The 139993-nt window shown below is 45.3% G+C and overlaps 8 protein-coding genes and 1 long non-coding RNA gene across 23 annotated transcripts in view; 3 read left to right on the forward strand and 6 right to left on the reverse strand.

Moving 5' to 3' along the window:
- Window positions 1-6996: 6996 nt before the first annotated feature.
- MAG (myelin associated glycoprotein) lies at window positions 6997-24736 on the reverse strand. Of its 3 annotated transcripts, XM_039850224.1 has the most exons (12): window positions 24193-24736; window positions 23518-23662; window positions 18379-18447; window positions 17833-18201; window positions 16287-16583; window positions 15916-16173; window positions 14893-15153; window positions 10435-10722; window positions 9988-10084; window positions 9112-9211; window positions 8008-8147; window positions 6997-7237 (listed from the first exon to the last, which is right to left on the reverse strand). In XM_039850224.1, the coding sequence occupies exons 3-12, from the start codon at window positions 18422-18424 to the stop codon at window positions 7033-7035; spliced, it is 2061 nt and encodes a 686-aa protein (XP_039706158.1). In that variant the 5' UTR covers window positions 18425-18447; window positions 23518-23662; window positions 24193-24736; the 3' UTR covers window positions 6997-7032. The 3 variants fall into 3 exon arrangements, with proteins under 3 accessions (XP_039706158.1, XP_039706160.1, XP_039706159.1); XM_039850226.1 differs by lacking the exon at window positions 6997-7237 and adding an exon at window positions 8831-8869 and having other exon boundaries at window positions 7306-8147; window positions 23518-24736; XM_039850225.1 differs by lacking the exon at window positions 6997-7237 and having other exon boundaries at window positions 7633-8147; window positions 23518-24736.
- Window positions 24737-24873: 137 nt separating this feature from the next.
- Window positions 24874-26801, reverse strand: HAMP (hepcidin antimicrobial peptide). Its single transcript, XM_039850229.1, has 4 exons — window positions 26718-26801; window positions 26238-26369; window positions 25164-25223; window positions 24874-25081 (listed from the first exon to the last, which is right to left on the reverse strand). Exons 2-4 carry the CDS (start codon window positions 26322-26324, stop codon window positions 24980-24982), a joined length of 249 nt encoding a protein of 82 aa, XP_039706163.1. The 5' UTR covers window positions 26325-26369; window positions 26718-26801; the 3' UTR covers window positions 24874-24979.
- Window positions 26802-28678: 1877 nt separating this feature from the next.
- USF2 (upstream transcription factor 2, c-fos interacting) lies at window positions 28679-38328 on the reverse strand. 2 transcript variants are annotated; one of them, XM_039850227.1, is made up of 10 exons: window positions 38267-38328; window positions 37955-38001; window positions 37729-37847; window positions 37392-37592; window positions 36828-36978; window positions 36623-36710; window positions 36276-36334; window positions 29628-29722; window positions 29374-29502; window positions 28679-29280 (listed from the first exon to the last, which is right to left on the reverse strand). In XM_039850227.1, exons 1-10 carry the CDS (start codon window positions 38326-38328, stop codon window positions 29191-29193), a joined length of 1041 nt encoding a protein of 346 aa, XP_039706161.1. In that variant the 3' UTR covers window positions 28679-29190. The 2 variants fall into 2 exon arrangements, with proteins under 2 accessions (XP_039706161.1, XP_039706162.1); XM_039850228.1 differs by lacking the exon at window positions 37392-37592 and having other exon boundaries at window positions 29191-29280.
- A 49-nt stretch (window positions 38329-38377) lies between these two features.
- Window positions 38378-46229, forward strand: LOC120592505 (uncharacterized). The gene is made up of 2 exons (XR_005650126.1): window positions 38378-39131; window positions 42786-46229. It is a non-coding gene; the product is annotated as an uncharacterized LOC120592505 (long non-coding RNA).
- LSR (lipolysis stimulated lipoprotein receptor) lies at window positions 39444-53128 on the reverse strand. Of its 4 annotated transcripts, none has more exons than XM_039850232.1 (10): window positions 52685-53128; window positions 51188-51532; window positions 46173-46292; window positions 44617-44673; window positions 43925-44071; window positions 41013-41174; window positions 40786-40842; window positions 40566-40694; window positions 39660-40279; window positions 39444-39577 (listed from the first exon to the last, which is right to left on the reverse strand). In XM_039850232.1, exons 1-10 carry the CDS (start codon window positions 52884-52886, stop codon window positions 39542-39544), a joined length of 1875 nt encoding a protein of 624 aa, XP_039706166.1. In that variant the 5' UTR covers window positions 52887-53128; the 3' UTR covers window positions 39444-39541. The 4 variants fall into 4 exon arrangements, with proteins under 4 accessions (XP_039706166.1, XP_039706165.1, XP_039706168.1 ...); XM_039850231.1 differs by having other exon boundaries at window positions 40566-40697; window positions 52685-53126; XM_039850234.1 differs by lacking the exon at window positions 44617-44673 and having other exon boundaries at window positions 52685-53125.
- Window positions 53129-53390: 262 nt separating this feature from the next.
- Window positions 53391-84941, forward strand: LOC120592503 (protein FAM187B-like). 2 transcript variants are annotated; one of them, XR_005650125.1, is made up of 2 exons: window positions 53391-53969; window positions 84532-84638. XR_005650125.1 is itself a non-coding variant. In XM_039850235.1 (2 exons), the coding sequence occupies exons 1-2, from the start codon at window positions 81084-81086 to the stop codon at window positions 84917-84919; spliced, it is 1101 nt and encodes a 366-aa protein (XP_039706169.1). In that variant the 3' UTR covers window positions 84920-84941. The 2 variants fall into 2 exon arrangements, 1 of the variants encoding a protein (XP_039706169.1); XM_039850235.1 differs by lacking the exon at window positions 53391-53969 and adding an exon at window positions 81084-81796 and having other exon boundaries at window positions 84532-84941.
- LOC120592504 (protein FAM187B-like) lies at window positions 74954-75667 on the forward strand. The gene has a single exon (XM_039850236.1). It carries the CDS (start codon window positions 74954-74956, stop codon window positions 75665-75667), a length of 714 nt encoding a protein of 237 aa, XP_039706170.1.
- Window positions 84942-125621: 40680 nt separating the features above from the next.
- Window positions 125622-136603, reverse strand: FXYD5 (FXYD domain containing ion transport regulator 5). Of its 4 annotated transcripts, none has more exons than XM_039850036.1 (9): window positions 136498-136603; window positions 136147-136207; window positions 134271-134360; window positions 133457-133554; window positions 131980-132081; window positions 128269-128298; window positions 128109-128183; window positions 125886-125931; window positions 125622-125795 (listed from the first exon to the last, which is right to left on the reverse strand). In XM_039850036.1, exons 1-9 carry the CDS (start codon window positions 136586-136588, stop codon window positions 125687-125689), a joined length of 702 nt encoding a protein of 233 aa, XP_039705970.1. In that variant the 5' UTR covers window positions 136589-136603; the 3' UTR covers window positions 125622-125686. The 4 variants fall into 4 exon arrangements, with proteins under 4 accessions (XP_039705970.1, XP_039705972.1, XP_039705971.1 ...); XM_039850038.1 differs by having other exon boundaries at window positions 131980-132078; window positions 133457-133513; window positions 136312-136507; XM_039850037.1 differs by lacking the exon at window positions 136498-136603 and adding an exon at window positions 136312-136496 and having other exon boundaries at window positions 133457-133513.
- Window positions 136604-137331: 728 nt separating this feature from the next.
- The window catches only part of FXYD7 (FXYD domain containing ion transport regulator 7), an 8791-nt gene continuing 6129 nt past the window's right edge, over window positions 137332-139993 (reverse strand). For 2 of the 5 annotated variants that reach the window (XM_039850042.1, XM_039850040.1), the window contains 3 exons: window positions 139801-139875; window positions 139618-139660; window positions 138988-139458 (listed from right to left, as the gene is read on the reverse strand). In XM_039850042.1, the coding sequence (XP_039705976.1) occupies window positions 139353-139458; window positions 139618-139660; window positions 139801-139875 (224 nt within the window). In that variant the 3' untranslated portion in view covers window positions 138988-139352. Of the gene's footprint in view, window positions 137523-138987; window positions 139459-139617; window positions 139661-139800; window positions 139876-139993 lie in introns of those variants that run through there. The other 3 variants (XM_039850044.1, XM_039850043.1, XM_039850041.1) reach the window with 3 other exon arrangements.

Here is a 139993-nt window from a genome sequence, read left to right on the forward strand (position 1 = left end):
TTGAATCAATAATATAAGATTCCATCTCCAGAAACTATAAAAATATGAGAAAAAATGCCAAAGCAAGCATAAGGAAGGAAATCATAAATATAAAAGCAGAAATCAAAAAACTTAAAAAAATAGAGGAAATAAAAATGCTGATTTACTGAAAAGATCAACAAAATTGACAAACCCCTAGCAAGACTGACAAATAGAAGAGACAAGACAAATTGCTAATATTAAGAATGAAATAGGGCATATCACTATAGACCCTACATATATCAAAAAGATAATAAGAGAATAGTATGAACAACTCTACCCACACAAATTTGATAATTCAGATTAAATGGATCAATTCTACAAACTACTAACTACTACAACTCATCTAATATGAATTAGATAAATTAAATAGTCCTATAACTACTAAGGTAATTTAAAACCTGAAAAAGAAACCTCCAGGCCCATATGGTTTTACTAGAGAATTCTACTCAATGTTTAAAGAAGAATTAATATTTAATAAAAAAAATAAAAATAAAAATAAAGAAGAATTAACACCAATTCTACATAATCTCTTCCAGAAAATAGTAGTGGAAATGCTTCCCAACTCATTCTATGAAGCCAGTATTACCAGGAAGCCGAATAAACAAAACAAAACAAAGATAGTACAAAAAAAAAAAATGACAACTATTCCTTATGAATATAGTTGCAAAAACCCTTAACAAATGTGAACAAATATTAAAGAATTATACACCAGGACCCAGGATATTATCCCAGGGATGCAGAGCTGGTTCAATATTTGAAAATCAATTAATGTAATCTCATATTAATAGAATAATAATGAAGATAAATAATAATAACAAATAACAGATATTTATTAATAAATAATAATTGCTTATTATTTATTATAATAAATAACAATTGCTTATTATTTATTATAATAAATAATAATAAAGAAAAATCACATGATTATATAAATAGTTGCAGAAAAGGCATTTAACAACATTCAACACTCATTTGTGATAAAAACTCTATGAAAACTAGAAATAGAGAAGAAATTTCTCAACATAATAACCTAAAACTGACCTACTAAAAGACTATTTGACATAGCACTGGAAGTTCTAGACAACACAATAAGGTAAGGAAAGACAACAAAAAGCATATAGAGCTGAGAGGAAGGAATAAAACCACCTCTATCTGCAGATAACATACTGATAGAAAATCCCGAGGAATCTACCAAAAAAAAAAAAAATTCTAAAACTAATAAGTGAGTTCAGCAAGGTTGTAGAGTGCAAAATCAACACAGAAATTAGGCACTTTTTTTGTACTAACAACGAATGATGAAAACTGAAATTTAAAATATGATTCTATTTATAATGGCTTAACAAAAGAAATACTTAGGTGTGATAAATCTAACAAAACATATAATACTTGTATGCTGAAAACTATAAAACACTGCTAAAAAAATAATCAAAGAAGATCTAAGTAAATACCATGCTCATGAAGTAGAAGACTAAACATAGTAAAGATGTCAATTCCCCCAAAGTGATATACAGATTTAATCCAATTACTATCAGGTAATTTGTAGATAAGGATGAGATTATTCTAAAGTTATACAGAAAGATAAAAGAACTAGAATAGAAAATATTTCTGAAAAAGAAGAATAAAAAAGAAGGTATCACTCTAATTTCAAGGCTTATCATGACGTAATATACAATAATCAAAACTGTGTGGTGTTGGTGGGGGTATAAACATAGATTGATTGAACAGACTAGAGAACCCAGAAATAGCCCCATGGGAGTGTGGTCAACTGATTTCTGATAAAGGAGCTAAAGCAGTTCAATGGAAGAAAAATGGGCTTTTCAACAGATGGTGCCAGAGCAATTGAATATCCATAGGCAAAACCTAAACCAAAACCTCACACTTTACACAAAACTTAACTCAAAGTGGACCATAGATTTACATATGAAACATTAAACTATAAACTTTAGAGGGTGAAATGGAAGAAAATCTTTGGGATGAAGGGCCTGATGAAGAGTTTTTAGACATAAGACCAAAATCATGACCACTAAAAATCAGTAAATTGGACTTCATTGAAAGTATTACTATTGTTGCTGTTATTGTCATTACTATTATCTCTGTGAAAAATCTTGTTAAGAGAATAAAAAGACAAACTACAGACTGGAAGAAAATATTTGTAAACCACATATCTGACAAAGGACTCAGAATGAATATATAAAGAACTCTCAAAACTCAACATTAAATTAAAAAATCAAACAATCCAATTAGAAGAGCAAAAGACACGAAGAAACATTTCATGGAAGAGGATTTACAAAAGATAAATAAGCACATGAAAAGGTGTTCAACATCACTAGTCAGTGAAATGCAAACCAAGACCTAAAGATATCACTATATACCTATTAGAACAGCTAAAATAGAAAATAATGACAATACCAAATGCTGTTGAGCGGGCAGTGAAACTAAATCATTCATACATTGCTGGTGGGAATGTAAAAATGATACAGTCACTCTGGAAAATGATTTGTGAGTTTCTTGAAAAACTAATAAAATACGCCTACCGTATGACTCAGCATTTGTACTCCTAGGCATTTATTTCCATGAAATGAAAACTTATGTCCACACAAAATCCTGTACACAGTTGTTTATAGCAGCTTTATTTGTAATAGCCCCAAACTGTAAACAACCAACATGTCCCTCTCTAGGCGAATGGTTAAACCAATAGTGATACACCCATACCACAAGTGCTACGGAGCAACAAGGGACAGAGTACTGATACACGTGACAGTTTGTTCAATTCTGAAGGACGTTATACTGAGTTTAAAAAGCCCATCTCAAAGGGTCACATACCATACGATTCCTTTTATGTATCATTCTTGAAATGGCAAAATGATAGAGATAGAGAACAGATTTCTGTTTGCCAAGAGTTACAAATGGTGGCGGGTGGCAGTGGGGGTGGGGTGGGGAGAAAAAGGATGTGACTATGGGGTGATCTTTGAGGTAATGGAATGGTTCTGTATCTTGATTGCAGTAGTGGTTACATACATCTAGATGTGTGATAAAAAGACTTAGACCCTTAGAACATTGGGCCAATGCCAAATTCCTGGTCTTGATTTTGCACTATAATTATGTGACAAGTAACCCTTGGGGAAACTGGATGAAGGGCACACCAAACCTCTCTGTTCTTTGCAACTTCCTGTGAATCTATAATTACTTCAAAATAAAAAGTTTTTTAAAAACCCAGCAATCTCAATGGAAGCTTCAGGAAAGTGGACAGGGTCCCAGAGGTCTTCAGCAGGGGACCCTCTGGAGACTCATCATCTAGAAGGAGGGTCTGAGGTCTCTGACAGGACAGTTCCAGGCATTGCTCACAGTTCTGTAACAGGAGGAAATTGGGCAGTAAGCTCATGGACATGCCTTGGTTTCTGGAGGCCAATGGCTGCATGGAGAGAGCAAGAGCTGGGGAGGAGGACTCCTGAGGAGAGGAGCTGTGGTGACTTCACTCTTCCTTCCAAAGAGGTAGGTGGTCTCCATTTTGGGCGATTTGACTGTTATTACCTGCCCCCACCAGGGAAACAGTGGAGCCAACCAACTAGGTGACACTGAGGGACCTATGATAGTGCCTTCCTCACAGTGTTAATGAGGTCATGCACGTGATGCTCTCAGCCTCATGCACAGCATTTAAATCTGTATTTAAATCTTGGTCGTGCCGTTTGTCAGCAGTGACCTCCCTCGGTTTCCCCACAAAGAGTGATGCTGCTATTGGTGGTACCGACTTCATGAGTGTGCCGTAGGAAAGTGCACCTAAAGCACTTTCACAGTGGCTGTCATGGCATGAGTGCTCTGTGAAAGTGAGCTGTCACTGTTCGTTATGCACACTGTCACTTACTCTGCTTGACCTACACTCCATGGTGACCTTGAGTCACACATCCCTAGCCTGAGCTTGACAGAGAAGCTCTTTGAAACCAAACTGTTGTTCCTCTTCCACTTCCACAGGGAGGTTAGGATTGCAGACAGACCAAGCTCTGAGAGTAGGAAGGAGTCTTCTCCTTGGCTACCACCCAGCCTGTGAATTGAGGTTGTCACCTCCTTTTCAGGAAGCAGGCTGGAGTTGAGAGTGAGGAGGGTGGGGAAGAAGGAGGCTTGGAGCTTTGCTACAGCAATGCTGTGAGTTCCCAATCCCAGTCCAGGGGAAGGAACTTTGGAGTAATCAGCACAGACCTGGAGCCCTTTCATCATTGAGAAGGAGGGAGCTGCCTGCCCCTAGGCATAGTCCTCAGGACAGGGTAGGGGGAGACGGATTATCTTGGTCTCAGCCTGGAGTGACCTGGCAGGTGGGTGGGACAGGAGGGACAAGGAGGTCTGTGTTATCCTGACCCTGGCCTGGTGCCTGAAGTCCTCCCTCTTGTGGTGGGTGGCTTATCCCTCCCAACAGGTGGGACATGAGACCTGCTCACCTCTAGTCCAGCCTAGGTAGACCTCATCCTGTGCATCTGTTCCCATCTCTCCGAGTAACTGTGTCATAGATTCTGACTCTTGTTCAGCTTAGAATTTCCCAAGGAAGGGGTGCCATCAGCCTTTCCTGACCTTGAACATGGCCAGAGTGGAGCATGTGTGTGTTCACTGAACGTATTCCTCCCTCTTTCTTCAGCATCTAGGAAGTGGCCAGTCATCTTGGACTCCTCTCTCAAGAGGAGTCCAGCATTAAGAAATCCCATTGGTTCCTCCTCCAGAACAAGTCCTGTTCCCGTCCCCTCCACTTCCTCATCATCTCCACTTCCTCTCTCTTGGACTGCTGCCATGGCCTCCTAAGCCCTCCCCTTAGGAGGGCCTCCTAAGCCCTCCACTTGTGCCCATTGTCCACGCAGCTGCCAGTGAGGCCTTTGAAACCTCAAGCCCCTGTGTATAATGCTCCAGCATCTCCCCAGTTTATGCAGAGGAAAAGCCTAAGTCCAGACAGTTGCCTACAAGGCCCTCTGTAATCAGGCTCCCTTGGGCAACCACTCGGGCTCCCTCACTCCACTCCAGGCACATTGCTTTCCTTCTCGTTCCATGAACATAACAAGTACATCCCCACCACAGGCCTTTGCACCTGATCTTGGCTTTCCCTGAACCCATATTCCCTAGAAATCTTCAGAGCTCCTTCCCTGACTTCCTTCTCATCTCTACTCAGATGACCGCTTTCTGAAACGGCAGCCTTGCACAGCATACTCTGTCCTATCTGACCAACATTTGTTTATCTGATTGTCTCTTCCACAAAATGTCAGCTTTGTGAGGTCAGAGAGTGTTTCTTCTGAGTCTCTGCAGTGTCCCCAGGGCCCAGCATAGTCCTGGCATACCGCAGGTGCTCAATAAATACGTGTCAGAACAGAGGAATTCTGGCTGGGGAAATGGTGTCCAGGAACTGGGTGGGGTGACACATGAATTCCGGCTCTGTTTGCGTGTTATCACTGACTGTTAGTCCCTCCTAAGCGATGGTCTTTGTATCAAAGCACTTCATTTTTTCCCAATCTTTAGAGGTTTGCCTATGACCTGCAGGACTTTTGTCCTCTCTGTGAACCACCTGAAATATTTTTATTTCATACATTTCTTTAAATCGATTCACTTGATTGATTTTTTTAAAAAAAACTTAGCCTCACCCTCAGTTTTTATCCAAAAAAAAAAATCACCTATTTGGTATGCTTGTTTCCTTTTGTTCTGATACACATTAAGTGAAACATAAATATTACCAGAACAGTCACTCCTCTCCCCTCCTAAGATCACCTGGTTGTCTGGCATGGTGCTCAGGTGGCACTTTGGGTAGCACAGGGTTACTCTGAGTCCCTCACTATTGACATTGCTCTGGTCCTCAGGGCGAAGTCCTTAGGGGCATTCCTATCAGGCCAGACCTGCTGGAGCCAGGGTCTGTCGTCAGGGGACAGGTGTGCCAGGGCGGGGCCATTGCGTGTGCAGGAGAGTTGGTGGAAACTTCCACTGTGGCTGCCGTGAAGCCCCTACTATTCTCTGTCTAGTCTCGCACCACCCGGCCTCGGTTCAGCTCCTGGAATTTTGCCAAACACATTCCCACTTGGGGCCTTCACTCAGGGTGTTCCCTTCCACAGGGACCCCTGACCCCTGAGACCCTCAGGCACACTTCTGTTCTTTGCCTTAAAGAAATTCCCTTGGGAGCAGGCGTCAGGAGTGGCAGTTAGGCATTAGATGCGAGGTTACTTATTTAAGGTCCTTCTCCCTGCAAGACTGCCAGCTCTGGGGGAAAAGGGCTAGGGCAGGGGCCCCTCCCCACTGCTCACAGCCTGCTACCACCATACCTCTTCCTTTCTCTTCATGGGGACAAAACAGCCTCGTCACCTTCCCTCCCAACATGGCTTATTTATTCCTGCCTCTAGATCTTGCCTTTGGCCTCTGTTGTATCCCTTACCTTCTACGAAAACCAGGGGAAAGCCGCCTTCCTCGGAAACCACCTGCATTGCCCGAGCCCAGCCACTCTCTTCTAACTGCTCCCTAGCACCTGCAGGCCCTGCAGGCTCCCGGCCGAGGTGGCAGTGCAGTACAGTGGTAAGAGCATGGGCTGCAGAGCCAGGGCTCTGGGTTCCAATCAAGGCTGCAGTTACCAGCTGGGGGACTCCATAGACATGATTTAGCCTCTCTGCTCCTCCGCTCCTCCACGGTCTCAAATGTCAGCTCATTGGAAGTAACTGAAGGCCCCATCAAAACACAGAGTGCTGGGCCCCAGTTTTCTATTCCCGTGGCCTTGGTGGGCCTGAGAATTTACCTTCCTAACAAAAGCCCAGGTGATGCTGTCGCTGCTGGTGCAGGGACCTACTTTGAGAACCATTGTCATAGTTGTTAGGGAAGGTAAATGGAGATGAATTAATGTAAATCGAGTAAAATCAGGTGGCACAGAGTAAGCGCTCAACAACCATTGGTTATTAATACCACTTAGCCCTCTTTAAATTCCTGACAAGTATTACAAAAAAAGAACTGAGTCCAGAGCATGGCCACACCATTTCCTAGCTCTGAGCCCCAGCGTTCTCGTCTTCATCGGGCCATCCTGGGTCTTCCTTCCCAGGATGGCCTGAGCTTCCTGAAGGGGCTCAGTGCACAGCTGGTGCCTAGGTAATGTTTCCTGAACCAAATGGATTGAAGTTGGAAGATGGAAGCTGCAGAGTGCAGCATGAACATGAGGAATGGCGGTCGGACCAACACAAGCTCATGAGCATCGAGTTCTGGGGTTGCCCCTGACCTGCAGGGCACAGGAGGAAATGTCAGTGAATGAGCAAAGCCATCCAGGGAGGGGACAACAGTGAATGGTGGGGACTGTGGAAAATAGGGAGCCTGCGCCCCTTCAGAAGGGGCAGCGACCATCTCTTTCAGTGAACTGTGGTGGGCGAGTGCGAGCCCAGCACTATCAGTCACTCTGACTTTGGCAGAGGCAGGAATAAGAGCTGTTATGTGAAATGACCCAGAAGTCAAACCCGGCATGCTGTAGGACAGACCCAGCCACAGCTGCTACCTCGGAGTGGGAACTGAATGGCTAGGATCCCTGGGCCCTTGCCCCTACACAGGGCGGAGCAGAGGGCAGGCAGGGGATGGCAGGCTCCCCCAAGGACTCAGAAATCATCAGGATCTAGACAGGTATTTGGCTTTGGGGCATTTATTTCATGTCCCTTCGGTACAGGCCTCGGGGCCAGGTGTGGGGCAGGAGACCAGGCAGGGGGTAGCAATAAATAACACGAACAGACGGAACTCCCCTCCAGACAGACGAGGCTGAAGGAGGTTAGAGGGGAGCCACACTGTGGGGGTGCAGTGCTGGCAGGGCTCAGGGCAGCTGGGAAGGAGAGGCCAGGCCCCTAGTACCTCACTGTCACCTGCCCCATCCCTTTCCTGCCCCCATCCCCACTACTTTTGAGAGGAAGGGAGCCTGCAGCCAGTGGGGGCCAGCAAGGGTCCTGATGGGATGGTGGCCACATAGGCTGCCCCCAGCTCCCTCACTTGACGCGGATTTCAGCATACTCGGCCAGCTCCTCTGTCAGGGTGTAGCTGTCCTTGGTGGGTCGTTTTCCCAGGTCCGAGTGAGAATAGCTCAGGGCCAGCTCCGGGGGCTCCCCACGAAGGCCCAGCAGCCTCCTCTCAGATCCCAGGCGCCTCTCACTCTATGAAGGGAACCAACCCATTAGAAGGGTTTTGTTCCACCTTTTCCAGATGTAAAGGCTGGAGTGGCTTGCAGCCTCGCAGCTTCACAGTTGAGTCCCAAAGCTCCATGTGAACCTCCTCTCAAACACCACCAGCCCAATGAGCCCCCCGTGTCCCCAGGTCCCAATTCAGGGCCTTTGCCCACACTGACCCACCTTCGCCAACACCCTCCTCATCGCTAAGCCTGAAAGTTGCCTACGAATTCGATGTCTCCAGGAAGGCTTCTTCAGCATAGCAATTTGTGGGGCACACAGCTCAATCCATAACACCTTCCCAGATTAAAGGCACCTGGTCGGGATCCCACCTCTCCAAATGTTTGTACATGCCTGGCTCTGTAAGTCTTTCCCTTACATTTGGATCTGTTATTGTCCCCCCTCGATCTGGGTGATCCTGCAGCTGTGACTGTGGCTTCCCCCTCATGCTTTCCATCCACACTCCCACCCCCACATGTGTCTTTGGACACACACACAGGACAGTGACCACAGACAGACAAAAGGGAGCAGCAATGGGACAGGAGTGCTGGGCAGGGCAAACTTAACAGGGGACCATCCTGGACGCCTGACGAGGACGCACACACATGCATGCCAGCCCCAAGGCCCACCGAGGGCCCAGAGGCGAGCACACTGAGGCCTCCGGGACCTACCTCCTGGGGCGCTCATTCCAGGGTAGAGACCTCTCTGGACTATTGGAGAAGGAAATGCAGTCATAGACCCAGGTGGGGAGGCGAGGGCTTCCCTTGGACCCAGGCCCCACAGCCCCCTTCGCAGCCTCAGCCTGAGCACCGCTCCCGGCCTAAGCCCCAGCCAGCCCTCCACGTTTTCTCCCTTTCCCTCTGCCCCGTGGCCCCCCAGACCCCTCCCATGCCCTTGTCCCTGACATTCAAGTTTTCCAACTAGCCTAGAGCCTCAGGACTCTGGCCCTCACCTCATACTTCTCCGGTGCCCCAGAGATGCGGAAGTCGCTGCTGAACAGGACTGGGGGATTGTCCCCTGATGAGAAGCTGGGGCTCTCTGTCACATTCTTTCTGCAGGGCAGGACACAGCAGCCCCAGTGGGACTCTCAGGCCTCCCTCCCACCTCCCTTTCTACACCTCCGTCTACCTTTGGAGTTTGGCCCACTAGACCCCAGAGTTGCTCCCACCTGTCTCTCTAAGATTGGGCAGATGGGCTCTTCGAATGACCAACCTCTTCCTGTCCACCACTGCCCATCCTTCCCCTGCTTTGTGACTGAGGATGAGCCACCTAGGCCCTGGTCTCTGACACTTTTCAGGACCCCGGACTGGCTTCTCTGGGTTCTCCTCATATGCTCCAGGTCTGTCTGTCCCTCTCGCTGCCAGGATGTGGAGCAGAGAGATTAATTCATTTCCAAGAGAGCCAGAAGGAATAAAAATAGCAGCATAATTGTGGCAGGTGGGTGTGGTTTAGAGCTGGGGAGCATCTGTTGTTGCCACAGGTGCGTAAAATCATTGCAGCTTCTGGAACAACTGTGACTGATACTGTAGCTCCAAGCCAGGGGGAACTGGCTTTCCTCATCACACTGCTGGAGGGCAGAAGGTCACAGCAGAGAACGTGGGGAAATGGATAATGATTGGTGGAAAATGCTTGGCCCAGGCACTGGTACATGCTGACTGGCAGTGGCTCATGTTAGTGGGAGCCCTCTCTGTTCTATTCTGCTGAACATTCTCAGAGCAGAATCCTCCCTCCCACATACATACAGGGCTGCCATCCCTTGCTCATCCTTCAGCCCGCCCCCAAATGTTGGAGATTCCCCACTCCCAGGTCAGCCCTGGTGGGCACTCACTTTCTGCGCGTCTGGGTGATGTAGCAGACAATGGCAATTAGGATGGCAAAGGCGACCACAGCTCCCACAGGCCCAATCTTGGCCCACATCAGGCGATCTGAGAACAGAGAAGACCCAGGTGCCCTCAGGGCTGCTAATGGGAGTGAGGACCCCTGGGTTCTTAGGAGATGGGCAGGGTCAGGAGTGAGAGTAAAAATATCTGCACAGATGGCATATCTTTGCCCTGACTGACTAGCCTGGAGGGCCTGGGGAGGGGCCGGTACAGTTCGGGCAAACTCAGAGCAGCCTCTCCTTACTGACCAGAAGGGCCTCTTTACCACTTGATTGACCTGCGCGGTCTGACCCATGCTCAGTTGCTGACGGTCTGTCAGCCTTGGGGAGGAGAGTCCGGATCCAAGAGGAGCCTCTCTGTCCCCGTGGCTCCCAGCCCCAGGCCACACCACTCACGCGCTCCCTGGAAGGGTAGCTCCAGGCTCTTGGTGCCGTAGAGGTTGCGGGAGGTGCAGATGACCCGCGGCGGAGCTTGGGCCTGGCCCCGCAGTGTCAGGATGCTGGTGAGCAGGAGACCACTGCGCTCTGAGTACACAAACTCCCGCTCCGTCTCGTTCACGGTCACGTTGCGTGAGGGCAGCTCGAAGGCCACGGAGGGCTCCGGGTTGGATTTCACCACGCACAGGCACTGCACTGTGTCTCTGGCTGCTGCACAGTGGGACTCCAGGAGGATCACAGGGGCAACTGCAGGGCAAGGTCAAGACTGAGTGGGCTGCAGACAACCCAAGGCTGGGCCTCCTGCGCTGAGGGCCAAGATCAGGGTGGAAACTGTCTCAGAGATGAGCTGCATTTTCTCCTTTGCACTGTCTCTTACTCCTTCTCTAACTTTGTTCACCTTGGAAGACAAATATCAGTCATGCTCGACCCTCTCCTCCAACTGCTCCGTGTCACTTAGAATAAAATCCAACTTCTTTGCCTTGGTCTGCAAGACCCTGTGGGACCTAGCCACACTGTGCTCCTTTTCTCACCTTGAAAGTCTCGTTCCTTTTCAGTCACACTGGCCTCCTTGCTGTGGCTCAAGCGCATGGAGCCTTACCCTCAGCCTGGAACGCTCCCTGGAGATACCTCCCCAACTCACTCCCTTGCTCCGTGAAGGTTCTACTCAGATACTCAGAACCCCTCTCTTCCCATGTAAACTGCACCTCACTTCACTAACATTCACCCCCTGTCCCGTTCGGTTTTCTTCCCAGCACTCATCCCTACCCACGTCGTATATCGATACGGCTGAGCTCTCTTTTCCATCAAGACAGGCTCTCGTTCTCTCCACTCTGTCTCCCACACTTAAAATGTGTGTTTCACATAGCAGAGCTCTGGGAAGGCTTGTGGAGTGAGCTACTGAATTCTGCCTGCCCCCCTTTCGGCCATCCTGCAGACACCCCTGCTTACTCCGAGAGCCCCCTTTGTACCCTAACCTTCCCTCCATCACGGGAGTCCCCATCACCACTAGCACGAAACACCACCCTCCACCCAGGATCATTGGGTCGAGCTTTTGTATTTAAAAAATGACATAGGTACAATATTTTTCCTTCATTTTCCAAAATATGAAATTATAATAAGAACCTTGAACGTTGCTTTTAAAACTACATTCTCTTTTCCTCCTGGAGAGTCCAGCGCGCCCATCTGTTCACTCTAGACTGAGCTCTGGTTCTCAGTTCTGACCAGAACCCACTTCCACACAGGCAATTGACCCTCAGCTCACCCACCCCACCTATTTTCAATTTCCAACCAAAAAGAATATTCAGGCAACAGTGATGGGCCAGAGAGTCATGTGACCAGATGTACTTGCAATAGAGATGATTCTAATGGAGACCTCAATGTGTACATGTATATAAGTCTAGTAAACTAAAAGTTATATACCCTAAATTCTGTTTAGGCAGACATGCACCATGCTTTCTGTAGTGTTAACGAATTAACACACTGCAGAGTAAATCAATAACGACAAACCTGAACTGACAGTGATTACATTTTTTAAAGCCCTTTCATTCAAGACTGTGCCACTGGTGCTCTGGTGACAATGTCTGTCCTAGATGCTGTGGGAATGCAGACACCCTGCCCACATGTGCTCCGCATCTTCGCGGCTTTGCAAGCAGCCTGGGAGACCTATGAAACCCTGATTGACACTAGACAAATCCCAAGTGCTGCCATCTACTGGCTGGTGGCCCCCATCAAACCTCAGCTTCCCTGGGCCTCCAAGATGGAGTTCTCATCTATACAAACAGCAGTAATGGTCCTTAACTCACAAGGGGCCATGGGGGACTCCAAAGATAGGCACATGAGTGCGCTATAAAGGCTTAAATGAACATCCATCCAAAGACTTATGATTAGATGAATAGAACCATTCCAGCAGAGGGAGCACATGAGCAAAGCTTTGGCAGCAGAGTACAGGGTGGATATCCAGCCTGGAGTCCAAAGGAAAGATAAGTGAGAAATGATGAGGATATCTAAGACTTACAGAACACACAGGATGTGTCAGGTGCTGTGGGTTCTCACTGTAATTTCTTTAGTCTTCACTCCCATCTTTGAAGTAAGATACTGCTATCACATCCGTTTTCAGAGGGGAGAATTTAGGCTCAGTAAAGGTGAAGACACTTGCTGGGATCATGCAGCAAGACAGAGACAGAGCTGGTATCTTGACCTACGTTAGTTCAGTTCTGTTGGGTACTCGACACAGTAACACCTTAGTTTCCTTCCCTTAACCCGGTGAAGAACAGCACCCTCCCCCTATCACATTGTTGCGAGAATGAAATAGGTCAATACATGCAAAGGGCTCAGACTTATCCCCTCATGTCACGAGTGCTCTGTAAGGGTGAGAGCCGCCTGCATTGCCCACACCATACTGGGCCCTGGGGTCAGCGGGAAGACAGGGCACCCCGCACCAGGAAAGCTCACCATTGTCAGTGAGTACTAAAGCCAGGTACTAGGGGACAAAAACTTCAGGGACAGAGCGGGGCTGAGAGGGACGGCTCTTCCCAGCAGCCTGAGGCTGCACTCCCAGAAGGAAAGCACTATGCCACAGGCCTTGGCGAAGCATGAGGGGCTCAGCAGGCGGGGCCAGGGGGTGAGTCATAGCTGGTCCTCAACACCAGTGGATCTAAGGCCTTACACTCCAAATCTGTTCATTCATTCGTTTGTTTGTTTGTTTGTTTGTTTTTAAAACAAGCCAGATTAAGTGAACCCTTGGGTGCCAAAGGCTGCGGGGGTGGTGAAATAGCCAGAGGTTTAACAGCTGGGGCAAACAGGAGTCCAGATGAATCCGGGCACTGACCAACCTTCCTAGCTACGCGGCTGGGGTGGGGCAGGGAAATTTTGACCTTCATTTCTCCTCAGTTAAGGGATAATGATAACACCTGCTCCACAGGGTGGCCACAAGGGCTCCGCAAAATAACACCTATAGAGGACATAATCATGACCCAGAATAGGCCCTTAATGACTGTTTGCTGCCCCTCCTCTTATTATGCGGGAGAGTCTGTGACTGACAATGTATGTGAGATGGTATTGTGTGTAGGTTCAGAGGCTGCCATCAGATTCTCAGGGGGTTCTGACTCACATTTAAGGACCACTGGCTTAGGGTGTGACAGAGAATAGGGTACAGCAGAAGCGGGAAACTGGGCCCTGGAGGGCACATATGGAGAAGGCAGAGTACTGCACAGCCCACATGCCATGAGCATTATTGGAAGCAAGCAGAAACCAGGAGGAATGAGGCCAAAGATGAAAGGTTAGCAGCGGAGAAGCCATGGCTTTGCTGTGGAAGATGACCCTCCAGGAATAATCTAACCTGTAGCTACTGTGTACTGATTATCACTGTACATACAGAGTATTGAGTATGGACGGTGCTCAAACCTTCTGGCAAACTCATGTGGTTGGGGACCATTGTAGGTAAAATAATTGAGGTGAAGAGTCGTGAAGTTTGGAGACTAGTGCCAGAGGTCAGGTTGGAGCCAAGGAGGAAGCCAGAGAAATGGAAATACGGAGGTAACATTCCAGAGGGAGTTGCTGGAGGAGGAGGAGTCAAGACTGTGACTTAGGAGCTATGACCCAGAATGGTGGCCAGGGTAGGGGTAGGGATGTTGGTGGTGCTTTCCAGAGAGAGGAGGTCAGAAGAGGTGCTGGCAGGCAATGGAATGATGAGTTTTATTTCTAAAGCTCTTAGCTTTTTATGTGCATCCATTTAATCTCTCTGGCTATACTGTATCTGTTAAGAAGCTTGATGTCCTCTTGGTTCTATCCTCCACCTCCCAAAGAGCCACACAGCCCTTTGCACATAATCAACTGCTTAATGATGTAATAATGCAGGATGAGGTCAACTTTGGGCAGGACAGAGGAGTAGAACCAGACCACCTGCATTTGAAACTCAAATTCTGTCATTTTTCTAGCTGTGTGACCTTGGGCGAATGGCATAACCTCTCTGGGCCTCAGTTTCCTTATCTGGAAACTAGGGACAGTAATAGAATCTCCCTTATAGGCATGTCATGAGAATGAAATAAGTGGGTCCCTGTACAGTGCTTCCAATGTGCCTGATACATAGCGATGCTCCGCAAGGGTCAGATGTCATTGTTATTATTTTAGTTAATCCAAAGGGGCTGTGGCCACAGGATATGAATGTCTTTGGTCAAAAGCATACTCCAGGATGTGGGGACACAGTATTTTCAGGTGGGAATTGTATTTTCTTGTTCTGGATTCTGATTCCCTGCCTTCCCCATCCTCATCTGATGGCGCAAAACTAACCCTTGGTTGGGATATGTGGGTACCTCCCAGTAACTCACGTGTCCCCCACTGAACCATCTACTTCAGGGTGGAGGGGACACAAAGTCCATTCAGCTCTCAGCAGGGGCAGAGAGGAGGGAGAATACTCACACTCCACGGATAGGTTGAAGGCAGTGGCCCTCTGGCCATACTGGTTCTCAGCCACACACCAGTACTCTCCGTCATCCTCAGGTGTGACAGCAGGCAGCTCCAACTGCAGCTCACTCTCATAGATGACCGTGCCCAGGATCTGCTTCTCCTTGAAGATGGTGAGAATAGGATCCGGGTTGCTCTGTGTGGAGCACAAGATGGAGACCGTCTCCCCCTCCACAGCCACCACTGTCCCGTTCACCGTAGGCTTCCAGGGTGCATCTGGGAGGGGGGGGGCAGGACAGTGGGCGGGTGGTCAAAAGCCAGGAGGTGCCTTTTCTGTCAGCTAACTCCCACCCCTAAATATGACCCCGACACCCCAACCCAAGCACACTGGCTCAGGATGGCTGGGTTAACTCCAGGCCTGGCTGCCCTGTTTACAAGAACAGGGGCTCTGCAGCCAGAGTGCCTGTGTTTGAATTCCGGCTCGACCCCATGCCAGCTGTGTGTGGACCCATGTCTTAATCTCTCTGGGCCTCATTTTTCTCATCTGGAAAATAGGCTTAATGATAGTTCCAAGTTTACAGGGGTCACTGAGAACATAACTGACAGGCACTGTTCTAGCCAGAACAAGGTAAAGATCCCTGCCAATGTGGGTAGATGCTATTTAAGTAAATAAAATATGTCATTGGCAAGATGAGGTAAGTGCTTTGGAGAAAAATAGACGGAGGAATGGGAAATCCGGTGGTTACAGTTTAAACTAGGATGGTGAGGGAAGGCTTCCATGAAGAGTGGGAGGAGGTGGGAGGAGTCAGCCTCCGGGATGCCTGGGGGAAGGAAGAGCATTTGTGTAAAATGCTCAGAAACTGCTGAGTAAATGTTGGCTGTAGCTGTCATTATTATTATCCCTGGCCCTGGCGTTTTGTCTCAATAAGTATTTGTGAATGAACGACCTCTGCTGGATTCCTAGCTAAGAATCCTGTCTGACCGGCCCCCTCGCCGGGGCCAGTGTGGGGCGTGTGTGCGCACAGGGCGGCCACTCACACATGACGCTGAGCCCCACGGTGCGGTTGTCCTGGCCATAAGCATTCTCTGCCAGGCACGCGTAGACGCCGTCCTCCCTGGGGGTCACCTCGTCCAGCTCCAGGAACAGGCTCTCGGTCACGGCCTCCCGGAGCACCGTGCCATCCCGCATCCAGGTCAGCAGCGGCGGCGGGTTGCTGTCAGCCCCACAGAGCAGGCTGACGTGAGAGCCCTCTATGGCCTCCACCGAGGAGTTCATCTCCACAATCACCGGGGGGTCTGAGGCCGGCGACACTGAGGGGTCAGCGGGCTGGTGCCGCAGGCCCCGCCCCCGGCACCGAACTTTGTCGGCCCCGCCCCGCCCCCGCCCCCCTGCCCGCACCCAGGCTCACACTTGACGTCCAGGCTGGCGTAGCCCTCGAACTGCAGGGTGGTGTTGGGGAAGGAGGCCTGGCAGCCCAGCCGGTGGCCGTTGGCCTCCCTAGTGGGCACGAAGTGTAGCAGCGACACCTGTACCCAGGTGCCCTCGTCCTCGCGCAGCCGACCCAGCACAGCGGGCTCCCCTAGTCCATCGTGGCCCAGCCAGCTCAGCTCTGGGCGCAGCTCTGGGCAGTTGTCAGGCACCATGCAGCTGACTTCCACTTCCATGCCTGCCACCACCTCTAGGGGGACCACGATGTTGGGGGTGTCTATGGTTAGGCGGGGGAGAAGGAGGGTTGAGGAAGCAGACATCCCTACTTTGCCTGACTCCAATCCTGGTACCTGGTTTCCTCCCCTCAGATACAGAATTCCCTACAACCTCCTGGTTACCCTTCACCCAGAAACCCTGCATAAATCCAACCACGGTTGTAACAGTAATGAAAATAACAGTATAGTAGTCTGGGTACTTTACAGTGTTGAACTTGCTGGCCCTTCCAGCCATTCTAGCAGGTGAATAATATTACTTTACTCATCCTGCAGTTGAAGAAACTGGGCCATAGCTAGTACCTGGTAAAACTGAGCTTCAGATCCTGTTGCTGTGGCTTCATCATTTCTTGACACTACAGCTTATTCCTTAAGAAACGTCTCTCCTCCCCATTGTTTTGTTTATTTGTTTGTTTGTTTTCTGGTTTGTTTGTTTTTTTACCTTCCACCTATAGATGTGAGTGTGTGTGGGGGGGTGGGGGGTGTCTCTTTCTGCATCAGGGCTGTAGTCTGGCTCCTCGTATAAACTCGATGTTACTGGGGAGCCTGAATCCAAGAGCTCCAGGCAGTACAGCCTCTCAGAAACTAGGCAGTGGGAATGCCTGAAATCAGGCAACGGCCTCTACTCTGATTGCCAAATCTGGCCCAGAGCTGCATTTTATTTGTCCTAAACTTAGAAATTAAAAAAAAAAAAAAAAAACTTAATCAGCAGCTAATGTTTAAGAATTAGGAGATCATAGGAAAATACACGATCTGGCTTCTTTTGAAAAGTCAGACTGCCTGACAGCAATGGCCCTGTATTCTCACCCAGCACCGGTTAGCTGAAGCTGGGTACTATGTGCCAGGCACCGCGCTGAGCACTTGACAACCATTCACTCACTGATATTTAAGTGCTGCTCTTATCCCCAGTTTACAGAGAAGTTAAGTAACTTGCCCATAGCTGCCCAGCGAATGCAGGGATCTAGAGGCCTTACCCCTCGTCCCTGGGCCCCACTGCCTTTTTCTCAGGTGTTTCTAGAAGAGTAAGAACACTCTTCTTCCTCTGGGGGCAATAAATCCGTTTGGAGCCCTGCTTTACTCATTTCTGTCATCTGCCTGATCCCTGTGGGCACTGAGCTTTGCACCTCCCAGCCAAACCAACCAGCCCCTGGATCTGTGCTGGGGATACCTTTCTGGAAAGGTGCTGGGGAGGACTTCCTGCCTGCCTCAGCTCTGCCCCAGCACCACCCCCCGTGCAACCTCTGGGGTACTCACTGATGATGTCCAGGATGCTGTGCTCGGAGAAGGTATACTGGTTGTAGCCCCCTAGGTCCCCGCGGAAGTAATACTTGCCGCCCAACTCAGGGCTGAGGTTGCTGAGCAGGAGGGTACAGTTGCGCAGGCCCAGATCCCCCAGGAGGCGGCTGCGGCCCTGGAAGCTCTCGTGGACGACTTGGGTGCGTGACTTGAAGACCACTGGTGGGTAATTTTTTGGGTAGGGGCTATTGAAGTACCAGACACCATGCACGACAGCAGGCCGCAGCTCGTCAGGAAAGTCGAAGCGACAGGGGATGGAGACACATGTGCCCTCAAAGGCTGAGATGGACGAGGGCATCCAGGCACCCCAGTGACCCCCTCGAGAGGCTGTGGGAGATCATGACAGCTGAGGTTGAGGGACATGTCCTTTCGAATCACCCACCCCCCACTCCCATCACCTTCTGCCAGATTGAGGTATCCAGGGACCCACAGAAACATCCCCAGACTGCTTGGGGCCAAGGCTCTAGGATCCCCAGCCCCACCCTCCCCACCCCCAGCCATTACCTGCAATCATAATCCAAAACAGAGGCAGTGCCGTAAGGAATATCATTTTGTACAGCAGGTGAGCGTCAGCTGGAAAAGGGAGAGCAGAGGGTCAAAGGCCAGGGTAAGTGGAAAGGGAAGCTTCTATTAAAGCTTCAGGAAGGGGACTGTTCGGATGGTAGCTGCTGCTGCTTTAATATTTATAATTACAAACATTGATATGGCATTGACCACGTACCAGGCCTCAGAGCTTTACTCTCTCGTATTAATTCATCTGATCCCTTTGCAGGAGGTATAATGATTATCTTCATTTTATAGCTGAAGTCCAGAGAGATTAAGTAACTTGCCCATGGCCACACAGTGACAACAAGGTTCAAGCTCTATCTACTTGGCTCCAGGTTTATAGACTTAATCACTCAACTGTCCTGTCTCTACGTGGTAGTGATATATTGATAATGATCTTCATCACCATTGTGCCCTTGGGGATCCCCAGAAAGTAAGGACAGAGCCAAGCCTGGATCAGTAGCAAAAAGAAGGGGGAGCTAGGAGGAAGGAACCCTGCCCCTCACCTCAGTCTCCCTGAGTTGCAAATATCTTCTGGTCCCACTTGAAGTGGTCAGCCAGCCAACTTGGGACAAGAGTCAGACAGGTGCAAGGGGGCAGGGCCTGAGGCCCCCTGGCCCCCTCTTGCAGCATCTACTAGGAGTTGTGGCCTGTTGCAAGGCTGCCATTGATATTGGGGACCCTCCCACTCAGCCTGGGAGCTACTCTACATAGGGTCACCTCCAACAAACTGCCATGGAGAACTGTGGGAAAGGAAAAGGGAGTTGAAGAGCATTGGCGCGGGAGATGGAGGAAGGTGGGGGGGTTGTGTGAGTGGGGTGAGGACTGGGGGTGGGCAGGCAGGGACCCAGCGCCATCAATGACGGGGTTTCACAGCATCAGCATTCCCAACATGCCGCGAGAATTCCTGCCGCCCGCTTCCACCCCACGGACGGCCCCTGCTGTCCCCACCCTCAACAGAGGCCAGTGCCCAGCACAAAAGGGCCCTGTTCCCTCAGGGGGAGGGTGCCATGTCCTGGGGGGCTCCTGGAGTAGGTGGGATGAGAGAAGAGTCACACACTCCTGACTGAACTCTGCGCGGGGCCAGGAAGGACCAGGGATTGGGAGGTAGGGAGCCCCTGGCACCCAGCTGCTCTGTGGGTCGCCTTAGGGTTGGAGCTAGGGTTTCCAAGGGACTGCCTTTCCTGGCCTTCACCACCCTCTTCCCACAGACACAGACACATGCACAGTCAGACACATGCAAATGCTGCTGTGAAATGTGATAGGTTTAGACCCAGCCCGAAGATCAGCCTTGCACAATAGAGACTCGTGTACACCCAGTCAGGACCCTGCACACACGGACAGGCACTGAGACCCCTATGCCTGCTGAATGTGCTGACACACACAGTCACAGAAACATACCTGCACTGCCATGGGCATGGCATCCAGCATGCTTGCGGACTTGCCTGCATGCCACACTCACAGACATACAGACCTGCACACACACACTGAGATGTAGCTACAGACAGACTTGCCCAGATACTTTCTAATGGACACAGGGCAGATGCCACCCTTGCACCTGTACGGGTGGCACAGGGCCTGGGCAGACATGTGAAACAAGCATGTAGACCAAGCATAGTTAATGGAGGTGAATACTGACTGGTTCTTGAGGTAGGGGCCAGAAAAGTCTTAGCTATGACAATGATTCGTGACTTTCTCCAGGGCCACAGTCAATAAACACTTGTAAAGCATATCTATAGTAGTAAATATTATAGGGGGAGCAGGATTGGGAAAAACAAGTCTAAAACGTTTGCTTAGTGGGGTGCAATGAAAAAACGGTGATGTAGATTAAGACCCACCCAGGGGAGGTGCATGTGTGCAGGTGCGCCGCGTGTGCGTGTGCGCGCGCGCACACACACACACACACACCCAGGTGCTAGACCTTGTTCACTCACAGCCAGATGCCCCCACCCCCTCCCGGAGGGCAGGATGCAGGTGTCTGGTCTCCTGGACATCATCCCACTCCTCACCTGGACCCAGGCCACTTCCACACCCCCTGACCCACACGTGGGAGCCCCAGGGCAGCTGATCCTGCAGAACTGTCACAAGGGTGCTGAGCAGGGCCCTCGGTTCCCTCTCTCTGTGGTTTCTTCCCAAAGCCGTGTCACTGTCCTACCATGGTCCCAGCCCATTCCCAAAGTCCTAAGGACACCTTCCCTCATCCTAAATTAGTGGCAGTCACAGTGACCATCCTTGCCTTGCAGGTGCCTCAGGTGCTCCTGCTCCGCCCTCTCAGCCCCGGCTTCCTGCTTCCACCCTGTCCACGGCCCCTCTTGGCTTTCGTACTCACCAGGATGCTGCTTCTACCCTCTGCTCCTCGGCCCAGCTCACAGTCCCCTGGCCTCCCAGGGTCTAGGCCCTCACTTGCTGGCCACTCCCCTCCCCCCCCACCGGGTGCCAGGGGCCGCCTGCCTCCAGGGCCCAGCTCCTCCCTGTCCCTGGGGGAGGGGGGTACAAAAGGGCCCTTGTCACCAGTGCTCAACTGGGCAGCCTGATGCCTGGGTTCTACTATCTCCTTCCTGGAGGGGATGGGGTTGGCTGCCTTACTTGATCCCCCCCATCACTACGCACCCTGGTTCTGAGTCCCTGGGAGGACGTTCTAATATCTCTGAACATCTCAGACTGAGAAACAGAAGGCGCTGTCCTCAATTTCCAGGGAATCTTGGTGGCAAAGATAGGTATAATTAATGCTGGTTCCCGGAGGATACAGAGGCTGGTGCGGGTGGGAGGAGACAGGACCTTGCCACTCACGGCTTAGGTCACCTCCGCCCTCTCTTAGAAACACTTCCCTCGATTATGTTTGGTGCCTACATCCTGGTCTATTTTCTTCTAGGCTCTTCTTGCCATCGGAAATGACCTTAGGTATTGACTGTCTCCTCCCTTGAGAACATGACCTCCATAAGGACAAGGGCTTTGCCTGCTTAGTCCCAATCTATCCTGCTTGTAGAACAACTCCTGGCAGAGTTAAACTTCACAAACGAGAGTGAATGTATGAATGTGTCCATCCAATATTCTGTGGCACCTTCTGACTGAAGGCTTTGCACTGGCTCCTTCCTCCTGGAAAGCTCCCCTACCTCATCCCACACCCCACTCCGCCCTAGCCACAGCCTGCTCATCCTTTCCACTGAGTGGATACCACTTTCTCTGGAAGCCTGCCTGCCTTCTCTCCAAGCCAAGCCCCTCCACTTAAATGCTGCACTTTGTGCACAGCCCTCGGCACATCTGCCAACCTGCACTATCGATGAGCTCCTTAACCTCCAGGCCAGAGCTCCCAGAGGGCAGCATTTTCATGTCTGTCTGTCTGTCTTGTTCACCTTGTGTTCCCTGGAACAGAGCCTGGTGTACAGAGGGTGCTCAGCGAGGGCTCTGCTGACCCTGAGCTGGCTGAGGACCCTTTGTGGGCAGATTCCAGAGTGATCCTCCTGCCACCCCAGCCCCTCCCATTGGTCATGATCTCTACAAGGTGGTGGCAGGCACCCGGCAGTGGTGTGATTAAGGGTAGTAGTAGTTTGACTATGAGCTATTCAGTCACACTGGGGCATCTTCTGTCCTCCTGTAGGACACAGCAGTGGAGAGAGAAGGGAGTGGGGAGGATCCTTTCTTCCAAGGGAGAACCTGGGGTGTGTGTATGTGTGTGTGTAGGGGGGGTGAGGGGAAATCCCTCAGACCAGGGAGTGAGGAGTCAGAGAAGGCTGGATGGAGGGGGAAGGGGTGTCCCATCCCCACCTCAGGCTTCATGATGTCAGACTCTGCCCGTGCCTTTCCCAGTCAGAAACAAAGGCCCATTGAGAGTGGGGTGGGGCTTGAACGCCTGGGTCCTGGAGAAGAGAGGGGCCTGGTGCCTGGACTTTGGGGGTGGACACCAAGATCCTGGGGTACTCATATGTCACTACCTTCAGCATCAGCACCAACTCTCTTGGGGTCATGTGTATAGTTTTGGGGGTCCATCTCCTCTGAGTTTGAACCGAAGGCTGTCTCTGGGGGAAGGGTGAACAGGCAAGTACATCCCACAGAGAACACTGGCAACTATCGCTGAAATCTGAAAACTTGGGTCTCCAGACCGCATGAGAGGCTGAGGGACTGGAGAGCATGTGTCTGCCTAAAGGGGAGAGGTGCCACTCAGGTAATCCAGCTACCAGCACTGCCAGATTACCTGATCCTTCCAGATAAAGCAGGGGTGTTAGTTTGGTGACAAAGTACCACAAACTGAATGGCTTAAAAAAGTTTATTGTCTCATAGTGCTGGAGGCTAGAAGCCTGAAGTCAAAATGTTGGCATTTGGTTCCTTCTGAGGGCTGTGAAGAAAGGATCTAGGCCGGGCCTCTCCCCTGGGCTTGTAGATGGCAACCTTCATGTTCATAGCATTCTCCCTGTGTGCATGTCTCTGTGTCCAAATTTCCCCTTTTCATAAGGACACCAGTGCCATTGGACTAGGACCCAACCTAATGACCTCATTTTAATTGGATTCTCTAAGGCCCCTGTCTCCAAATAAGGCCACAATCTGAGGTACTGGGAGTTAAGACTTCAACATATAAATTGGGGGTAGGGAGCCATTCTTTAACTCGTAACATCAAGACTTCAGATTTGTATGTGAAATATATTGCTTTTTAGTTATTAGCCAAATTTTATCTAAAATATTGTACAGACAAGCAAAACTCACCTCAGAGAAGAATCAAGCCCTCAGGCCCACTTGCTTAATGCTTTCTTGAGTGGGAGCTGGTGCCTGATCCAACCAAGTGGCACTTGATGCCCTCAGCCAAAACTGACAGCTTCATGCCAGGATCCTCAAAGTGTGCCCCACCCCACCCCCATCAGTACCACCTGGGAGCTTGTTAGGAATGCACGTTCTAGCCCCACCCCCACCTCCCCACCTGCCGAGTCAGGAACTCTGGCAATCTGATCTGCAATCCCTTGGGGAGATTCTGGGGAGATTGTGGTGCACCTGAAGCTTGAGTATCTCTGCCTCTCATCTCCAGGATGAACCACCTGGAGAACTTGCTAAGATGAGCAAAGAGTACTTAGTGTCATTAAATGTAATTAGCAAGTTCAAGTTTCTTACCTCCTGAAGATTTATTGAAGGAATCCGAGATAACTAATCCTTTACACTGATGAGGCACCGACAGTTTCCAAAACCATTTCACACTCTTCCCTTCCTGAAGAGGTCAACAGCCCAATCAGCTGAGAACTGTAGGGATACTTCTGTCCTTTTACAGAAGAGGAGGCGGGGTCTGGGTGGGTGGAAGATGCCTGCAAGATTGCACAGCTAATAGGCTAGGCTAACTTGCCTTCTGCTCCCTGCCCCGTCTCTGTTCAGGAAAATCGCTCCCAGAGGATGAGCCTCTTGTGGCTTCGAAGGCAGGAGGCAGGAAGTTGATGGATAACTGGACTGATCTGGCTCCCAGTTGGGTTTAGTTTGGCTCAAAGAGTTGATTCTAAAATAATCAAATTCTTTTAAACAGTTGCCAATATTTTAAACATCAGAAAATTTCACACAAGAGTAAGGATTGCTACCTTCTTTTGAAAAGCTCTAACCATGTTGGCCTGGCTTTGAGCATGGCAACCATCCCTGGGAGCCCTCTTTAGATGGGATCCGGGCCTCCCCACTTCCTGTCCATACACAACACTGATGCCAAATGGCCAAGGCCCTTTGTCATCATACTCTTGTGGGCTAAGAAGACAATGAAATGCATCTTTTTATCATAAGTGGGGAGATCAGATAAGTCGAGAAGGTTACCGTTTTTAAGAAGAATGGCAGGGACCTTAATTCCTTGTGGAGGTGAACAGTATTCTCCTATGTGTCTCACGTGCAGAGTGAGAGAGTGAAGCCTAAGATGCTCCTACGAAACAAGTCCATCACACTACTCCTTTACCGCATCTGCCTGGAATGCCAGGAGTTCTCAAGCTTGTTGGTCTCAGGACCCCTTTCTACAAAATTATTGAGGATTCAAAATTGTTTTTATTTAAGTGTGATACATGTATAGTTGTTTAATGTATTAGAAATTAGCCATCAGAGTGATGATGTCATTACATATCACAGAGCTTCTGGAAAACTCCATTGTATACTCATGTGAGAATGAGAGTAAAAGAGACAAGTAACATGTTAGCTGTTTCCACCTATGGAGCCCTACATGGAGCCCCAGACCCAACTTTGAGAACTTTTGCTGGGTATCTGAGTTTGTCACCCATTTCAAGAAGACTTCAAGAACAAACTTTGTTTAGTTTTCATTCTCTGCTTTTACAACATACATTCTAGGTCTTATAAAGTGGGGCTTAGAGAATAGAAAATGAAATTCCTTTACCAAGCTTCCTTGCAACCCCCCATACACACCCCACTGAGTACCAGTCCTAACAAGGCGGTGCCCAGAAGCCTGTGGCATAGGCCTTTGGCTGGGAGAAAGGGCAACGGTCACTCTGGTTTGGAAAATAAAAGCTAGAAACAGCCATTTTATTCCGAGACCATTCGCCGAGTGTTGGAGGGCTGCAGGAATAAATAAGGGAAGGATGGGAAGGGCAGAGAGGCTCTATGTTTTGCAACAGATCCCACACTTTGATTTATAACAGCAGCCGCAACAGAAGATGCAGATGGGGAAGTGGGTGTCTCGCCTCGGCCTCTGGAGCCCTGGCTGTGGAAGGAAGAAAGACTGAGCAGGTGTGGGCCCAGGGCAGGTTGTGGGAGGCTTGTAAGGGAGGCCCAGGTGTTCTCACCATCAAGCCAGCCGTGGCTCCAGCTGCGTCCTGGGTCTGTAGGTCTGCGAGCTGTCTTGTCTGTGAAAGCAGAAGGGATAATGAGGATGACAGGGGCCCCAGCAGAGCTCTCAGATTTACCTCTACCAGCTCACTCCTCCCCAAGTAGTTGGTGTCCTGTGCTCAGCAGGAATCCTAAGTGGGGCCTCATTTTCTGGCCTTCTCTGTTTTCCACAGGCAGTTCTTCCTACAAACACCCCTGGTCTGTCTATAGTTCTCTCCACAGCTGCCACTCTTCTTTGGAACATGACCTTCCTTGGCCTGGACATAGCCCCAACCCTGGACAAGTCTCCCCCACTTTGCCCTTACAGTCTGTATCAGTCAGATCATGGCCTTCCCCATTCGAAAAGCCTGCAGGGTTCTTACGGCACTTAGAGGAAAATCAGTGCTTGCACGATTATCAGTGTTTGCACTATAAGCCTTGGCATCTCTACCCCTCGATCTCATCTCCAAGTACCATTGCTTCCACTCCCTAAAGCCTCTGATTCACAAGAAAGCCATGCTTGCTCCGACCTGGGGTCTTTGCTTGCTGTCCTTTTCTCTTACCCTTTCATGTCATAGGTCAAATAACATTTTCTCATGAAACACTCTTGCTTGACTGCCAGCCCTTGATCCCACCCACCTAAAGCACGCCACCACCACCACCATTGTCACTCTACTACAATCTCGTATGTTATTCATGATAGCATTTACTAAACACCATGATCTTGTTTTGTTTGTTGACTAATTCCCTGAACAGGATGTAAGTTCCAGGAGACTAAACATCTCTCATCTACCTTGTTCATTGCTTGATCCCACTGTTTAGGACTTAACACAGAATAAGCACTTGATAATAAACTGTGAAATTAGTTCAGGGCCCCCAGTCCCTGCCACTCAGGACCCTGTCTCTGTACTTTAAACAGCTGCCCATTCCCCCTTCCCCTGTTCTGAGCTCTGCCCAATGCTGGGAGTCTCCAGCTGCTCTCAGCAGTCCCCTCCCAGGGCCTGGCTCTCCAGTCCCAGCTGCTTGCTAGGCCAGGCCTTGTGGGTTCTCACCTGGTACAAGAGAACTGAGGCACTGGTCAGGCTGGCCAGGATGAGGAGCAGGAGGCAGACAGCCTGGATTCGCGTGTTCAGTGACATTGTGTCGTCTGTATGGCTGTCTCGCTGTCAGGTCTAGGACGAGCTCTGGTGTTTGGGCCCAGTTACAGTTGCTTTTATGGGGCCTCCTGGGGAGGCGGGGGTGCTAAGCCCCCTCCCCTTTGTCCTAACTCATTTCCAAGAAGGTGGTGACGCCGAGGCGGGAGAGATAAGCGGGAACAGAGTGACAGGGAACAGGGTTGTGTCACCCTTAGCCAGCAGAGGTGTGGCCAGGGGGTGGGGCAGACAGGGCGACAGACACATGCCTCTAGCCAGCCACCTGGGAAACACTTTCCCTGACATGACATCACCTTGTTGATCTCAGAAAAAAATTCCCCTTTTCCCCCAGAGGTTGAATAGGTCGATGAGCAGGAGCAAGATGCCCTCATTCCCTACCCTTCGCTGAAGTCCTCATTCACATGGGGGATGGCTGTCACTTGCTGGGCCCCTCGGGGGTGCCCATCACAACTCCCACAGCTTCGGTTTCTCTTCTGTAGGGAACATTGCGACAACCAGATGTGGGAGTTCGATTTAGCACGACTGCCCCCAGCATGCATGTGGTCTTTTCCAAATGTCAGAACCTTAAGACGTGGCCCTGGTGTCTGGAAAACGTTTCTGTGAACCTTTGATCATGAAAGATAACTGTAGCAATAGTAGTTAACATGGGATGACTGCACCTCATACACAGCAGATGTTTGTCGACTCACTTTTGTGTTAACTCTGCTGGTGCTACCTGTCTTCCAAGCAGTGCCTGCTTGTCCCATTCCGGGCTCTGCTCTGTACTCAGGAGCCTGGGCTGCCTTCTCAGGCCCGAACCCCAGGGACCTGGCTTCTCAGCTGCTGCTCCCTCTCAGAGGAGCCCAGCATGCCCACCTGAGTCTTTGTTTTCCTCACTTTACAGGACACGAACTAGAGGCAGAGATTGGGACACTTCCGAAGCCAGAGGCCGAAATGGCATTCCAACCTGGCGGCCTGGCCTTGGAGCCTGTGCTCTTATCAGCACGCTTTCCTGTCTCCCCAAACACAGGAGCAGAGTGGGCTGTGGACCTGGCTCATGCTGGCTCAATGGAGCCACTGTGCACATCTCACCCCAACTCTACATTCAATGGCACTGTGTTGGCCACACTCACTGACACCAGCAGTGGGGCATACACACCACAGACATCAGCCAACACTACAAACCAGGGCTTTTTTCGCAGAGCTGGTCCCCTAGCGCACCACTGAAAGGGGAGATGAACTGAGGCTGCCCGAGTGTCCTAACTACTACCTGAACCACGGGTAGTGGGTGCACATGGCGTGGGGGACCCACAAACTTGATTCCAGAGGTGGTGCTTTGGACGTTTTGCCTGATGCTAGAGCCATCCAATGTCGACCCTTCCACTGGAGCCTGGGGATGCTGCCACCAAGGAATGAACACTTCTTCCTGGCCCTGTTGCCAAGACCACTCAAAACCACAAAATTGGGGACCCTAGGAAGTGAAAGCTGCCTTGTGCCATCTGCCTCCCATTCACTCCATGTTAGGCTCCTCCTGCTGCATACACTCTCACTAAAAGATGGCCTCGGAGGAATGGCCAGAGAGAGGAGACAGGGCTCCCTAACGGAAGAAACTAGTTGGGGACATTTGGAGCACACACAAGGTAGAGAACTCAGCAAGGCAGTGACTGGCGGGCCTAGATCCTGGGAGTGGATGGAGTTGCATGGGGGCTGCAGACTGAGGCAAGGACCAGTTAAAGGCTGATGCATGCTCAGCCACAGGAAGACACAAGCAGCATCCCCCAGCACTGCCAGGCATCACTGCATCTCCACTCAGGCCAGGTTTCATCATCAGCCAGGGGCAGGGGTCACAGCACAGGCGCCAGAGCCACAGTGCAAGGCGACAGGCTGACGGGCCAAGCCTGGCTTCCTGGCCATCTGCCTTCCTTGGGGGTGGGGGGCTCAAGGCCAGGCCCCATCATTGGCTGGTGCAGAGGGGAGGGCTTCAGCCCAGAAGGGCAGGGCCAGGAGCCAGTCTGGTTTTTAGGAACTGGTGACACAGGAGACCCCAACCTCTCCTCAAAAACATGGGTCATGTCCTTGACCCAACCTGCCCCTGCCCCCACACCACAAATACACACCTGGGGTCTCAAAGAGATTCATTCCTTAAATCCCCCACCCCGCCAGCCAACAGACTGGGTACCAGGCAGTACAGGATAGCAAGGGCTGGCACATGGCCACCAATACAACAGCTGAGGCCCTGCACTGATGGAGCTCTGCACAGACCCTGGCCCCCCCCATACCTGAGATGGACAGATACATACCAGACACGGGCCACATGACACAGTAGCTTAAATACCTCCTCTCTCTTCTCTATTTTTTGGTCCATTTTTCCATAAAAAAAACACACACACACACACACACACACACACACACACACACACACACCCAAAAGGGAGCAGGGATCAGAAACAAGAGGTGTGGTGGGACATGGCCTCCCTACTTAGGTCCAGGCCCCAGGGATAGCCCCCAAAGGCTCCCATCCTTCCCATAAGCACCCTGTCTCAGTACCTCTAGAGACCAAGGAGGCAGTAGGGTATGGCAGGGCATCTGTCCTCCTCCCTTTTGCCTCCAGGTGATACCAGAAGTGCTGGGGCTTCGTGGGGACCAGGAGAAGGGACACGGACAGACGGGAGAGGGAGGGCATCATTTCCACATTGAGGAGAGTAGTGGGCGCTTATCCACAGAAATGCATTATTTCTCCCCATTTTTTGTTAAAAATCTACTATAAAAAACGCAGCTGGGGGAGGGACATCTGTCCCTCTCTGTGCTAAGGGCTGGGGAAGGGGGCAGCAGAGGCCGGGAGGAGGCCCCTGCCGCACGGTGGGGGTGGGCGTCACTGCCGGGTGCTCTCGCCCACCATCTCCAGGTTGTGCTGCTGCAGCTGGGCGCGAAGCACGGCATTCTCATTCTTCAGCTCTTCGATCTGGCAGACACGACAGGGGTCAAGGAGCCGGAGGTGGCTCCTTGCATCTTGGGGTTCTGGGTCCCCCACCCAGCTCCCACCCATGGCACTCACCTGTTGCCTCAGGAGCTCATTGTCCATCTGCAGCCGCTCGGCCTCCTTGAAGGTCTCCTGCATGCGCTGGTTGGTCTGGCGCAGCTCCCGGATGTAGTCACAGGCCTTCGACAGGATCCCTCCCTTACTCTGCAGGGTAGGCGAGAGCATTAGAGCGAGCACTGCCTGCTGGCCTCTACCTGCTGGCTCACCCCAGGACAAATGCCATGCCCAATGGCCAGGAAGACTTTCTGGGAGAGGCTGGGGACACTCACCGCTCCCGTCTTGCTATTGTCTGCATTACAATCTGGAATGATTTTTGAAAGTTGGACGATCCAGTTGTTGATCTTGTCTCTCCGCCTCCGCTCCACTGCAGGAATAACAGCAGTAATAACGGCTAGGCTTACAGCACTTCCTGTGCTCCTAGGCGATTTACCTCCTGAGGCAGATGCCATCGGATGCCAGGCTGCTGAGGCAGTGCAGGCCCTGTCCAAAGTCATACTGCTAGCAAATGCAGGGCCAAAATCTGAACTTAGGCAACTTCCATGCCCACTTTACATTGCTTCTCAAGAGGAACAAGGAAAGTCTCACTCTCAAGTGCACACACACCTTAAAAGCAAAATCAACAGCTGGAGACTGCGGATTCATTTTGTTTGCCTGCTCAGTGTATTTTTTAAAACGTCATTGAAGAATTACAATAATTGCATCTTTTGAAAAACAGAGTTGGGGCTACAGTGGGCACGTTTTCTTGGGAGGCAAGAATGGGCCAGAGTTCCTTTACATGAGACCCAAGTGTCCCACTATGGTCCCCATGGCCCATGCATTTAATTCTCCATAGCCCTCAGGTTTCCCCAGGGCTCTGGGTTTCATGATTCTGTTTTTCCTTCATTTTAAAAATCACTCTAACCTCCTATTTTCTTTCTTGTTATAATAAATGAATAAATGAGTAAGTGAATGAATGAATGAATGACTCTGCCCATGTCTCACCCCTGCTTAAAACCCTTCTCTAGGACCTTGGCAGCAAAGCCCAGCACCCCAGACTGGCTTCTGTGGTTCTCAGGGGACTGGCCCATCAGGGCATTGGGTCACTCAGGAATAACATGAACCTTATCTTGTAGGCCAGGGATGGCAACAGAAGATTTCACTTGAAAAATCCCGATTTGTGATCTTATTTCATCAAATGCTACAATCTCACTCTGTCAATTGAACTGAGTGGCAGCTGCAGACAGGGCATATCTCCTCTTTGGCTCCTCACCTGGCCCACGTCCCAATCTTATGACAGCTGCCCGGGGGTCCACCTGCACTGGAGCCTGAGATCCCTGGCTTGGGGCCTATTGAAGCAAAGCTGTCCCAGCCCTTCCCTACTTTCCAACGACAGTACGAGGCACTGGTGAGTACACACAAGAAAGCTGTTACCCCTCAACTCTCGCCCACACTTTCATGCCCCTGCCAGGATGGCCCCTGGACAAGTACAGGTGGCATTTGTAGAGGACAAGTAGACAGTTTCTCAGGATTAGGCAGTGCTGATGGGAGACAGGGGCGGAAGGGGAGAGGGTTCTAAGAGAGAGAATAGAGGGGAGGTGTGGCCCAGGAGCATGCCCTCCACTCCCTACCTCCCCTGAGGCCAGCACCACCCCTCATCCTGGAGTTCCTTCAAAGCACACACCTGGCCACTAACAGGCAAATCCCACTGTCTTCTCTTGGCCTTGGTTTTATCCACTCATCGCTGACCAGTCCTTCTCACCACCACATGCTTCCTCACTTTGGCCTAGGTGACAACACCTTCCTATGTGGACACTACTTCTCCTTGGCCCCTCTTGTTCCCTCATGCTCCTCTTTCCACAGATACCTCCCTAATACCATGACAAGAATGGTGATCAGCACGGAACTTTGCCTGATCCTAGTCCTGGACCCCACTGCTGTCGTAGTGAGCGGAACTATCCCAACAAGGACAGCCACTTCTCAGTCTTTGGGAACTCTGTAGCCAAAAGCAGCAGCAGAGCTAAGAGCGCAGTCCAGGCTTGGTGGCACTGCCAACCACGTCCCTCAGCAACATGTTCTATTCCCAAGGTTTCAACTGAGGAACTCAACAGCAGATGGCTTCTTGGTTTCCTTCTCTACTCTCATGCAATCCAGCATTCATGAGCTTGGGCACCAGGCTGCAGCTGTATCTCCCATGTAGTCCCCCACCAGGGGGCAGGGAAAAGGGGTATGGCATATCTCCAGTTTGCAATTATTTCTCAAAAACATATTTTGGACAAGTTGAGTTTGAGGTGTCTGTATGCAGGCCACTCCGAGAGACTGGAGTCCACAGTGGATTCAACCTCTGTTCTGCTGGCACTCACTGTACCACTGTGAAGTGCACGTGAACAGGTGATACCAACACCACAGGATATGTTATAACCGAAGATTGTGCCAAGGGCCTGGGGATTGCCAGGGTGGAGCAATGATTTCTGCATAGGAATGGGATGGGATGATATTTTCAAAGACTTAGAGAAGAAATATTTGGACTAGTTTCTGAGGGGAGGGGCATCAGGCAGACAGGTGTCAAGATCCCAGGAATGGTGACACGGAAATACACTGGGGGCCATGGAGCAATGTGGTACGAAAAGGTTGTAAAAACAAGTAGTGAAGGCCTGAATGCCCTATTAATGGGTCTGGACCTCATCTCCTACTATAAGGGTCCAGTTCCTTGAGCCTGAGGCCCTTCATTAAGCAGGTGGCGATGTGGTCAGTCCTGTTACTTGAGAAGACCATTTTGGCATATCTGAAATGGAGGAAGGCCAGTGAAGACCAAGGCCATGTCCATTCCACAGAAGTGTTTCAGTTATACCCAGTTAAAACACAATGTAGAAGCAAAATCTGCCAGGACTAAAGGGAGAAATGGACAAATTCACAAATATACTTGGAGATGTCAACACTCCTCTCTCAGTAATTGACAGAACAAGCAGACAAAAAAACCAGGATAGAAAACCTGAACAGTCAATCAACTTGACCTGGCTGACACTGCGGGAACACTTCACAACAGCAGCAGATACATATTCTTTTCAAGCGCATATGGAAACTTTCACCAAGATAGACCACATTCAGAGCCATAAAACATGTCTCAATAAATTTCAAATAATTGAAATTGCATAGAATACGTTCTCTGATTTTAATAAAACTAAATAAAAAATCAGTAACAAAAAGATATCTAGAATTAAGCAACACACTTCCAAATAACCCATGGGTCAAAAAAAAAAAAAAAAAAAAATCACTAGGAAAACTGGACGATATTTTGAACTGAATGATAATGAAAATACATTCAAATTGGTGTAGCTGAAGCACTGTTAAGAGTGAAATTTGTAACTAGAAAGCCTCGTATTCGGGGAAAAATTGGTTTAAAATAACCTTTAAAAAGCTAGAAAACAACCCCAGCAAATTAAACCCAAAGTAGAAGGAACAAATTAGTAATGTTAAGAGTGGAACCTAATGAAACAGAAAGAGCAATTCTATCAGCATTATAAAATCAGATTTTACATAAAGATCTGGATTTCTGGCTTCTCGGAGGTTCTGGCAACTGTGGACCCAAATTCTGGCATGGTGGCAATGGGCTGGTGCTGCAAAGACCACCCTTCAGGAAGGACATATGAGCCCCAGTTCACTGGGGGGCCTGGAGATGGCCTCCGTGGTTACCAAGAAATGGCGAGGATGTAAAAAAGGAGAAAGAGAAGCTGATTTGAAGTCGACTTCAGCACAGAATCTCAGGGTTTGGGGGTGTGAGGGAAGAGGGAGGAGTTCAAGATGGCCCAGTTTTCAATTCTGGCTTAGGTAATTGTGACCAGAGTGCCTTTTGCTGCTCTGGAAAAAGAAATGTTGCATGGGTGCCTTTGGGGAGGGGAGACAGCAGGTTCTGTTTTAGACAAGTTGAGTTTGAGGTGTCTCAAGGACATCCAGAAATGGAGATTTTGAATGAGCAGCTCAAAATATGGGTCTGGAGCTCGAGGGAAGAATGGTGTAGAAACACGTTTGCACACTGCCCATATATAGGGGGTGGGGAAACCCTGGGGCAGGGGGACATCAAGGAGCAGGTCTCACCTTCTTGGATTCACACAGGAAAATGCCAGCTGGATCCCCTCCACAGAGAAATGACGAACACCTACAACTGGGGATGGGGCTTTGGGAATACTGACAGTCCCTGGGGCTGATGAGGAGACCAGACCTTAAGAAACACCAATAGTGGAAGCAGTTTCCCAGCCTTCCCCAACATGAAGACTCACCTGGAGAACTTGTCAAAATACAGACTCCTGAGCCTCCCTCTGACCTACCCATTCAGAACCTGTGAGGACAGCCTTGGAGACTCTGATTATTAACAAGCTTCCTGGAGTGTTTGGGAAGCCTTGCTGAGGAGCAGACTGGGAAAAGGAGTGGCAAAATGGGTAAGAGAATCGGAGCAGGTAGAGCAGAAAGGATCATTACTGAAAGAAGTGGAATAGGCAGGGCCAGATGCTTGGAATGCAGACAGGAAAGGAAGTCAATTGATTTGGCAATGCAGTCATCACGGGTGACCTTAAATGGAGCCATTTTGGTAGACAAAAGAGCCAGACTGTCAAGGATACAGGGAGGATGGGTAGAGGGTAGGTCAAATACTGCGAAGGTTAGAAGAGAGGGCAGGATACAGCTGAAGGGTAGAAGCGAGGTGATGAAAAGCCTGCTTTTTGTAGGAGAAAGATTCTACACTGTTTGCAGGTGGAGCGATCCAGTGAGAGGCAGAGAGTGAGAGTGGGGTAAAGGGTAGCTGGATGGTATCCCAAGAGTGGTTGGCTGCAGTCTTACCAGGGGACAGACCACACGGCCAGGAGTCTCACATGTCTCAGCTCGCTGCACCCTCAGTATTAGCCTCTGCAGGAAGCAGGTTAACACTATCTTACAGAGAACTAAACAAGTGCAGGAAAGAACCAGCCTGAGGTCATATGACATAAGCAGTAAAAACAGGACTGCTGGGTAGCCTACAGAAGACCCCTCAAACTCACCGCACCCAAAAACCAAGCTCAGACTCACCCCTTCACTTTTTAAACCAACCCAACCCCATCGTGAAACCCTGATTCATGAAATCCTGATTCTTCAGCCTTGGAATCTTCTCCCCACACCCTCCCACCCTCCATGCCCTGTCCTGTCTCAGGCTTCACATCTGTAGTCACCTCCTGTTTTTCTAGCTTCTCATATCCCATCTTCCTTACTATCTAGCCTGCGTATACAAACCTCTCTGCTGGCTTTCCCTCAAACTACCATAAAAATCCAGGAGCAGGGACACTGAGAGGGCCTCTTACAAGGCTCCATGTGATCTGGCTCTGACCAGCCCTACTGCTACTCTATCAGCTTCCTTTTTCCTTTCCTGAATTCTGCTCTTCAAACACACCAACTCTGTTCTGGCTCGGGCTTAGGTATTTGCACTTGCTTGTCCCTCTGCCTGGGACTCTTCCCCAGCACTTGGCTGACCCATTTCTCAAGTTCCATTAAGGCCTCTGCTCAAATGTCACCTCTCAGAGACCTATATTGCCATTATTACCCTCCATCTTCTTATTCAACTTTATTTTCCTTCATGTGCCTTATGATGCTACATTTTAGCTTTGTGAAATTTGTCTCTCCCACCAGAATAACATTAATGAGAGCCAAGACCTCATCTGATGTATTATCCACTGTACCTGAGGACCAAAAACAGTGGCCAGCATAGTATGTACACAAGGAATGAACACCGGCACTGCTTAGATCACAGCTGCACAGGCCCAGCCCTCATCGAACAATTTCAGAACTCTCAGGGCCTCACCCTAGCATTCAAGGCCTTCCTGCAACAACCAAACCAGCGCCCCACTGAAGCAACCTGACTCTATTCTGCCTTCCCTCTTCCAGTCTGTCCTCCCCTTTGCCTGACAGCCCCCACCCGCAAAGACCACCTCCCTGGGAAAGCGTCATCTAACCCCCCAGTCAACGTTCAGATACCAGCCTGAACTCCTATGAGCTTCCCTGATACTCCAGACCATGCCCCACACCTGGCCAAGGGCACACGCTGCTCAGCCTGGAATCCACCTTCTGGAAATGTTTGCAGAAGGAAAATTGTTTGGGTATACGTGTACCTCTGGATTTCCATGCTACTATGTCCACCGTAGTGGAACTAGGAGCAAGGGTTGGGGTGGGAGACTAGGGGGCAGCAAACAGGGCCAAAATGACCTTAGGGTGGATCTGGTGTTTATGGGAAGGGCAGGATGCTCCAGCTTTGGCCAGCCAGAGGCACAGCTTTCTGCAGTTTCATCTTCAGATGTGCTCCCTGTCAGACCAGAGCTACTTCTGGAAGCCATGTGGGCAGGGGAATGAGGGACCTGAACACAACAGCTGCCACTGCAAAGGTAAGTCCGGGGGAGCAGATCAATCTAATTTTTCAAAAGGAACAAGAAATCCATATACATAAATGTGAAACCTGCCGTTTAAAATTTTTTTTTTAGGCAAGGCAACCTTTGGTTGACCTCAGAGATTGCAAGGACCTTGTCAGCTTATAATCCTTTATTTTTTATTTTTTTATGCCTACAACACCTGGTCTTCCTAGGTGGTCTCTCATCCAAGTACTAACCGGGCCTGACCCTGCCTAGCTTCCAAGATTAGACAGGATCGGGCTTGTTCAGGGTGGCACAGATGTAGACGAAACCTGCCATTTTAGATGCTGGCCATTAACTCAAAATCCCTAGCCAGGATGAGAAACACAATGCAATCCATGCCTATCTGTTCCAGACAAATGAACTTCCCCCATCCCTTTCTCCTTCTCCAGCATTCAACAAACACCTCTTGCGTACTTATAGCATGCCTAGTGATATGTGACTCCAAATACCAGGCCTGGCTGTGCCCGTGAGGCCAAAGCCTGGGCTGGACAGGGAGCTCCACCTTGACCTTACCTTCATTGTGCTGAGCTCTCCTTCTTTCATCCCGTGGTGTTCTGGTTCCATCAATTTTCCTAGATGAGGGAAAAAATGGGCAAGTGTTACCTCAGGCCTTGTTTATCCAAAAATTTAATAAGGAGTCAGACTTGGAGAAAATGATCTTTGCAAGACAAATCTACATGCAGAAAAAGGAAATGATACTTTATTTATACTAGAGAAGCAAAAACAGACCAAAAATACACCAAGTGCGTGTTGTGGGCTCAACTGCCTGGCTTGCATTCCAGAAAACCCTCCCTTCCTTTGGCCCCACACCAGGCTCTCCCAGTGTGCCCTGCTTCTGGGCCCAGGTCTCCTGCACATACGGGGAGTAGGGGTGTGTCCGGGGTGCAATCGTCCTTTGCGTTCCTGTCTGAAGCACGTCCTGGGGCGTCATCATGACATAAAACTGGCCTGTAGGGAAAACACAGGTTAGTGCTAGAACTGGGAGCAGAGTTAGAACTGACTGGGGGAATCCTGCCAAGCCTGTTGCCTCCCTTGCCTTCCACCTTGGCCCCTTCCTTCCTTTACCTCCGGCCTGCAAGCTCTGATCTGTGGTCTGTACTGACACAGCCGTGGTATCTCCCACACTGGACGCTGGGAAATAGGCAAATCGTGCCTCTCCACTGACAGCCTCCGCTGCTGGGCTGCCGCCATTGCTGAAGGGATTTTGGATTACAGCCTGGAGGGTAGAAGGACACAGAAACCACCCTTAGCCATCTTTGTTCCCCAGCCCAATCCCTTGTTGCCCTGTTTGACATTTATTGCATTCTCTATGGAGGGCGGGGAATCCCTCTGCATGTGCCACTCTGCCCTATGCCACAGATGACTCTGAAACTTGCAGACACTCAACAATCACTGGATGAACTAACAGACTTTTACCTCTAAGAGATTTTCCTATTACCATCATCCCATCTTTACAGGAAAACAAAAACAAAAACCACAATGTTTCAAAGACCTTACCCAAAGTTTCATTGTGCAGAACAGGAATTTGACCCACGCCTGAAGGCAGCATCTGTGTCCCACCTGTCCCACCCCCTGGGGCTCCCCAACAGTGTCCCCTCTCCATCCTCCCAGGAGTTGCTGGGCACCTACCAGTGGGAAGGGTGCTGCAGGACCCGGGGGCACAGAGGCAGCAGCGGGACCCGGGCGCTGGGCTGCCCCATCCACACCCACTTGGGTCACAGCCTGCTGCCCCCCTGCGAAGGCAGCCGTAGACACGACGCTGACGGCGCCTGCTGTGTCCCCCTGGCCATCCAGCTGACCATCAGTCACCTGGACTACGCGGTATGTCACCTGCAGGGGGCGGCAGAGCAGCAAGACCAGTGCTGGGGCCCAGGCAGGGGCCAGGTCCGAGCCCCTCCCAGCCCGCTAGCTCGACCCTCTGCTCAACCCTCCACTTGCTCACCAGGCTCCCGGCCCGCAGCCTCACCTGTCCTCCATTATTCTCTGTGCGGAATTGGTACTGGATGTTGTGGTCGCCGAACGCCGCCTGCTGGACGCTGGCGATGGCCACTGCTGTCTGCTCCTCCGCCCCAGGGCCGTCCCCGCCTGCGGTCGGAGGGTAGGGGGGATGGTCAGCGGTCGCGTGGGTCTGGGCGGCCCCAGTGCCCACCCCGGGCGCAGGCCCCAGCTTGGTGGGCCCCGCGAGCACTCACTCTCCTGCAGCTCGACGCCCTCTTCTGCTTCGGGTCCCTTGTCGTGACTGCAGAGAAGGCGGGAAGAGGGGGTTAGGGCTGCTCGCGCCCCCGCCCCTTTGCCCCGGTGCAGGGTCCCCATCCTGCTTGGCCCATTCCGGGGCTGCGGCACCGCGAGCACCGGGAGCCGGGGGTATCAGCGCGGATTCCCCCCTCCCCTGCGGCCTCCATTTTGAGCTGGGCCCGGCTGTCGCTCGGGATCATGGCGGCCCGGCCGGGCCGAAGGGCCGCAGCCAGGTCGCACGGGGGCATGAACCGGCCTGGCGCTCTTACCTGGCGGCGGCAGCAGCGGTGGCCGAGGCAGCGGGATCCAGACCCGGGTCCAACATGTCCATGGGGGGGGGGTGGGGGCAGGGGGGCGGGGCCGGGGGGAGGGGAGGTGGGGTGGGAGTGGGGTGGGAGGGAGGGGAGGGGGCGGGCGGCCGGGGGGGCCCCCGAGCCCGGCGCTCACGCCGCGCGGCAGGAGGGGACGGAGGAGACACGGGAGCCGCTCGCGCTGATCACGGGGACAAACAGTGGGGTCATGTGAGGAGGAGATGCCGCCGCCGCTGCCGCCGCCGCCTTTCCTGCAGCCGCCGCCTCCGCCCGCCTGCCGGCTCGCGGTGGCTCTAAGCTCCGGGACGCGGCGCGGCCGCCCCCCGCCCGCTGCACGCGGCCCTCGGGCCTCCTTCCCTGAGCCGCCGCCGCGACTTTTTTAAAACCCGGTCCGCCCTGGACGGCTGCCGCCTCTTCCCTGGGTCGCCGGCTCGAGCGTCCGCCGCTCGGCCTGGTCCAGTCCGGCAGCGGATCGCTGCTGCAGCGGCCGCCGCTTTCTATTTTTTTCCCCCTTTTTTTTCCTCCTTTACTTGAGCTGCGCGCGCGCGGCGGCGGCGGCGGCAGCGCGAGCCCGGGGCCGACGCGCGTGGGGGGAGGGCAGCCCCCGGGGAGCGCGCGCGCTGTCTCCGATGGCGGGCGGGCGCGCGCCAGCCTGGGTCTCGACAGGGCGCGGGGTCGCCGCCACTGCCTCCGGGGCTGGCCGGCCGGCACTCGCCGACGGGCCGCCCAGGTGGAACGTGGGCCCGGATAGAACGCCGGGGGACGCGAAGAAGGGGCTGTGGTCGCCGGGACGAGGCAGACGGCAGGGTGTGGAGACAGTAAAGTAGGTCGACGGGGGAGGGGGGGGGGTGAGTGGAAGGGAGAGAGGAACGCGCACGCTCGCTCCCGGCGTTCGGGCTGAGGAGCGCGAAGGCGGGGGCCCGGGGCGCATGCGCACGTCTGGGCGGGGCCGGGGCGCGCACGCAGGCCTGGGCGGAGCCAGTGCGGGGCACGTACTCCCTGCCCGAGCTGGTCCTTTCCCCGGCCCAGGACACTAGTCCCAGTAGAGAAGGGGACACGCGGCCTGGTACAGACCCACAGGAGAGCTGTCCCAGCTCCCTACCTCTAGCAGCAAAACAGACGCTTCCCTCCAGACTACGGCTTTGTGATCATATATTTTATTAGACAGGGAAGATCATCAGTAGTCCTTCAAATTTAAAAAAATAGTACAAAAACTACATACAAAATGTGAGATCAGACGACTAAACTTTCCCGACTCAGGGCCAAGTTCTGCAAAGGAGAAAGAAAAAGGTGTGAGCTCAGGACTGGAGAGGGGCCAGGAAAGGTCTTAAAGCCGGGAGTGTTCACTCACCTTCTTAAGCCTCCGCTCCCGGGAAGCCTGGGAGTCCGTCTCAGAGTAAGGGGGAGGTGCTGGAGGGTAGTAGGCTTCCTCTTCCTCTTTGTAAGGTTTCCTCTCTGCTGGCCCCTTTTTCCTTAAGGCCTCTTCCAGAAGCCGCCCATCATATTGGGGGTCCCTGGCCCTGGAACCATTGTCCGGAGGGTCCCGGGAACGGGGGTAGTGAGACCTAGGGTCAGCATGAGGGCGGTCTCTAGATCTGGAGTCGTCATAGTGGGGATCCTGGGAATATGGAAAACTCCTTGGGTCGTCTTGGTCATAGAGGTCATCACGGCTGCGGCTTCGGGGGGTTACATAAGCTCGATCTCTCCTTCCACTACTTGGGGGAGACCTCCTCCCCGATTCAGCAGAGCTTGGCCATGTGAGGTCATCCAGAGCATCCACAGAGCGGGCCCGGGGCCGCCCAGCCCCCCAGCCACTCTTGGGCCTCTCTGTGAGGGTTTCTTGATCCCACCTCCTGGGACTATGGGGGGAGTGGTGACCCCATTCCTCATCCCGAATCGGAGTGAGGGCAGGGCCCCGGGAAGGCCGGGATCTCCAGTCGTCCTCATGGAGGGAGGTCACTTCACTCATGGCTGTAGGGAAAGGAAGTGTTACTGACTGCTGGGAAGTCAGGACTTAATTCCAGGAGCTCCAGGGTCTAGCAGTATCACCCTTTGGTTCAGACTCTTTACAGGGCCCTAGGCTTCTCATCTGTTAAGGGATAATACACAAGATCCCATACACTTCTCACTGTGGCTACAGCAAGGAAGGAGGGACTATGTCCAGGATTTGCAGCAAGCATCCCTTGGATAAGTTATTAGGGAGACATGCTTCCCCTTCCCCTCTTAGGATCCCCCAAACTCCATGGCTCCTACTCACCCCGCTCTATACGGCCATTGGGAGGGCCAGGTCGAGAAGGGTCAAAGTTGGCCAGCTCTTTCTCCATGTAGTATAGGACCCGCATGGAGTCATCCTGCTGGCTGGCCTGAATCCTGTAGCCACTACGGACTTCTAGGGACAGGAGATAGAGGTGATCACTTGGAGTACTGGCCCAGCCCCTTTCCCTACAGGCATGACTAACCTCATAACTGGTTCTTACCAGAGGTCACACTGCTGTCTGCTTCACGAAGCAGGGGTACCTGGGAGCTGTGGCCGCCTACAGAGGGAGACTGGCTGTCAGTGGCCATCCACCCTGAGCAAAGCCATGCATTCCCAGCTCCCTCTCCCCTGCCCCAAGTACCCTATTCTTTCCGGCCCCATACCCTTTAGTGCCCAAATGCCCAGCCTATAGTTGCCCCAGCTGCTCCTGGCTCCCCCAGGACTCACCTGAACTATTCCTGTCGAAGTCTCCAGAGTACTGGTTGTAGACAGGGCCCATGGGAATCATGGCTCCCGGGGGTGGGGTCTTGGCAGGGGAGAGGTACGCATAGGTGCTGGGAGCGTAGATGCTTGGGACACCTGAGGTGGCTGCTTTGCCAGCAGCATACACTGGGAAGACAGACACCATGAGAAAGTTGCCAGGAGCCATGCTGTCCTTCCTGTGATAGAAGGTCTTGAGGGACATGTACCTGGACCTTCTCCCCAACCCCCCAGCCCTGGAGCTTCCTTAGGCACTTGGGTGGTTTCTGCAGGTCCATTACCTTCATTGAGTCCACATCTGTGTGATTCCTCATAGAGCTCTGAGGACAGGGGTACACACTGGCAGCCTGTGGCCTCAATCTGGCAGGCCAGTGTTTTGATTGTTTGCTAACATTTGTTGAGGTTTTACATAAAATCCCAATTTTCTAGCCTCCTTATCAGATGTGACCACCTGGGCCTGCATTCTTACAGAGCAACAGGAGGAAAAGCTGATCCTTTAGATAAAGCCCATGTGCTGTACCCACAGGCTGGGATCCTCATTTTCAGCTGAGCCCCTGCTCTAGAAAAGGAACTCTCTGGGGGTCGGGGGAGATACCATGTCTTCTCCCCATGGAGTCTTCCAGACTTAGATGCCATGGGGATCAGTCTGAAGCAGGATTATGAGGGCTCAGAATTCACTTGCCTCAGCCAAGCAGCAAAGTATTTCCTTTAATGTTTCTAACTAGTGGGAGGTAGCCACTCCCACTCCTCCTTGGTCCCCTTCTGGTTCTAGGATTGATGGTTCAAGGGCAAATCTTCCTTGCTGCCTTCTTCCCCAGGCAAGGGGCTGGGTTCTGGTGGCTACCCTTGCAGCAAAGTCACTGGGCCTAGGCAAGTCACTTCCTCCCTGGGCCTCCAATAGGAAAATGGGGGTAGGGGTGGGGCAGTGGGGAGGCACAGAGTGGGTAAGATAGGCTAAGAGAGCTGCCTTCCACCTCTGATTCAGTCAGGAAACAGAAGGCTCAGTGCTCAGTCCTCCCTAGGAGAAGCCGCCCAGTGGCTCAAGTGATTGGATGTTTTATAATTAGCAGTGGGAGCTGTTGCTCCCAGATGGCCCAGCAGGGCTGTGGCTATAGCTGCAGAGAAGTAACCTGGCCTCTGGCAAGAAGTTAATGGGGCCTCGGTTTGGGGTAACGAGGACTCAGGAAGGAGGGAATTTGTAGTCCTGGTCCCAGCCCTAGCCTTAATTAGTAAGGCAACTGCGGATTTGTTTGCTGACCTTGGGGGTCCCCTCCCCACCTGTGAAATGAATTAATGTCTACCTCTTGAGCCAGAAGCTTTCAAATTAAAATGACAAGAGAGATGGACAGAGAGATGGACTGCTTTCAGAGTGCAGTGGATTTTTTTTCAGAGGAGTGATATTTTGAGAAACTAGGTTGCTCACCACTGAGCTAAATGACCATAAAACTAGCCAACAGAGACTGAGCTACAGCCCCATGCCGGGCACTCCCAGAGTCTTCCCTTAATGCTCACAACACTCCATAAGGTCAGGACCTTGCAGAGGAGGAAACAAGCTCACAGAGGAGACACTTCTCATCTAAAGTCAGCTAGTGTGAGTGGCAGGGCTCTGATTTGCTCCCTGGTCTTCCATCGTTGCCAATGCTGACAGCAGCAATGTCCAGTGGCGAGTGGGTATGGAACACTTTATGTAGACAGAACTCTGTACTAAATGCTAGACACACCAGTTCCCCACATCCACAGGCTCACCCTGTACAGAGGGATCTGCTATGGCCCCACTATACAGAAGAGGAGACCGAGGCTGAAGAGGGGAAGTCACTCACTGGACTCCAAGCAGGTAAGGTGGTGAGCCAGGCCTCAAACCTCCACTTGCCGAAGTTCACAGCAATTGCCAATGACTCTGCTGTTAACACAGCTCAGACTGTGTGACACTGAAGTTACGGCATGCATATAAGCACAAAACATCTGTCTGGAGTACATGGGTCATTTCTTTACACCACCTGTTCACTACTGGCCTAGAAATGGCCAGGTGCCACGAGAGGAGCAGGTCTACCTTTTTTGTGGTCTCATGTTCTAGGTGCTCTTCATGTGTAAAGTTATTTAAATGTTTCTAGCTGTCAACGTCATCTGTTCATCAGCCAAAGATATGGTGAACTTGATGAGAAAAGGTGGAAGTGTTGACCTTATTAAGGACTAGTAGAGAAGTACACTTTCATGGCCAACATTCAATGCAAGAGACTAGATATCAGATATGTCCGAATACAAGAAAGTGGCCAACATAAACTTCCACGTCAAAGTTGATGAAAATCGTTAACCGCATGCACAGGTGCTGGCGTACCCAGGTGGTCCCTGAGGCGGGCCAATGGGGCAGTAAGAGGAGGCAGACGCTCTTCCTTCCTTCTTTCCTTCCTTCCCCTTTAAACTCTGGTCCCACCTCCATTCCCAACCCTCCAGGTCCACTCTAATGTGCTAGACATGTCTTTAAATATTATGTCCATGGAAAAGCCAAGTGTTTGTAAGGATGTAGGTTTTTAAAATTTGCTTAAATTATGTGGTACTGTAAACCTTGTTTGGTTTCTTACCTTTTTCACTTAAGATTTTATTTTTAAAGGGAGCTTTACTTTCTAGGGAATGTTTTGTACTATTTGAATTTTTTCATCATGTTTATAGATTATACTCTCAAAAAGAAAAACTCAAAATAAATGAAGATTAACAATAAATGAAGAGTTGAAGTATGTAAGTAAAAATCTAAAACAGCTAGTCCTCCTTGGCCCACTTTCTCACAAATTGCTCACCTCTTAAACCTCCAGATAAGTGGCACCTCCTCCCCCTTGGACCCAGGCAGGATACCAAGTGGAGGTGGTCACGCAAGGGTCACTTACAGGCCTCTGGACAGCAGCACCTCTCTGGACAGCAGGGGCACCTGACGTAACAGCAGCAGGTGTGAGGGCAGCACTGACACCAGCAAATGCCCAGGAGGAGGAAGACAAGGAAGACAGCCAGACAGATGACAACCACAAACAGCCAGTCTGCAGAGAGATGAGAAGAGGCCATGAGCCAGGAGTCCTGGGAGGGAACAGGGACACAGACACAGCAGAGCAGTGAAGAGACAGGTGGGGCGAAGCTATTTGCAAAGCTTGTCAGGGAAGCTGTAGCCCTTGCTGGATTCTCCATGCCAGACACTGGGGAGCAGCAGCAGAGGGATGTCCAACCCTCTACAACTCAGGCCAATCCCAAAGTTAGGGAATGTGCCTTGGGCTCATGGGGGCAAGGCAGAAAACAAGAGGTGACTTGGCCAGAGCAAAGATAGGGTGTAGCCTCAGAGAGGTGATAGAGAGCCAGCTGCCAAGATCCCAGAACCCAGAAGAGCACTACGAGTACCAGTCACAGGAGCCTCCTGCCTACACCCCAGGCCACCCCAGCCATCCTGGCCCACCCCCAAGCCCAGAGCCAGGTCACTACATGCCATGGAGTTGGAGTCAGGCAAGGTTAGTGGGGGTCCACAGCGAGCAGTGTTTAGAGTGGGGAATACTTAGAAGCAGTAAGTGGTGTGTGGGGGATTCCACCCCCGTACCTTCCATGGGCCCCGCCTGAAAACCAGGTAAGAGCTCAGCCACCCCTGAGGTCTTGCCTGGAAGGACAAAAGAGAGACAGATTATGCTGGCAAGGGCCAGCCCAGGCCACCCCTCCCTTGAAGCCCAGCTTTAGGCTCATCAAGGTGAAGGTGTGCCCTGAAGCCCAGGACAGATAGGTGGCCTACAAGGGTCCTAGCCCATGGTTCCTGCCCTCCACCTACCCCCCATGTGGGTGCTGTTTTCCAGAAGGTTTCTGACACATAATTCACCCTCTCTCATGCCTCAGGGGATTCTGTTTCCCAAAAGAGTTACAGTGCATCTTCCATGGGTTCTGAAAGAGTGACCTCAGTTTGGGCACCCCATCTTTTCTACACATATGGGTCTTGTTGTCCCAAAGGGGTGCATCCCATGTGATAGGGACAGTCCTGTTGCATCACGTATAGTAGGCACAGTATCCTAGGGCCCATGAATGTTTTAATTTTATTTTTAAAATCTGAAGAAAAAATATCAAATATATAATAATAAACTTGTCTTTATAGCAAGGCAATCATAAAATATTTTTTAATAGAAGAAGAGGCCCATGAAGGCAAAAGGTGGTAAAAGATTGTGTGCTTGTGTACCTTGCTTTGAAAATTTCCTGGTTTCGATTTCTAAGACATTAAGCAACTATAGACATAACCCACAAAAATGTGAACAAAAACTCTTCAAGATCCTCGATAATTTTTCAGGGTGTAAGCAGGTCTTAAGATTCCATTTTGACTACTACTAATGCAGACTGTTCATTTTACCAAGGGACATGAAGAGGTTCCCTGGGTCACTGGTGCGCACATTGTCACCCACACATGAAATCCGTTGCATGGTTTGAGCACCCTGGAGCATGCTCCCTCATCATGTGCGCTCATTCGCACGTGCACTTCCTTGCATCATATGTATGACAATGGCAGTGTATAGCCCGACAGCATCTCATATAGCACATACCACACGAGCCCTTATGTGTTCACCGAGAACAGAGCATCTGGCTAATGGCGGCATTCCCCACACATGACAGAGGCTGCTGGTGGCTACCCCACCCTGCTCCTAGGCATCTGGAGGGACCTTGCCAGAGGGAAGCACTCAGTGTATAAGCCACACAATGCCATCCCAGCAGGGCAGAGGGCAAGGTTCCTGTGCTTTGGCAAGGGCCTCTAGGAGCAGATGTGGCACTGGAGATGTGACAGAAGGTGGGTCCAGTTTCCCTTCAATTGTATACACCATCAACCCTCTTAATTCATTGCCAATCAACTCGTAACATTTCTGTATTTTAGAAAATAAGACTAGGAAGAAGTTGAGTCCCCAATTCTCTCCACTCTTATTTGAAATGTTGCCAGGGAAGGGGGTCTCTGCCTAGGGTGCAGGGCACAGATAAGCCCAAGTGACTGGTGGTACCATGAGGGGAGAGCAAAGCAGGCTACAGAGCCCAGAAAGTGAGCTGGGAGGCAGAGGGAGACACCCAGAAGTGGCAGAAGAGGCCTGCATCCCCTCCCCTTCCCACGCCCTCAGGGCCAAGCCCACTCACCCAGGACGATGAGCTCTGCGTAGGCCTCGTTGTTTCCCTGGAGGTCCTGGGCCGAGACCACAGAGCAGTAATACACACCACTGTCTCCCCAAGCTGTCTGGTCAAAGGTCAGGTCAGCATCTGTATCAGGAGAGTGTGAGGCCACCATGGGGGAGGCCAGAACCTCCTCCCATGGGGACATCAGGGCAATGGACAAGGGAGCAAGGCTGCAGATGTACCAAGTAACGAAACAATCCGTACCCAGGCTGTGCTGCTTCTTAGGCTCTGTATTAAACACTTAAGGGGGGGGGTATTTCTAGAAGTCTGGGAGGTGGGCAGTATTATCTTTCCTGGCTTATAGATGAGATGACCGTACCCACCCAGAGTCATCCAGCTCATCAGTGGTGGAGCTGAGACGGTCAGACTCCAAGCAACGCTTCAGACTTATAACCCTCCTTGTACCACCTCTCAAAGCAGAGGTTACCTCTCCCAACATAAACCAGGGAGCTTGCTGTAGGCCCAGGATATGAGTCCAGGGTAAAAGACAAAGATAAATAGGCCAGATTCCAGGAACTGGGAGATGCCCAAGCATGAGAATGGGGGCATGGGGTGGGGGTTGTCTTGGAACGGGCCACAGTCCAGGTCAGGCCCAAGGCTTGAGGACGCTCAGGTCTGAAGCAGCCCTGAGGCAAGGAGCCTCTTAATTACACCAGTAATGAAAGTCTTTCAGCACATCTGGTTTCCAGTCTACTCCTCAGGCCCTAATTAGTCAAATCCCTGCAGCCATCCACCAGTGTGGGACGGCATGGGATCCAGTAAGCAACTCCGCCTGAGACCCATGGAGACTAGGAGATAGGAGCACCCTCACAACCACCCAGCACCTTCTTCCCAGCTGCTCCGTTACTCTGGCCCCCGCTGACCTGCCCCATGTACCCACTGCCCTTTTCCATGACAGCTGAGAGCAATAACTGTATGTGCCCCAGTTTGCAGCACCTGGCATCCACTAGGGCATGAGCCGATTACCAAAGGAATGAAAGAACCAGAGCCTTCCTCTTCTGAAAGGAAGATTTTGCATCCATAGAAAAACCTCCTTTCAACGTCTGTCTCCATCACCCCAAAGGCCTTAACCTGGCCCACGAAGGCCCTTGGCATGATCTGGCCACCAGTTACCACACCAGCCTCATCCCCACTGTTCTCCTTCACTCACTAGACTCTGGACACACCAGCCTCCTCACTGTGCTGCAACATGCAGGACCCACCCTGCCTTGGTTTGCCCTCGTGCTGTGTTCTCAGACCCTCACAGGGCTGGTTCCATCCTGCTCGCAGAGCTCCCTCACCCCACTGTTGAATTCTATCAGCCAGTATAGGGGCTAAGTGTCCCTGATCCCATCCCCAGGAGAATGTGGGCTCTGCAAGCAGAAGGTGGTCTGCCTCGGTCATTGCTGAGTCCCCAGTGCCTGACACAGGGCCTGGCCAAGACCCAGAGTGAACCCCTTCTCTCCTCACGTGACCTCTCATAGCATTTGTCTGTTCCAACGTTCTAGGTACATGCTACATTCAAATAGGCCCTTGATACAGTCATTCAACATTCAATACTGAGAGAGCATTCTATGTTCCAGGCTGTATCTGAGGCATGTGGTATATTTAAGAGCAACAGTTCTCCATGGACCTTTTCAGAGGACCCCAGAGGTCAAAGTTATTTTGCATAATACTACTAAGATGTTATTTGCCTTTTTCACTCGCTCTCTGAATGTACTGTGAAGTTTTCCAGAGGCTATATGACATGCGCTAGCACAACATACTGAACACAGAAGCAGCTTTGAGACTCCATCTTCTACTCAGACTTCAAGATGTACAAAAATAGAAACTAATAAAACACTTTTTAAGTTTTTGGTTTGTTTTGGAAAATACGGTAGTTTTTTCATAAAAAGTATGTTATTTGTGTCAACCTATAAGGAGTTAATCATTGTCGTTTTAAATATTTTTTAAACTTCCCTGTTTGCTACATATGAAAACAAAGTTCTTTGAGGACCTCAGTAATCAAGAGTGTAGAGGCCTAAGACCAAGTTTGAGAACCACTGGATATAAATCCTTGCCCTTAGAGAGCTCAGATTTTATCTTAACTGGGAAAGAGAGACAAGTAAAACATTTAAATATATGGCATATCAGATAGTGGTAAGCAGTATCGAGAAAACCAATCAGGGAAGGCAGACAGAAAGTGCCAGTGTGGAGGTGAGGGTTGTGCAAGTATAACCAGGGTGACCTTTGGAGCAAATATGAAGTAGAGGACACGACTCCTTTCCATGGTCATGCATCTAGCTACTGAGTTCTGTGTGCGGGGTCCTTTTGCACATATTCTTTCACTGAATCCTCATAAAACTCTGATCTACATTCTCCCAAGCCTTCTGGACTCTCCAGAACACCATCGTTTTCTCACCTTTTCTTTAAACCAGACTCTGGCGGCTCCTTTCTAAAACCAGAGCTCAAGGGTAGGTTCTTGCTCAATGCTGAATTGATGGACAGGAACTCCCCCGCCACAACGAAAGTTCACAGGCCAGGATCTGAAATCTGGGCTCCTGGACTCAGATCTGGGACTCACTGCGTTTTGTTTGGCCTGCACGATGTTTCTAAAACCTATGAAAAACGGCTTTCCGGCCTCTTTTGATCAATTCTAAGGCCTGGGCCCACCTCCTTCCTGCAAGGCGCACCCTGTTCCTGGCCTGTTCTATTCTACATCTAATCCTGACACACTGGGCTGGGCATTGCTGTTTTAGGTGCAGGGAGAAGATGCCAGGTCTCCAGTTGGGAACAGAAGCTGGGCCTCCTCCACACCTCTGGGACTCTGGGTCCTCATCCACACACAGCAGAGGCGGCCCTCATGGGCTCTCTGGTCCAGTGTTACTGAGTGGGGGGCACATGGACCCCAAGCAGTCTGAGGAAGTATAAGCAGGGATCCTATTCTGGTGCCCTTTGTCACCAAAGCAGGGAAGAATGAAGGGGCAGCAGGACCCACCCAAGCTGGGGAACACTGAGGGTAAACCACCATTATCGTTTGCCCAAGACTACTTTCACTTAAAACTCAACAGCTGGTGACCCCAGGAACACCACAGGAAAGTCCACTTTTCTCCATCCTCAAAGCTGAAATGGAGGAAGTTCCCATGGCTACTGGGCTTCCTGAGAGGACATACACACAATGAATGCTTACGAATCACAGCTTGTATCAAACACAGGGCTAGGTCAAGACAGCTTGAAAGATCTGGGCCTGTGAGGCCTCTGGAGCATGAAGAATCTGCCCCACCTAGAGCCTGAGGGTCACTCTGGAGTTTGGCACTCAGCAGAGGAGGTGCAATTCCAGCCAGCCTTCAAGAACACTCTCAGTACTTGGGCTGTCTGGACAGGGCTGCCGGACAGTCATGCCTGGTGCTGGCCAGAGAGGTCCCTGGGATATGAGGGAGGAGGCCTGGATAGCTTGAATCCCCAAGAAACCCTCCATCCTCAAGAACTGGAGGATGCTTTGGGCTGAGCTGCCCATGGAAATTCAGGGCAAGGAGGTCTGGTCTCTCCCCAAAACAAGACTAACAGACTCTGTCCCTGGAACCTTGCCTTTCGCTCACGGTCTAGACAAAGTAAGGGAAGGAGTGTGCGCCATGCCCTGGTCTCTTAGGGTCTGCAAAAGGATGCTTCCTTCATTCCCAAGATTAAAACTCGAACCTTATTTAAGACAGTGAAAAGATAAACTCGTTAAGTGGGTGAGCCTTCACTCCTCACCCACTGCTGCCCATCGCCTTCTTCCCTGCCCTTTAGATTTTTTAGGGCCCAGTCCCAGTCCTTCCTCAAATCACATTCACAGAGGTCTTAAAGCGTGTGCTCGGGTCACTCGATACAGCACATTACTCTGGTCTGTTTTATTGCAGCACTTAGTACTCTCTGATATTCTTACTCTTTATCTGCTTGTTTACTGCCTGCCTCACCCCACTAGCATGTCATCTCCTTGAAGGCAGGGATACGGCTGTCCTGATTACCACTCCATCAACAGCACCTGGAACTTAGTAGGTGATTGACAGATACCAACTGAATAAATGAATGGATGAATGAATGACTTCTCCACTGCCTCTTGGTCCCAACAGGTACTATCAGCAGGCAGCGTTAAGGTTAAGGATAAAGGCTCTCAGGGTGGCCTGGGTTCAAATCCCAGCTCCGGATCTTTATTAGCTGTGTGCCTAGACTAGCTAGCTACTTAACCTCTCTGTGCCTCCGATGTCAAGTGCAAAATGTGGCTACAAAAGTACAGTGGGAGAATGTATGTAAAGTGCCTGGCAAGTCGCTTTCTCCATTAAAATCTGTCACCACTTCAGTTCACTCATGTCACCTCCTCTGTGAGCGCTTTGCTAACCACCCTGGGCAAGCAAAGGGCTTGCCACTTGGAGACTAGATCCAAGTGTCTGAGAATACCAGCTGTTACCAGCTGTGTGACTGTGTGCAAGTCATTTTGCCTCCCTGGACCTCTGTAAAATGACAATAGCAGAATCTACTCACAATTACTGCATGGTCTAAAGGAGTTAATCCATGTAAGCCTGGATTAGAGCCTGGCACACAGGTAGCCCTTTGTAAGTTGTTACTTATATAAATTTTACTTACTATTGCTGGTAGTTACTAATATTATAGAATCCCTGCCTCTCTCTGCATTATTCACTTTTATTCATTTTCAAATACTTGACAGTGTTACGTTTATCTTTTTTGTCTCCCCCAATGGAATGCAAGCTCTACAAAGGAAAGGATTTGATAATTCTGTTTACTGCTGTACTTCCAGGGCCTCGAAAAGCGCCTGTTATATGTCAGGTGCTCAATAAATATTTGCTGTTAAATAAAGGAACGGATGGATGGATAGGAGGAAGGATCCTGCTTTTGTCAGTCCCTTTGGACACTAGCACTGATGAGCTTCCAGTTGGGGACTCCAGGTGGGAACTCCAGGTTGCACACAAAGGAACCAGCTCAAGCCTGTCCCCCTGCCATCTCCCTTGCCCCACCCAACATACTTCCTGTTATGGTGATCCTCCGGCCTTGATAGTAGTCTCCCAGAGTCACGGCATTGCCCTGCTTGGTGGCCACAACCCTGACAGTGCGCACGCTGTCCTGGCACTCCACATAGGGGTTGTAGCCTGGGTTACCAGCAGCCAGCTGGGCATTGATCTGGTTGTCCACACTGGCTGGGGAAAAGGCATCAGCGATGCGGTCCCGGCAGAAAGACTTGTACTTCCAGATCACAATGGGTGCCGTGGGGGTCGTGGTCAACTGGTAGGTGCAGGGAAGGGTCACAGGCTGGAAGAGGATCACCACGTGGTAGGGGTCTGACACAGTCACCTGGATAGCGCTGGCGGGGGCTGAGGGTAAAAGGAGAGTCAGCAGGGACTATTATGAGCTCTGGGGAATGCTTCAGTAGAAATGAGCAACATCACTTGTCACTAACTTGACACTTAAGTGTATGGTTTTACAGAGCACTTGGCACTCATTGTTCCTTAATCCCTGGGACGGGTGAGGCAGCTCTGATAATCATGCCCATTTTATGAACCCATGGGGCTGAAGTAGTAGGTGCAAGGCCAGATGGCCAGATTTCTTGGAACATCTTGTCCATCTCTCTTCCCAGAATGTGTCCTCTGAACCACCCAGCCCCCTCTTTCCTTCGCAGAAAGGGTTTCTCTCTGTAGCCTGTATCGGCAAGCTTGAATGGCCACCACAAAGGGCTGGAGGCCCCACTTCAAAAATGACCACAAAGTTTCCAAGTTCCAAGGGTTGTGTAAATTTGGCGGTTGGGGGTGATGGGGTGGGGGTGTAAATTTTGTAGTTGTCTGAACTGCTTTGCCAGGGAGTAGCTAAATCCCCTATAATGTCTCCATCACTCTTCCACCTCACCCTACCCACAGGCATCTCAAATGAACACACCCGACGTGCTTGCAGAAAAACAAAATTCCCCCAAGTCCCAACCCAAACAAACATCCGATCCAGTGAAAGCTTATCAGAGGACGGTTTCAAACCAAGGCCAGAAGTCCATCCCACCAGAACCCTACGCACAGATACTTTGGAGCCCAAAGGACATGGGCGCTGTTTCTTGATCTCTTCTTCCAGGAAGCGTCTGGTCCAGCCCTTGAGCCCCCGCGCCCCATTATCCCAAGACTTAGAAATCTCGGAGTGCGCCTAAGTCCCCATCCCGGCCTTTTCCAGTGATCGGGTGGTCCTTCACCTCTGCCCTACAAAGAGTCCCATTCTCCTTGCCGCTCCAGAGTTCGCGGTCCCGGAGTTTCACTTCCTGCTATCTCTGAACAAGGGCGGGGGACCGCTGCCTACACTAATGGGGGAATTCCCCTCACTCTCGCACACAAGGGATCTCCCGTGACCCTGGGGATCGGGAGGTCCTCGTCTCTGCGTTCCCACTCCCCCAGTTCTCCTGCCTCTTTGGCGGTGTAGAACTCCATCCATCTACATTATAGTGACCCCCCCTCCGCCCTTCCGCGTACCAGGGGCCCCGGTCTCCTTACCTGTGTACAAGCTGCCGAGAAAGAGCCACACGAAGACGACCGCGCCCCAACCCGGGGTCGCCGCGTAGGAGCCCAGCCCCACTGAGGGCCCTCGCGCCACTGGCGCCATCGCAGCAGTCTGGGACCTTCGGGTCCGTGCGTCTTCTCCCGGGTTCCCAGAGGGTTGGGGGCGCGGCGCGCACCAAGGCTGGGAGGGGTGCATGCTCCTCCCCTTCCCGCTTCCGTCCCTTATCCCTATTCCAAGCCCACCGTACCCTGTTTTAAGATTCTAAGGAGCAGAAGCAACGTGGATGAAGAACGCGTCCAGCTTTCGAGGAGAAACTTGCGTGACTCACTTTGGTTCTCCCAGCCACTCCACCCCCTAACACGCTCTGGGGAATGGATCGGTCCAGGTACACAGGGTGAGAATGGGAGGACTGGGCACGGGGGCGGACGGCGGAAAGGGCTTCTCCACCTCCCTGCCCGGAAGTGGGCTGACCCAGGTGTGCTCCGGCCCCTAGGGTCGGAACCAAATGGCTAGCCCGCCGGGAGGGCGCCCGCAGACCTGGGATCCTGTCCGGCCCCCTACTACTGGGTTAAGCCGAGCGGAGTGTGACTCACGAGAACCGAGACTCTACTGGGGTGATTCACCTGTTGAGCGGGGCGGGTCCCAGCGCGCACCTGTTCCCTCTCACCCCTCTCCGCCACTGGCGATGGACCCGCCTAGATACACCCTGCGGGGCGGGGCGAGTCTAAGCGAGCTTGGAGCCGGGAGAGGTGTGTCTATATCGTCTGACTTTTCCACTAGTCCCGGGGTCCTTCCTGTCCCGGTGGTCCGAGGCGCTGTGGCCGCCATGTGTCTTTCACTTAGGTGACTTAAAGAACCAAGTGAGGTTTCCAGAAGGGAAGCTCTGCTCCCTTAAAGACGCCCGAGGGGAATCAGGCACAGGAAAAGTTGGAATTCTACTTCGGAAGTTTTCTATTCTTCCCCCCGCCCCCCCGCCATTCACATCTCGTGGTTTTGCCCCCGGGCATCCCTCGCCCCAGGGCCGGCCTCCGGAAACTGGCTCTTAAAGCGGCCGAGCGGGGGCGCGGGACTAAGGACGGGTTTCCGCCAAAGCTTCCCAAGGACCAGACCACCTGCGCTCTAGGGCGGGGCGAGGCGAGGCCATCGGAAAGCCGGGCGCTCTGCGAGGCTCTGCTGCCCCAAATGGCGGTTAGAGGAAGCGCGTCCTGGGGCACACTAGGCGCTTCTTTGGAGGAGACTCCCTGGAGATGGCAAACTGGCCACTGGCTGGCAAAATCGGTAACCAGGAATGTTTTGTTGGACTGGATCTTGTTAAAACTCAAGTAGGATCACATACCTCTGCTGGAAAGTTTCCTATAGCTCCCACTCCCAGCAGAAACCAAAATACTTAACTGTGGCATGCTCCTCTGACTTCACCTCCTCTCAGTCACCCTGGCCTCCAAAGTGTGCTTTTCACACTCCAACTTCAGGCCCATTGCCTTTATTACACCCTCTGCAAGAAGACCCTTAACCGAAGAAGGCCAAGCTTTACTTGAAAGTCACCTTTGCAGTGACACCTTCCCTGACCACTTATAAAATTTCAACTTTCATGTCCACTTTAAAAACTTTTTATTGTGGTAAAATATACATATCATTTTAACCATTTGTAAGTGTGCAATTTAGCATTTATTACATTTACAGTGTCATGTACTCATCCCCACTATCTATATCCTAAGCTTTCCATCATTCCCAATATAGACTCTGCACCATTAAACCATAACTCCCCATTCCCACCTTCCCTCAGCCCCTGGTTACTTCTATTCTTTCTCTATCAAATTGCCTATGTTAGGTTCCTCATGTAAGTGGAATTATGTAACATTTGTCCTCCTGCGTCTGGTTTGTTCACTAGGCATGGTTTCAAGGCTCATCCATGTTGTAGTATATGAGGCAGGATAGTTAGCCCCTGCAAATTCCTCCTCCCCTCCAGGATGTGGCTCTAGCATTTTTCCTTAGTCCCTTACTTAGCCCTCTCCCTGTTTTGTTTCTGGTGTGAGACTCCAGCATGAGAAACAAACCAAGGCGGGGAGACCGGATAAATGGCCTTGGGCAGCGCCCCCTCCCCTCCAGGTGGCACAAGAAACAAGCAAAGACCTGGAAGCAGGCTAGATAGCTTTGGGACCCCCTAGGAGTGGAATTGCTAGATCATATGGTAGTTCTAGTTTTAATCCTGAGGAGCTGCCAAATTGTTTTCCACATTGCTGCACCCTTTACAGCAATGTAGGAAGGTTCTAATCTCTTCACATTCTCACCAACACTTGTCATTTCCTGTTTTCTTGATTATAGCCATCCCAGTGAATGTGAAGTAGCATCTCATCATGGTTTTGATTTTTGTTTCCCTAATAACTAGTGATGTTAACTATCTTTTGATGTACTTGTTGACTATTTGTATATCTTCTTTGGAGAAATGTCTACTCATATCTTTGCCCATTTTTTGTTGTTGAGCTGTAGTTCTTTTCATATTCTGTCAAGTATATAATCTGCAAATATTTTCCCATTCTGTAGGTTGCCTTTTTCACTTTCTTAATAGTGTTCTTTGATACCAAAAGGTTATTAATTTGATGAACTTCAGTTCATCTATTTTATCTTTTGTTGCCTGTGCTTTTGGTGTCATATCTATGAAATCATTGCCAAATCTGAGGTAATAAAAATTTTCCACCAATATTTTCTTCTAATAGTTTTATAGTTCTAGCTCTTAAGTTAGGTCTTTGATCAATTTTGAGTTAATTTTTGTAAAAGGTATAAAGTAAGGGTCCAACTTTATTCTTTTGCATGTAGTTATTGTTTTTCCATCACTATTTATTGAAAAGATTGTCCTTTACTCATTGAATGGTATTGGCATCCTTGTCAAAAATAAATTGACCATAGATGTGAAGGTTTATTTCTAGGTTCTCAATTCTATTCCATTGGTCTCTATATCTGTCCTTCTGATAGCATCATACCTTTTTAATTATTAAAGCTTTGTAGTAAGTTTTGAATTTAGGAAGTTTAAGTCCTCTAACTTAATTCTTTTTCAAGGTCGTTTTGGCTATTCAGGGCTTAGTGCAATTCTCTATGAATTTGAAGATTTACTTCCATTTCTTTGAAAAAGACTGATGGAATTTTGATAGGCATTGCGTTGAATCTGTATATTGCTTTGGGTGGTGTTGACATTTTAACAATGTTAAATCTTTCTATTCATAAACCCGGAATGTCTTTCCACTTACTTAGACATTATTTTATTTAAGCAACCTTTTGTAGTTTTAGCAAACTAGCCTTTCACCTCCTTGGTTAGATTTATTCCTAAGTATTTAGCTCTTTTAGATACTATTGTAAATGTCCTCCTGAGGAATTGCCAAACTGTTTTCCACATTGCTGCACATTTTACATTACATTACAGCAATGCAGAAGAGTTCCAATCTCTCCACAGTTTAAAAAAAGAATTTTTCTTTACTTATTTATTTAATTCTTGATTTTTATTTTTAATTTTTTTTAATTAAAATTACTGGGGTGACATTGGTTAATAAAATCAAATAGGTTTCAAGTATGCAATTCATTAATATGTCATATGTATATTGCATTGTGTGTTCACCACCCAAAGTTAAATTTCCTTCGATCACCAAATATTTGACCCCGCCTTTACCCATATCTTTCTCCCCACTCCCACACTTCCTTCTGGTAATCACTAATCCACTGTCCATGTCCACGAGTCTCTGTTTGTCATGTTTGTTTGTTGCTTTTAGATTTATATGCCACATATGAGTAAAATCATATGTTCTCAACTTTTTCTGTCAGACTTATTTCACTTAGCACGATAATTTCAATATCCATCCATGTTGTCATAAGTGACAGTATTTTATCTTTTTTTTTTTTTGAGGACATGCTAAAACACATCAATAGCTTTTTTTAAATACAAAAATCAAAACTTTAAAGTTTACTTTAAAAAATCATTCATAGAAGTAATTAAAACATTTTACAGATTCTAAATTCTCTTATGAAACATCACTAATATTTCTGCCAATATCATGTTTATTTTAAAGATTTTACTACTCACTTCCATGCCAAGTGTTAGATATGATTGGCAATATTAACTATCATTACAATGGGACCTCTGAAAATTAAGTCTAGGCAACTCCCTCTTGCCAAAGTTGTTATATGTTTTGATTCTAATGTACAATAGGAGACCCAAGCAAGCAACTTGATTACTTCACATTTTCTAAAGATAGTGTTTCTCACTTTCTACAAAGTCATGTCTTATTTCACAGCAGAAAAATGACTTCACAGAGAGTTTAAAAACAATCCCCCCCAACTTTCTCCATTTTTTTTTTTGAGGCTTTCAGCAGTGGACAGTATATTTAATTTAAACAGAACAGGGATGGGAAAGAGTCATCCTGGTCAGTCCCACTTTCAAATTCATTAGGATGGCGAAGGAAAAATAAAACGAACTTTTTGTTCTTCTAAATCCCAACTTGAAGTAGGATCACTCAAAGTATCCAAAATAAAAAAATACCTAAGTTAATACCAGAGACTATATGCTAAAATTTACTTTTAAAAAAAACCTCTCCTGCACTGAAGGAATATAGTATAAATTACATTACCAACCTTCAAAAATTAGCATGTAAAAATATTTCCACTCCAAACCATTGCCTCTCTATTCTATAGGAAATTCATAGATCAAAAACAAATATAGGGGCCTCAGATGCACTGGTTTATAATCTTAAATATTAAAAAAGGAAAGTAACCTAGCTATGTCGGTAAGAGGAAGCAAAATTTCAGGGGTTTAGTATCTATCTTTAAATGATCATACAATTTTTTTAGAGCTGAGCAGTTTACATAGAAATAAATACTAGTACACGCTAGAAGAGAAGGTTTAATAATCAATAAGAATGTAAAAAAAAAAATCTTCAAATCAGAAATGCATTAGAATGTGTACCACGAAGTCAATACTTCTCAGTGAGTAGGGAAGGTAAAAGACTTCCTCAATGAAAAAAAAAAGCAAAAGAAAGATCAAATTTTAAAAAAAAGACAATTGTTAAGGAAAATGTTTGTTGACATTGATTTTTTTTAGACAAGAATATTGCAACTATCACTTAAAGTTCAGTGGCACATTCTTTAGTAGGTCCTTAAGGCAATATATTTAAACTAATTTACAATTTGATTTGATGTTAACTTTTTAAACATCACCTCAAAATAATGCCCTCACAATAGCCTTTTAAAAATGTATTTAGATGTTTCATAAAAAATAATGGTGGCTTTATTACATCATCATTGCTTATGGCTGAGTAATATTCCATTGTATATATGTACCACATCTTTATCAAATCATCTATCAAAGGACACTTCAGTTGTTTCCATGTCTTGGCCACCATAAATAATCGAAGTGCATATATCTTTGCGGATAAATGTTTTTAAGTTTTTTAGGTAAATACTCAGAAGAGGGATTGCTGGGTCATATGGTAATTCTATTCTTAGTATTTTTTTTTTTTTGAAGAAACTCGATACTATTTTCCATAGTGGCTATACCAATGTACATTCCCACCGACAGGGTGTGAGGGTTCTTTTTTTCCCCCTACAACCTTTCCAACACTTGTTATTACCTGTCCTGTTGATGACAGACATTCTAACAGGGGTAAGGTGGTATCACATTGTGGTTTTTCACTTAGCACCAATTATCGTGCTAAGTGAAAAACCTAATAGCTAGTGCAGTTGAGCATATTTTCATAGCGTCTGTTGGCCATTTGTATGTCTTCTGGGGAGAAGTGTCTGTTCAAGTCCTCTGCCCATTTTTAATTGGATTGTTTTTGTTTTTTTTTTATTTTGAGTTGTATGAATTCTTTGCATATTCTGGATATTAGGCCTTATCGAGGACATCATTTGCAAATACCATCCAGATGGTTGCCTTTTTGTTTTGTTGATGGTTTCTTTTGCTATGCAGAAGCTTCTTAGTTCCATATAGTCCCATTTATTTATTTTTGCTTTTACTTCTCTTGCCTTTGAGTTCAAATTTATAAAATCCTCTCTAAATGTGAGGTCCATAAGTTTAGTACCTATGTTTGCTTTTATGCAATTTATTGTTTCAGGTTTTATATTTAGGTCTTTGATTCATTTTTAGTTAGTTTTGGTGTATGGTGATAGAGAGCAGTCTTGAGAGAGGAGAGGAGGCATATGAAAAAATGCAAAGGAAAGGGCCTGCAGAAATGACCGACTCAGCTGATTAAAACTGCTCCCCCCGCCATTCTGCCCAGTGCTCTCCAGCTAAGATGTTTCCCCATAGCTACCTCCTCCACCTCAAGGACTCTCCAGCTCACATCTATTGATTCATATGCTATCCAGCTAATGTTCTTATCTCTGTTGCTGTGTAGGAATAACAAGACTGTGTAAAACTGCTTGTTATGTTACAATTAGAGCTCAGCCTTTGGTAGGAATCCGCTGAGCAGGTGCTGGCATCAATAAGTGCTGCTCCCTGCTTATAGCCTAGGTGTCCCGTCTCTCTGTTCAAGAATCCTATAATGGTGCTGATAATGCCAAGGTTGCCGGTTCTGCAAAACAAACGACCTATAAGACCAGTGGTCTGAAAATTCCTCCCCACTTGCAGCCTCCCACCCGAAGCTTCCCCTCCCATCCTGAGAAAGGAGGCACACGTGAAACCTCAAAGGAATCACGTGCTCCTTGCATGGACACTGAAGAAGTATATAAACTGTAATAAACCAGACGAAGCTCATGCATGGAATTGTTACCCCATGTGCTCCGCCGGCCTAATAAATTCTCCTTCCTCTAATAAAGTTGTCTGAATTCCTCCGTCGGGTGTCACTTCCTGCACCAGTCTTGTTTCATTCTTTTTTATGTAGCTTTCCAATTTTCCCAGAACCATTTATTGAAGAGGCTTTCTTTTCTCCATTGTAGGTTTTTGGCTCCTTTGTCAAAAATTATTTGCCCATATATACGGGGTTTATTTCTGGACTCTCAATTCTGTTCCATTGGTCTGTGTGTCTGTTTTTCTGCCAGTACCGTGCTATTTTGATCATGTTGCTTTGTAGTATAATTTAAAGTCAGGCAGAGTGATACCGCTGGCCTTGTTCTTTTTTCTCAGGATTGCTTTTGCGATTCGGGATTTTTCATGATTCCATATAAATCTGATGATTTTTTGTTCTATTTCTTTAAAAAAATTTCTTCTTCAGATTGTTCAAGGCTGTTGCATAGAAACACAACTGATTTTCGTGTGTTGATCCAGTTTGCTGGATTTGTTCATTAGCTCTGGTGGCTTTCTTGTGGATTCTTTTGGATTTTCTTTTAAATATAGAATCCTGTTGTCTATAACTAGAGATAATTTTACCTCTTCCTTTCCAATTTGGATGCCTTTTACTTTTTTGTCTGATTGCTGCGATAGGAAAGTAGGCATCCATGTTTTATTCCTGACTTTATGAGGAAAGCATTCAGTCTTTTACCTTTAAGTATGTTAGCTGTGGATTTTCCATAATACTCTTTATCAGGCTGAAGAATTTTCCCTCTAGTCTTAGTTTTCTGAGAGTTTTTATCCTGAAAAGATTGGATTTTGTCAAATACCTTTTCTTCACCAATTGAGACAATCATGTTTTTTTTTTTTTCTCCTTTCACTCTATTCATGTAATATATTATTTTGATCGATTTTCTTATGTCAAACCACGCCTACAGTCTTGGATAAATTCCACTTGGTCATGGTGAATAATCTTTTAGTATGCTATTGGATTTGCATTGCTAATATTGTTATGGATTTTTGTATCTATTTTCATAAAGGACATTGCTCTGTGATTTTCTTTTCTTGTGATGTCTTTATCTGGCTTTGTTATCAGGGTAATTCTGGCTGCATAGAATGAGTTAGGAAGTGTTTCCCCTCTTCAATTTTTTGAAAGATTTTGAGAAATATTTGTGTGTTAATTCTCCTTTAAGTGTTTGCTTGGACTAATTTGTGAACCATCTTTTCCAGGATTTTTGCTGCAAGGTTTTAAATTACTGATACAGTCTCTTTTCTTGTTATAGTCTGTTGAGATTGTCTATTTATTCTTGACTCAGTTTAGGCAAATATATGTGTCAAGGAATTTTTCCATTTCTTCTAGGTTATCTAATTTATTGGCATACAGTTGTTCCTGATATTCTCTTATAATATATATTTTTTATTTCTTTAAGGTAAGTAGTAATGTCTCTACTTTCATTTCTGATTTTAGTTATTTGTGTCTTTATCTTTTTTTTCTTTGTCAGTCTAGCCAAAGGTTTGTCAATTTTGTTGGTATTTTTCAAAAACCAACTTTTGGTTTCATTGATTTTTTTCCATATTTTCTGTTCTTTATTTTATTTGCCTCTATACTACTCTCATTACTTCCTTCCTTCCACTAGTTTTGAATTTAATTTGTCCCTTTTTAAATGTAGTTTCTTAAGGTATAAAGTTAGGTTACTAATTTGAGATCTTTCTTTTTAATGTAGACATTAAAAGCTATAAATTTCTCTCTGAGCATGGCTTCTGCTACATCCCACAAGTTCTGGTATATTTTATTTCCATTTTCATTCGTCTCTAAGTAGTTTTTAAATTTTCCTTGTGATTTCTTCTTTGACCTATTGGATATTTAAGATAGTGTTATTTAATTTCCACATAGTTGTAAATTTTCCAGTTTTTCTTCCATTATTATTTTTTAACTTAATCACATTGTGGTTAGAGAAGACATTTGGTATGATATCTATCTTTTTAAATCTACAGAGACTTAATTGGTGGCCTAACATATGGTAGGTATACCTGGAAAATGTTCAATGTGCACTTGTATTCTGTTGTTGTTGGGTAGTGTGTTCTGTATGTCTTTTAGGTCTAGTTGGTTTATTGTGCTGTGCGAGTCTTCTATTTCCTTATCATCTGTCTTTTCTATTCATTATTGAAAGTGGGGTTTTAAAGTCTCTAACTATTATTGTAGAACTGGTCTACTTTTCCCTGCAATTCTGTCCACATTTGCTTCATATTTTGAGGATCTGTTATTAGGTGTGTAAATGTTTACATTGGTTATAGCTTCCTGTTGTGTCAAACCTTTGACTAATATAAAATATTATTCTTTATCCCTTGAAGCCTTTTTTGATTTAAAGTCAATTTTATCTAATATTAGCATGGCTATTCCCTCTCTTCTGGTTGCTGTTTGCATGGAATGTCCTTTTTTATCCTTTTACTTTCAACCTATTTGTGCCTTTGGATCTACAGTGAGTCTCTTATAGACAGCATATAGTTGAATCGTGTATTTTAAAAAATCTATTCTGCCGATCTCTGTCTTTTGATTTAAAGAAATTACTGATACAAAGAGGCTTACTTCTGCCATTCTGCTCTTTGTTTTCTAAATGCCTTATAGCTTTATTGCCCCTCAATTACTCTGTTCTGTCTTCTTTTGTGTTTAGTTAATGTTTTTGTAGTGAAATGTTTTGATTTCCTTCTGATTTCCTATTGTATGGCTATTTTTTTTTATGTTACCATGGGGATTATATTACATATAACTCTCTAAAGTTATAATACTTCAATTTGAATTTATAGCAGCTTAAGTTCAATAGCATATAAAAAGTCTGCTCCTATACATCTCCACTACCTTCTCTCTGTTACTGATGTCACAAATTACATTTTTATACATTATTTGCCCAATAACAAAGATTAATAACAAAGATTAATGCATTTTCTTTTAAGTCATGTAGACAGTTAAAAGTGGATTTTGGCACAATAATACTAGCTTTTATAATTGCCCATGTATTTACCTGTGCATATTTCTTCGTATGGCTTTGAGTTACTGTCTAGGATCCTTTCACTTCAGCTTGAGGGACTCCCTTTAGCATTTCTTGCAGGTCAGGTACAGTGATAACAAACTCTCTCAATTTTTGCTTATTTGGGGATGCTTTAATTTCTCTCTCATTGTTGGACAGTTTTGCAGTTATAGAATTCTTGGATGAAAGTTTTGTTCTTTCAGCATTTTGAATATTTTAATCCATTGTCTTCTGGCCTTCAAAGTTTCTGGCGACAAATCAGCTATTACTCTTATTGAGAATTCTTTTATGTGATAAGTTGTCTCTCTTTTGCTGCTTTGAAAATTGTCTCTTTGGCTTTGGGTTTCAGCAGTTTAATTATAATGTGTTTTGGTGTGAGTCTTTTTGAGTTTTTCCTATTGAAGTTTAGTAGGCTTCTTGGATTTGTAGATTCATGTCTTTCATCTGATTTGGGCAGTTTCCAGCCATTTTTTTTCAAATGTAGTTATTTCTGAAGCGCTCTCTCTCTCTGTCTCTCTCTCTCTCTCTCTGTCTCTCTGTCTCTCTCTGTCTCGTCTCTCTCTGTCTCTCTGTCTGTCTGTCTCTGTCTGTCTGTCTGTCTCTCTCTCTCTTTCTCTCTCTCCCTCCCTCCTTCCCTCCCTCTTCTCCTTTTGGGACTTACACAGTATGTATGTTGGTTCACTTGATGGTGTTCCAGAAGTCCCTTGGGCTCTGTTCATTTTTCTTTTTCTCCAATCTTTTTTCCTTCTTTTCCTCAGACTCAATAATTTCACTTGTCTTATTTTCATATTCATCAGTTTTGTCTTCTGCTTGCTCACCTCTGTTTTTGAATTCTGCTAGTAAATTTTTCATTCCAATAATTGTATTTTTCAGCTCCAGAATTTCTTTTTGTTACTTTTTATATTTTCTGCCTCTCTATTGATATTCTCATTTTGTTAATAGATCATTTTCCTATCTTCCTTTCCTACATGTCTTTGTTAGCTCTTTAAGCATTTTAGGACAGTTGTTTAAGTCTATAGCTAGTATGTCTGCCACGTGGACTTCCTCAGTGATGGTTTACTTTTTTCCCCTTTGCGTAGGCCATAATTTCTTGTTTCTTTATGCTTTGTGATTTTTTGTTGAAAATGGACATTTGACTCTTACAATGTGATAACTATGGAATCATATTTTTCCTTTCCCTAGGGTTTGCTGGGGTTTGTTTGTTTATTATTGTTGTTGTAGAGTGTCTCTGTGCTGGGGACAAGCCTTAGGTGAATTCTTAAGGTATCTCAGATCTTTTCTGAATGTGAATCTTTCTTTGGGATCAGACTTTCTAAATTTCCCTGTATTATGTATTTATTAGTTGTTTTTAAATGTCCTAATCCCTAAATGTCTGGCTCCCAAAAAGGAAAAGGGGGAGAAAATCCAGAGGCTTTTAAAAAATTTCCTGAAAGCTACTTCAGCCAACTGGGGTTGAAACAATGGTGGCCCACCTCTGTGTCTGCAACTCTGTGATCTTAAGCAGTAATCTGCAATCAGGACACAGAACTTTGATATTTAAAGGAAAAGGTTCTTATCTGCCATCCGCCAATAGTAACACTGGCTGAGTACTTTATATACAACATCTTATCAAATCCTCTTAATATCTCTGTGTGGCTGATACTATTAAAATCCCTATTTTGAAAATGAGGAAACTGAGGTTCACAGAGATAAAGCCCTTTAATGAGGCCTCCATTGCAGGAGAATTGCAGTTATCCAAATATGTGAAAAAAAGTAAGCAGCTCTCAATAGCCGGGAGCCGACCTAACACTAATAACTGGGTATTAGTGTTGGTAGAGGGTGGCCCAGAACTCACAGTTAGGTCATGGTATTCTCCTGTTAAACAACTTCACGGAACATCAACATCACATAAGGCCTCTCTGTGACTGTGATAAACCAAGACGAAAACAAGACCACTATATAATCATGTCTGAACACAGACAAAAACAGGAAAATTGTTCAAGCCACACAATACCAAACATCCCCCTCTCCCAGCTAATATGAGCGACTGCTGGTTTAACTTCACTGCATTCTTCTCATCTTCTAGATAGTATAGAATCACTCCCACTTTCTGACAGCACTCCATCCAAAGCAAATCTTCATTTCCTTGAACCTTTCCCTAACTCACATAACATAAGCCCGTATTCTATGTCTTTTCTAATACCTTTTTACTGAGACACTACACCATTCTCCATAGTGTGCATCTTCCCTCCCTGCAGTTAATTAATACACCTAACCTTGTTCAACCACAGGTGCATTCCTAATGGTCTTTGGCTGACGTGCACTGGCATATGCCAAACATGTTTCCACCTCAAGGCCTTTGTATGTGCTGTCTATTTACTCCAGATCTTGCTTCCTCTAGAATCTGCATGGCTCATCTTATATATGGGTCTGCTCAAATGTCACTTCTTCAGAGAGGCCTTCTCTCTTTACTCTCTTTAAAATAGTTTCTGTATTAGTTTGATAGTGTTGCCATAACAAATACCACAGACTAGGTGGCTTAAAAAACAGAAATTTATTTCTTCACAGTCTAGAGGCTAGGAGTACAAGATCAAGGTGTTAATAGAGTTTGTTTCCTTCCAAGGCCTCTTTGCTTGGCTTGCAGATAGCCACCTTCTCTCTGTGACCTCCCAGGGTTATCCCCTGTCTGTGTTGTCTGTGTCCCCATCTTCTCTTTTTTACAAGGACACCAGTCATATTGGATTAGAGCCACCCTATCTACTTTTTTTTTACTTAATTACCTCTTTGAAGGCTCTTATCTCCAAATAGGTCACATTCTAAGGTACTAGGGTCAGGGCTTCAACATATGCATTTTGAGAGGACACAGTTCTCTACCACAAAAGTCTCTATCCCTGTCTTTCTCTTACCACTGCTTTCCCCCCTTCATAGCACTTACCATGACCTGATGTTTTATAAGTCATTTATTTGTTTAACATCTGTTTTCCCCCCCGGCAAAGATGATATTGCTCAGCAAATATTCCATGTACTTGTCTACATTTCCCAGCCCCTCTGCAGTTAGGTAGGGCTATGTGTTTAATTCTTATCAATGGCCTGCAATCAAAAGTATTGTAGATACCTCCAAGGCCAAAGCATTTAATTGCCAGTGCATGACTCATTATCCACCCTTCTCTTGCCATAGCAGCTAATGATGTTGCAGATGGTGCAGTCTTCATAATGCATGGCATTTGAAGGGCCTATATGGGCTAGATCTCATCACAAACTCACATTGGACATGTAGCATAAGCAAAAAGAAAATTGTGTTAAGCCACTGAGATTCCAGATTTCTTTTGTTGCACAGCATAACCTAACTTATCCTATTTAATACATCCCCATTAGAATGTAAGCTCCAAGAGGGCAGGAACTTAGCCTGGATCCTTAGTGCCTGATGCAAGTGAGTAAGCAATAACTATTTACAGAGTTAATGAACGTACCAGGCATAGAAGATGGGGTTGGTGGGACCAAATTACTCTAATAAAAAGTGGATCAAGAAATAAAACTGATCCCAGAGCCTGTGAATGAAACCTCGGCCACATTTTCATAATCCTAACTGCTATCTTATTCCAAACCCAGACTGTGCCAAGAATTTGACATGAATGATCTCTTGAAAGCTTTATAACAATCATAGCTTAAAACAGAGAGTTCTATTGTCCCTATTTTACGGATGATGAAACTGAGGTTTAGCAAGTTTCAGCAACTTGCCTAAGGTCGTGTAGCTTATACACTGCCTACCATAGTCCTGGTGTGACTGATATTTCTCATCAGTGGATGCTGTGGAAAACATGGTTGGTTACACCAAAGAAACATTCTCTTTTACATCTTTCATGCATACAAAGCCCTGATTTTGTTTGAGTTTTCTTTGACTTCTGTGGTCAGAAAAATAGTATTTCCCCAGTCCTAGAAAACAAATTCTGATTGGCTTAAACCAATCATGGAAATTTCCTTTCCTTTCGGGGATTGCTTTGGATCTGCATATGAGACCTAATCCTGGCCAATATAACTTTAGGAGAGATTTTTTTTTTTTTTACATTAGTTTCAGGTATACAGTACAGTGGTTAGACATTTATATAATTTATGACATTATCCTCCTGATTAATCTAACACCCATCTGTTACTGCACACAACCATTACAGTAATATTGACTGTATTCTCTATGCTATACTCTAAATCCCCATGACTGTTTTGTAACTACTAATTTATACTTCATCCCTTCACCTTTTTCACTCAGCCTCCCAACTCCCTCCCCTCTGGCAATCAACAGTTTTTTTCTCTGTATCTGTGGGTCTGTTTTCATTCAGTTTGTTCATTTCTTTTGTTCCTTAGATTCTGCATATAAGTGAAATCATATGGTATTTATCTTTTTCTGTCTGACTTATGTCAATCAGCATAATAACCTCTAGCTCCATCCATGTCGTTGCAAATGTTAAGATTTCATTTTTTAATGGCCGAGTAATATTCCATTGTATATATGTACCATAACTTCGTCATCCAATCAATCGTCTATCAATGGGCACTTAGGTTGCTTCCATATCTTGGCTATTGTGAACACTGCTACAGTGAACATAAGAGTACACATAAGATTTTTATAAACTAGTGTTTTGATTTTCTTTGGATAAATACCCGGAAGTGCAATTGCTGGCACAAAAGATAGACCAATTTTTAATTTTTTGAGGAAACTCCAGACTGTTTTCCATAGTAGCAGTACCAATTTGCAATCCCATCAACAGTGTAAAAGGGTTCCCTTTCCTCTACATTCTCGCTAACATTTATCATTTTTTGATTTATTGATGATAGTCAATCTGACAAGTGTGAGGTGATATCTCACTGTTGTTTTAATTTGCATTTCTCTGATGATTAGTGACCTTGAGCATCTTTATATTTCTATTGGCCATCTGTATGTCCTCTTTGGAAAAATACCTATTCAGGTCTTCTGCCCATTTTTTAATTGGATGATATATATATATTTTTTGGTGTTTAGTTGTATGAGTTCTTTATAGATTTTGGATATTAACCTCTTGTCAGATGTATCATAAGCAAAATCTCCGGCCATTCAGTAGGTTGTCTTTTCATTTTGTCGATGGTTTCCTTTGCTGGGCCAAACCTTTTTAGTTTGATGTAGTCCCACTTATTTATATTTTTCTTTTGTTTTTCTTGACCAAGGAGATATATCAGAAAAAACAGTACTAATAGCAATATCAGAGAGTTTAGTGCCCATGTTTTCTTTTACAAGTTTTGGGGTTTTGGGTCTTACATTTAAATCTTTAATCTATTTTGAGTTTATTCTTGTATATGGTGTAAGAAGATGGTCCAGTTTCGTATTTTTGCATGTATCTGTACAGTTTTCCCAACACCATTTGTTGAAGAGACTGTCATTACCCCATTGTATGTTCTTGCCTCCTTTGTCATAGATTACATGATTATATAGGTGTGGGTTTATTTCTGGGCTCTCTATTCTGTTCTATCAATCGATGTGTCTGTTTCTATGATGGTACCATGCTGTTTTGATTACTATAGCCTTGCAGTATAGTTTGATACCAGGTAATGTGATACCTTCAACCCTCTTCTTTCTCAAGATTGCCATGGTTGCTTGGGATCTTTTATGGTTCCATATAAAGTTTCTGATTATTTGTTTTAGTTCTCTGAAAAAATGCCATTGGTATTTTGATAGAGATTGCACTGAATCAATAGATTGCTTTGGGTAGTACGGCCATTTTAATGATGTTGATTCTTCCTACCCATGAGCACAGTATATGCTTCCATTTATTTGTATTTTCTTCCATTTCTTTTTTCAATGGCATAATTTTCTGAGAACAAGCCTTTTATCTCCTTGGTTAATTTGATTCCCGGGTATTTTATTGTTTTTGATGCAGTTATAAGTGGGATTGTTTTCTTTATTTGTCTTCCTGATAATTCATCATTGGTGGATAAAAAATGCACTGAATATTAATGACTTCTGAATATTAATTTTGTATCATGTAAAATTACTAAATTCATTTTCAGTTCTAATATTTTTGTGGAATCTTTAGGGTTCTCTCTGTATAGTACCATGTCATCTGCAAATAATGATAATTTTACTTTTTCCTTTCCATTTTGGATGCTTTTTATTTCTTTTCTTTTGTCCAATTGCTGTAGCTAGGACACCCAACATTATATTGAATAGAAGTGATAAAAGTGGGCATCCTTGTCTTCTTCCCGATAAGGAAAATGCTTTTAGCCTTTCCCCATTGAGTATGTTAGCTGTAAGTTTGTCATGTATGGCCTTTATTATATTGAGATATGTTCCCTTTATTCCCACTTTGCTGAGGGTTTTTATCATAAATATATGCTGGATTTTGTTGAATGCTTTTTCTGCATCTATTGATATGATCATGATTTTTATCTTTCAATTTGTTAATGTGGTATATCACATTAATTGATTTGCGGATATTAAACCAACCTTGCATTTCAGGAATAAATCCAACTTGATCATGATATATTATATTTTTAACACATTACTGAATTCAGTTCGCTAATATTTTGTTGAGGATTTTTACATCAATGTTCATAAGGTATATTGACCTATAGTTTTCCGGGTTTTTTTTTTTTTTTTTTCGTACTGTCTTTGTCTGGTTTTGGATTTAGGGTAATGGTAGTTTTATACAAAGAGTTAGGCAGCCTTACCTCCTCTCGAATTTTTTGGAATAGTTTGAGAAGAATAGGTATTAATTTTCTTTGAATATTTGGTAAAATTCACCTTTGAAGCCACGCAGTCCAGGAATTTTGTTTTTGGAAGTTTTTCAATTGCTGATTCAGTTTCATTGGTGGTAATCAATTGATTCAGATTTTCTATTTCTTTCTGATTCATTCTTGGGAGATTGTATGTTCCTAGGAATGTATCCATTTCCAATTTGTCCAATTTGTTGGCATGTAATTGCTTGTAGTATTTTCTTATAATCCTTTGTATTTCTGTGGAGTTTATAGTTACTTCTCTTTAATATCTGATTTTATTTATTTGAGTCCTCTCTATTTTTATCTTGATAAGTCTGGTTAAAAGTTTATCAATTTGTTATCCTTTCAAAGAACCAGCTCTTGGTTTCATTGATCTTTTGTATTGTTTTTCTAGACTCTATTTTGTTTATGTCCGCTCTGATCTTTATTATTTCCTTCCTTCCACCCATGCAGGGCTTTGTTTTCTGTTCTTTTTCTATTTCTTTTAAGTGTAAGGTAGATTGTTTAAATGTAGATTGTTTACTTGAAATTTTTCCTGTTTCTTGAGGTAGGGCTGTATTGCTATGAATTTCCCTCTTAGGACTGCTTTCACTGTATCCTATAGATTTTGAGTCATCGTGTTTTCATTTTCATTTGTCTCTAGGTATCTTTTGATTTCTTCCTTGATCTCATTGTTAACCCATTCCTTGTTTAGTAGCATGTTGTTTAACCTCCATGTATTTGTGTGTTTTCCAGTTTTTTCTTGTTGATTTCTAGTTTCATATCTTTACGGTTCGAGAAAGACACTTGATATGATTTCAATCTTCTTAAACTTGTTGAGACGTTTTGTGTCCTATCATGTGGTCTATCCTGAAAAATGTTCCATGTGCACTTGAGAAGAATGTATATTCTGCTGCATTAGGGTGAAATGCTCTGAAAATATCATTTAAATCCATCAGGTCTAGTATGTCTTTTAAGGCTGCTGTTTCCTTATTGATTTTCTGTCTGGAAAATCTGTCCATTGGTGTCAATGGAGTGTTAAAGTCTCCTACTAAGAGTGTATTACTATCAATCTTTCCTTTTATGTTGGTCAAGAATTGCTTTGTATCTGTAGCTGCTCCTATGTTGGGTGTGTATATGTTCACTAGGGTTATGTCTTCTTGTTGTATTCATTCCTTTATCATTATGTAATGCCCTTCTTTGTCTCTTATTATAACCTTTGTTTTAGAGTCTATTTTGTCTGATATAAATATTGCTACCCTAGTTTTTTTTTTCCATTTCCATTTTCACAAAATATCTTTTTCCATTCCTTAACTTTCAGCCTGTGTGAGTCATTTGATCTGAGGTGGGTCTCTTGTCACAGCATATGTATGGGGCTTGTTTTCTTATCCATTCGGCTACCCTATGTCTTTTGATTGGAATATTGAATCCATTTACATTTAAAGTGATTAATGATAGGTACATAGTCATTGCCATTTTATTATTCATATTTATGGGTTCCCCCCCTTTTTTTTTTTTTACAAAAGTCCCCTTAACATTTCTTGTTGGTGATGAATTCCTTTAGCTTTTTCCTGTCTGGGAAGCTCTTTGTCTTACCTTCAATTTTAATTGATAGCCTTGCTAGGTAGAGTAGTCTTGGTTGTAGGTTCTTATTTTTCATCACTTTTAATATTTCATGCCAATCCCTTTTGTTTCTATTGAGAAATCAGCTGACATTCTTATGGGAGCTCTCTGGTAAGTAACTAGCTGCCTTTCTCCTGCTGCTTTTAGGATTCTCTCTTTGCCTCAAAATTTTGGCATTTTAATGATGATACGTGTTGGTGTAGTTCTGTTTGGGTTCCTCTCATTTGGGACTCTGTGCTTCCTTGGCTTTTATGTCTATTTCCTTCACCAGGTTAAGGAAGTTTTCTGTCATTATTTCTCCAAATTGGTTCTCTCTCCTTTGCTCTCTCTCTTCTTGTTCTGATATCCGAATGTTGTGGGTGTTGGTACATTTGATGTTGTTCCAGAGGTCTCTTAAACTGTCCTCAGTTTTTTTTTTTATTCTTTGTTTCTTTTTGTTGTTCTAATTGGGTGTTTACTGCTATTTTGTCTTCCAATTTGCTGGTTCAATCCTCCACTTCATTTAATCTACTGTTGATTCCTTCTAGTGTATTTTTTGTTTCTGACTGGTTCTTCTTTATGGTGTCTATGTCCTTTTTTATACTTACTATCTCTCTATTGTTGTTCTCACTGAGATAATTTATTCTCCCCCTAAGGTCATTGAGCATCCTTATAACCAGTGTTTTGAACTCTGTCTCTGGTAGGTTGCTTGCCTCCATTTTGTTTAGTTTTTTGTTTGTTTGTTTGTTTTTTTCTGGAGTTTTCTCCTGTTGTTTCATTTGCACCATGTTCCTTAGTTTTCTCATTTTAGTTGCCTCTCTTTGTTTGTATCTATGTATTTGGAATATTTGTTACATCTCCCATCTCCTAACCTTGGCCAGGTAGCCTTATGTAGTAGATGTCTTGTGCGGCCCATTGGTGCAGTCTCCCTGATCACCTGCACCGGAGGCTCTGGGTGTGTTCCTTGTGTGGTTGTGTATGTCCTTTTCTGCTGTAGCTAAGCCTTGATTCATGTCAGGGGATGTGATTGACTCTCAGGCTGACTGGCTTGGGGATCGGCCAGACTCACAATGTATGAAAAGCTGTTTGGGGGCTGACCCCGTGGAGTAGGATTCACCCCAGCAGTCTCATATCCTGTTGAGGCCATCCTTTGGTTGTGCCACTTATGGCGCTAGTCAGGTGATGCTCTGTTGTTGTGTGACACCAGCTTTTGGGTATGTTGGTTCCCATGTAGGCCAAGGTCAGCCACTGGCTTTGATGGCTCAGATCTACCTGGTAGGAGCTACGGAGTGATCCGCAAATGGTTGCTGCCTATGCTAGATCTTGAGGCAAGTGGGAGAGACCATGCTGCGAGCCAAGACTGGTTATCCCCAGTACCAGACCTAGGATGGCTTAGCAAAAGGACCAGTGCACCTCAGGGCCTGGAGCTGTTTGCCAGCTGCTTGTATGACTTCACAGCTGGAAGAACTGAGTCTTTGGTAGCATGTGAGTTAGGGGTGGTGTGGGGACGCAAGGAGTCACCAGGATAGAGCAAATGAATTTAACCCAGCCAATGCTGAATCTGCACTTTCTTGTAAAAGTCTGCGATTGCAGCAAGGCCAGCCTCTGTCTGCCTCAGGTCTTCATACCCCTGCAATACACCCAAGTGATACTGCAACTCAGGTGGGCACAGTCTGCTGCCTGCCAATAAATGCACAGCCCAGGGAAGGTGCAGGGTGGGGCTGGCTGCCCAGCAATGGGCCAGTGCAGGCAATTTGTGGGCTGGGTACAACGGGGCCCCAGGGCAACATGGGGTGGAGCTGGCTGATCTCTCCAGACCAATGCAGCTTCAGAATTGGCTGCATGATGGGAGGTGGGAGCGTGTCACACAGGCAGGATGGCGCTCATCTGCAGACTGCTCTGGAGGGGGCCTGACAAAGGAGCAATGGCAACTGTCCCTCCAGCATTTGCCTTGGCATCATGCAACTCAGCCTTTCCCCATCTGTCTCTTGTGCCTCCTGAGTAGCTGACACTCCGCCAGAGCTCAGGGTGAGTGTCTGTGAGCAAATGAGTCTGTTCACATGCCCTTTAAGGGAATGTCTGAGTTTTCAGGTTCCTTCTGTCTCACCCAGATGGCTTGAGTCCCCACTGGTTTTTATAGTCAGATTTTCTGGGAACTCCCTTTCCTGGGACTGGAACCCAGTGTTGGGGAGCCCCATGTGGGGGCTAGGTCCTCTTGTTACTTCGGGGGGGGGCCTCTGTAGCTGCATTCTTCCTCCTACTGCTCAGCTGCCACGTGTGGGTGTGGAACCAGCCTGCTTCATGTCTCCGCCCCTTCTACTAGACTTAATGTGGCTTTTTTTTTTAATATTCTCAGATGTATGTGTTATGATAAGCTAAACTTCAGGTGGTTCTCCAAGTTGTTTGTTTTACAATTTGGTTGTAACTTTAATGCTGTCATGGAAGGGAGTGAACCCTGCTTTTATCTACCCCACTATCTTGACTGGAACTCCAGGAATCAGGAGAGATCTGACGTGAGGATTTTGAGAATGTATTTAATTTTATGGTATAATATAATGGTTTTGATTTTATGGTATAATTTTATGGTCTCCTTATAGTAGACATTAGCTGTGGTTATCATTACTAACTGCTATTTGCCAACTGTTTCAGGACATATAGAATTCCATTCCTTTGTTGGGTTGGTGAATTGGTGATGCCATGTAACTATTTCTGGCTAATGGTTAGTGAACGAGTGACATGTATCTTTTAAGGCCAGAGCATTTAATTGTAGACATAAAATACTACAGAGCTCTCTTTCTTCCTCCTCTGGAATGAAATTGGAAATGGGAGTTGCTCCATCAACCTGGATCCCTGATGATTATAATGCCAGCTCACAATGGACGTGGAGCCTGAGTGTGAAATAAAACCTTGTTTTGTAAGCCATTGAGATTTGGGAAAAGTTTATTACTGTGTAGTAACAAATAGCCTATCTTGAGTGATACAGAAATTGATATAAGGAGTGGGGTGCTACTATAATAAAAATAAAGACACATGGCATTGACTTAGAGATAGAGCAAATGGAACAAGAAAACTTATTTGAAACAAGAAGGCTAGAGACTATTGCCTGAGATACTCTTGATGGCAGATAAAATATTTAATGAACTTACAGCTTTAGGGGAAGTAGTTGAAATACAGAACACTAGGAGTGAACATTGGCCAAAGTTTGCCAAAAATTGGGAAGGCCTTTGAGAAACAAAGCCCAATTAGAACTTAGCTTTTGTCACGGATAAAATCAAGGAATATCACTAATTAAATCACTGTTAACCATTGTTAAAATCTCTGAATGAATTAAGATACTCCCAGAAATATCCTTAAGTTACTCCCTGGTAGACAAAAAGGCTCAGTGAACAAAAGATGGAAGAATATGGCTCTCCATGGATGCCTTTAAGATGCTTGTAATGACAGAGAGAGGGGGAGAAAGAGAGGGAGAATGAGAGAGCAAGGAGTAGGGAACATCTTGAACAGAACGGTGGATGGTGTGTTTGTTTTCGTTTTCATGTGGAATTGGCTGGCGGCTTATAAGAATCTTTAAGTCCTAAACCTTGGGAGATAGCAAGCACACTGAGAAAACTGCTCATGTGCTAAGGAGCTCACATCTTCCAATGCCAGTTCAGATGTAGCTAACGAAGACAATGGAAAGGAGATACCTCCCTGAAGAAGAGAGACATGAGCCACAGAGAACAAAGGTTTGGGAAACCCCACCCCCAAGAAGCTGATTTGGTGCTAATTAAGGAATTCTCCTGATCTACAAGATAGGAAGCCCTTGCTGTATCTTCTTTCTGGATTTTAGAAACAGTACAGACCAGTGAGTTCTGTGTGTCTCCTCTTCTTTTTTCCTGATGTACATGAAGCCATTTGTCCCATTTCACCATTGTCTTTTGGGTAGTAGGAGGACAAATAATTTGGCTTTTTAGTTCACTTGTTCTGACTTAGGTTCACTCATTTTGTTTCCTGTCCAGCTCTTGTGGATATTTAAGTTTTTGACCCTATAACCTATGCCAAGCTATCTGATGACATGAACTGTCCTCCTGGAAGTGCGGTGGACCAAGGTTCATTCTACTGCCCAGGACTGATGTCTGAGTTCTGTGGATGACTTCACAATGTCCAAGGTGGTTCCCAGCCTTCTTCTGTAGTCTTGGGCTACAATGCTGGCCACCCTATTGCTGCTTAGTCTTTCTCTCCCCACTTTGTGGACCCAGATATTAATCAGCTGTGCCTACAAGAGTCTCTGCCAGCAGGCTCTACTCTCAGGCAATGACGTTGTCCTGCAGTGTGACCATCCAAAGGCACTCTGGTACTACTCTTCTATTCTTGAGGAGGAGCCATTGCTGGTGTCCTCAATGCCTAACATAAAGAAACTGCCTGGGGGCAGCCTCCAACTGACCAACCCTCAGCCCTCCCAGACAGGCCTCTATCACTGCCAGGACAATGAGAGTGCCCTCGTGGTGGACTATGAGCTTGATTTCCAGGATGTCACCACCCTGCATATTACACACAAAGGTCTGGGCCAAAAGCCCCTTCAGAATGAGACTTTGAAGCTGGGTACCAGTGTACTTATCTTCACCCAATGGGAGCCCTGGCAGGACTGTAACCGCTGTGGGAAGCCGGGTGAGCGCAAACGCCTGGGGTACTGCTACATTGAGGAGCCCCTGGAGAAACCCATGCCTTGTTGGCTCTATCTGAGAGTGGAGAAGGTGAAAGACAGCCGCATGCGGCCTGAAATGCAGGTGGAAGCCTGCCTTGTACCCTGTGACCACTTCAAGGAAATCAACCAGCCATACTTCATCTTTGACATTTACCAGTTGGGCAAGTTGACCAACATATGGCTCACCTGCCCCTTGGCCTCCATCTACAGGTGACTGGACTAGGCTTTGTTTCCTGTGCCCACCTGGGACAGGGGTTTACCTTCCAATGGAAAAGTAGGCTCTGTCTTCAAGCCCATAGGCCTTCGTGGTCAATCGATGCAGGAAGGGGTCTCCCCACTGGCTTGTTCAGATGTTTATTCAGCAAGAATTCTCTGGTACCTCTTCTCAGCCAGGCTCTAGGGTGATATTGTGGACATGATGGTGACCAACAAAGGTCTAGTCCCTGCCCTCATAGTTTCTTGATATTCAAACATAAAACCTAGAGACCAAGACACTCTGGCCTATGCTCATGCCAACATAGACACAACTGTTGTTCCTGTCTCCTCATGGAGCTCTGACTGATAACAATTTGTCTATCCCTACTTGTACCAATGTGTCTTAATTATTATACCTTCATAATAAGTCGTGATATCTGGTAGTATAGGTCTTCCTTTGTTGTAATGTCCTTATAAGCTTTTGGTATCAAGATGATGCCGGCCTCATGGAAGTTTGGAAGTGTTATATCTTTTTCTATTTCTGGAAAGGTTTTGAAAGATTTATTTCATTTCTTAATTGTTAAGAAATGTTTAGAAGAATTTACTGGTAAAGCTTTCTGGGCTTAGAGGCTTTTTTTGTACATATGTTTTTGACTACAGATTCAATTTCTTTAATAGTAATCTAGAACTACAGATTTTTTCTTATTCAACTGTTGAGTTTTTCAATGAATTTATCCATTTCATCTAAATTTTCGGAAGTTTTGGCCAAAAGTTGTTTGTAATAATCTCTCATCATCTGTAGTAATACCTCATTTTTCACTACTAATATTAGTTATTTAGGTCCCCTTCTTTTTTTCTTGATCAATCTCGCTAGGGCTATATCAATCTCATTCATCTTTTTAAACAATCTACTTTTATTTCTTGATTTTTTTTTAATTGTACTTTTGTTTTTTATCTAATTCATTTCTAGTATTTGCGATGCTTTCTTAGATCTCTAGTTTTTATCCCTTTTTCCCCAAAGTATGTATTTAGGCTGTAAATTTTCCCCTAAGCACAACTTACCTGCATTTCACAAATTTGATGTTACATTTTCATCTCCAGTCAGTTAAGAAAACTTTCTATTTTTGTGATTTCTCTTTTGACCCATCAGTTATTTTGAAATTTCATTGTATAATCTTTAAATATTCAAGGATGTTCTTGTTATCTTTTTGTCATATGTGTCCAGCTTAATTCCTCTGGTAAAAATGTGATTCAGTTCATTTAACATTTTTGGATGGCCTAAAATATGGTCAATTTTGGCAAATATTTCATGTGAATGTGAAAGGAATGTATGTTCTAAAGTTAAGTGGAGTGTTCTGTTACATGAATTAGGTCGAGTTTATATCATATGGTTCAAATCTTCTATATCTCTACTAAATTTTTGTTTGCATATTCCATTGTGGATTTGTCTCTTTCAACATTTAGTACAATCATGTTTTGCTTTATATACTTTTAGGTTCACACAAACTTAAGATCTATGTATCTTCCTACTGGATTGACTACTTTATAAAATGTCTTTTGTAATCTCTATTAATATTTTTGGCCTTATATCTACTTTCTGTTATTAGTATAGCTACTACACCAGTTTTTCTTTTGGTTAGCATTTGCATATTTTCCCATGTTTTTACATTTGACTTTTCAATATCTTTTATTTAAGGTGAATATCTTTTAAGCAGTACACATTTAGATATTTATTTTTGTCTTAAGTCTTAAAATCTTTGTCTTTTAATATTTAGTTCATTTACTTTGATATAATTACTAATATAGTTGGATTTCAATCTACCATATTCCTGTTTGCTTTCTACTTTTTCCATCTTTTCTTTGGTTCTTCTGTCTTTTCTTGCTTTTGGATTCACCAAGTGTTTTTTAAATTATCCTTCCATTTCTCCCTCTATTAGTTTATTAAATATGCATTATTTTATTATTTGCTCTAGAGATTACAACATTATCACTTATTAGAATACAATATAAATTTATTCTTGTACCATTTCCTAGACAATGCAGAGACCTTATAATCTTTTAGCTCCATTTATTCTCCTTCCATCTGTTGTCTCTTGTTATCAGTTATTTTTATTTCACGTATATTTTATACCCCATGAGACATTTTAAAACACTCTCTATATTAATTTACTTTTACCCAAATTTCACTCTTTGGGTGCTTTTCATTCCTGGAGTGACTTGCTTCCACTGGAGATAATTTTCCTGCTGCCTGGAGAATTCACTTTACTATTACTTTTAGTGAGCTCTGCTATGGTGAATTCTCTGTTTTAATCTGAAAATAACTTGTTTTTTTGGCTTCCATCTTTGAAGAATATTTTCATTTTAGTGTATAGACTTCTATAGAGAGAGTTCTAGATTGGCAATCATTTTCTTTATGTGCTTTGAAGATGTCATCCCATTGTCTTCCAGCTTCCGTTATTTCTTTTTGTAAGTCAATGTGGGGTCTTATAGTTGTTGCTTCGAAAGTAATGTATCTTTTTCTCCCCTGGTCATTTTTAAGATTTCTTCTCTGGCTTTCAGCAATGTGTTCTTATAAAGTTGCTATGTGTAGTTCCCTTTATTATCCTGTGCGGAGTTTAAAGACCTTATTGACTTTGTGACTTAATGTCTTTCATCAGTCTTGGAACATTTTCATTCCGTATCTCTTCAAATATTGCTTATGCTCCTATCTCTTTTAATTCTGGGTCTTCATTTACATGCATTTTAGACATTTTCATCATATCTCATAAGTCTCTTACACTATTTTCTGTATTTTTTTCCTATCTTTTTCCTTTGCATGTTTCAGTAAAGATATTTTTCTATGGACACAGTTTTCATTTTCCTGATCCTCCCCTCTGTTGTATCTAATAGATTGTTACCCTTTCTAGTGAATTCTTAATTTCACAACTTTTATTTTTTAATTCTAGTATTTCCGTTTGATTCTTCTATATAGATTTGAATCTTCATCGTGTCATTTCTTAAACATTGTAATCATATTATCATAAAATCCACAGTTGTTATAATTAAGTGGGTTTGTCTGATGTAAGCTACTCAATTTGTAGCAGTAAGCAGAAACTCACCCACATTATTTAAAGAATAGCAAGGAATCTAGACTCTTGTATGAAATCTCTTGGATTTTACATTTTGGTCACTGATTTACATATTCTAAAAACATCTTCTGAGGCCTATTAAAACATATATTCAGGCTGAATTCAGTCAGTTTATGACTTTCCATCTAGATAAAATTAAAATTGAAATGGGCTTTCCTACAGTCTTTCCATAGCCCTGCTTACCTGTTTAGAAAAGATTCCCTGGACTGAAAAGAAAGACAGAGAAGGAGAGAGATAGAGGGGAAACAATAGGAGTATAGGTGTTAATATGTCTTATGTAGAGGGACATTATAAGGTCCTGGGAAGCAGACAAAAAAGTCTAGGTGGTTTTGTAGATCTGAGAGCAGAGAGGAAGTAAGAGCAGAAAGGATGTGCCACTCCTGGGGTGGGGGGTGGTAACAAGATACATAAAAGCAACAATTCCTGAGTCTAAGCATACAGCTTATGCTAAAAATAACCTGTAGAGGTCCCCACATGGGGCAGCGGCATGGCTAAGAGAGACCCCAGCCTTAAATAGCCAGGTAAAGGGAAAAAGGCAGTATGTCCTATCAAAGACTAGATGAACTTTGACCTCACCTACTCACCACTCTCCCCCTTGTCCATTCTTCCTCAGTTACTCTGGCCTCCACACCCTTTAAATACACTAACCCAGCAGCGATGTCAGTGTCTAGCCTTCTCCTGGGGAATATTTTTCCTTCAGAAATCCACATGTCTCTTTATCACATTTTATTCAGGTGTTGATGAAACTTCACCTCCTTAGAGAATACTCAGATAAGCCTGATCATCCTCCCTAATACAGCTCATACCTATATACCATCTTTCACTTCCTGTACCCATTTTCCTGCTCTGTTTTTCTCTTTAGCAGTTATTATGGCCAGTCCTCATTATTCAAGGGTTCCATACTTATGAATTCACCTACTCACTAAAATTTATTCATAACCCCCAAATCAATACCCACGGTGCTTTCATAATCATTTACAGACAAGCACAGAGTAGCAAAAAAATTGAGTCACCTACCAATGCATGTTCCCAGCTGAAGCTGAACAAGGTGACGCTCTGCCTTGTTTTAGCTCTCATACTATTAACGAGTATCCTTATTCAAGGTTTATTTAGTGCCACTTTTTCTTTACATATTTGTGCTTTGATTTGGTGATTTTGCCGTTTAAAATGATTCCTAAACATAGTGCTGAAGTGCTATCTAGTGTTCCTAAGGGCAAGAAGGCTGCGATGTGCCTTATGAAGAATATATATGTATTAGATTAGCTTTGTTCAGGTACGAGTTATAGTGCTATTGGCTACAAGTTAATGAACCAACAATAAATATTAAATAAGGTGTCTTTAAGAAAACACACCTAAAATAAGATTCTGTGCTGATCAGTTGACAAAAAAACTTATGTCCAAATGCCTGTAGGACCCTAATCCTGTGTTTCTTCTAGGAATAGTGTTTCAGTATTTGCTAGTTCAGCAACTTTATAGAAAAATAACTGTGTACATAACGAGACTCTATTATATTTGACAGTATTTATTATATTTTTTTTTTATTATCTGTCTCTTCCACTAGAAGGTAAGTTCAAGGAGGGCAGAGGCTTTTCCTAACCTGTTCACTGCTGTGATTAGAATAACAGTTAGCACACGGTAGGCATTCAGTAAACATTTTTGAAATGAGTGAATGAAGGCAGATCAAGCCTGCACAATTATTTTTAGTTTTGGGACTAAGAAGGAGTTTAGAAAAGGGTTTGAGAAGGGGGCAACTGAGAAAAATATTTATTTGTTTAAATGAATTGAGTCATGCAGATATCTGTGGAAAGAGCCAGGGACCAGCATGTGCAAAGCTGAGGTGGGAGCCCTTTGCTCACCTGCTGTGTTCAGGAGACAGCAAACAAGCAGTGAGGCTAACAAGGCTGGAGAGGAGAGGCTGGGGGAGAGGTGTGAGTTAAGAATGATAACCAGGGGATTTATTGACCTCTTCATCCTTAGCACTAAAAACTGTGCCCAGAACTTAGTAGGTCTTTAGGAAAAATGTGTTGATTGTTCACACGTGACACTTTAATGCTAAAGTACTGGGATGGTAGTGAAAATCCTGAATAGATAAATTAAAATTCCTCCTACTCCAGCAGAGTAGAGGGCTTGAAAGAGAAATTAAATAGGGTTGTTGACTTGTCACAAAACAAATAGGGATCATGACCTCACACATCCATGGGATGAACTGCAGTTAATTCTGCTGTGCAGGGCTGAGGTCTGAGTTTCATGAGTGACCTCACAATGTCCAGAGTGGTGCCCGGCCCACTGCCACAGTCTCAGTCCACCATGCTGACCACCCTGTGGCTGCTGCTCAGCTTTGCTGTCCCAGTGCTGGGATTCTATGTTTCCATCAACTGTTCCCATGGCAAGCTATGCCAGCGGGCCCTACTTTCCAACAATGATATCTTACTGCATTGCAACTCCTCTGGGGCACAGTGGCACTACTTTTTCCTGCATGATGAGACCAACTGGTCCAGCTACCCCCTCAGTGTTCCGAACGTAGAAATAAGGCCTGGAGGCAGCATTCTCATTAAAAATCCATTGCCATCCCAGACGGGCTTCTACAACTGCCAGGACAAGAACGGCACCCAAGTGGTGCAGTACGAGATTGACTTTCAGGACGTCAGCATCCTGCATATTACACACAGAGGCCTGGGCCAAAAGCCCCTGCAGAGTGAGTCCCTGAGTCTGGGCAGCAAAGAGCTCATCTTCACTCACTGGGATCCCTGGCAGGACTGTAACCGCTGCGGGGAGCCGGGTGAGCGCAAACGCCTGGGGTACTGCTACATTCAGGAGCCTCTGGAGAAACCCTTGCCCTGCTGGCTCTATCTGGGAGGTGCTAGGCTGTGGTCCAGCCGCATGCGGCCTGAGATGCAGGTGGAAGCCTGTAATGTCCCATGTGAAACATCAAATGGGAAGGACATCATTTTTGACAACTTCGAGCTCAGTGAGGAGTCAGGATCTGCGTGGCTCACCTGTCCCCCAGGATCCATCTACAGGTGATAGAAATGGGCACCAGCCCTGCCCTAGACCCCTAGCTAGGCTCTGCCGGTCTGGGAGCCTTTGTGGTTAATTCGTGCAGTGGGAGGGGTTCTACATGGGTCAGCCTCACAGGCTCTCTCCACTGGCTTCTTCAGATGTTCCTTTGGCAAATATCCTCTGGTGCCCACACACTATTGCATCACACAGGTAGAACAAGGTCAGCTAATACTCAGAAAGGGCTCTGCTGATTCTGGCCCTGCACTGGGTGATGCTGTGGATATGGAGGTCACCAAACTTCCTGCCCTCAGAAAGCCCTCAGCCCAGCATGAAGGCAGTCCAGGGTGGTCAGGGCTGGGATGGGAGAAACTAAGGTGGGTGGTGAGGCTCTTCAGAAGGAAGACTGGGAAGCCTTGGGGCTCTGAGGCCTCTGACTCATATCAGAGGGTCAGCAGGCTCCAGGAGGAGAAGACGGTGCCCCGGGCATGCCCATCAGGGTCTGCCTCTCAGAGTTCACACTCATGTTCTTATCTTCTTCCTTCCTGGAGCCCCTGGGAAATCTCCCCAGGTGCCTCTTCTTCCCCACCCGCCCCTATCCCAGTAGTAACTACAACTACTTATAGTGCTGTACTTTCACGGGGGGCCAGTCCCTGGACAAACTCTCTTCATGGACTGCATCCTCTGCCATCCCTCCTTACTGGCCCCAGGAGCTGTGGACTCCAAGGAGGTCCATTTATAGATGGGAAAAGTACAGCTTGGAGGGATACAGTCCTTGCTCAGGAAGACCTGTGGTGGGAAGTGGCACAGCAGACCTTTAATCTTACATACACCATGAGGTCCCCTTGCCCTCCTGGCCCACATGCCAGCAGCAGCCCCTCCCTTGCAAGGGGGTAGCCCTCAGAACCACTTGGGACCTCTGCATCTACAGGCTCCGTGGAAACTGGCCTCTCCACTTCCAACTCGTTTTCTTTTACTTGTTTATTCCAACCGTGATTTCTACTTCTCCCCTTTTCTCATTCTCATTATTTTGTCTCATTTCCTACTTTCTTCCTCCTTTAAGTATAAAAGAAATACCCGCTCCCTAAAAAAATACCACAGTTCAGAAGTGCAGGAAAGTACATGTGACTCTCTCCTCCCATTTACACTGGGACATCTATGTCATTTGCTGACAAGGAGATCCTGGGTGCCAGTCATTGGGAACTTGAGATCAGAATCAAAAGAGGTCACCAAGGCTTCAAGAATTGCCCGTGTTTTTAGAGCCAACTTCTTGTGAGGTTTCTGTCTCAAGCTTTGGGTTCGACCAGGCCTAGGTTCCAATCCCAGCTCTGTCACTTTTCATCTGTGTGACTTTGGGCCTGTGGTGTCTCTCTGGGCCTCAGTTTTCCCATATGTAGAATCGAGGTTGTATTCATTTGGTAGGGCTACCATAATAAAGTACCACAAACTGGACGATTTAAGACAACAGGAATTCACTTAGAGTTCTGGAGGCTAAAAGTCCAAAATTGAGGTGTCGGTGGGACCATGTGCTGTCTGAGATGCTGGTTCTGGTGGTGGCTGACAGTCCTGGGCCTTCCTTGGCTCTTAGCTACATCACTCCAATCTCTGCCTCCATCATCACTTGGCGTTCTCCCCGTGTGTCTGAGTCTCTTCTCTTTTTTTTTTTAGAATGACACAAGTCATATTAGATTTAGGGCCCACCCTACTGCAGTCCGACTTCATCTTAACTAATTACATCTGCAATGACCTTATTTCCAAATAAGGTCACATTCTGATGTCCAATTAGAACATGAATTTGGGGAGAACACTATCTAACTCAGTACAGACGTCTTGCTGGCCCCGGCCTCATGGGGTAATTGTGATGTCTAAGGGGGCAAATAACTGGAAAGACACTTAACAACAATGTCTGACAAACAGTTCTACATTAATAGGTATTACTTATTGGTTGTATGATTATCAGTTGGCCTTGTCAATGTTGTCTGTTGAGTGTACCCTCTGTTCTTCATTTGTGATGGGCATGAAATATGTCTGATTCACTTATTTGCTTTCCACATAATTTACTTACCACATTATTCACTTACCACTGACCATTCATAAGCCAAGCACTGTTCTACGTATCTGGGATGCAGTACAGAACAAAACTGAAAAAGATTCCTGCCCTCATGGAGCAATAAAGTAATCAAATGAATAAAATATACAATATTTTAGACAGCAATAGGGGAGGAAGAAAGGATGCGACTGGGCAAGATGAAAGTTTAAATGAGAAGGTCAGGGAAGGTGTCTCTGAGAAGATACCAATTTAGCTAGGACTGAAAGAAGGTACACCGAAGGCAAGTGTTGAGGCAAAGGGAGCAGCCGGGGCAAAGACCCTGAGGCAGGACTGTGCCTAGTATGTCGGAGGAAATGAGGCCAGACAGGTAAAGGGGAACACAAATCATTTAGAGAGCACTCTTGCAAATCCCTCCAAGTAACTGTCTGAGGTAGGTACAACTACTACACCTCCAGTGTTTGGATGGGGAAATGGAGGCTCAGAGAGCTGGAGGCATTTGGCCAGGTGGCCCACTCAGTTAGGGGTGAAGCTCTAAGAACTCCCAGCTCTCCTGCCCCCATTCTCCCCTTGCTCACTGCTATATAGTTCTCCTCAGAGGGGGTGGTGTTTGCTATTCTCCAGGGAGGAGGGTGCTGCTGGTTCAAGCTCCTTCAGACATCTGTCACTTTTCCCCCTGGGTACTGCAGCTGACCTTGTACTCCTTTGCAGGCCCACTGTCTGGGAAGCCAACAACACACCCCTGACCTGGCAGGGCCAACTCTCCGGCCAAGATGTGAGCACCATCTTGGACCCCTCCAGTGGTGGCAGGCGACTTCAAGTCTTCCAGCCGGCCATTTACAAGTGCTTTGTGCATCAGGAGCTTGTAGCTCGATTCAACCCCATGACCAAGGTGGATATACTGGAGAGTCTGAGGAGAGATGAAGATGGACAACAGCAGGAGGCAGGAGAGGCCCAGAAGGGGAAGGCCAACTCTGTCCTCAAGGGGCTGAAGCTGATGCTGCTGGTGGGCACCATCTTGGGCCTGCTTGGGATGCTGCTCAAGCTGTTCCGCCCTTCGCGGAGCAAAAGAAGCAACCCTGTGCTGCTGGTGAAATAAAGTGAACCTGCAATGTCCAAGAGACCTGGCCACCTATGCTTTCCATATGTCCTTTCCATAGCTTGTGCCTGCTCCGTACCATACTCTGAATGCATGTGGGCTAAACAGACTAGTAGCCACAGCTAAGGGTGACTGAGCTCCTCCCTGTTCCAGTTCCTGCTCTGTTAACTCATTAGCAATCCCCATTCCACAGATGAGGAAACTGAGGCAAGACTACCTATCCAGTTATTGGAGGGAGGCTCCAGCTGAAACCAAGAGTTTTCACCCCCCAGTTCAAGCCTCACAGGGAGGAAATGAAGGGTGGAATGAGTTCCATTTTCAGGGTGAGTCTCTGAGGGAGGTAAGTTGTAGTCACCTTACTTACTACACAACCCTAAGGACAAAGGCTGAGGTGGGGATGGGAATGAGTAATCTCCAGACCCCTACAGATCTGCACTGGGCCATTGCCTTTCCTCACTTGTCCCTTACTCGACCCTGCCTTAATTATGCCTAGGGCTTTTAGGCTAAGCCATATCTCTCCAAGTGAGAAGATGCTGCCAGAGTTATGGCCCAGGACAGCAGGACCCATACCACCCTTCCTGGTTCTTGCAGTGGAAAGAGGCTCCTCAGACCATGAGAAGGGGAGACAGGCCCCTCCACCAGGACAGGGCATAAGGCCTAGTCCAGCTGACCCCCACGGGAATCACCTGGCCTAACTGTTCCCAGAAATTAAACACACTGTTTAGCAGAGTGTAAGAGTGAGAAATAAAATGTTAATGCCTTGTAAAATTAATTGTCCTGATATTCCACTGTGAAGCAACTACAGGACAGATCTGAAACTTTCAGAATAGAACTTCTGTTACTGAGGAAAGAGCACAGCTCACCTCTCATATACAAGACACTATTGCCAAAACATTTAAGGTTTCATGTGGTGCCCTGAGATCCAGAGATTCTTGTAGAATGGGAGAATGTTCATGGAGAACTAAAGGGGATCCATTGGGAAGCAGAGGGCAGAGAATAATGCTAATAGCAAATATTTGTGGACCTCCTGGTATGGGCATAACTTACACTCTTCACAAACATTAAGTCCTTATAGCCACCCATGAGGCTGGGGTGGTTATGAACCTCACTTGTGGCTAAAAACATCAAGGCACAGAGGATTAAGGCAATTTGCCTGAGATTACATAGTGAACTTGGGAATGCGGCCAGAGATGAGAGAGTGAAAGATTACATATGGGCTTTCCCCACCCCCAGCACCTGCTCCCAGGAAATCCCCGGTATCCTGCACCCACAGCACCCCCTAGCATGTAGTGGCTGGAGGTGGAACAGCCAGAGTCAAGCTTGGGTCCAATTCCCAGGCCTGTCACTGAAGTTCACATAATCCACACAAAGCTGTTGGTGCTCCACTGTGGCACGCAAACCCTAAGGTGGCCCCAGCAATTTTTCACCTCCCAGTGTCCCCACCTTTATGTGATTCCCTCTCCTTCAGTGTGGATAACACCTATGACATGTTTTTAACCAATAAATATGGTGAAATACTTGGCGGTCACTCCCTTGATTAGGCAGGCACAACTACATTATATAAGCCTCTGTCTTAGCCAACTAGAGCGAGAGAGGCTTTCTGGCTTGACAGAGTAAACAGCCATGCTGAGAAAGCCCACTAGGGAGTGAGTTTAGGAGCTACAAATGGCCTCTAGGATCTAAGGATGACAGTCAGCAAAAAGCCAGTGCCTCAGTCACACAGCCACAAGGAAATAAACTCTGCTGGCAACCTGAATGAGTTTGGAAGCAGATTCTTCTCCAGTTAGCCTCTAGGTGGGAATACAACCTGACTAACACCTTGACCGCAGCTTTGGGAAACCCTGAGCAGAAGACCCAGTCAAGTCATGTCTGGACTCCTGATGCACAGAAACTAAGGAATCATGAATGTGTGGTGTTTTAAGCTCCTAAATGTATGGCAATTTGTTACGCAGCAACAGACAACTAACACACCCACCCATAACACCCAGTTCACCTTGAGGACCCCTGCAGCTTCAGGAGTTATGTAGATGGTTCCTGTAGGCATCGGTGGCTTCCTGACTCCCTTCAAGAGCCTGCTAGACCAGGAGTGGGAGAGGAGGATGCTGGAAGCTGGGCAGTTGATGTGCCCAGGAGCAATCCTTACTCACAAGGGGTGGGAGTGGGAGAATAGACATCAAGCTTCCCCAGCCCTGGATGGTACAACTCTGAGGCACATTCTCTTAGAGGGACCCCAGCAGCACTGAGCTCCAGGTGGGTATAGCTGCAACCAGCTCATTAAAGCACAAATATCAGCTCACCCCCTTTCCCTCCTCACTTCTGTTTCCTGAAATTATATTCTTCAAACATTTTTGGCCCCACTTTCCCTCTCCTCTCCTGGGACTCTGAAGACATAAAATAACTGTTGTCCTATGGGTTCCCGAGACTTTGTTAATTTTCCTCTCATATTCTCTGTTGTTCGGGTTGGACACTGTCTGTTGATCTATCTTCAAGTTCACTGACTCCATCCACTATCATCTCCGTGCTGTTATTTAGTCCATTCAGTGAGCCTTTTGCTTTGGTTATTGCATTTTTTAGTTCTAAAATTTCTAATTACTTGTTCTTTATACCTTCTATCTCTTTGCTGATATTTCCGATTTTAATATTTCCTTTTAAAGGAAACCTAACTGAGACACCAAGTTTGCCAACTCAATGGCCTTCATGAGCCAAGCAGAAAAAAAAAAAGGGCAAAAGGTCTTGGGGAGCTGTTGCAATGTAGGAATTCTTATACTGGGTTGAGGGGGAGGGACTATGAGGCTATGTCATAACGTACTCACATAAATGTAGGCCTGGTTCCTTGAAAAGTCTCAAGTGATTCTGGAAATTGAGATATCTGAGTAAAACTATCTAATTTATGAAGGCTGGCTCAAAAAAGTCTTCAAACACGATGCCAACCAAAGAAAACATATCTGCAGGCTGAATTTAGCCCACAGGTGTTTGTGAGCTCTTGCTTCAACCTTTATTGGGGTCAAGTGTACATTCCTATTTCAATTATTCAGTCAACAAATATTTATTGAGCTGGGGTAGCCAGGGACAGACAGATTCTCTGAAGAGATGACATTTCAGATGAATCTGAATAACAAGAAAGAAGGAGACAAGTAGAGGTCTGGAGGGATGGTGCATTAGTTCCCTGTGGCTGTTGTAACAAATGACCACAAATTTAATGGCTCGAAACAACAGAGATTTATAATCTTACTGTTCTGGAGATCCGAAGTCCAAAATGAGTCTTATTTGGGTCTTAAATGGTGTTAAAAGAGGAATTGGCAAGACTGAATTCCTCTGGAGCCTCGAGGGAGAGAATTCATTTACTTGCCTTCTCCAGCTTCTTAGCTCTTCTTCCTCTTCAAAGTGAGCGACAGAACATTTTCAAATACCTCTCTCTCACTCTCTTACTTTTGCTTCTGGCATCACATTTCCTTCTCTGACTCTGATGCTCCTGCTTCCCCCTTATAAGGACCCTTGTAATGACATTGGGCCCACCCAATAATACAAAATAATCTCTCCTCGAAATCCTTACCTTAATCACACCTGCAAAGTGCCTTCTGGAATATTTTCACAGGTTCCATAGATTAGGAATGGACCTCTTTGGGGGGTCATTATTCAGCCTACCACAAGTGATTCCAGGCAGAGGCAGTATTTATAAGGGCTATGGGATGGATGTCTGCTTGTTGTATGAGGCTTACTGGGGCAGGGAGGACATCAAGGAGGTAGCCAGAGGCTATATCATGTAAGGCTCTGGATGAGGGCTTTGGGCTTTATTCGAAATGAGATGGGAGCCATAGGAGGCTTTTGAGCAATGTTGGGATGTGATCCAATATTCATTTAAACAGATGATTCTGACAAGGTAGAGTTTTCTTACAGGTAAGTGTGGGGAAGGCCTCAGTTTGGAGCAGGACATGGTAGCCACCCTCTATGCGGCCAGCTGGACAATGAGAAGCTTTCACCATGTAGCAGACGAAGTGGTAAGGCCAACCCTCTGAATGCACTGTAACACAGAATGCCCCATATTCCATTTTTAACCATTTTGTTCTGCTCTTTTCCTTTCCATGTTGCCATTTTTTGAAAACAATTTTTAGAACAGTTTTAGGTTCACAGAAAAATTGAGAGAAGGTACAGAGATTCCTCATACACCCCCTACGCCCACACATGCACAACCTTCCCCATTATTAACATCCACACCAGATGAGAATTCTGGTCAAGATGGTATTGTAGGTAAACCCTGTGCTTGCCTCCTCCCACAACCACATCAAAATTATAACTAAACTACAGAACAGACATCATTGAGAATCGCCTAAAGTCTAGCTGAACAGAAGTCCTATAACTTAGGACATACAGAAGAAGCCACATAGAAACTGGTAAGAGGGGTGGAGACAGAGACCGAGCTAGTCCAACACTCACATGTGGCAATTAAAAATCTCTTGGCTGTGGAGGTACCCCTGAGGATCGAGTGGCCCAGCCTTATATCAAACTCTCCAGCCTAGGGTTTCAGTGCCAGAAGGAGAAGTCTCCATAACTTCTGACTATGAAAACTAGCGGAGATTGGTGCTGAGTGAGATGAAAGGTTGTTGGAGTCCCAGACATTCCCCTTAAAGGCATTCCTTTAAAAGGGCCCACACATAGATTTACTCGCTGATGGACTTACTTGCTCTGAGCTTCAGAGCTGGAGCAGCAGCTCAAAAGCTGCCAGGGACAAACAGAGAGGAACTGAATCTTCTGATTTCAGGGCAAGGGCTGGAGGAGCAGCTTTCTCCCAGACAGAAGTGCTGGAAGAAGCCATTGTTCCATTGCTGAGCCCTCCCACCATCCAGCATGTAGACACAGGTGAGTGCCATATCTGAGTCTCCATTAATGTAGCTAACACTGGTCACCCCACCCCGATGATTCCCTCAGACCCTGTTCCACCCAACTTGTGGGCCTACCCAAGTTGGCTTTTCCATACATAATGCTTATCTTGGCTCATGCTGGGGACTTTGCTAAAATCTCTCAAAGATTTACAAATCCCAAACAAGCAGCATCTTGCCTTAATGTGCCCCATACCTCTTACCTCTTGCTAAGCAGCCTCAAGCTCTGTACTAGTGGCAGCTGGCCTCAATTTTCAGCTTAGCTTCTCCCAGTCACCTCCAAGCCTAGCACAAGTGGCAAACACCTTCATATCACCTCGTAGCTCATATCACGTGACCCCGGGCACGGCACAGGCAGCAGCTGACTTTAGCCTGCGCTGAAGTACGTCCCAAGAGGCCCTAGAATTAACACGCCTGGCTGCCGGCTTTAGGCCACAACAGAGCACCACCCAACCACCTCCACAAATGATATACTCAAAGGACAGACTGGGTAGGCACAAGAGCCCTGCTAAAGTGAATCTTGCTCTATAAGTCAGCCTCAGCATAACAGCTCCTCCACTGTAGTCACAGCCACTCCTCAAAAATAATCAGCCTGAGGGTCAATCCCTTCCATTGACATGCAAACAGTAATCAAGGCTCAACTACAACAGGAAGGCACATACAACCCTCATGAGGAACACATCTGGAGCACCCAGCTCAGGTAACCAGGGAAAGTGTGCCACAGGGCCCTACAGGACACCTACTACATAAGGCTACTCTACTAAGACTGGGAGACATAGCAGCAGTACCTAACATATAAAAACAAACACAAGTAGGCAGCCAAAATGGAAAGACAAACAAACATGTCCCAAATGAAAGAACAGACCAAAGATCCAGAAAAAGAACTAAACAAAATGGAGACAAGCAATCTACCAGATGCAGAGTTCAAAACACTGGATATAAAGATGCTCAATGAACTTAGGGGAAGACTAGATGAACTAACTGAGAACTTTAACAAAGAGATATAAAAACATAAAAGTGGAGATAGAAAACATAATAAAGAACCAGTCAGAAATGAAGAATACAATAACTGAAATGAAGAATACCTTAGGAGGAATTAACAGATTAGATGAAGCAGAGGATCAAATCAGCAATTTAGAAGATAAGGTAACAGAAAACACTCAATCACAACAGCAACAAGAACAAAGAATCCAAAAAAATGAGGATAGTTTAAGAGGCCTCTGGGATAACATCAAACATACCAATATTCATGTCATAGGGGTACTAGAAATAGAAGAGAGAGAGAGAGGGAGAGCAAGGAATTGAAAACCTATTTCAAGAAATAATGACTGAAAACTTCCGTAACCTGGCGAAGGAAATAGACATACAAGCTCAGGAAGTGCAGAGAGTCCCAAACAAGATGAACTCAAAGAAGCCCACATCAAGACACATCATCATTAAAATGCTAAAAGTTAAAGACAAAAGAGAGTCTTAAAAGCATCAAGAGAAAAGCATCTAGTTACCTACAAGGAAGTTTCCATAAGACCATAAGCTGATTTCTCAACATAAACTTTGCAGGCCAGATGGGATTGGCACAGAATACTCAAAATGATGAAAAGCAAGGACATACTACCAAGATTACTCTACCCAGCAAGGCTATCATTTAGAATCAAAGGACAAATAAAGAGCTTCCCAGAGAAGAAAAAGCTAAAGTTCATCACTATCAAACCAATATTACAAGAAATGTTACAGGGACTTCTTTAAGAAAAAGAAGGAAAATTTTGAAAAATATGAATAATGAAATGGCAATAACTACATATCTATCAACAATTACTTTAAATGTAAATGAATTAAATGCTCCAATGAAAAGGCATAGGGTGGCTGAATGGATAAGAAAACAAGACCCTTACATATGCTGCCTACAAGAGACTCACTTCAGATCTAAAGACATACACAGACTGAAAATAAAAGAAAGTAAAAAGATATTTCATGAAATGGAAATGAGAAAAAAAGCTGGGGTAGCAATACTTATACCAGACAAAATAGACTTAAAACAAAAGCTATAACAAGAGACAAAGAATGACCCAGTAATACCACTTTTGGGTATTTATCTGAAGAAACCCAAAATACTAATTCAAAAAGATATATGCATCCATATGTTTATTGCAGCATTATTTACAATAGCTAAGATATGGAAGCAACCTAAGTATCCATAAATAGATGAATGGATAAAGAAGACAGTACATATATACAATGGAATATTACTCGGTCATAAAAAAGAAAATCTTGCCATCTGCAACAACATAGATAGACCTAGAGGGTATTATGCTAAATGAAATAAGTAAGACAGAGAAAGATAAGTGCCATATGGTTTCACTCATATGTGGAATCTGAAAAACAAAATAAATGAACAAACAAAACAGAAACAAACTCATAGATAATAGATACAGGGAACATTTTGATGATTGACAGATGGGAAGCAGGTTTGCAGACAGGTGAAAAATGTGAAGAGATTCAGAAGTACAAGTTGGTAGTTACAAAATAGTCACAGGGATGTAAAGGACAGCAGAGGGAATATAGTCAACAATATTGTAATTACTATGTATGGTGTCAGATACCAGATTTATTGGGGTGCTCATTGTATACATTATATAAATGCCTAATCACTGGTGTACAGCTGAAACTAATATAATATTGTATATCAACTGTAATTGAAAAATAAAAGATTATTAAAAAAAAAAAAACATTTCCACCAGGTACATCTGTTACAATTGATGAACTTACACTGACATATCATCATCACCTGAAGTCCATAGTTTACATTAGAGTTCATTCTTGGTGATGTACATTCTCTTGGTTTGAACAAATGCATAAAGGCATGTATCTATCATTGGTATATCATAAAAAACAGTTTCACTGCCCTAAAAAATCTTCTGTGCTCTGCCAGTCATCCCTCTCTCCAACTACCCCCTGACAACCACTGACCTTTTTAATGTCATAATACAGTCATGCGCAGCTTAACAACAGGAATACATTCTGAGAAATGCATCGTTAGGCAATTTGGTCATTGTGAGAACATCACAGAGTTCACTTAAACAAACCTAGATGATACAGCCTATTACACACTTAGGCTCTATGGCTTGGCCTATTGTTCCCAGGCTACAAGCCTGTACAGCAAGTTATTGCACAAAACAACATGAGATTTAATCAAGCACTAGAGAAAATGATGCGATCAAGAGTCTCAGTAAATGTGAGATGCATGAGGCTGCTGCTGGTGTAACACAGCATGCTGTTTCACAGCAACTCTTTTTTATAAGTAGAAAGTGCACTCTAAAATAACAACTAAAAGTAGAGTAAATACATAAAACAGTAACACCGTTTATTACCATTATCAAGTATTATGTACTATACTTTTATGTGCTATACTTTTATCCGACTGGCAGCGCTGTAGGTTTGTTTACACCAGGATCACCAAACATATTAGTAATGCATTGCGCTACAGTATCACTAGATGATAAGAATTTTTCAGCTCCGTTATAATCTCATGGTGCCTCTGTCATATATGCGATCTGTCATTGACCAAAATGTCATTATGCAGTGCATGACTGTAGTTGGAATCATACAATATGTCACCTTTTCAGACTGCCTTCTATCACTTAGCCATGTACATATAAGGTTCTTCCATGTCTTTTCATGGCTTTCTAGCTCATCTGTTTTTAGCACTAAATAGTATTCTGTGATCTGGATGTACCAAGTTTATTTATCCATTCACCTACTGAAGGACATCTTGATTGCTTCCAAGTTTTGGCAATTATAAATTAAACTGCTATGAACATCTTTGTGTGGGTTTTTGTATGAAGCGGCACCTTTGGATAAATACAAAGGAGTGTGGTTGCTGGATTGAATGATAAGAGTATGTTTAGTTTTAAAAGAAATTGACAAACTGTCTTCTGAAATGGCTGTACCATTTTGCATTCCCACCAGCAATGAGTGAGAGTTCCCATGGCTTCACATCCCTGTCATCAATTGGTGTTGTTAGTGTTCCAGATTTTGGCCATTCTAACAGGAGTGTATAACCAATGGCATCTTAGAATCAAGAAAATATATGGTGTCAGATACCAGATTTATTGGGGTGCTCATTGTGTACATTATATAAATGCCTAATCACTGTTGTACAGCTGAAACTAATATAATATTGTATATCAACTGTAATTGAAAAATAAAAGATTATTTAACAAAAAAAACATTTCCACCAGGTACATTTGTTACAATTGATGAACTTACATTGACATATCATCATCACCCGAAGTATCTCAGTACTGTTTTAATTTGCATTTTCCTGATGGCATATGATATGGAGCATCTTTTCATATACTTATTTACCATCCATATATCTTCTTTGGTAAGATGTCTCACTTTGTAATTTTTTAACTTCTTAGGCTGACTTTTTAAAAATATATAATTGCTAATAAATGCAATTTTAGCACTTGGCCTTGCTACAGCCCCTCCTATCTGCTAGAGAAAAAAAAAAGGAGAATAAAGAGAAAATAGTATCTTGTTTTTCCCTGATGCTGCAGAAATACAGACAAGGCTGCCACTAGCCTATATGTCTTAATGCAAAGTTTAAAAAGGCTTCCTTCACATGGACACAGCCCCATACCAGGGTACTGACTTGTTGCATAGAGCATGAAGTAGGCTTCTACTTGCCCCTTGGCTGGCCACTTTGCTTCGTGCTCAACCTGCACAACTCCACATGGTAACCCTGAATAGACACTTTCTACATCGTGAAATTGTCCTTGCAAAAGTTACTACTATGGAAGTAGTCTTCTAAGTCATTCTGTTAGTCAGGATAGGATAAACTCTGCTGGAGCAATGAATAAACCACAGAATAAACACAAAGGTTTATTTCCTTTTCACGTCATAATCAGATGCAGCTCAGGGCTTTCTTCCAAGAAGTGACTCATAGGTACAGGCTGCCATCTAAAGTACGGTTTCCAAAGTCATCACAGAACAGAATCAGAGATAGTGGTTAGGGCCAGGCTAGAAGCGTCATTCGTTTTGTTCACATTCCATTGGCCAGAATTGAGTCACATATCCCCCCACTTAACTGCAAAAGAAGCATAAAAATATGGCCTTCTATGTGCCTAGGAAGAGAAAGTAAATTGTTGGACACCTGGCCAATTACTACCACAATCCAGCTCCAGAGACTGTGGCCATGTCCTCTGATGCAATTTTAACCGTTAAAAAAATCTGTAATTCTGAATCTTTGTATTAATTTGTTGGCCTCAGAGTAACATTCAAATCGACACCTCTGAATTCCTGAGACTTATATATATTAATTGTTTCTTTGTTCAGACATGAGAAGATCATTGGCCCCATCTTTGTTTCCACACGTAAGTAAAAATAGAGCTTTGAATTGGTCAGAGGCTTATTAGACAAAAAGTTAAAAAGGGTCCAACAATAGCTTGGCACACATCCTGTTGGTTTTCGTTTTGATTCCTGGCCATGCTCTCCCTGAATTCTCAAGCAAATCCAAGAAGATCCTACATCTGCCTAAAACCCCAGCAATGTTCTCTTTATGCCCTACAAGACTTACACCGATAGTCTGCTGCACACTTCTCCTCTTTGCTTATACCATATGTCCCCCCACCTGGCTACTCCAGCCAAACTGGCTACCTTTAAGCCTCTTCTCCCCAGTGCTATGCCTTCCACCTAGAAAACCCTTCTTTCCCCTCTTCTCATTGTTCAGGCCTCAGCTCAAGCATCATTGCTTCATGAAAGCCTTCTCACTACATGTAAATTTCCAGACTGGTCATTAATGCTGCTCACCAAATCTTCCTGGCCCTTCATCTTCCAGACACAGAGTGGGATGGTGCTTCAGGATCTCTCTAAGTTTGGGTGGGGCCATGCAACTAATTCTGGCCAGTGAAATATTACTTCTGAGCAGAAGTAATCTGAGTCACTTCTAGGCTAGAGTAGTTCATTGCCAGAGCAAGATACTCTAGAGTCCTCTTTCCTCTGTGTAGAATCCACAATATTTTAGACGGAGGCTATTCTGCTAACCTGAGTTGAGGAGTGAGCAGAGCTCCCACAGACTCACAGTGGACATGGCAAATGGGTAAGAAAGAAACTTTGGTCATTATAAGCTATAGACTCGGGGCATGTTTGTTACCACAGCATAACTCAGCCCATTCTGACTGATACACACTCCTTCCAAAACTCTTGTCACTTTTGCAATTTTTCACTTATTTCTGTCACTGTTGGAATAATTTTTTTAACCCACTGAACTGAGAGCTTCATAAGGTCAGGGATATTTTTGTTGTTGTTTCTCCCACTGTATCCCCAAGTACTGAAAGAACTGGAAGATAATAAGAGTTCAATAAATGTATGTCAACTGAGTGAAGGAAGAAATGAATGAATAAATAATCTTAGGAGATAGGTACAATTATTTCTATTTTACAGGGATGAAATGGAAGCTCAGAATGGTTGCATTAGTTGTTCAGTATGGCAGGTAAGTGGCAGAGATTAAGTCAGAACCTAGGTCTGATTCCAGAACTTTATAACTAGTGCGCAGCTACCTTACCTAAACAGGAAAGCCTTGGGGTACCAGGTGCACCTCTTCCAAAGGGTCTTCACCTGTTCCACCAAGAAATGTCTCTATGTTGGTGACACTAAAGGCGAAAGGGTTTGGGAATCCACTGGACATCTACTCTGGAATGAATGATCCACAACTGGACGGACAAGGCAAGGAGATTCAGAGTGGGAGGGGCGTTAGTCAGCTCTTTGTCCTCTATTTTACCTCTTTTTAAAATAACTTCCATTAACTGAGTGGTCATTCTCTGCCTGGCACTGTGCCAAGGGCTTTAGGATCATAAGCTCACAGCATCTTCATGACCCCAATGATTCCTACTTTTTACAGGAGGAAACTGAGGGCCAGAGAGGTGAATTTACTTGCCCGTGAGTACAAAATTAGTGTATCAGTTATGGCTGCAACACAAAATACACCCCAAATCAGTGGTTTTAAATGGTAAGTATTTATTGTTTACAAGTCTAAAAACAAGCTGGGTAATTCTGGTCTCAGCTGGAGTCATACATGCTTCTCTGATAAGCGTTTGGTTGGAGTTAGCTCTGGTGATCTTGGCTGAGCTCTTGCATGTGTTCAAGAGTTGGCTGTCTATAGGTGGGACCAGGTGCCATGTGGTCTCTATTTCCCCAGTAGGCCTATCTAAAAAGGTGGAAGCTGGGGGTCCAATAAAGTGAATAGAAGCTGCAAGTATTCTTGAGGTTCAGGCTCAGAACTAGCATATGGCAGGGACAGGGACAGGGAGACCTTGGTTTCCATATGACCTGAAGGTCAGACTTTGGAAGGCCCCTGGGCTAGTTGGGTTAAACCAGCCATATCAGTTATCTACTGCTGCATAAGAAACCACCCTGAACTCAGATGCTTAATGCACCAGTTATTTCTTTTTCTCTCCATTCTGTAGGTTGGTAATATAGGCTGGGCTCAGCAGGGTAGTTATTCAGGTTTTGACTTGGTTCATTCATATATCTGTGGTCAGCTCAGGGTGGCTAGAAGGCTCTGCCTCAGGGGGCTGGGTGGCAGTTGGCTGGGGAACCTCTAGTCTCTTATCCTCTAGTAAGCTAGCCCAGACATGTTCACAAGGTCATGTCAAGGGTCCAAGAGAGCAAATGGAAGCTGCAAACCTGCTTGAAGCTTAAGCTTGAAACTAGCACAGTATCACCTTCACTATGTTCTATTGGCCAAAACAAGTTACAAGGTCAACCCAGATTCTAGGGATAGGGAAATAGACTCCACCTCCTGATGGGAAAAGTGGTGAAATCACATTGTAAAAATTTTTACAGCAAGGTGTGAAGGATTCCATCTACTCCACAATCACTTTACCAAAGGCAATAAGTAACGCAGCTGGAATTCTAACCCAGGAGGCGCACTGCTTCCACATAGCCTGCTCTTCTCAAGTTTTATCACTTCTGTTTTTCCTTAGCTTTCTCACCTCCCCATATATCTTCTCTGTTATTTGGCCTCCCTTCTGTATTAGTCAGAACACATTTGACTGCAAGTAATAGAAATCCAAGTAGAGTAGTTTAAGCTAAGAAGGAATTTATTGGCTTCTGGAATTGAGAAGTCCAAGTGTAGACACAGTTAGATCCAGATGCTCATAGGATATCCTCCCAAGATGTCTTTCCTCATGTTTTTATTCTTTGTTTTCTGTGTTGTCTTAATACTCAAGTATATGCTTCCCAAGAGGAGAAGACAGTCACCCCAGCATCACAGCAGCTTAGAAACCTCAATGGAAAGAGAGCACACCTATAGTAACAATAGCAATAACGGGTGCTCACTGTGTGCCAGGCACTGCTCTAAGCACTTAGCAGGTGTTAACTCATTTAGTCCTCACGACATGTTATGAAGTATAAGTAATCATCATCCCCACCTTATAGATGAAGGAACTGAGACTCAGAGAGGTTAAGATCCACGTCTAAGGTATATAAGAAATAAGTGGTGGGGCTGGGAGTTGAACCCAACCAGCCTGGCTCCAGAGTCCTTGCTCTTAATTATTTAACTAGTTCAGGCAGAAAAGTAGTAATAATATCAAACCCTATTCTGAGCAGATACTCTGGGCCAGACACTGTTCAGAGCATCAGGGTTTAACAACAAAAACAACAACAACAACTAAATTATATTTACTTAATTTTTCCAGCAACCCTATAGGGTAAGCACTGTTATTATCTCCATTTTACAGATGGGGAAATTGAGGCACTGAGAGAGAAAATAAGTCTAAGGTCACACGTGGGGCAGCTGGGACTTAAACCCAGAGAGTAGAGTCTTTAGAATCTGCATCTGTTGTCCCAGAGTCCCACTTGTAAACCAGAGGTGAGGTCAGCCTCTGAGAACTTCATGAAGTGAGATGGAGGGAGGCCCGAGGACAGCCCAGCACTCTCACAGGCCATGTCTCCATCCCTTCCTCCTCTCCCCTCCCCTCACTTCCTGGCACAGCCTTCTCAGAACCCGCTTGTGAACGGACTTACCTAATGTGGTCTGGGCCAGACGGCTGAGTCCAGGCAAACAGGCAGAGGCTGGGTCTGAGTCACCAAGCAGAGCTTGCCAGAACCTAGAGTGTGAGCCTGTGCCAAGGAGAGTATAGGGTGGTGGGGATGACACCCTGTGCCGCAGAGATGCTGGGATTCCTTTTGAGCCTATGACCTTGACTCTCGCTAGACTTCTACAAAACATTCCCACCATCCTGATGGAGCCTGGGCAGGAGGCCAAGTTGTATTTCACACATTTATGAGAAACCAAGATGTGACTATTTATAGCCTTTGGGTTTGTCTGCTAAGTGAGAACTGGGTAAATGTAATGACATCTCAGGAGCAGAATCCAGGCAATGCCACCTGCCCCCTAACACAGACAGCAAGTACCCTTGTCCACATGGCTACACAGGTTCTCATGTCAACCTGTGGGCGTGGGAAAACTGAGGCTCAGAGAGCCAGATGTGGAAGGGGATGTAATGTTGGTGGACTCTTAACCCACCCAGAAAATTGCCTTGGCTGTTTGGCCGGTATCTTTAAGAACAAAACTTTATTTTCAGTTGTTCATGGGAATCTTCGAAAACCTTCTTTCAACCCCCACCCCACCCCTTCCTCCTCACTCTCTTCCTCCTTGATATTAAAATGTTTCTTTCTTTTTTGTCTCTCTTTTCTTCATTATCCCCCCTTCCTTTCTTCTTTCTCCTTTGTTTGTCTCTTTTTTTAATCAAGACAATAATCACAGCACTAATAGTAGCTAGCATTAGAGAGGGTCCAGGTAACTCACCCAGCCTTAGCTGATTCTCTAATAAATGCCATTATTATCCTCATCTTACAGATCTAGGCGAGTAATACACCCACATCAGTTAGAATGCCAAGGTGGCTCCTCCAAGCTGTGTCTCCCCTATGCTTTTGGGGTTTGTGTTGCTCCGGCCACTGATACTCTCAGCACTTTCCTGGCCAATGTGGTCACTGTGGCTGAAATTCAAACGAGGAATGAATTTCACCAGAAATGAGTCAATAAAGTGTCCACCTTTGGGGGAATCTGATATTTGATTTATTCTTACTTTGTGATGATCTTTTGTGGCAGGAGGTTCAGAGAGAAGTCTCCAGTGCTATGACCTTTCATGGGGTCACTGCTCTGCGCCTCAGTTTCCCCCTCATCCTTATTGTTGGGAGGATGAAAAATGAGTGAATACATGTGTAGTGCTTAGAACACTGCCTGGCTCAGAGTACATGCTTCATGAATGCTTGCTGTGGGAGCTGGTGCTATTGTCATTTAACTGTGGCTTTGGAGAGCTGGATAGGACACTGGGCAAAGTCCTTGTGGGGATGCACACATGGGCTACTCCTGGCCTCTTGCTTCCATGCTGGGCCTTGCCTGCAGGCAAGTTGTCTAGGCTCCAATTGCATTCTCCAAACCTCAATCATCACCTCTGATTTTGTTACTCCCCTCTTTCCAGATATCATCAGTGGGGTGTGGACACTCACGCAAATGAAACGTGCAGACACTTGGGATCTCAGGAGGGTAGCTTACCAAGTTTCTAGATTCATGGTTTCTGACCTCATTTCCTGATGGCCGACACGCTGATGTTGCCACAGTGCCCTGCCACCCCACTTCTCCCCACCCCACCACTTCCTCCCTCCAGAGACAAGCCATAGTCATAGTTTTTGCTGTTACTCTTCCGTCACAATTTCCACATCTCTTAACAAGTTGTTGATGCCTCTGTTTTTGTGGGGATTTTTTTGAGAATTTTTATAAGAATTTATTTGAGCCAAACTAACAACATTGCTGTGAAGCAAGATCTCAACTGCTCCCTATGCCTCTGTTTTTTGATTTTTCAGTGTTACCCACAAGCCATTTGCTGTTGACTTCCTGTCCTGGAAGATGAGGCTTCAATTCATACCTTGCTCCCATACTCCCTCGGATGTGATGATACCACTCAACCTACTTGAGTCTCAGTGTCCATACCTGTAAATGAGAATAATAACAGTACCTACCTCATAAGGTGGTTGTGAGGACTAAATGAATTCATTCATGTGAAGCCCTTAGAACAGTGCCTTGCCCATAGTAAGGGCAGTGTGTTGGCTATTATTGTTGTTATAATTATCATCATCATCATTTTTGGATTCTCTGTTAGTTATCTTTGTAACTTTCAATCACAGGCAAATCTCCATTTCTTCTTTTTGCTTTTCCCCTCCGTTGGCCTGGAATGTGAACATGCTGTTTGTGAGCCACTGAGGACAGCATCCTTGAGTGGCACAGCAGCAGAAGAGAAGAGCCAGCTGGGCTGTCACTGAGAAGGATCCAGACTTCTGCCTGGTTTGAGCCACCATTATTTGGTGTATCTGCCAAAGCAGTGGACCCAATTTTCTAACTATACACAAGCTTTTATTTTTTCCCAACATTTGATTATGAAAATTTTCAAACCTACAGAAAAGTTGGATGAATTTTACCATAATATCCATATACCTATCATCTATATTCTACAATTGTTAATATTGTTCTATATTTGCTTTATCATATATCTATCAATCCACTCCTCTATTTATTTATCAACCCATATAATTTCTTTGATGAATTTTTAAACAAGCTAAAGTATTTTAAACCAGACATCAGTATTCTTAACTCCTAAACATTTCAGCAGTCATGTCACTAACTAGAGTTCAGTGTTTATGCTTCTTTATTGAGTAAAATTTGCATATAATAAAATGCATATTTTAACATGTTTACTGAGTTTGACTAGTGCGTATACTATGTAATACAAACCACTATAAAGATAAAGAACATTTCTATCATTTCATGAAGTTTCCTTTTACCCCTTCCTATTTATCCCCATCCCCACTCCACCCCCAGAAGTAATCATGCTTCTGATATTTTTATACATCTACTGTTAAATTATCAGGGTTGATGACATGTATGTTCTGGAAGTGACCTTAATTAAATTTTCTGGGTTGGTAGCTAGAGTTGAGAAAGAATTAGTTTCTTTCTACAGAATATGGGGACCATATTCAACACTATACCAGCAGTGACTGGGCCTGGAGATGAGAGTCTCTCAGTGCTGATAGCCAGGACCATGACTGGTGAAGGCAGCAGTCTAAGCACTGAATGGGCCATATTGTTTAAGTTCCTGTGCCATCTCATGTGCATCACTCACCCTGGGTGTATCATGTAAGATGCTGCTGGCTGCATGTAAAGGGAGTATAAATTCCAAACATCTTAAAAAATAAGGGCCTTTATTATTTTATAAAACAAATAGCTACACCAAGGTAGAAAGGTTCTACAGTGGTCAATGCATCGGCTGAATGATGTCTTCATGGACTAAGAATACTTGGCAGTGTGCATTATCCCTCAAGGTGACAACACAGTTGTCATAGTCCCAGCCATCATTTCCTATAGATGCAAAACATTACAACCTTACACTTCTTTTTGCCAAAATTCTACCCTGTCCATTCCTCTCCTGGATATTTTAAGTGTTTAACCCCTGAATTTGCTCCTGGTAGTAACTAGTGGAATTCTTGCTCTTGGCTTTGAGGATTATAGGCTCTTCTAAGTGCTGGTGAAAGAAATTGCAGAAAAATAAGTAGAAAAATTATCTTTCTTTGCAGCTGCAGAAAATTAGACATTCTTCAGTATCACAAAACTCCTCTTGCAAATATTCTTTCTATGCCGCAGGGACTTCAGAGAGGATTTGTACATTTCATGAAAGAAAACTTTAACATTCCAAATTGGTAATTCTGATTTGTTGTCTTACTTAATAATTTATTACCATGGGATAATACTTAAATTGGCATGTAGATTCTGAAACGAATAAATATAAGATTTTTTTTTCTTAAACTAGAAGAATGTTATTACCACCCCCTTTCTCCCATATGGATGGAAGGAAAAAGAAAACATAGACACTGTTATGATTCTGCTTTAGACTAAGAGTTCAAGAGAGTCAAATTCTGTGTCAGTGAATGCCTCCTCACACTGCCACACTTTCTGTAGAAGGCAGTAAAAGGAACTTTCCCCACCCCCTGCGTTACTGTACACCCTGCTTGTCCATGGGAGATATCTTCCAAAACCCCCAGTAGATGCCTGGAATCACAGATATTACTGAACTCTACATATATTATGATTTTTCCTGTACATACCTACTTATGATAAAATTTTATAAATTAGGCGCAGTCGGAGATTAACAATAACATAATAAAATAGAACAATTATAACAATATACTGTACTAAAAGTTAGGTGAATATGGTCTCAAAGCATCTCATTGTATGGTACTCACCCTTCTTCTTGTCATGATGTGAGATGACACAATATCTACGTGATAAAATGAAGTAAAGTGAATAAAATAAGCATTGTGATGTAGCTACAGCTGACTGCCAGATTGTATATAACAAGCACTTGAAGGCTTCTCTTTGGCACATCTGAATTGTCAGCATCATTCCTCTTGCATTTTGGGGCCCTTATTAAGTAAAATGAGGATTACTTGAATGCAAGCATGGTGGTACCATGACAGTCAATCTGATAATGGTGACTAACGGGTGGGTAGCATACACAGTGTGGATGCTGAACAAAGGGATGGATCTCATCCCAGGAGGAACAGAGCAGAATGGCTTGAGATTTCATCACGTTACTCAGATTGGCAAACAATTTAAACCTTAAAAATTGTTTATTCCTGGAATTTTCCATTTAATATTTTTGGACTGTGGGTAACTAAAACCATGGAAACCAAAACCTCAGATAAGGGGGACTACTGTGCTTTTAAAGAGAAAAAAACATTTTACCTCAGAAGCCTCCCACTAACCACTCCCCAGAGACTTCCCCCCACATCTTCCTGGCCAAGAGCATGACTGGCATAGACCACTTTTCCTGAACAAATGGATAGAGCTAACAAACAAGCTAATAACATCAGGGCTCTTCCTACAAAGAAGAGTGAAAGAAAACGAATTTGTTTATTAATAGTGCAGATTGCCAGTCCTGTTGCTGGTTGCAGGGTTGCTTCTGCAGTCACACTGCTCCAGCCTGGCTCTTTGATTCTGCCTTTCTACCTCAGATTGAAGGAACCCAACCCAGGTGGCTAATCGGGGAGTGGCTTCTGGGTGAGGGAGGCTCCTGCCCACATCCCTCAAGAGAAAGTACCTTAGCTTGACTGCCTGCAAATCTTTGAGGCTTTATTAACAATCAGGCCTTCTATCACAAGTGACTGAAACCCAAATTAGCTTAAGCATAAAGGAATTTATTAGTTCTTATAATGGAAAAGTCCAGTGGGAGTTTGGATCTCAAGTATGGCTGAATTCAGCTGCTCAAACAATACACTCAGGATTGTGCCTCTCTCCCTTAATCACCTCTGCTTTCCTCAATATTGATTTTATTTTCAGGCAGGTCCTTTCCTCCCCTCAGCAGTTCCAACCTTACAGCCTACCAGATAAGTAACCAAGGTAGAACAAAAAATTCAGCTTTTTTAGTAGTTCCAGCAAAAGTCCTCTAGCTGTCTCTCACTGCCTTTACTTGAATGATGTGATGATTTCTAGAGCTGGAAAATGAGGTTTACCCTGTCCAAATCACAACTCAGAGAAGGGAAGGATGGGTCCCAAATTAAAATGAGAAGGAGAAATGAATGCCCATCACAATAATAACTTTCTCTCTCCATGTGTATAGATGGAGCACCAACCAATCCTGTGTTATCATGAAGAGCAGTTCAGCTGCTAACAGGGTAATAAGGGCTAAATTAGCTGGAAGTGCTCAGAAAAGGGGTCTTAGAAAAGTCAATGGTGGAAGCAGAGCCACGAGAGATAAAAGACAGTGTTCCAGGCAGAGGAAACTGCAAGGGCAAAATACCTGAGACAAATCAATATTTGGTGGATGAGTGGATAAATATGTGAATGGATGAGTAAATGAATGTCTATAGGTGGGAGGGCTCAGAAGAAAACCATGAGCCCTCATAGTAATGGAGGAGCTGAGGTAGGACTATAGATCTTGCAATGAAAGAGGGGAGTGCAGACGTGGCCTGAGAGAAGGGGAAGCATTGTTTGGACTCCGCTAGAGCCAGGAGTAGAGATTGACAGTGACCCCGACCTGGAAGATCATACCCTCCATCCCTCCCTCCTCGGCTCCCTGGGCTGCCTAGAAACCCTCCCCAAGCCCCAAACTTCCTCTCTCTTCCTTCTACCACTCTTCAGCCTGAACCACACTTCCTCTTTTCTGTTCTTCAAATATACCAAGCTTGTTTCCAACTCAGGGCCTTTGTGCTTGCTGTTCCCTCTACCTGGAACGTCCGTCCCCAAGAACTTAGCAAGGCTGTCTCCTTCTTAGCCCTCATGTCTCAGCCAAGTGTCCCCTCCAGAATGTCCCCTGACCATCCCAACTGAATTACCTACCTTCCTGCTCCTGTAGTCCCTTTCCAATTACACCACCCTACGTCACTCCCTTTCTCTGAAACTTGCGTGTTTGTGACCCTGTTTCCATCGCAGCTGTCACCCCAGTGCCCAGTACAAACTCTGACACAGAGTAGGTGCTCAGAGGGCTTAAGATCCAGCAGCTCAGAGCCCTGCAGTACCAGGGACCTAATCTCAGCTATGCTGTTCTCCTGACATAATTGTGCTCTCTCTGTGCCTCAGTTTTCTCCTCGAGTAAGTGGGCAGAACAACAGACACGATCTCTGAAGACAACCTCTCTAAGGCACTCAGAGCACATGGAGCTTGGTTCACAGTAGATGCCCTATAAAGGTCGGCACTAAGTTACTATTATTACCACCCAAGGTTGCTGTGAAGTCTTTGGGAGGGAATTTGGGACAGTGGTTATCTGCATACGATTCTCCAGTGTCCCGTTTCCAGCCATGACTGCTTACTGGCTGCGTGATCCTGTTCAAGTAAACTCCCTGCTCTGGGGCTGTCTCTGTCTCTGTAAAATGGAGTTCACTGCAGCACCACCATGCTCCTCCACTCACACACACACACACACACACACACACACACAGAGCCGTGGGGCAGGTTTAAAGAGCTCATGCAGATAAAAGTGTCTAGTGCGGGGCTCCAGGCAGTGATTTATGATGTAATTTGTTCAGTCAACACAATCTAGAGACACTTTCTTGGTTGGACATGTGACTTCACCAATGGCCTGGGTCTAGCTTCACCTCCATCTCTCCCTCCATTCTTACCATGACTCTCAAGAATCAGCTAGGGGCTGTCCCCTGTATGTTCCTTGCCCATGATGCTCTCTGCCCTGTCCATGCTGTCCCACAACTCTGGAATGGGCATTTATAGCCAGGGGGACAGGGAGCGGGATGGTATAGATTGGATCAGGAAGTTCTCTGGCCTCCAAGCCAGACATCTTTCTCTCTCTATTTCTCTCTCTCTCTCTCTCTCTCTCTCTCTCTCTCTCTCTCTCTTCTCCGCTCAGTGGTATTAACGTTTAGATGCCCGGAGAACAAGAAACAAGGACTTGGGAAAGCTGGTTTCTTTCTTTAGACTTTGGTATTGTTTTTCACAAACTAATAGTGTGCAACAAAAATATAAAGTTTGATATAATCTTGTTTTTAAAAAATTTGCAAGTAAAGATATGAAAAATAAGACAAAATCACTAAACAAAAAGAATTCCTATTTGATTAAAAATGGGAAAAAGACCTGAAAAGATACCTCATCAAAGAAAACTTACAGAGAGCAAATAAGCATATAAAATGATGTTCAACATCATACATCATTAGGGAAACACAAACTAAAACAATACTGAGATACCACGACACTCTCATTAGAATGGTCAAAATCTGGAACACTGACAACACTAACTGCTGACAGGAATGTGAAGCCACAGGAACTCTCATTCATTGCTGGTAGGAATGCAAAATGGTACAGCCATTTTGGAAGACAGTTTGCCAATTTCTTTCAAAACTAAACGTACTCTTATTATATGGTCCAGCAATTGCACTCTTTAATATTTACCCAAAAGAAGAAAAAACATGTTCATACAAAAACTTGCACACTGATGTCTATAGAAGCTTTATTCATAATTGCTAAAATTTGGAAGCAACCAAGATATCCTTCAGTAGATGAATGAATTAATAAACTGTGGTACATCCATACAGAGGAATATTGCTCAGTGCTAGAAAGAAACGAGCTAGCAAGTCATAAAAAGACATATGCATATGGCTAAGTGAGAGAAGCCAGTCTGAAAAGGCAACACATTGTATAATTCCAACTGTATGACATTCTGTAAAAGGCAAAACTAAGGAGATAGTAAAAAGATCAGTGGTTGCCAAGTGAGGGAGGAATGAACAGGCAGATCACAGAGGATTTTTAGGGCAGCGAAATTACTCTTACAATACTGCAATGATAGATTCATGTCATTATACATCTGTCCAAACCCATAAAACGTACACCACCAACAGTGACCCCAAATATATAATATGAACTTTGAGTGGTAATGATGTGTCAGTGTGTACATAGATGTATAATGTTACATCTGTTATAGCAAACAAACCACTCTGATGTGTGATGTTAATAATGGAAAAGTTGAACCTGTGTGGGGACAGGGAGAATAAGAGAATTCTCTGTACTTTCCCCTCAATTTTGCTGTGAATCTGAAACTGCCCTAAAGAAATGAAGTTTATATAAATGCTTTAAAAAAAGAAAAACAGCATTGTTATCAACCACAATGGCTTTTAAATTTTCTTGACTCTAAGAAGGTCATTTTACATCACAACGTAGGATGAACACATGATCACAACAAGTTTCCCAAAATAACACTTTCTGACCACCTGAGACGAATTCTGATATTCTTGTAAATGCCCACCCTCACAGCTTCTCCCATCTTCTGTGAACTAGATCTATGATATGGGTTGTACACAGCTGCAGAGAGGAGAAAACATCTCCATCTCCTCCTGGTGAGCCTTTCGTTAGTTATGAAAACTTGCACTTTAAAATTCAACCACTGGTAAGTCAGATGTGACCATAATGAACAAAAAGCAGACGGAGAGCTCAGCATTTTGCTGGCACAATGATGAAAGGGTTAAACTGGTTTTACTTAAAAACATTGAAGTAAGGAACATGTATGGTTGTTTCAAGGGTGAGCTTTGAGGCAATGTCAGGAGATGATTAAGTGCGGTAGCTGATTAGCCCACAATAGAATAAATGCTGAGGGTAGCCAAGAGGTAACACGGAGGGTAGCTGAGGGTAACAAGGAGCAGTGGAAGAAACCATGGGTTGATGATGGAGAAAAGATGTCGGGTACAGGCAGCTGCTTCCAGTGTTTGCTGGTCTTGGTATGAGAGAGATAGAACCAACTTACCTGTGATCATAGAGGGCAGAATGGGGATAATTAAGTAGCAATTATAATGGGGCAAAGGTCTTCCTTGGCCAGTCAGAGGCAGAACTCCTCTCGTTCCGCACTGCAAGAGGTTGTTCTTGGCTAACTTGTACCAGTGGAGAGAGTGCAGTGCTGGGGGCGGGGGGGCAGGAGGAGGAAAGAATGTATAAAGAAATAATGGCTGAAAATGTCATAAGTTTGGCAAAAAACATAAACCTACAGATTCAAGAAGTTGAGTGAATCCAAGATTAGGTTAAACCCAAAGAAATCCATGCACAGACAAATCATGATTAAACTGCTAAACCCAAAATACAATGAAAAAATCTTATAAGAACCAAAAGAAAACAATGCATTACCTACATGTGAGCAACCACTCAAATCATGACAGATTTCATATCAGAAACCAAAGTTATAATAATACTAGCTTTTAGACTAATAATTTTCAACCAATTTCCCATTTAGAAAAAAATAGTACAGCTCACTGCCAGCATTAATTTAATTTTACATAAACATGCTCTTTGAGGCTGAAGCAAATCTGACTGGTTTTCAACGTGAAAATAAAATATAAAAATTGTTCTTGGAGTTATTTCTAAACAGAACTTGTCTCTAATCCTAATGTAAGAGAAGTGCATACATAAATTGAATTCATCAAATGAATCTTCAGCTAACAACTATTCGAGAATGATGTTAATATTATGTGTAGGAATGCTACATTTTCTAGGATTTGATATTTTCATTGATCGAGAATTACTGTATTTTGTAAATGGAAATACCACTACTAAAAACAGAATACTGTAAGTGGAATGATGTCATTTGTTTCCAAAGACTATCAATATACTAGAGCAATGCAAAAATAATTATAAAAGCGAGATATTTCATGGCAAGCTTTGGGGGTAAGGTTAGGACTGTGATCCTATGAGTTATCTCAGGGTAAATGCTGCAGCTGCAAGAATTCTCAGGGCAGGTGGGAAATGGATTTAAAAATATACTAGTCTCTTAGATCAAGTAGAATACAAAAAGTGCAGTTACAAATCATTATTAAAATGTTAGCTTTTTAATTGCCCATGTGTGATATTGTGATTTATAATAAGAAATATATGTATGGTCTGTCTCCATTCCTGGCACAGAACTCCTAAAACCCTTCATATGGCTTCCAGTTACTGTCTAATGTTTTTTCCTTTCACCCTTCATAACCCCCTTAAACATTTCTTGAGGGATAGGTCTAGTAGTAATGAACTCTTTTAGCTATATTTTTAAATCTGAAGCTGTTTTAATTTCTCTCACTTTTTCTTTTTCTTTTTTTTATAATTTAAAAATTTTTTCAGCTGCAGTTGGCAAATAATATTATATTAGTTTCAGGTGTACATCATAGTGATTAGACATTTATATAACTTATGAAGTGATCACCCCAATAAATCTAGTACCCATCTGATACCACACATAGTTATTACAATATTAATGACTATATTCCTTATGCTATAGTTTATATTCCCATGACTATTTTATAACTACTAATTTGTACTTCTTAATCCCTTCTCCCCTTTCACCAACCCCCCGAAATCCCCGACAATCTGGTAACCATGAAAATGTTTGTACCTATGACTTTGTTTCTGTTTTATTTGTTCATTTATTTTCTTTTTTTAGATTCCACACAGAAGTGAAATCATATGGTGTTTGTCTTTCTCTGTCTGCCTTATTTCACTTAGTATAATACCCTCTAGGTTCATCCACGTTGTTGAGACAGTAAGATTTTATTCTTTTTTGGGTGAGTAAATAGTCCATTGTATGTTTGTACCACCTCTTTGTTATCTATTCGTCCATTGATGAACACCCAGGTTGCCTCTGTATCTTTGCTATTATAAATAATGCTACAATGAACATATGGATTCATGTGTCCCTTTGAAGTAGTATTTTGAGTTTGTTTTTTTTTTTAAATAAATATCCAGAAGTGGGATTACTGGGGCCTTCTTTGTCTCTTGTTACAGTCTTTGTTTTAAAGTCTACTTTGTTTGGTATAAGTATTGCTACTCTAGCTTTTGTTTTGTTTTGTTTCCGTTTTCATGAAATATCTTTCCCATCCCTATACCTTCAGTCTGTGTGTGTCTTTTCATCTGAAATCTCTTATAGGCAGTATATGTAAGGGTCTTGTTTTCTTATTCATTCAGCCACCCTATGTCTCTGGATGTGTAGTTATTGCCATTTTATTATTCATATTTTTTTGAATTTTTTCTTCATGTTAAGTAAATCCCTTTAACAACATTTCTTGTAATATTGGTTTGGTGTTGATGAACTCCTTTAGCCTTTTCTTGTCTGGGAAGTTCTTTAGATGTCCTTCAATTCTAAATGATAGCCTTGCTGGTAGAGTAATCTTGGGGTAGGTCCTTGCTTTTCATCACTTTGAATATTCTGTGCCAATCACTTCTGGTCTGTAAAGTTTCTGTTGAGAAATCAGCTGACAGTCTATGGGAGCTCCCTTGTAGGTAACTAATTGCTTTTCTCTGGCTGCTTTTAAGATTCTCTTTTTGTTTTTAACCTTTGGCATTTGAATTATGATGTGTCTTGGTGTGGGACTCTTTGGATTCATCTTGTTTGGGATTCTATGCATTTCCTAGGTTTGTATGTCTATTTCCTTCATCGGGTTAGGGAAGTTATTTCTTGAAATAGGTTTTCAATTCTTGCTTTCTCTCTTCTCTTTCTGGTACCCCTATGATGTGAGTGTTGGTATGCTTGATGTCATCCCAAAGACCCCTTAAACTATCCTCAATTTTGTTTTGTTTTGTTTTGATTCTTTGTTCTTGTTGCTGTTGTGATTGGTGTTTTCTCTACCTTATTTTCTAAATCACTGATGCTATCTTCAGTTTTATCTAACATACTGTTGATTCCTTCTAGTGTATTCTTCATTTCAGTTATTGTGTTCTTCATTTCTGACTGGTTCTTTAATATGTTTTCTATCTCCACTTTCGAGTTTTCTATTTCTTTGTTAAAGTTTTCACCAAGTTCATCTAGTCTTCCTCTAAGTTCATTGAGCATGTTTATAACCAATGTTTTGAATTATGTATCTGGTAGATTGCTTGTCTCCATTTTGTTTAGTTCTTTTTCTAGAGCTTTGTTCTGTTCTTTCATTTGGGACATGTTTCTTTGTCTCCCCATTTTGGCTGCCTCCCTATGTTTGCTTCTATGTCTTATGTAGTGTTGCTCTTAATAAAGTGGCATTATGCAATAGGTGTCATTTGGGGTCCAGCAGTGTACTCTCCCTGGTTACCTGAGCTGGGTGCTCCAGATATGTCCCTTGTGTGGGTTGTATATGTTTTCCTGTTATAGTGTGTCTTCATTACTGTTTGCACACCAACGGGAGGGATTGACCCTGAGGCTCATTGGTTATGAGGACTGACTGTGAATACAGTAAAGGAGCTGTTATGCAGGATTCACTTTAGTAGGGCTCTGGTGCCTGCCCAGTCTGCCCTTTGGATGTGTCCTCCTTGGGTGTGGCCCCAAGTGGTGCTCTGTCAAGCTGGCTACTGGGCATGCCACCTCTGGGTCCTCCTATGAGGGGCTCAACCACAGGCCAAGTTCAGCTGAAGCCTGTGCCTGGCCTGGGGCCACCTAGGATAAGCCACAAAGCAATATGAAGATAGTTACCATCTGTACTGGGCTTTGAGTTCCCAAGGCTGGCTGCTGCTAGTGCTGGGCTTGTGGCTGCTCAGCAGGAGATACAGGACACACTGAGGCCAGGTGCTGCTTGTTTAGGGTTTGTGAACCTTTGAGACATTTTAGGAAATAGCACAGCATGAGCTGAGACAGGCCATTTGTATGGAAAAGCCACTGGAAGCACCTTGGGTAGGCCTGCAAGTTGGATGGGGCAGGGTCTTAGGAAATCACCTGGGTAAGGTGACCTGTGTTAACTATGTTGATGGAGACTCAGATGTGGCACCTGTTGGGTCTGCAAGCTGGCTGGGGGATGGCTCAACAAAGAAATAATGCCTTCTGCCAGCACTTTTATCTGGGAGAAAGCTGCTCCTCCAGCCCTTGCCCTGAAGCCAGGCAGCTCAGTTCCTCCCTGTATCACCCTGGCGCCTTTCAAGCTGCTGCCCCAGTGCTGGAGCTCACAGTGAGTGAATCCATTATGAAGTAAGTACACATGGGCCCCTTAAGAGAAAAGTCTGTGACTCCTTCAATCCTCTGTCTCACTCAGCCACAATCTTTGCTGGTTTTCACAGCCAGAAGTTATGGGGACTTCTCTTCCCGGGTCTGGAACTCTGAGCTGGGGAGCCTGGTGTGGGGCTTGGATCCCTTGCTCCTCCTGGCGAACCTCCACAGCCAAGATATTCTTCCCAATTTTTAACTGCCACATATGAGTGTGGTGACCAGCCTCTTTTGCATCTATGCCCCTCCTACCAGTCTCAAGGTGGCTTCTTCGTATGTCCTCAGTTGTAGGACTTTTGTTCAGCTAGACTTTAGGTAATTCTCAATGACGGTTATTCTGTAATTAGTTGTAATTTTGATGTGGTTGTAAGAGGAGGCAAGTACAGCATTTACCTTCTCTGCCATCTTGACTGAGATCTCTCTCACTTTTGGTAGACAGTTGCTGGATATAGAGTTCTTGCTCAACAGTTTTTTTCTTTTAGCATTTTGAATATATCAGCTAACTGCCTTCTGTCTTCCAAAGCTTCTGATGAGAAATCTGCTGATAACTTTATTGAGGATCTCTTATATGTGATGAGTCACTTCTCACTTGCTGCTTTCGAGATTCTTTTTTTCTTTGGTTTTTGAAAATTTGATTATAACGTGTCTCAGTGTGAATCTTTTTGTTTTCTTACTTGGAGTTTATTGAGCTTCCTAAATGTTTACATTTATGTCTTTCATCAAATTTGGGGAATTTTCAGCCATTATTTCTTCAAAAGTTCTTTCTGCTCCCTTTCTCTCTTCTTCTTCCGGCACTCTCACAGTGTGTATGTTGGTCTGCTTGATAGTGTTCTATAGGTCCCTTAGACTCTATTCATTTTTCAATCTTTTTTCTTTCTGTTCCTCAAACTCAATAATTTTCATTGTCTTATCTTAAAGTTCACTGATTCCTTTTTCTGTCTGCTCAAACCTTCTACTGAATCCCTCTAGTAAGATTTTCATTTCAGCTATTATACATTTTAGTTCCAGAACTTTTTTTTTCTAGGTTTTTTTTTTTGTCTTTACTGATATTTATATTTTGTTCATGCATCATTTTGTTGACTTTTTCTACATATGCTTTTAATTGTTTAAGTGTCTTTCAGACAGGTAATTATTAGGGACAGTTTCCATTGCTTTATATTTGAACGGGTCACATTTTCCTATTTCTATGCATGCCTTGAGATTTTGTTGTTGTTGTTGTTGTTGAAAACCAAACATTTGAATATAAAATGTGATAACTCTGAACATCAGATTTCCCCCCATCTCCAAGGTATGCTATTTTTTTGTTATTTTTTGTTGCTCTTTTTTTAAATTGTTGTAGGCTGTCCCTGCACCAAGGATCACCCTGGTATATAGAGTTAAGGTCTTCTGAGGTCTTTTCTGAGCTTGCACTTACTCTGGATATTCACAGTTACTTTCTAGTTTTCCATGTATATGCAGTTGTTTTTGAATGCTCTAGTCTTTACTATCTGGCTCCCAAAGGGTGGGGGGAACAAAGGTGGGAAAAATGGGCACCAGCCCTTTAAGTCTCCTAAAAGTCACTTCAGCTGAGGTAGAGGGACTTGCAACAACAATGACTGCCTGCTTCTTTGTCTGCAACTCTGTGATCAGAAGCAGCAATAAGTGATCAGAGCCCAGATTCTTAATATTTGGAGGACAAGGTGCTTTTTGCCCACCTGGGTCCTGAAGGGTGTATGTGAGCTGCTCCATGAACACTTTCACAGCTGCCTGCCACAGGGCTGCTGCTACTGTGCTAAGATCCAAAGCTGACTGAAATTAACCAAAATCTACCATCCAAGCCTTGTCCTGGAAGTTTTCGGTCTTTGATAGACTCCAAAGTCAGTTACATAAGACAGATTCTGTCAGTACAATTGTTGTCTAGGTGGTGAGACAGATTTCTGGTGCTTCCTACTCTGCCATTCCCCAGAATTCACTCTGAGCTTTTTTTTGAGGGGGGCGGTGATGGAATTGTTCTAAAATTGATTGTGGTGATGATTGTATATATTTGTGAATGTAATAAAAACCTTTGATTTGTACGCTTTAAAGATGTGAATTGTATAATATGTGAATTATATTACTAGAAAGCTGTTACCAAAAAAAAAAAAAAAAAAGTGCTGCCCTTCCCAGAGGGAAGCAGTTCAATAGAATCAACCTGCCATCATCAAGCTGGCTAATCCTCTTAAGGAATGGTGCCACATTGGGGATTCATTGTTAGTCTTTGTTGCTGGCATATTGGACACTTATCAGTAGCCAGATCAGCCTTCTGATCAGAAAGTTCTTGCTGCTGAGCTCATGTACAACTTCCATTACTGCCACCTTGGCTACATTGTTAATGAGCTGATTGAGCAGTGACAGGAGTGGCTAGAGAAAGTGGCTGACTGATGTCCACAGAATGGGTTATCCTACCTTCCTAAAATCTTATTTTCTGTGGTCACTCTTTGGTGAGCATTCACGTGGGACACAATCATCTTCCCATTCTGGAAAGATCTATCCATGTATCTCTTCCCTGACTTCCTTGTAGCAGTCTCTGATCATCTAACAAAACCATTTTCTTTTTTTAAACTTTAAGTGTGCTGATTACTCTAGCACACATCTGACACTGCACACAATTATAATAATGTTGACTGTGTACCCTATGTTATACTCTAAATCTCCATGACTATTTTGTAACTACAAATTTGTTCTTCTTCATCCCTTCACCTTTTTCACCCAGCCCCCCAGTGCCCTTCCCCTCTGACAATCACCAGTTTGTTCTCTGTATCTGAGTCTGTTTTCATTTAGTTTGTTCATTTCTTTTTTCCTTGGATTCTGCTTATAAGTGAAATTATATGGTATTTATCTTTCTCTGTCTGACTTAGTTCACTCAGCATAATACCCTCTAGGTCTATCTATGTTGTGGCAAATGCTAAGATTTCTTTCTTTTTTTTTTAATATCTAAGTATAACCAAACCATTTTCAACCAGTCTCTGACCATCTAGTCAAACCATTAGTCACAACGCATGAATTGATATAGATCCATATTTATGAACATCTCTCCTTCTTGCACCTGGTTGCCCAGGTGCACTGCTCAAATTTCTGACCATTTGGAAAATTTCCTTTACTCCTATCCCCTGGGACTGTCCCAGAATGGAGCTGTAGTGATGTAGCTGTTCAATTTTGGGTGGTGCCCGCATGTCCTACAGAACTATATGTAAACCATACCTGAGTTTTTTCTTCCTTAATCAACTGGTCATAACCAATGACCAGGAACTCCCCATAACCAATAAGTATGGTTTGAGAGAGAGAAGGCAAAGAAGCAGGAATCAGGGATCTGGGTATCCGGGTGCTTCCTCATGCAAATTACTTGTGCCTTCAAGACCTCCACAAATTGATGCTGTATGCCTAATTTTATGACTTCTCGAATCAGGCAACACACAGGTAATGATGGGTGGTATCTCAGTTTGCACAGTATCTTAGTGGCCCATGGTCAAGTGTTTAGTCTCTATTAAAGCCCAGTAGAAAGCCAAAAACCATTTCTCAAAAGTAGAGTAATTTTCAGAGAATGGCATGACTTTGCTCCAAAATCTTAAAGGTCTGAATTGTGATTCACCTATAGGGGACTGCCAAAATCTCCAAACAGCATCCCTATCCACCAATGACACTCAGGCACCATCATATCAGCCTGAATCCATTGCAGAGCTTTTCTTTTTCTGGAGCTCACTCAAAACTGGTAGCATTTCAGATTGCTTAGCAAATGGGTTACACCAGTCTTCCCAAATGAGGTATATGTTGATCCCAAAATCCAAAGGGGCTCCCAAGGCATTGTGCCTCACTCTTAGTGTCAGGAGGGGCCAGATGCAGCAACTTTTCCTTCACCTAGGAAACATGGCTCAAATCACTGGACCCCAAGAACTTCTAAGGGCCTGAAGTGACAGGTCCTTGAATTTTTGTGTGTGGGATTTATTTCTCATCATCTGGCTCATAAGTGTCACCAACACTTATTGCTCATCAAAGCTAATCATCATGATATCATCAATGTAGGACCAGCATGATGTCCTATATAGAAGGAAGTGAGTAAGGTCAACCCAGACCATATTATAACATTAGGGCTGGAACATGGGTATACCTCTGAAGTGGGACAGTGAAGGTGTATTGTTGGCTTTGCCAGCTGAAAACAAACTTCTTCTGATGTTCTTTTCTAACAGATATAGATAAAAATAACATTTCCAGGTCAATAACTGCATACTAGGTCCCAGGAGATGTGTTGATTGCTCCAGTAAAAAAAAAAAAAAAAAAACATTTGGAACAGCAGCTGCAATTGGAGCCACCGCCTGATTAAGTTTATAATGATCTACTGCCATTATTCAAGATTCCTCTGTCTTCTGCGCAGGCCAAAGAGACAAGTTGGATTGGGTTGTAGTAGGAATCACCACCCCCACATCTTTCAAGTCCTTGGTGGCACTAATATCTGCAATTTGTCCAGGATTGTGGTGTTGCTTTTAGCTTAGTATTTTCATAGGCAGACTCCTAATGGCTCCCACTTGCCTTTTCCTACCATGTTATCCCTCACTCCATGAGTCAGGGAACCAATGCTGGGATTCTTCTAGTTGCTCAAGATGTCTATCCCAATTATGTTTTTCAGCATTGAGGAAATATCCACAGGTGTATTCAGGAACTGATTAGGCCCTCTGTGAGACAGACCTTCCCCCCAAACACCATTGATCACCTGACCTCCATACTTCTTCTCTGACTGGTAAACCACAGTGACATTTTAGAATTCCAGAAATTAGAGTCTGTTTAGGCCCAGTGTCCAGTAATCCTTGAAAAATCTAATTATTTCCCTTTCCCCAGTGCATAGTCACCTGGCAAATGGCTACATATCTTTTTGGAGAAGTCTAGGAAAAAAATTAACAGCATACATTTTTTGGCAGTGTAACAAGATCAAAGGAGCCTCAAAAGAATCTGGCCTCTCCTTGATCAAGGGCTCAACTGAGGGAAGTAATTGAGGGGCCATAATCTCTACTTTGGTCTTTCAGGGCAGACTCCCATTTGCTAGGCCCAGCACTTATTCACTTTTTCAAATCAAGCAAGACTTTAGTAGGCTCCCTACTTACTTCATTTCTAGGAGATACCATGATAAATTAGTGAATGCCAAAGATCTCTGGGAGTCAGACTATTCTTATTACTGTTTTAGCTTCATTAGCCACTGTAGTAACCATGTCCACCTTATATTTGTCATATAAGTGCCACCAGCTCCCTACCACCCCTGGGTCCCATCATACCTACTGCATTTAGAGATCCCCATTCAAAGGTAGCCAATTCCACTAGAATTTCTGAACTACAAAAAAGAGCCACCACAGAGGTCTTAAAGGATGCAGAACTCCCCCTCATGAATTTATTTCTGATAGCTACATGCTAGCTAAAGATAGCGATATCATTGCATCTCTTGACCCTCCCAGTGTATGTGAATAAGCAAGTCTTAAGAGACAAAGCTACTCAGCAATCCAATCTCCCTAAGCCTGTGTGGGTTTTCTTCCAGTTTTATTGAGATATATTGACAAATAAAAATTATATAGAATTAATATGTACAATATGATGTTTTGATATATGCATACACTGTGAAATGATTACCAAAATCAAGCTAATTAACACTTCCATCACTTCACATAATTATTCTTTTCCCCCGCTGTGGTGAAAACACTTAACATCTACTCTCAGCAAATTTCAGTATTATGGTAATAAATACAGTATTATTAACTATAGTTACTATACTGTACATTACATCTCCAGAACTTATTTATCTTATATAATTGAAAATTTATGCCCTTTGACCAACATCTCCTCATTTCTCCCACCCTCCAAACCCTTAGCAACCACCACTTATTCTCTGTTTTTATGAGTGTGAATTTTTGAGATTCCACTTATAAGTGATATCATGCAATATTTCTTTCTCTTTGTCTGGTTTACTTCATTTAGCATAGTGTCCTCCAGGTCCTAAGCCTTTAAAGAGTTTCCTCTATAGCAGGGGTCAGTACATTACCTCCCAAGGGCCAAATGTAGCCCACAGGCTGTTTTTGTATGGCCCATAGGCTAAAGTGGTTTTTACATTTTGAATTAAAATAAAATCAAAAGAATAATAATATTTATGACATATAAAAATGATTTGAAATTCAAATTTCAGTCTTCACAGACTTTTATTGGAACACAGCCATGTTCATTCATTTATAAATTGTCTTTGGCTGATTTTCTGCTACAGTGGGAAAGTTAAATTGTTGTAACTGACACTGGCCTGTAAAACCTAAAACATTTACTCTCTGGCCTTTTATTTAAAAAATTTGCTGACTCGTGCTCTACAATATACAAGGGACCTTCTGACATCTCAACCTCATATAGGCCGCCTTTGGGTCCATATATCAGTCAACCAACCAAGCAAATTATCAGAGCCATTTTTAGCCTGTCAAGATCATACAGTGAATCCAAAATCTCTGCTTAGTGGGCCGATATCAATAAATTTGTCCTGATCCAACTTTATATTCTCTACCTTGATTCCATACCCTTAAGATCCATTTCCACATATATTTTCCAGTTTTATGTTGATATAACTGGCAAACAGAAGTTGGCAAATTGTTTTGGTGTCACATTGCACCTCCTTGTGGGTCATATTTTGAACCTCACTTTTGGATTCTGTTGAGACTTGAGTCTAGTTATAGGTCTTAGAAGCAAGAAAAAGTGATAGGAGTAGGTCCTAAGGATCAGCCAGGACTTGTCAGACAACTGCCTTAGGGAAGGCCATTACGGTTTCTTTAGACAATAGCAGACTAACCTCTGTAGACAGGGGTGCAGGCTGCTTTTATGGGCAAAGAAGACTCAGTAGAATTTAGGGGTTTTAGGTCCTCAGCCTTATTAGAATCTGCTCATATGTCCCCATCCCAATTTTTAGGATCCTATTTCTTCCCAATCAACACCCTAAGTTTAACAAAAGAGACCCTGTGAGGTTAGAAGTTTCATTTGTGTTGTAATCCAGCCACCCACAGGATCTGACTTTGAGTTTGGTTTGCAGAACTCAGGCTCAAGGCTATGGAAAATAAGTTCCTTTCAGCACAGGCATAGCAGCTTTTAAGTTTCTTATACAGATCTTGAGCTGGTAATTTAAAGCTCTGAGCTCATCATTTCCTCCCGCCCCAACTTTTCCATCACAGAAACAACCAACCAACCAACCCAATTACACTCTTTATTTTAACTGAAATGTTCTATGGAAGCAAATACTTGGTCATCAGAGCCTTGTCTTCTATAAGAACCTGCTACAGGAAGCTACTGGTAATGATCTGAGTAACTGTTTTGCCACTTCATGCCATGAACCTATCAGTGCCCCCTTAACCACTAGAAACAGGATCATTAATGACTATAAATCTAGTTATATCAGAGAACCTATTCCAGAAAAACCTAGAACTCATCTCTAAGATTCTTTTTTTCTGAACCATTCTGAGACCAAATTCTGTGTCCGCGAAGGAGAACCACTAATGAGCGTGCACACACACGCATGCACACACACACACACCAGGAATTTTACCTTTCACAATTGTGGGAGCTAGTTAAGCTGTTTCTGTAAGGCTTTTATCTCTGTGCTTGAGGCTGGAACTTACAGTCCATGGAGTAGGCAGTCAGGAAGGGAAGATGGATGTAAGGCTGGGAGAGCAAAAACAATCTGGAACGCACAAGCACAAACTGGTGTCCACAAAGATGGACTGAATTCCATGTTATTTTTGTGGTCTCTGACCTTGGTAGTGCAGGTGTCTTGCTGAAGCCAGGGCTCTTCATCACGGGGCTAAGCACACCCCTGGTCCAGGAGTTGGAGAAGCTGAAGGAGGATCCAGGGGGAGGTAGAGCAGTTGTAGGCTGAGTTGTTGCCTTCCTTGTAAGCAACAAAATGCTGCTGCTCCAACTTCTACCCAGCAATTCCTCCACAAAGAGCTCTTACGGCCTTCCCTAACCATTAGCAAGAAGGAAAGTTTTGGGAAATGAAGTTTAACCTAGATAAGTGGACATATTGCAAAGTCAATTCAGAGGATGTTTCAAATCCTGTTTAATGTCTCCCTAGCAGGAGCTGGAGCCCATTAACTCACCAGCCTCACCAATTAGCAGCAAACATACCTCACCGAAGCAAGCAGTGACAGACTCTGCCAACACCCCAAGAAAAAAACAATCTTGCTTCATGTGAAGAAATCAGATTCCAGTTAATGTGATTTGGCCTTAATTTTTCCAGAATAAGAAATTGTCAGTATTGTACTTGGAAGCCTGGCTGCATTACAGGAGCCATTCCATTAGCTCTTGGCAAGGAATCTCTCCCTTGATATAAGGGTAAATGCAGAGGCTTCATTTCAGACACTATGCAACAGAAAAAGGTGTCTTATGCCAGAAGGGGTTTGAACAGCAGATGACAGCCTTTGGGGAGCATTGAGGCACTATTAGAGAGAATTCTAGATGTTTTTCCCAAGTCTCAAATTCAGTGTTCTGTCGTCTGGAGGTCTCAACAGACTCAATTCTTAAGAATTATCTTTTCCTTCCATGTTTAAATAAAAATAGCTTAAGCCCTGATCCCTTGACTTGGGAGAAACTCAGCATCCTCCTCAGCAGATCAACAAATTCTTCAGGACTATTGTTTTCCCTGATGGTATTCGGGATATCCTGAACTCAGCTAAAGACTACATTTCCCAGTTTCTTTTTGCGGATAGAGGTGGCCAATCAGACGCAAATAGAAGTCTTTGGGAGGGGATTCTGGAAACTCTTTAAAAGGGGATGAGTCACCTAGTGGTGCATTTCCCCCAACTTTTTATTTTCCTCTTTCTTTTTTTCCTGAAATGTGGCATGATGGCTGAGGCTCCTGCAGTCACTTTGTGACCCTGAGGATTGGAGCCACATGCTAAGGATTAACTCAATTTCTAGCCCCTCTCTCCTTATTGGAGGATAGGGAGTGGGGTTGAAAGTTTTAAGCTTCTAATCATGGCTTAGTCATTCTGGTGATCAGCTCCCACCTGGGAGTTCACTAAGTGGTGCCTCATTAGAACAAAAGATGTGCCTATAACCCAGGAAATTACAAGGGATTTAAGAACTCTGCATCAGGAACTGAGGTCAAAGACCAAATATTAGAATAAAAGATGCTCCCAGTGCTCTTATCGCTTAGGAAATTGTAGGGTTTTAGGAACTGCATGCCAGGAACTGGGTGTAAAAACAAATATATGTATTTTTTATTATTTCACAATGACCAAACTGAATCACCTGGGGAGTTTCTCCCTCCACCCCAATTAGGAGGTCCCATTGTACATGACACTTTCAGAATCCTGTTGCTCTGTCTCTGGTCCAGGATCAGAGAAAGTCGACACCACGCAGAACATAACTGCTTTTTTGTTTTCAATTTTGTCGTGTTTTATATTGAGGTATAGCTAACACATAGTAAAGTACACAGATCTTAAATGTATATGACACTCTGGTCAGTTCTGACCAATATATACATTCCTGTAATCTGCACCACTATCGGAATACAGAACATTTCAATCATTCGAGAACATTCTTTCGTGCTCCTTCTCAGTCAACCCCCAACCCCCACAGTAGAGGCAACATAATAGTAGTAGTGATGCAGGATGGGCAAATCTTTCCGAGTGAGGGAGGACTCAAGCCTTTCACCTACAAAGAGAGAGCATCCTTGACTGCGTGCAGAAAAGAATTCAAGAACAAGTCAGAGTTAGAAACAAAAAAGAAAGTTTATTCAAGAAGCAATAACGCTCCATAGACAAGAGAGTGGTCTCCTCTCAAAGCCAGAGAATGAGTCCTTGAGTATTCCAAGAACTGGGTTTAAATCTGTTTTCCTTTCAGGGGATGGGTATGCAGCGTTAAAAGCATGGGAAGTACTTGTTAGCAATCTCAGCAGGAATTTTCTTGTAGGTTCCCAGTGGTCTGGCCTAGTCTTATGCCGATCAGCCAGGTTCCAGTGTCTAACAGCACGTAGCAGGTTCTGAATGCAGCCTGGTTTAATATTTACTCAGTTTGAGTCGTCTTCATGCCGCTTTCCTATATTATTCAAGGCAACTATTATTCTGACTTCTATCATCGTCAATTAGCTTTGCTTATTCCAGAAATTCATTTAAGTGGAATTATACAGTCTGAGTTCTTTCATATCTGGCTCCTTTTACTCAGAATAATGCTTTTGCGATTCATCCATGTGTTGTGTGCACCAGTCGACCCTCCTTTTTATTGCTGAGCAGTATTCCACTGCACAATTTGTATCTGCTCACCTATACTGTGGACTTCTAGGTCGTTTCCGGTTTTTTGTATTTTACAAATATTGTTGTTATAAACAGTCATGGACAAATCTTTGTGTGGACATCTGGTTTTCTTTCTCTAGGATAGATATCTAAGAATTGAATTGTCGGGTTGTATGTAAAGTGTACATTTACCTTGGAAAGAAACTGATAGTTTTCTAAAGTGATTGTACCAATTTTACACTTCAAGATATAGCAATATATGAAAATTCTACTTGCTCCACATCCTCTTGAATACTTGGTATTGTTAGTCTTTTTAATATTAGCTTTTCTGTGTAAAATAGTTTAACATTCTGGTTTTCATTTACTTTTTACTGATGACCAATGATATTGAGCATTTCTTCATGTGTTAATTGGCCATTTAGATATCTTTTGTGTGTGTGTGCATAACTGCATCTCAATGCCCACAGGTTAGTGACTGGACATTGGAATGGTGTGGCCAAAAATCTCATCACCTTCACAACTATACTGGCCAGAAGAAAATAGCCAATTAGATAGAAAGATGGTCTCTCTTTTGGTCTTCCAAATATCATAGCAGGGCCTCTAATTAGCAGAGCTGATCCACATCCAGAACCCTATCCCTGGGGCATCTGGAAAACATAGTATTAGCTTTTTCATCTCTATCCCATGGGAAGATGGAATGAGGGGTGAATGGATGTAGATTGTCAATCCTCCACTCATCCACGCAGTGGGTCAGCACTGCCCTCGATCTGCCCTGGAGGCCGTCAGGTATTCTCCTGAGCTGGTGAATCCTCAAGCACAGGCTGTGCTCCAGTGGTGGCACATGAGATGATTTTAGGCCCCAGATAATTTTAACTCACATTGAATTCCATCACAGAAGAGTAAATCACTTTTTGAATATCTTTTAATTCATCAAATGATATGAGGGAGGAAGGATCTGTGTAGTAAAGAATTAACCTTACCCAGAAAGAGGTCTGGCTTATGCTCTCAGCTCCTGGAAAGTAAGCCCCTGGAGTGTCCTGCCTGGAAAAGAGCATCTTTGTTTACTCAGGGGTCTTGGGTCACCCCAGATAGCTTCTAACCACGGAATTGATCGTGGGGTCTTTGGGCCACAGGTGTCAGCTCAACTTCCAGAGGAGCTAGAAACTAAGGTGACTACATGGGTGGTTAGTCATTTCTTTCTGATCAAGCTCCAATAAAAGCTCTGGACACCAAGGCTTGCAGGATCTTCCGTGCGTGGCAATACTTTATGCATGTTGTTGCACATTGTTGCCAGAAAGTAGCACTATCCATGGCTCCACTGGGAGAAGACAGCTGGAAGCTCTGTGCTTGGAACTTTCTTGGACTCTGCGGCATGTGTTTCTTTCCTTGGCTAATTCTAATTTGGTTTATTTTACTGTAATGAACTGTAACTATGAGTATAACAGCTTTCAGTGAGTTCTGTGAGCACTTCCAGCAAATTATTGAATCTGAGGGTGGTCTTGGGGACAAACTTGCAGTTAGTGTCAGAAGTGATGGTGGTCTCAGGCCTCCCAAGCTCTGCAGTGTCTTTGGGAAGACACTTTATGGCCTTCTCCAACAGAGTAGACTCTGGTCTCTGGCTCAGTGCCTTCAGTCAGCAACTCATTATCCAGCTAGAATACAATTAATCTCTTTGCCTGTTTGTTTTCTTTGGGTTTATCTTTATGGCTATCTTCTATTTATATCAAGCAGTACTGGTTTTCCATATCTGATTGTGCCTTTAAAATAAATGTTATTTACGTTAAAAAGGGAATCAACATATGTGTGTGTGTACACATATGTAATATACATGTATAGGTATATATACATATATATATGTATATGAATGATATTCCTTCCCAGTTAAGCATCTATTCTGATTAGTAGGTGGTAGGTGCCAATCAAAAAATATCTTTAATGTCCTCCCTATATGTATATAATATGTATATCCCATACAAGATATATCAGATATGTAATATATGTATATTATTCTCAATATATGTATATACATAATACAGAATATATATCACATATATACAATGCATATCACATCCAACATATGTATTTGTTTTCATTGGATTTATCTTTTTGGCTATCTTCTATTTATATGAAGCAGTACTGTGTTTCCATATGTGATTATGTCTTTTAAAATAAGTTTAAGTTTAAAGAGAGTGGATCTCTTAAAAGTAAATAATAATACAAGTGGGATGAAATGTGGCAAAAATTGAGAAAAAAAAATATAGAGAGTCATACTGTGATACACTCCAATATTCTTTTGTACTTTATTACTACTTTTCCTTTTGTTTTTTTCCTATGCTACTCACAGCCCACTAAACTGATTTCATAACCCATAAGGAGGCTGTGACCTGAAGTTTGCGAAATATTGTTATGCAACCACTTGTCAATAGAACCTTGTCTCTTTCCTTGGCATGATGACCCTTAAGCCTGGGCAGAGGCCTCTGCCCCAAGCCTGTGCTTTGAGAGCCCACTCTGGAAGCATCTGGCTGAGCAACTACTCATGGACACAGAACCCAAGAGCCTTCAGGAAGTGCCTACTGGAGCCTACGCCCCTTTCTGACCATGTTCTGGGAATCAGAGACCCTGGAATTCTCCACCCAAACTGCTCTGAGCCCACTCCAGGGCCGTTATGGTCTTCTTGGTGGGTATTCCCTTAAATCAAGAGGTAGCCCAGAGCCAGTCATCTGTGGGTTGATAGTATGGATGACACTTAGATGTGCAAGCTGAGTGTCCACACTCATGTGTGTGAGACCCCTCGCAGTGCAGGAGGGACCCAGAGTGCGAAGAAAAGAGGATCACTGTGGGCCCGGGATCTCCACTGTGCTTGCCCAGTTACCAATGTTACCTTCACTGTTAGGGGTGAGCTGGCACTGGGCAGAATCCAGCACTGACCCTCTCAATGGCTAGAGTCCCCACAGCCTGCTCGCTAATCCCTTCTGCTTTATCCCAGGCCAGCTTCATTCATTCTTGCCTTTGTTTGTGAGTGCATGACCCCCTCACTCTACTCCTCAAGGGGACCTTCTCCAGCCCCTGCCACTTTCTTCCACTCCCAGTTATGAATGATCGGAGATCATGAGACAAGGACCACAGTGCTTTACTTTTTATCTGAACAGAATGGTGCTGGGGGAAGCCAGGTAGCCTTCAGGGCAGGGAGGGTTGGGAAGGTAGGGGGCTCACGCCATCAGCTCTGGCTCTGGCTCCATCTGTGTCTTCCCTCTCAAGCTGGGCTTTACTCATTATGCTGTAGGCTCTGCAAGGGGAGGGAGGAGGCTGGTATGAGCCAGTGGAGGCTCAGTCTCAGGTGTCATCAGGTCATTGGCCCCACTTCCAAAGGGCTCACCTGTTATAATTCCGGCATAATCGGGGCAACTGTCTACACTTGCCACCTGTGGGTGAAGGAAATGATCCAGTCATGAGTTAAAAGAATGTTGATTTCTACATGTGCTCTGGATCCTGGAAGAAAAAGCCCATCAACCGTGCCCCTTGGGAAGCATCAAGGCAACTCTGAGCAAGTGATGAGAAGCAGACAGCAGAAGAGCTGATGTAGGGCCCAAGGGAGGAGCCCCCCCCTACACACAGAGGAGCCCTTTGAAAACCTTCCCACCTTGTGTGTTATTCGTTTGTTCAGCAAATGTTTAATGTGCACCTACTAGGTGCCAGTTACTGATCTAGGCACTGGGGACACCACTGTGAACAAGAACAACTAAAATCCCTGCTCTAGTAGAGCTGACATTCTAGTGAGGGAGACTAACAATGAGAAAACCAACTAAGTCAAGCGTATGGATGGTGATAAGTCAGATGGTTATGAGTGCTGTGAAGAAAAAGAAAGTCAGGAAGGAGGCAGAAGACCTGAAGGAGGTGAGGGGAGAGCCACTTGGATCTGGAGGAAGGGTATTCCAGGCAGAGAGAACAACCTGGATGTATTAGAGGAGGGAGGGTTAGAAGACAAAGGGGACTTCTGAAATCAGCCCTCTTGTCTCCTGGCCACCATCTCTGCCTCCCCTGCTCCCTGGCCTCTTCTAGGCCCTTCCTGCAGTTATTGCCACATCAGCTCATTCCTGCGCCCAGGGTTCTGCACTTACTCCTCCCTCTATTTGTTTGTTTGTTTTTTAAATCATCGTTCTCATCCTCAGGAATCAGTTCCGATTTTACCTCTTGAGAGGGAACACCTCTCCCTGTTCCTCTCAGTCACGTGGTATGGCTTTATTTTCCTCATGGTCATTATCTTTCTCTGTATCCACTCTGCTCATTAGTGCATTTACTTGTTTGTTGTCATCCCCCCACCAGATGTCAGTTCCCCCAGGGCAGGACCAGCATCACAGCACAGGTTGGGCACAGAGTAGGTGTCCAGAAATATTTGTCTTTGGAGCAATTTATGTACCCAGAACCAACATTCAGGTTCTGTCTCCAATTCTTATGTGCTGTGTGGCCTTGGGAAAACCCCTCAACTCTCTGAGCCTCACTTTTCCTACACAGGAGAGAATAGGACCAGGCACAAAGTCAGGATCAATAAACACATGTTGCTTGATCCCCAATTCAATTCAGGTATGTGTTAACAATCTCTTTTTATTACTGTTAGTGTTCTGCCTCCCATCTTAAGACTAAAAAGATGTGGCTGTGCCCGCTTCCCTGATGAAGAAGTTGGACAAGAGAGATAATGAAACTTGGTGTAGATTACATAGCTTAACTGAAAGCTTGCAAACTGGTGGCCCTCATATTTTATTTAATCTGCAGCATTTTTTAAATTAATTAATTTTTTTAATTGAAGAAATTATTTAAATTCCCTCCCCCTGTCCACCTCCCCCAAATCTGCAGCATTTTAAAAACTTTTAAAAAATAGTTCCTCTGTTAGTCTCCCTCTGCCTGCTTCCCTGTGCAATGCTAAGCCCTGGGAGGTTGACCTGAGAGTCCAGTCTCCAGCACCTTGCCCTCTACTTGAACTTTGGCAAGAGAGAAGAGGGCAGCGGGAGAGAAAGGTTTATACATCTGGTTCCCTTCACCCCTGCACCCTCCTGGCTGAGTTACAATGATGCAGTACCTGCAAACTTCTCTGACAGTTCCATCTCTCACCAGGCCCCAGCACAGCCATTATCTCCCCTCATTCTTTCAGGCCCATGTGATCACAGCTCCCCACTGTCACTAGTGCTGGAGGCCGCATGATCCCGTTACCCTGCTGCCACCACATAAACAAGCCCAGGCCAGCATGCTGGAGGGTAAAGACCACAAGGCGAAGAACCAAAGTGCCCACAGAAGCAGAGCTTCCTGTTAACCTGCAGTTGACCTTATTGCATGAATAAATCCAGCTGTGACCAGAACAACCACCCAGCTGAGCCCAGCCTACATTTCCAGATTGCACAATTGAGAACTAAGTAGATGGCTGCCATTTTAAGCCACTGAATTCTGGGGTGGTTTGTATGGCTATGAAGCTAGGGATATGCCTCATTTAAAACCACCTTGCCCAAAGGCCTTCAAGAACCTACCCCCCTCCCCCAACCTCAGAGTTTACTCCAAGGCCTTCCCCCTCCCATTCTTAGTGTCCCTCCCGCCCAATGCCCATTCTCACTGGTGAGGATGACAATGCCTGTGATGAACAGCACAGCTGCGACTATCAGCCCCCGTTTCCGGAGAGTGACTTCGTCTGCAGAGAGAAAAGCGGAGGAGTATGGTGAGAGGAGCTTCACCCCTCCCCTCCCCCACTCCCACATCCTCCAAGGGTAACTTACCATAGGAGAAGGGGTCATCCTCACTTGAACCTGCAGGAGACAGACAGGGAGCAAGTTGGAGCTCAACAAGGGTTTGTGGAGTAAACTGGTGAATGACAGGGTCAGGGAGAAGGGACATCTGTGTCTCAGCCTTGGTGCACTTAAAGCAAAACCCAAAGTCCTCATGTGACAACAGTCCGGCTCCCATCACCTCTCTAACTTCACCTCCTCACTCTCTCCTTACTCATTTTCTCCAGCCCTGCGGGTGCCCTACCAGGCCACGTGTCACCTCAGGGCCTTTGCACTGGCCGCTCCCTCTGTCTGGAGCACCTGTCCCCAGAGAGCCTCATGGCCTCCCCCTCAGCTCCTTCTCAGAGAGTACTCTGTGGCCCTTTACAGAAATAAATACTCCCCAGTCACTCTCTCAGCCTAACTCTGTTTTATTTTTCTTGATAGCAACTTAAAACCACTTGACATATAATTATTATGATTATTTATTATCTCTCTCCCCACTAAATGTCTGCCCCGTGAAGGCAGAGATTTTTATTGTCTTGTTCACTGTTGTATCCCTGGCATTTGAATAGTGGCTGGCACATAGGTAGGTGCTCGATGAATATTTTTTGAATGAACGAATGAATGAATAGACTGTGTGATCTATGGGCGTATTATTCCCATCTGTTCATTAGGGTCGGCTAGGCAGGAAGTGGAAGACAGAACCACGAGGGGAAGAACCATGGTGCCCCTAGAAACAGAGCTCCCTGTTGATCCCCAAACTGATCTCAGATGCATGAGTAAGTCCAGATGAGACCAGAAGAACAACGCAGCTAAACCCAGGCCAGACTTCCCAATTGCAGATTCAAGTTTAGTTCTCAAGAACTAAATAAATGGTTGTCATTTTAAGTCATTGAAATGTTTTTAGGTGGTTTGCATGCAGCATTCATTAATCTACTCAGGTTTTTATTGCATGTCTACCCCGTGCCCACCATCTGCCAGCCTCGAAGTCATATATTCACCCCACATATGTTTACCGAGGAGTAGTCTGCCCTGGAAATACACGGTGAATAGGAGATAGCCTATTTCCAGTCTGGGAAGGGAGTTACTGACTAGTCAGCCTGAGAGTAGGGTCCATCATGAAGTCTTTGCCTAGAGACTGCTTGGAGAGCATGGTGCTTTTAGTCGGATCGGCAGAGAATGGCCAGAAGACGGTGGAGAGCAGGAGTGAGCCATGGAGGAAAACAAGGGGCATCACTGAATGTCTATATTTGGGATTAAAGCCCCTCTCCCATGCCTACATATTCAGTGGGCAGGCACAAGTGTCCCCCGCTCCCACCCCTGGAAGCAGTTACGAGTGGCAGGTATGGAAATATTGAAATAAGCCTGACTCCCTGGTTAAGACCAGTTGCCACAACCTCCTGGCCCCTATCCTAGGACCTTGTGGAATACCCCATGATCCAGGAAGTAAAGGGTAACATCTGCCATGGCCAGGCAGGGGGCCTCCAGTTACAGAGCCTGGAGATACCTGTTATAAAACATTCTGAATATCACCTCTGCTCCCAGACCAAAAATACCAGAGGATTCCTCTCTTAAAAAAAAATCAATGCTCCTGCCCCTCTGGCACTGAGAAGTGTCCCCAGTGAAGTGGTTACCACTGTCTGATGCCCCAATGTGAAGCCAGCAGGCAAAAGAGCTGCCTCATGAACCCTGAGCTCCCCAGGCCAATTTCAGCACCTCACCTCCTAAACATGAACTGATGGCCAAGGATTCCAACATGTTCTGGAAAGTCGTGCCCAGAGGGAGGTATAAGCAAGATCAACAACATGGACAGAGGAGGAGGTTACAGAAAATGTAAAGGACAGCCTAGGTGGTGTGTGGTGCTCAGGCACCCTGGTGCGAGAGAGCCTGGGTTCAAATTCCATTCTGCCACTCAGGGCTGTGTGTCCTAGGGCCAGCAGAGTAAACTCTCTGAGCAGCAGCTCCCTTCCCTATAAAATGGGTTTACGACAGTTCCCACCACATAAGGCGGTTGTGAACATTGTGTGACTGAATACATGAAAGCTTAGCACAATGCCCAGCACAGAGCAAACTCTCAGCAAATATTGGCTGTTGTTATCATCTACTTGGTACTCTCCTTAATTCTGGGAACAGCTCCCCAGCCCTTCTGTTTCTCTTATTGTGACCCAGGCCACAAGGGGGAGCATGTAACCAAGTCTGGCCCTTCCCTGGGACCTTTCAAATCCAAGTAGGGATTCTTAGTGGAAGCTTGATGAAGTTTCTTGAAGCTCTGAGCTAGCGGATGACAGGAGCCATTTCCTCTCATGGTGGAGAACAAGTTCTAGCACAAGAGAAACAAAGATGGAGGAAGGGAGGTATGAGGGCTTCTGTGCTCAGGCTTTGGGGGGCCCTGAGGCTCAGCCATGCCTTTTACCACTTGGCTTCATGACCCATCAGCCCTATTGAATTTCTGTCACATATAACCAGGAATATGCAACAACACACATAACTCTGGTCAGCGAGGACTTAGAGCAAGTGAATCGGAGATATGAAGATGTTTTCTCAATTGGAAAGTGTGGACAGAGCGGTTACACCCCTGTCCCCACTTTCGTGCAACGTAGAAAAATTTCCTTCCCCAAGACACTTTATGTCTATCTGTTGCAAAATTGTCTTAATAGACAGATTCTGTCAGAATGAGATGATTTACTGCCATCACTGGAAAATTGTAACAATTATAAAAACTGTTATGGGGAATGGCATGGCCTTAGATTTGTGTCAACCTTGCACAGTTCCCAGTCTGCACACTGTGTGTATGTCAGCCTGGGAGTGGCCCAACCTACAGTACTTTCCAGTAGGGGCTGCTCCTCAAATGAATCATCACACGGCCATTAGAAGCCACCTGTTGCCTTCATCTAGGCTCAGCTCCCTTTCCCACTTCTCTGATAACATTAGCTACTCACTGGTCTTGAGAGGATACATCTCTTCCCTGACTCTTGGTCTATGCAGTTCAGACAGATGTACCTTGTTCTCCAGCCCCAGGGTTGGGGCACAAAACTCAGGCCTGACCAATCAAGCCTATCCATTTCCCAGGCTCCCATTGGTCAGATATGGGCATGTGACCCCAGTTGGGCCAATGAGAGTCAATTCTAGACCTTGGGCTACAGATTATGAGAAAGAGCTCTCTCTACCTGCTGAGTTTGTGATCTAAACTTAGAACTACCGAACTATTTTTGCCATCAAGAGGAGAAAGTCCACTTGAGAATGAAGACAACAGATCTGAAAGAGGTACCTCTGGACTTTACAGAATATGTATACCCAATAAGTCTTTTTATTTTAAGTTGGGTTTTCTGTATTTTGCAACTGAAAATCTCCTGCTCTAACAAGAAGACATACATAAAAGGAACACCCACAGCTGCATTTCCCAGCACCAGCCCCATGAAGGAACGTGAACAAAAGAGGGTCTATCAAGCTTAGAAAATGCTGCAAACTAGTTGACCCTCTTAGAGACATTTGCTGCAAATAAGCTTTATTAAGACTCTGATTAGTCCTGCCAAAAAAGAGACATGTTTAACTTTATCTCAGTTTCCCAAAGACCTTTGGCCGCAAACCAAAAAAATTTTGTTGGAAAATATATTAACAATTCCTCAAACGGATGCTCTGAGAAGCATCCTTAGGGAAATGCTGACCTAAATAGAGAATTAAACAAAACTTGTATGTTGCTGTTCTAGTGCCGGGCTCTACCTTCCATGCTGCTCTTGTCTGTGCCCGGATCTGTGATCAGAAGCACATCCATTCCCGTTGGTTGCTGCTTCTGGGTCTCTGTCTGGGTCTGTGTTGTTTCTACTGAGGTCAGAAGAACAAGGAGGGGAGGGTAAGAAATGAGTAAATCAGCAACATGTGCATCCACAGTACAGCAAGGTGCCCTCTCCCCCCATCAGGCTGGCACAAACCCAGGACATTCATATACCAAGTGGGGCTGTGAGAGTGGTAAAGGGGGGCTCGCACACTGCTGGTGGCAGGGCAGATCGGTACAGCCATTTCCCCAGCGGCTTTTAAAACAAATTTCAGTGTTCATGTCCTTGGCCCCATAGTGGTATGGGTAAAAGCAGGGCTCTAGAGCCAGAGTCCTGGACCCTGATCCCGGCCATGTCACTGACATGCTGTGACACCTTGGGCGAGTTAATCTGAGCTTCCATGTCTTCATCTGTTTTGTGTGAAGGTTGAATGAGTGAATATGGGTAAAATATATAGAACCATGACCGACACAAAGCACTGTAACTGTTTGATGGAGGAGGAAGGGAGAAGGTTGCTCATTGTTGCACTATGTCTAGCAGAAAAAATTGGAAGCAGCCAAGGTGATCATCAAGATGTGCATGGCTTCATTAACTGTACGTGGGCACCCTGTAGAATAGCACTCAGCAGTGAAAAAGAACAAGATCAGTGTTTTCACGGAAATGTGGGAAGAGCTTCCAAACATCGTTTCACAAGGGAAACAAAACTGATTGCAGAATAACAATCATATAATGTCCTTAAGCTCACACAAATACACCTCCCAGTCAATGTATTTTCTCCAGATCACACGCACGTGATACAGTCTCATTATGGAACCATCCCTGACCCAATGCTAACAGTGGGGGCCTCACAGAGATGGGGGTGAGAAAGATGGGGAATGAAAAGGGATTTCATCTGACCTACCACATTTTTATTATTTCCGAAGAGAATGTGTTTATGTACTACTGCATCATTAAACATGAATGGAAAAAAAAAACGAAGAGCACTTTTTGAATTATGTTAAGTTCCAAGAAAAAATTCAAAATGATTTTAAAATTTAAAAAAGAAAAAAGATAAAGAGATTAAAGGAAGAAATGAATGAGGTTGGCACATGGGGAGTTTCCGGGATGTTTGCAAAGCTCTATTCCTTGACCTGGTGGTGGTTACACAGGGGTTCAATTTAGAATAATTTGCTAAGTTGTCCATTTATGGTTTTTGTACTTTTCTACATGCATATTATTTTCTACAATTTCAAAAGATTTTTTTTAAAGAAGTGAATAGAGCTCCTGTTTGGTCCAAGCTGCCCCACCACAAATTAAACCAGGGGATTCAGAGCTGGGGGGCTCAAATGGGTAACTAAGGATCCAGGGTGTCAGAGCAAGAGGAGGAACAGTGTCTGTCCCAGGCCCATTTCCCCACAACCCACCCCCATACCTGCCCCACTCACCACCAGCCTGCAGGGTCGAAGTCTGAAGGGTGGACTGGAGTTCTGGGTGAACAGTGTCTGAAGTCCAGAAACAGGGAGGGAGAGAAGAGAGAGAAGATCTGGAGAAGGTCCATGGATGGAGATACAACAGGATTTCCATAGCAACTCAGCTTTGGTGTAATGGAAATGACTTAATTAACCCAGCCATTTGCTCACTGCCTACATACGATGCCAGTATCTCCCCTGCATCAGGCCCTTCCCTCCCACAGATACCCAGTCCCTTTCTCAGAATCCACCTGCCTCTGGTAAGAGCCCCCGAACTTCCTTTGGGGAACCATCCTTCCCTAACTCTTAGTCTACTTGGTTCAGTGGGGCTGGCACCAGTCTTGTTGGAGGTTGAACATGAGACTCAGGTCTGGTCAATCAGCTTTCTGTGCCTGTGGCCACATTATCAGCTCGTGGGTGGGCAAGTGACCTGAGCCTGGTCAATGACACTCAGTTCAGCAAATGCTGGATTGGGGAAGGGGAAATTCTCTTTCCTCCATGTTCTTAGCAGGTAGAATGGAAGCCCCAGGTCTCCAGATACCATCTTGGTCCCATGAGAGAACAAACTTCCTGAGAATGAAGCCAACACGGAGAAAACAGAACCAAGAGATAGAGACAGGTTCCTGATATCACCATTTGAGAAACTACATTGAGCCATACCTAAAGGTCTATCCCTGGACTTTTCATTTACACGAATTCAAAGATTCCTGTTTGGTCCAAGCTTGTAATTTTTATTGCTGTTCTTATTTACAGCGACAGGATCTTAACAGAGCTATCCCTCTTTCCTCACCTGATGTCTCCGTCGGGACACGAATGTTCACAGTGTTCACAGTGGCTGAGTCCACCAGAGAAATGGGTGTGGTCTTCTCCAATGTCTGTCCTGAGAAATCAAGGATGAGAAGCCAGGGAGGAGCCTCTGGTCTTCCTCTTACCAACACCCCCACCCTGCCCTCCCTTCTGAGATCTGGGGGGTAACTCAGGGGTTCTTGTCTGCTGGTAGAACAGCAGACCACTGTTTGATTGAACAGCTTCGGTGGTATCAATCCATGAACCTGGAAGTGTTTCAAGAAACACTGATGCCCCAGCACTTTTCCTCCAGCCCCCTCTCCCTGCCCATCCTTGTGGGATAGAAGAGACAGTTTAGCCTAGTGAGCCCAGCGTTAGAGTCAGCCAGGGCCCCGATCTCAAATTCTGTTCCCAACGACTTCCTCGCTGTGTGACCTGGAGCAAGTGAAAACCCCATTCTGAGCTTCAGTTGCCTCAACTGCAAAGTGGGGATAATTTAATCTACTTTTCAGGGCCGTAGAGAGAGTGAAATCAGATGGATACAGCAAATGGTGCGCCCTGGCCCAGCCTCCATCATCTCCCTCCTGGATCATCACAGCAGGCTCCTCCTTAGTCTTATACTACCTTCCCTGCCCCTACAGTACACTCCCTACAGGCAGCAAAGGAGGGAGCCTGTAAACACCTGAGGCAGATCATGGCCCTGCTGGCTCAGAGCCTCCCCTGAGTGCACCTTGCACCTGGTAAAAGCCAAAGTCTTCACGCTGCCCCTAAGTTACCACCCCACCCCCCACCATCTGGTCTCTTGTCACTTCTCTGACCTCTTCTCTTCCCACCCTGCCTCTTGTTTACCCCAACCCAGCCATGTAGCCTGCCTGCTGTTCCTCCCACTCACCAGACAGCACTCAGCCCTCAGATACCTGCTTGGCTAATTCTCTCACCTCCTTCAAATGTCTGCCCAAATGTCACCCTGTCGTGAAGCCTTCTCTGACCACCCTATTCAAACAATCCTTATTCCTCTCTATTTTTCTCTATAACATGTATAACCTTCTAGTATACTATATAATTTACTGATGGGTTATTTATTGTCTTTATGCATTGCAGTTTACACAGTGCATAGAATAAGATCTGACACATAGCAGCTGCTCAGCAAATACCTGTTGAATGACTGAAGGAATAGATGAAAAATATTTTATTCAAGAGAACTTTTCAGTGGAGCCTACGCTCTGGGTTCCGGGGCAGGCAGGATGATTAGATTCCAGCCCTTCCACTAACTAGCCTCTGGCACAGGCATTTCCCTTTGCTGAGCCTCAGTTTCTTCATTGCAAAAAGGCAGGACAATATGTATAATACAGTAGAGCTGAAGCTGAAGCAAGCTCCCGCACATGGCACTTGCCATGTGGAAAACACCTGCCAATGCCACCACAGTCACTGCCTACAGGAAGCACCTCCCAGGCAAGGGGGAGACATCTCCAGCTCTTGGACTGGTCCCCGTGCACTCCCTTTGCATTACTGTGCATCACCCAGAGGATCCAGGGATCTGCTCTGCTGGGAGCCCAGGGTTCCTGGCTGCAAAGTGGAAAACCAACACCGATCTCCCCCGCCAAATTAAACTCAGTGAGTTCTTCTTGGAGGTGAAATGGAGGCTGCTCAGCAGGACAGGCTCTGGCCAGACTCTTTGGAAGCAGCCACCTAGGTCTGAGGTGTCCAAAAAAGGTAGACCGCTGGCCCCCTCATTAGGGGTCCCACTTCCGGGTGCCAGCTCAGTAGGAGGGTGAGGACACAGGACTGGGCATCCAAACTCACCAGCTGCCCACCCAGCAGAGCACTCGTGGTGGGGGTGGGGGCTCTGGGGCAGGATGGAGACAAGGGCTGGGCCTTACCTCTGGTGGGGAGAATCAGGCCAACAATGGTGACGAGGCACAAGTGAACAGAGGGCGACATCTAAGGGGCAAGCGGGAGCTGGGGTCAGCCATGATGTCAGTGAGGCAGGCCCCGCACAGACCCTGGGGGTCCCTTCTGCCCGCTTCCCTCCCCTGAGCAGGTACCTCTGGTTTCAAAGACACTCTGCCAGGGCTGACAGGAGAGTCTCAGAAGTAGAGGTCCCCAGTCGCCACCCCCTTCTTCCCTCTGAGTCTTCAAGGAAGATAAGACACATCAGACCAAACTGGGCTTCCAATAGTAGCACACGGACACCCCCGAGGCAGAGGAGCACCTATCCTTCCCGGACTGACCCTGCGGGCACCGGGAGGCGGCTGGGGCGCAGGAGTAGATCCTGAGGCCTCTCCCCTCCCTCTGGGGCTGTCCCCCACGAGAAGAAGTCATCAAGGAGGGGAAAGAGGAAGAGTGAGTAATGTGCTCCTGATCTCAGAGGAAAAAATGAGTGGTATGGGGGCCTCGCTGCAGGAACAATAGAACAGGATGCTGGGCAGCTCTGGGGGGGACTGGTCAGAGAGGGATGGAGGAGGGTATCATTTCCCAGTTTTCTAACTATAGCAAAGTGAGCAAGAGAACAAAGGTCATAAAATTAGAGGCAAGAGAGTGAAAGCACAGAAACCTTCCACCAACCAAGAGGAGAAATTAGAGTGAAACAAACATCTTAGTTAGAGTGAACTCCTTAGTGGGAAAAGAGAAAGAGTCACAGTAGATCTCAGGGAAGAAAGAAAGAGGTAACAATGAGGAAAAGAGAAACATCGAGGGCTCAAGAGAGAGGAGGAGAATATTACTGGGGAGGGAAGGATGATGAGGAACGATTCTAGGGACGTGAGAGCACGTTTGGATTTTGCCTCCCCATTTTAATCCCCTGAATGAGAACACAGACAGAACAGGGAAAAAGCAAATGCACATTTGTAAAGCTCCAAGACACAAGCACCCGAGGTGCAGGGGAGGAAGAGATGCTTTGGAGAGGGAAGAGGTGCAGGGGGCGGTACTGGGCTCTCTGCTTGAGGGGCTGGGGGTCCAGCTCCCAGCAGACTCCAGGAGCTGGAGGAGCCTGAGTCCCTGGATCTAGGCTGCAGTGGACTCTTTGAGAGATGATGAGGACTCTTTAGAATTACGTGAGCCCAAGGCCTGGGGAGGGGCAGCGGGGTGCAGCGGCTCCAGCCTCGGGGTGGGTGGGGCGGCTCATTCGGGGGAGCGGTCCCCAGCGATGCAAAGCTGGGGTCCCCACCGCCTCCACCCGGTCCTCAGGCTCCCACACTCGGGCAGGCACAGCAGTGGGAGTGCCAGTGCTGATTTTATACACCACCACCTCCAGGGGCTGGAGAGAGAGAGACAGGGAAGAGAGAAGAGAGGAGGGATGAAGAGAACTTAAGCCTGGGTCAGCGACTAGAGGGGTGGAAGCAACACCTTTTCCACAGCCAGTGAGCCCTCCATCCCCACCATGGAATACAGACTCCCAGGGACGACCACTCTTGAGTTGTCTTGCCTCCCCACTTCCTAATGTCTGGTCCATATAGGGATACCTGTTACTTTTGTCCTTCTTCATAAGACACTCTCATGGAGGGGAACATACCTGGGAGGAGACTGAGACCCCTGACCCAGCTTGAGCTTTTCCGGGGCATCCTCTTGCCAGAAAGGGAGTCTCCATCCCTCTCCGATGCCCCCAACCTCCTTCCAGACACACACACACCCCATGCCCATACTCAGCCTCCTCAACATTAAGACGCAACAGGAATTCCCGTTTCCCAGCCACTTGGGACTATCACTCAAATGGAGTGGGTCAAAATCTTATACATAGTCTTTCTTAGACCATGCCCCAGGTGCCAGGTCCACCCACCCCAATCATCCACAAAGTGCACTCTTAATGTTTTCTGGTTTTGTTTTTGTTAAGGCTTCAATCTAATTGTGTTTGCTTAGCTTTATGAAAAAAATACAAGGCAGGAAATACATCATGTTCGACACATTCCTCTCATCAGAAGGCTGAGCAGTTACCCTAGTATACCACATCCTTTGCTTCTCTCATCCACACTGGTTGGGTATGGCGGCTGAAGATGAGCATCGAGGTACTGTGTGGCTTCCCTTTACCCAGAGAAACTTCAGCCTCAGTTTTCCACCAAGACTTACATGCCAATTCTCTGCTGCATCTTTAAGGTACAAGCTCACAGATCTTTTAAGTCTCATTAAAAGAAGATGGAACGAAATGCATGAAATTCCACACCAAATCTCCCCAAATACTGAGTACCCTAAGGTCCATTTTTTTAGTTAGAAGAACTTTATAAGAGGCAGAGAGATTCCCATCTGATTTTTTTAAAAGTCCCTGGAAAGGACACAGTTCCACTAAAAACAGGTCAAGATATTTTTACATAATTAAAATTAACACCCTCGAGGAGTCAAAATCTTTCATCTACATGCTTATCCCTCTCCTACATCCTACATCTCCATCTTCCTTTACGCTTTCTATCCACCTGCACCCACTCTTCCTCTCCTACATTCCATCTTCCTCCTCCACTCTCCACCCCTCTAACACCTCCATCCCTCATCCTCATCCCCTTCTACACTTCCCCCAACAGCCATCATCCTCGTTGCTTTTCATCCCTCTTATATTTTCCATCTTTCTGTCCTCATACTCCTTACATTCTCATATTCTCTTTTCCAACATGGATTTAAAAAATCTGTATTCTATATATCTCTCCTTTCATTATTTTGATATAATTGTTCAGAAGCTCTTCCTCCTCCTCCTTCCTCCTCCTTCTCCCTCCTCCTCCTCCTCCTTCCTTCCTTCCTTCTTTTTGCTTTGTCATTTCAACCTAGATCTTTCAAACTGGACAATAAAGTCTGGAAAACACTTTATCTTCCTGCTTCTCTAAACTGAATTCTGTCTTCATTCTGACTGCAGAAGTCCTTTTTCCACGTAGGGCAACTCTCTTCCCAGGCTTATGGCTTTCTCTTCTGGGGAATTCATTCATCCTTTACAGGCTTGTGTACTTGTTTCTGGGAGGCTTAGTGGACTCTAGGACATTTCACATCCCACTGACTCTCCACGGTTTACCATTTTTGATCTGTGGATCCTCAGCTCCTACTGAATTTCCCATGTCCATTCACTGGGTTGGTGGCCTCATTCTTAGGGACATCCAGTGCAGCAACCATTCTAATGACTCCTCTTTCTGCTCCCACCTGTCCTGCTCCCAGAACCACACCATTTCTCACCCTTACCTGAGGAGGGAAGCTCCGACTTACAGGATTTGCATGTCGGGCTGTGGAAGCAAAGATGAGAGAGAAAAGCATAAAGAGGCTCAATAGCCACAGGCTTTACGGGAAACACATGGCAGGCCAGGGGCCCTTCTGTTGCAGAAGCACCCCCAGGTCCCAGGCTGCTCCCTCCCACTCCCCTCTTTCCCCCACTGCTGCCAGACCTCTCAGACCTGGAGTCTGCCTTCCTGCATTTCACCTTCTTGCCTGTTAGGGGAGAGAGAACAAGGAGGCAGGACATAAGGCTCTGCTCTGGTCAGAAGCCAGCAGGGGAGCTGTAGGTACCTGGGGACCCCCAGGAGGCCCTCGTTGAGGGGTTGTGGAGCCCAGGAAAGAGTTATACTTACTGATGATGATGAGGATACCCAGCAGGAACAATATGGTAGCCAGAGTCATGCCCACAGTCTGCACAGTGTCATAGTCTGGGGAAGATAATGGGGGACATCAAGGTGGTGGTGGCATCTCAGCCCCAGCCCCCAGCCTGGCTTCAGATTACCCACTCAGGGGCCCAGAAGTCAGGAACACCGCAGGCCATGCTGG

This window comes from Pteropus medius, unplaced genomic scaffold (assembly GCF_902729225.1).
Source record: "Pteropus medius unplaced genomic scaffold, Ma_sr-lr_union100, whole genome shotgun sequence".
NCBI classification, from domain to species: Eukaryota; Metazoa; Chordata; class Mammalia; order Chiroptera; family Pteropodidae; genus Pteropus; species Pteropus medius.

What these genes read in the sequence shown, in the direction of transcription:
- MAG (XM_039850224.1), bottom strand. Translation starts at nt 18,424, where the DNA reads ATGATATTCCTTACGGCACTGCCTCTGTTTTGGATTATGATTGCAG. An exon ending in CAGCATCCTGGACATCATCA is followed by an intron (nt 16,584 to 17,832) that starts GTGAGTACCCCA and finishes GCCTAACCATAG; the next exon opens with ACACCCCCAACATCGTGGTC. An exon ending in CTTCAACCTATCCGTGGAGT is followed by an intron (nt 10,723 to 14,892) that starts GTGAGTATTCTC and finishes CTTGCCCTGCAG; the next exon opens with TTGCCCCTGTGATCCTCCTG.
- HAMP (XM_039850229.1), bottom strand. Translation starts at nt 26,324, where the DNA reads ATGTCACTGAACACGCGAATCCAGGCTGTCTGCCTCCTGCTCCTCATC. An exon ending in CCTCAGTTCTCTTGTACCAG is followed by an intron (nt 25,224 to 26,237) that starts GTGAGAACCCAC and finishes CTGCTTTCACAG; the next exon opens with ACAAGACAGCTCGCAGACCT. An exon ending in GAGCCACGGCTGGCTTGATG is followed by an intron (nt 25,082 to 25,163) that starts GTGAGAACACCT and finishes TTCCTTCCACAG; the next exon opens with CCAGGGCTCCAGAGGCCGAG.
- USF2 (XM_039850227.1), bottom strand. Translation starts at nt 38,328, where the DNA reads ATGGACATGTTGGACCCGGGTCTGGATCCCGCTGCCTCGGCCACCGCT. An exon ending in ACCGCTGCTGCCGCCGCCAG is followed by an intron (nt 38,002 to 38,266) that starts GTAAGAGCGCCA and finishes CCTTCTCTGCAG; the next exon opens with TCACGACAAGGGACCCGAAG. An exon ending in ACAATAGCAAGACGGGAGCG is followed by an intron (nt 29,503 to 29,627) that starts GTGAGTGTCCCC and finishes CCTACCCTGCAG; the next exon opens with AGTAAGGGAGGGATCCTGTC.
- LSR (XM_039850231.1), bottom strand. Translation starts at nt 52,886, where the DNA reads ATGCACCCCTCCCAGCCTTGGTGCGCGCCGCGCCCCCAACCCTCTGGG. An exon ending in TCAGGCGGGGCCCATGGAAG is followed by an intron (nt 44,072 to 44,616) that starts GTACGGGGGTGG and finishes ATCTCTCTGCAG; the next exon opens with ACTGGCTGTTTGTGGTTGTC. An exon ending in CTTCGACAGGAATAGTTCAG is followed by an intron (nt 40,843 to 41,012) that starts GTGAGTCCTGGG and finishes CTCCCTCTGTAG; the next exon opens with GCGGCCACAGCTCCCAGGTA.
- LOC120592504 (XM_039850236.1), top strand. Translation starts at nt 74,954, where the DNA reads ATGCTGGCCACCCTATTGCTGCTTAGTCTTTCTCTCCCCACTTTGTGG.
- LOC120592503 (XM_039850235.1), top strand. Translation starts at nt 81,084, where the DNA reads ATGCTGACCACCCTGTGGCTGCTGCTCAGCTTTGCTGTCCCAGTGCTG. An exon ending in CCCCCAGGATCCATCTACAG is followed by an intron (nt 81,797 to 84,531) that starts GTGATAGAAATG and finishes ACTCCTTTGCAG; the next exon opens with GCCCACTGTCTGGGAAGCCA.
- FXYD5 (XM_039850036.1), bottom strand. Translation starts at nt 136,588, where the DNA reads ATGACTTCTTCTCGTGGGGGACAGCCCCAGAGGGAGGGGAGAGGCCTC. An exon ending in AGACAAGAGCAGCATGGAAG is followed by an intron (nt 128,299 to 131,979) that starts GTAGAGCCCGGC and finishes TGTCTCCTGCAG; the next exon opens with GTTCAAGTGAGGATGACCCC. An exon ending in GGATGACCCCTTCTCCTATG is followed by an intron (nt 128,184 to 128,268) that starts GTAAGTTACCCT and finishes TTCTCTCTGCAG; the next exon opens with ACGAAGTCACTCTCCGGAAA.